Source organism: Gymnoscopelus microlampas (genome assembly GCF_963454915.1).
Source record: "Gymnoscopelus microlampas genome assembly, chromosome: 13".
In the NCBI taxonomy this organism is placed as follows: Eukaryota; Metazoa; Chordata; class Actinopteri; order Myctophiformes; family Myctophidae; genus Gymnoscopelus; species Gymnoscopelus microlampas.
In genome coordinates this window covers 7436655-7577879 of record NC_139950.1, presented here as the reverse complement: position 1 = coordinate 7577879, position 141225 = coordinate 7436655, and the positions used below count along the sequence as shown (strand labels likewise).

The following is a 141225-nucleotide window of genomic DNA, read 5'->3' as shown; positions in this document are numbered from 1 at the left end:
CTCCGGTGGCTACAATGTGGAGAAAGTCTCTCTCCCCCCCCTCATGGGCACCTGTTGTTATGACTTTGGGTCGGTGTTAGCCACAGTGAGTTTTGCTTAATACTGTACACAACTCATATTTTTCTCTTAGCCACAGTGAGTTTTGCTGTGTGTGCTGTGCATTGTTCTTACAGTAAAAAAAAATGGACCTGATAAATGAATGTTTCATTTTCATTTTTTATACACCACCTCTGATGTTGAATAATTCTAGTGATGTTTGATCATTTATGTTTTCAATTTTATCCTTGAAAATAGAGACATTTTTGGCTGCATTTTTCTTTACTTTATATTTTCATGTTTTTGTTCAATTTCTTGTAATTCTGATGTGGTGCTTTACCTGACACACAAAGACAAGCTACATGGTGTCATTGAATTCTGTTAACAATAAAAATATGATTTCTCGAATATGTCAGTTATTCAGATTGATCATTCCAAATTGATAGATTGACTACCAGTGTTCTGATGGGCCACAGTATGTGCCAAATGTTACTGCTAATGTTATACTGGGTGAATAAATGTAGGTGAAAAAGATTATAAAAAATGCGGGAAAAAACTGAAAAGGCAAAAAATGTCGATTTTGCCATTGACCATCACTGCTTTTACAGATTTTAAGGGAAAAAGTACAAATTTTGACAGGCTATTAGTCCTACATACTTACACCTAGAAACCCCATTCAAACTTTAAAATGTTCATCTTACTGTGAACAATGTTTGCCTGAAAACAAATCTTTGAAATGTTTCATAGGTTTAGAAATGAACTCCTTTAAAAGTTTTGGCACCTCAAACAACGCTTTCACCTAGAAACTCCATCCACACTTTTTATAATTCATCTTACTGTGGACACAAATGCTTGAACTTTTTACTTTGAAATGTTTTGTAGTTTTTTAGATATTTAACTTTAAGCGCCCAATGCATAGACGGGTTTCCGAGCGACGTCATCACAGAGCAGAATGCGCAATCTGCGCATGCCTGGGGGTGGAAGGCGCGTTCGAAAATACAGCCCTGAGCGGCAGTGAGCGCACTGGCCAATACAAACTAATAGGCGAGTGTGCTCCGGTGCGTAATTTCCAAACGCACCCATAGGCTTCCCCCCGCAGCTGCGCGGTCATATTCCTCTCAATGTTTACTAACAGGAAACCTGTCTATTGTCAATGGATATAGAGCACCGAAGTCTGACGTCACTGCCAGTAGAGGGCCAGTAGAGGGCGCCGTTCCAGGGTTACTGTGGACATGTATGCTTGAGATTATTGACACAGTGGTTCTTACTTATCATGTTCACTTAAGTGCTATTCATCGACTCCCAGTATGAGAACTCAATAAACCATCATGAATTGTGTGCGTGGGAATATAATTTAAAACAAGCTTAGTGCTTTATGAGCCTTCCAGTTTAGTAGACCTTGTATTGTGAATTTGTGCTTCCATGTACTGTTGTTCTCATGTCTTACTAAATAAAGTACATCAATCAATCAAGATGAAACTATGGGTCAAAGAAAACCCGTTAACCATGTCATTGCAATCCCGTTGTGAGTGATGGTGTAATGGTCTAATAGACCCCTTAACAGACGACGTCACACTGATAAGAACCAGTATGCGTGCAACCAGTATGCGCTAAATGGAACCCATTCTATCAGGTCTCGCCAGGACGTGCCACACTAGCCAACACACAAGAGGGGGTTGGGGTGTGCTGAAACTAGCGCACCCCGAAACAACAGGTTGGAAATTGATTGCGTGAAACAATCACCTGCGCATCCAGTCTCAATGTTAGTAAACAATTAATTGGTCTATTGTCAGGCTCTCAGTTGGGAGATTCCATGTTCAGATCCCAGTCCTCCACCAGTTGATGGAGTGCTTTAAATTTTCAAAGGCTAAAATACAAAAGAACAACTCAAAAGCACTAGAAGTCAAATCTGGGGTTGAACAGGAAAGTTACAATACTATGCAGCTTTAAATGCTGAAGTATTTCAACGTTACTAACTGAAGGCTAACATCAGGGCTGCCAACACTCCTGGATCCCGCATGAGTCTCCTGGTTTTTGACCATGTCTCCTGACACTCTTCTGGATCGTCATTTCTTCTGGTTTTCTACTGGATTTGGTATCAAACTGACAAACTCCCAAAATTCACCTGGGGGAGGACCCCCAGACCCCCCGGTTTGGGGGTGTGGTCAGTGCATGCCATCATACAGAGATATTCACTTTTAAGTAATGAATGGTTATTATTAAAGATGGGTCACACTTTGTAGTGACCAAAAAAGTCACTACAAAGTGCTACCAATCAACTCTAAATTGCCTGAAACGTACTCCTAAGAGGTTTTTGGGGGGACGATTTTGGCCTCCACACTTAGTGATTTGGATTTAATTTCGTTTCGGTAGTGACAAACTTTCGTTTCGGTAGTGACACAATGGTGAAAAAATGTTTTACTAAGTCCAGAGCTCGATGAATTTTAGGGACCAAAAAAAAAAGTCACTACAAAGTACTACCAATCAACTCTAAATTGCCTGAAACGTACTCCTAACAGGTTTTTGGGGGGACGATTTTGGCCTCCACACTTAGTGATTTTTTCGGATTTAACTTTCGTTTCGGTAGTGACAAACATTCGTTTCGGTAGTGACACAATGGTGAAAAAAAAATGTACTAAGTCCAGAGCTCGATGAATGTTAGGGACCAAAAAAAAAGTCACTACAAAGTACTACCAATCAACTCTAAATTGCCTGAAACCGTACTCCTAAGAGGTTTTTGGGGGGACGATTTTGGCCTCCACACTTAGTGATTTTTTCGGATTTAACTTTCGTTTCGGTAGGCCTATAGTGACAAACTTTCGTTTCGGTAGTGAGGACCCCCAGACCCCCCACTAGCCACGCCCCCAACCAATCTCCTGGATTCTGACAGTCCAATGTTGGCAGCCCTGGCTAACATACAACAGAATGTTTCAAGAATACTTGGAGACATCTGCTGTGAGTCACTGATTGATGGTGTAATGGTCTAATGCTCAGACTCTCAGCATAGAGATTCCATGTTCAAATCACAGTTATTTTACATAAAGAAATTCAAAACCATCTAATTCAATTATCTCTCCCTGCTGTAAAGTAGGCCACAGGGCTCTACTCTTGTACAAAAGCCAATGGATGGTTTCTTTTGATTTACTAACTATTGACTTGATTGTTTTGATTTTGTAAAATGTCAGGCATAGAGTTATCCCCCTCAAGGATCCATGGGGTCCCCGGACCCCACTTTGAGAACCACTGGCCACCACAGAATACAATTTCTCACTAAATCTATTTACTAAACCAATAACCAGCATATATGTAGTGTGCTTACTTGGGTTGCGCATTTGGCATTTGAATCACACTCTGTTAATACTGGGCTCACTAGCTCAGTCAGTGTATGACTACACAATGTCAAAAGATAAGATAAATAATCAACTAAGTGTTCTTTATAATTTGTTGTATAACTGTTGCGTTGGCATTGTTTTTTTTTTTTCAGGGCTGGATTTTGTCACCTCACTGTAATGACCTTATTTTTGGCATCACAGATACAGAAGGTAATAGTCTTCATGAGTTAGGCTACAGGTTGGGAAAAGCCATGTAAACACTTAAAAGTTCAATACGAAACCCATAATTCAACGTTGCACAAACACGGCGTGGTTGTTTGAAAAAGTAATGTCTCAAGCGGGAGACGAACCCAAACTCCCCAAAGTAAAGGACTGGAAGGGTCAGGGGATCTTAGAATAATCTCACATTCTATTCCAATTCACTTTTTAAACAATTATTTTACTGATTTTCCTTTCAGACCCCAAATTAGATATTGCTCAATTTTTCAAATATTCACTTCCAATTTGAAGCTCAGATTATACTAAGATCCCCCGGGCCCTGTGAAGGTATCTTAGTATAATCTGAGATTCAATTCGAATTCACTTCTCAAGTCTATCTTACTGATTTTCGTTTCAGAACCTAAATAAAACATTGCTTGTTTCTGTCTGCTTCTGTGATGTATGTCCTGTAATGTACTTTGTGTAATGTATTGTGTATGTCCTGCCTGTATCTTGAACGGTGACGTCATGGACACAAAGCAAATTTCGGTGAAAGCTGACAATAAAGTTGTATCGTATCGTATCGTATTGCTTCATTTTTTCAATTTTCTATCCCACCAAAAAATCAGGAAAATGCTCAATTTTTCTGATATTCTGCTTAGTATTTTGGCTTCTTTTGATTTGGGACTGACACTGAGAAAAGCTCAAAATAGTTTTTTTTCTCCAAATCTTTCATCCCAGAATAAAAATCAAAGAATGTCTTTGCCATTTTTCCAATTTTCTAGCCTACCCAAAAAAATCAAGAAAATGATTTGTTTCGGTAAAATTTATTTTACCGAAACGAAAGTTAAATCCGAAAAAATCACTAAGTGTGGAGGCCAAAATCGTCCCCCCAAAAACCTGTTAGGAGTACGTTTCAGGCAATTTAGAGTTGATTGGTAATTTTTTTTTAATTTATTTTACCGAAACGAAAGTTAAATGCGAAAAAATCACAAAGTGTGGAGGCCAAAATCGTCCCCCCAGAAAACTGTTAGGAGTACGTTTCAGGCAATTTAGAGTTGATTGGTAATTTTCGTTTTGGTAAAATTTATTTTACCGAAACGAAAGTTAAATCCGAAAAAATCACTAAGTGTGGAGGCCAAAATCGTCCCCCCAAAAACCTGTTAGGAGTACGTTTCAGGCAATTTAGAGTTGATTGGTAGTACTTTGTAGTGACTTTTTTTGGTCCCTCTTTACTCTACTCACTACTCTACTCCACACAACCTCTATCTATCTCAGTAACTGAGACCGAATTGGCCAGATTCGGTTTCAGTTACTAAGGTGGTGACTGGATTTGAACCAGGACACTCCTACAAGTTATTCTACGGATATCAATCAATTTATCCGTTGCCCCAAGTTACCTGGGACACTTGACTCGAGTGGGAATCGAACCCACTCAAGTCAAGTCATGTTATTGGACAGACGCTCTACCAGTCGAGCTATGCTGTTGGCTGAGAGTAACAGGTTTCCTGGTGGTTTTAACTTGTTTTCTAGAAGTTAGTCTGCAAAGGGAAGCATCACTAAGGATATCAGTCAATTTATCCGTTGCCCCAAGATACCGGGGACACTTGACTCGAGTGCGAATCGAACCCACTCAAGTCAAGTCAAGTCATGTTATTGGACAGACGCTCTACCAGTTGAGCTAAGCTGTTGGCTGAGAGTTACAGGTTTCCTGGTGGTTTTAACTTGTTTTTCTAGAAGTTAGTCTGCAAAGGAAAGCATCACAGTAAAGACACCAGTGGGATTTGAACTCATGGCCTCTGGATCATGTATACTGCGTCTCAACCCATTGAGCTAACAGATGGCTGACAAGTACAGCCTTCCTGGTAGTTTTCAGTTGATCTTCTGGAAGCCAGTCTGCAAAGGAAAGAATCATAGGAAAGACATCAATGGGATTTGAACTCATGGCCTCTGGATCATGAACACTGCGTCTCAACCCATTGAGCTAACAGATGGCTGACAAGTACAGCCTTCCTGGTAGTTTTCAGTTGATCTTCTGGAGCCAGTCTGCAAAGGAAAGAATCATAGGAAAGACATCAATGGGATTTGAACTCATGGCCTCTGGATCATGTATACTGCGTCTCAACCCATTGAGCTAACAGTTGGATGACAAATATAGCCTTCCTGGTAGTTTTCAGTTGATCTTCTGGAAGCCAGTCTGCAAAGGAAAGATTCATAGGAAAGACATCAATGGGATTTGAACTCATGGCCTCTGGGTCATGTATACTGCGTCTCAACCCATTGAGCTAACAGTTGGATGACAAACATAGCCTTCCTGGTAGTTTTCAGTTGATCTTCTGGAAGCCAGTCTGCAAAGGAAAGAATCATAGGAAAGACATCAATGGGATTTGAACTCATGGCCTCTGGATCATGAATACTGCGTCTCAACCCATTGAGCTAACAGATGGCTGACAGTACAGCCTTCCTGGTGCTTTGACTTGAACAACAAACAAGTCCAGAGCTCGATGAATGTTAGGGACCAAAAAAAGTCACTACAAAGTACTACCAATCAACTCTAAATTGCCTGAAACGTACTCCTAACAGGTTTTTGGGGGGACGATTTTGGCCTCCACACTTAGTGATTTTTTCGGATTTAACTTTCGTTTCGGTAAAATAAATTTTACCGAAACGAAAATTACCAATCAACTCTAAATTGCCTGAAACGTACTCCTAACAGGTTTTTGGGGGGACGATTTTGGCCTCCACACTTAGTGATTTGAGACTGTAAGTCTTAAACAAAATATACAAAACAACCCTAACAGTGGGATAAAATCAATAGAGAGTATGCACATGCGTCACTTTTCCACCGGGACATCTGAAATACATTTTACACCCATATCCTCAGACAGATGTAGTGTCTGCTGATGGACACTAGATGGCGTTCAAACAGCAGTTTTTAGTCTTTTTAGTCAGTCTGTCCAAAAAGAGGGTTAAACACTCAATCAAACATACCCCAAACACACATACACGAAACGTCTTTTTAAAAGCTGTTTATTTAAGATGTGACGGATGTCAACACAACAATCTGAATGGAACAACAAACGCTTCAGTTAAAATAAGGTGACCGTAATTTAAAATGATTAAGCAACAAAAACAGAACGATTGATGGAGTAATAACCAAGAATTAAACATGACTAAAATACAATAATTATGGGTCATCAACCAACTGTAATCACAAAGAGACACAAGACACAATTAAGGGAACATCTTTATGTATCAGCTAACAGTATGGAAACTGTATAAGGCTATAAATATGAATTGTAATCACACTGTCACAAAATAATATATTTAGAGATTAAGCATCATTAGAATAATCTCATTGCGTTTATATACAAATGATAAATTATCAATACAAATAATCAGTTTTCTTCCCCTACATATTCATAATCACACAGGGAAATATGTTTGTCACAGTCAAGTCCTGACAGTAGTACTGTATATCTGTGCTGTCGGGCAGAAACCAGCTGTGTCCAAAATATTAAGTAATTGGTTCGACTCAAGACCCAATAGAGTCTTGAGTCGAACCAATTACTCCCGCGAACGCATTAGATCCAGGGAGACATCAAATTTCTCTTTTGGGCCTTGAGTCTGGGACTCAAGGCCCAAAAGAGAAATTTGATGTCTCCCTGGATCTAATGCGTTCGACTCAAGACTCTTTTGGGTCTTGAGTCTTGGGACTCAAGACTCAAATCCTGGAAATCAAATCCTGGAAATGGCAAATCAGCATGTGTCTGTCTCCCTGGGGTCTAGTGCTGTAATAGGGATAGACTCCTGTGTTCTTGGCTGTTGCTGACAATAAGCCCACTTGTAAAGTGCATGAGCCAAATGGCTTTAATTCATTTTGTGGAATGACCCATGACGTTCATGTAATGCCAATGTACAAAGGTCAGTGTGCTTGGTTAGCTCTGTTGGAAGAGCTCTTGCCTTCAGACCACAAGGTCATGGGATTGAATCCCAGTACAGGACCTTTGGTATCTGAGCAATCTGGCTCCTACGGGTCTACAATTGTTTTTCGCCTTTATCATAAAGGTTGCTGGACAATATATAGGGGATGAAATGCATAATTTATTAAATAATATAAAGGTAATATCAAATACATTGTAGAAAATGAGAGACATGACGCTTTATTAGCAAGACAGTCTTTTATTATATCATTCCTCATTTTGCTGGTTTCCCCTGAAACCCCTTTACTGTTACAGAGTACAACTGCCTTAGAATCACTGCAGATGATGTGGCCATAGCTGAATGGTTAGAGAGCCTGCCTGTCAAACTGTAAATCCCTGGTTCGATCCCAGGCCTCAGCAATGTGTCAAAGTGTCCTTGAACAAGACACTTAAAAGAATAGTTCACCCAAAAAATACTCATTTTCATCAATTACACACTCCATGAAGCCTTGAATTCATGGAGATTTTTTTGTTTTTGACACATTCCTGAGCACAGACTCAAACATATTGGTTGGATGCATGGCGCATATAATAGGCTATCGCATTGTAGATTAGTAGGCGATAATTCCAATATTCACTATACATTCCTCATGTTTAAGCCTAACTGAATTATATATTTATGAACTTGCATAATAAATTGTATATATTTTTGGACGACTTGTGCATTGAATTTGTCGGCAATACTTATACTTTGCCACGCTTTCTCCCTGGATCCATTTATTGCGGCCATGTTTCCTTTCTTGCTTATTATACATTTTACTTCCTCGTATGATTCCGGGGAGACATCAAATTTCTCTTTTGGGCCTAGAGTCCCAAGACTCAAGGCCCAAAAGAGAAATTTGATGTCTCCGCGGGAGTAATTGCTCCAGATTGCTCCATCTGAGCAATCTGGCTCCTACGGGTCTACTACGGGCACTGACAGATCTAACCTGTCAGTGATTACACCAGGAGAATACCAGGTTAACCACTTAAACCAGGGGTATTCAACTAGATTAGGCAGGGGGCCACAACTGTAAAATAATTTGGAGTTGGGGGCCACACAGTGCGCGCACATGCACGCGCGCGCAATTTTTCCAAACGACGTCTGAGTCAGGACCTCAGTCAGTAAGGAAGGAGCTGAGGTCCGACTCGGACGTTTCGGGTCTAATTCGGTCTAATTCGGTTCTATTTAAGGTTCTAAGTTAAGTTCCAATGAAAGATGGCCTTTCAAGAACTAATGAAGGATAAATAATTTGTACTGTTTTAACTTTGATAACATAAAAACGAACATATATTTACATAAATAATAATTATGAAAAAAATGAATATGGCCAGGGGCCACAAGGAAGCCACAAGGAAGCTCCTCGCGGGCCGCACCCTCGATATACACAGTGAAACGGACCTGAGTTGCAACTGTACAGCAACTGTACTGTACTACACCAAATCTCTTTGTCAGAAATAGCTGATCTCCAAGCTCACAACGCGTCACACTTTGACGCGGCATGAGCTTGGACATCAGCTATTTCTGGTGAACGTTCCCCCCAGAACAGTGAAATTTGGGGTTGAAGCGCTGAGTGGTCCGGCACTACGCTGTGCTCCTGGCCGATGGCCGCCAGCTCTTTCAGGAACTCGGCGTACAGGATGACAGCAAACACTCTGCTCCGGGCCTGGGGGGATGGGCGGGCAGATGGGTGGGCAGGGGGGCAAGATGGAGCCATCCGCCGTTCTAGAACCACATGACGGTATGCCAGGCTCCGCTGTGAAGTCATCACCTGGAGCAGCTCTCTCTGCTCTCTGAGAGAGAGAGAGAGAGAGAGAGAGAGAGAGAGAGAGAGAGAGAGAGAGAGAGAGAGAGAGAGAGAGAGAGAGATTAAAAGTTGAAATGCTACGTTATAACTTTCTTCAACATAGTTAAATGAAAATGTATTTTAAGTTAACTAGCAGGGGTTCACAAAGTGGGGTCCAGGGACCCTCAGGGTTCCTTGAGGGGGCAACAATTAAAATGGACCCTTGCATGTTTGTAACTTTTGGAGCGTACAAATACAACAAAATGGACCATTTGGTTCCATTTGTACACTCTCAGAGTTATGGGGGTCTTTGAAATTAAAACGTCTGTAGGGGTAGTCGACTCCATAGATCATGGTAATAAGTCTTAGACCTGAGGCCGATTCTAAAAAATGCCTTCTAAATCCATTTCTGAAAAACCTGTGTGTGTGTGTGTGTGTGTGTGTGTGCGTGCGCACGTGTGTGTGTGTACTGTGTATATATATATATATATATATACCTCTGATCTTCATGTGCTGGTCTTTAGCCAGTAGGAACCTCCATGCCTGAGTGATGACAGCTGGCCATTCTGGTCTTCTGGACACATACTGTTCTATCTGCACACGCACTGAAACCAGCACCTACACACACACACACATATTTTTTGTTTGTGCTTTATCCTTTAAAAAAAAAATTAAGATATTTTTTCTGGCTTTTATGCCGTTATTTATAGCTTATAGTGGAGATGGACAGGAAACAGAGAAGGGGAGAGACATGCAGTAAAGATGGCCGGGAACGGGACTCGAACCCGCTATGCACTGTCAGGCTACATTGGAGCCTAAGTGCCAAAGTGTTTTATCCTTTTGACCGATAATTATTGTACAAATATATCTTCATGTATGTGCGTTTTTTCCTATAAAAACATCAATCAATCAATCAATCAATCAATCAATGTCTGAGTGTTTACCTTGTATAATGTGCAGTGATGTTGAGCTGGTAGTTTTTGTTTGTTTGTGTGTGTGTGCGGTTTACCTGGTACAGTGTGCGTACGTTGGACTGGTATTGTGCCTGTGTGTTGAGCAGGAAGTCTTTGAGCAGAAGTTGCGGGTACGACGCCAGCTGAGCCAGCAGGCCGGTGAGCAGCAGGTTGACAGAGATGGAGTTCTCTAGAAGGTTCTCCAGACGAGATTCTGTAAACAAATACCCCTTCCCAGAAACTAATAACCACATAAACATTTGTTATCTTACTTTTTGTGGTACAGTAGCTTGTGTTTTAGTCTTTAAAGCACCTCATAAACATAAGACGTCATTAATTAAGTAATCAAACGTAATCCTTTGCAAAATGGCCCCCGTTCACCACCAGACCAGGCCCTTCTAGGAACATGTCCCAGTTCCCTTATAGCTCTGTTTGACTACAAGGACTAAGCAGACCATGTCCTGTTGTTTTAACATGTGTGTGTGTGTGTGTGTGTGAGAGAGAGATACACAACCAACCTGTAAATGGAACTCCAACCTTCCTCTCTCCATCTCCACCTCCTCCCGTTCACATCCGTAAAAGTCAACTTCCTGCTCTAGCCCCTCCTCTTCCTGTTTCTCTATCACCGCTGGCACTATATATATTAGCAGTGGTTAAGATACAGGCCTTGCATAACAGAAGGTCCTGAGTTCAAATCCTGCAGGGACATCTTTCCAACTTTTACCTGGAGCTTTTACCTGGCAATGGCAATGGACATTTAATGGGGGAAAAGTACAAACTTTGGCAGGCTACTAGTCCTACATACTTACTAGTAACCCCATTCATACTTTAAAATGTTCATCTTACTGTAGACATGTTTGCCTGAAAATGAATCTTTGAAATGTTTCATAGTTTTAGAAATATACTCCTTTAAACGTTCAGAAATGTATAATGGAGGTCGATAGAGGATTTTGGCAGCTAAAAAATAAATAAAAAATCACCTAGAAACTCCATTCACAATTTTAAAATTCCACCTTACTGTGGACATGGATGATTGAGATTTTTTCTTTGAAATCATTTGTAGTTTTGGAAATATTTAACTTTAAGCGCCCAATGCATTGTCAATGAGGCAATGGACATTTAAATGGAAACAAGTACAAACTTTGGCAGGCTACTAATACTAAATACTTACACCTAGTAACCCCATTCATACTTTAAAATGTTCATCTTACTGTGGACATGTTTGCCTGAAAATGAATCTTTGAAATGTTTCATAGTTTTAGAAATATACTCCTTTAAAAGTTCAGAAATGTATAATGGAGGTCGATGGAGGATTTTGGCACCTAAAAGAAAACAAAAAAAAACTTTCACCTAGAAACTCCATTCACAATTTTAAAATTCCACGTTACTGTGGACATGGATGCTTGAGATTTTTTCTTTGAAATAATTTGTAGTTTTTTAAATATTTAACTTTAAGCGCCCAATGCATTGTCAATGGCAATGGCCACTTAAAGGACAAAAAAGTTAGTAGATCCATGGGAGCCAGAATGCTCAGATGCTGGGTATCCTGTTAGGATTCGATCCCATGACCTTGTGGTCTGAAGTCAAGAGCTCTTCCAACTGAGCTATTCAAGCACACTAATCTATGTATATGAAATTGCATGAAGGTGATGGGTCATGACTGAGTATGAATTATTAACTGATGGACATTGATGTTTGTCTAGTCCTTGGTGGGTGGAGGGGTGTTGATGGTTGTGAAGTTCTGGAGGAGGTGGAGGTGGTCTTCAGTGTGTGAGAGCTGCTTCAGCTCAGAGCTTCTCTTCTTTAACTCAGTGATTTCCTGTTGCAGATCTTTAATGAAGCCTTCAGCCCGTTTCTCTGTTGTTTTTCTCAATCAACCTAATTACAACCTGCTTCCTGGACTTAATATGTGACCACACCACACAAGGCCATGTGTTAGGGCATATTTGAGGTTGAAGGAATAGGTGGCTGGTCAAAAGATGAAAATCCACAGCCCACAACACTATTCCCTGACAGAATGACTACTAGATACACCCAGTGATGATCAGGGCTCATTATGACACAACAACTGAGATTTGAAAGCACAAGGCTCTTAGTTTAATGGCAGTGCTTGGAAAAGGTTTTATTCTGCATCCACATCCTATTTGGTTATGCATTTTGTAGTCACCAGCATCTTGTTGTCACCAGTATTGTGTTCATCTAGAACAGTGGTTCTCAAAGTGAGCTCTGGGGACCCCCAGGGGTCCTTGAGGGGGTTCCAGGGGGTCCCCAGCTAAATGATTTGATAGTTAGGAACCAAATGGACCCTTATGGGGCTGTAACTCTGAGAGTGTACAAATGGACCCGTAAAGTGGGGTCTGGAGACCCCCAGGGGTTAGTATTTAATTTCACCCCTACTGTACATCGGCTATTTTCTAAAGATCTTGACAAATTTTGAAAAATGTTTAATATTTTTGACATTTTGAACACCACAAATCTTCTATATGGCACAAACTATTTTCAGATAGGGGTCTGCAGCCAAATATACATTCATTTAGGGGTCCATGACCCCTAAATGAAAATGCTTGAGAACCACTGATCTAGAATCTAGGTGAACGCAATGTTGATGTACTGTAGACATAAAACACTGCTGACCCCTGCTGGTGACACATCAGCATTTCAATACAAACACTGATGACAAAAAAAATGTTTTACATCAAATACACATTTAAAAGGTTGTAGCAAATTGTGTATTTTTTCTATTATTTTTCATTATAAAAGTTTAAAACAGTCAAATTTGACTAAATAACCCAAAACATAACGAATGACACAGCATTCATTTTCAGAGTAGAAACAGTACTATTCTGATTCCTCAGTTTGTGATTGGTCAAAAAGGAGGAGATAAAGTACCTCATGGAAGGTTCACGATTGAGCCACTATCAGTAGTAATCATTAGTCTTTCTTAGTTACTTTCCACCCCATGGGTTTAACCACAGAACACAACCTGTTTATGCTAACAATTTACTTTGATAGAATGTTGTGTAAACAGATGCTAGGTTCATTGTTTACCTGGTATCTTCTAGTTTCGATGCACATATTGTTATATATTGTTTAGACAGATGCTAGGTTCTTGGTTTACCTGGTATCCTAGTTTCTTGAGGCACAACACTCTTTCTCTGCATTCTATGTACAGTATGTGATTGTTTAAATTGCTTATTGAGCCTTCTAAATGCCTAAATTGTAAATTATAATTCATTTACTGACTGTGGAATGATTAGCAGGCTCAGGTCCCGCCTCCTGTGCACTAACCAGCGAATGAGTTTGGAGGAAATCCTTTCACACCCAAACCTGTCACCTGTAGAGAAAACACACTCATGTCAGTAACACTTTTGAAATATTTATTTATTCCATTATTTTGTTCATGAAGATTATTATCCACATAAACAGAAGTACAAGAACACCTTGTGCAAGGACATAAACACTGCCAATGCAGTCAGACAATAGGCAGTTACAAAGTGCCTAGACAGTAGGACTTCAGACAGCAGGCATCAATCATGGATAAAGGAAAGAACTCCTCCTCCAATAATAGCTGATAATGAGCAGTACTTGGCTAACTGCTTTTTGGAGAGGCTGGCTATTTGAAAGCCCCTCACAATCAACTTGTGATTGGCTATTTTTTGGTGCATGACACCAGAGCGCAACAAACCTAACTTCTAAATGTCTTATCCTAACACCAACCCGAATGTTTTTCTAATTGTAAACTGATCTCTAAAGATATATTCTTTTCAACCATGAAACATACATTTCTCTTTCTCTCTCACAACTTCTATTTTTTATGTTCTACTATACTTGTGGGAACATTTGGTCCTCATAAATATAGTCACAACTCACAACAAATACACACACCTTAAACACGCAGCCAGCCTGTGGTTGTTGGTTTTTCTCCTCAGGAGTGAGGCCCAGGGAGGCAGAGGTCACATAGAGGTCACTGTAGGACGCACCCCCAAAACAACAGGAAGTGGTCTTTGTTACAGGAAGCAGGACTGTACTGAGACGCACACCTGGGCGCACGCGCACACACACACACACACACACACACACACACACACACACACACACACACACACACACACACACACACACACACACACACACACACACACAATAATGAAAAGAGAGGGGGTAATCAGAGTAGATCATGCACCAATGGATGCTTGTAGATCTGCATTTTTTGACACATTTGGAAAAATCTTGGGGAGGGAAACGGTGAAGAATTGGGAATACATTTACACACAAACACACACATCTGTCCCTGGCACAAAATGCTTTTAGATGGGGGTTCGCCGCCAAATACATCAATTTGTGGGTCCTTGACGTGAACATGTCTGAGAACCACTAGTATAGATTAAGGTTGTTCGAACGAGGTTCGAAACATTTGAAAAAAAATCAAGAATGCAGATTTTGTGTATTTATTCTCAAAGGACCCCAATGGAAACAAGCCATAGGCTTTCTTGGGTTTTAAATCCTCTTGGCTGACCTTGTATTGAACTGTATTTTCCTGTGCTTTTTTTTTGCAAACTCAATCAATCAAAAAAGCTCCAAAAACACTGATGAAGCAGTCCTGTCACAGTGCAGCATATGTACAGGGTGGCCTAGGACAAATTATGACTTGAATAACGAAAAGGGGCAAGGCAGGACATATGACATGGGCCTGGCATGGCATGGCAGAATTGCATGACATATGGCATGGTATATGGCATAGCATATGGCATGGCATAATGGCATGTCACGTCATGTTCAGTAAAGGATCCGGACACAGACCAGTGTTGGGGTCAATGTTCAGAAGCCGTCCTCCGTTGTAGCAGGCCACCCACAGGTTGCCCTTTACGTCCACACACATTCCATCTGGAATGCCTTCATCATCCTGAAGCTTGTATACCACACGACGCTCACCTGCACGCACGCACACACACACACACACAAAATTGGGAGTATTGAATAGAAGAATTAAGAATCTCTCTCGATTGATGCTACCAACTGACCAAGATATGGCTACTATGCAGATGTATCTTGGTCACTCGTTCTCATGTTTGGTTTCATAGATTTAGTTTTTTTTTATCAATAAGTTGCTAGGTTCATGGTTTACCTGGTATCCTATAGTTTCAATGCACAGATTGTTACATAGATATTGTTTAGACTGATGATAGGCTCATTGTTTACCTGGTATCCTATGGGTTCAATATACAGATTGTTGTTTAGATATTGTTTAAACAGATGCTATCATGCTGCATTCATTGTTTACCTGCTCTCCTATAGTTTCAATGTACAGATTGTTATTTAGATAGCATGCTGTTTAGCCAGATGCTAGGTTCATGGTTTACCTGGTATCCTAGTTTCTTGGGGAACTACACAGCTCTCTCTGCATTCTATGTACTGTGTATGTGATTATATACCTTGCTTATTGTAAGTCACTCTGGATAAGAATGTCTGCAAAATTCCTAAATTGCTAATTGAAAGGTGTGTGTGTGTGTGTGTGTGTCTTACTTATAGTTCCAGTGTGTATGTCGTAGTGGAAGGCATCTACAGAGAATCTCAGACTGTCAATGTAATAGAATGTAGTGTGGTCTGGAGACCAGTCCAACCCATTAGAAATGGACACCTAGAAACACAACACGACACAACACAACAATTTACAATGACAATTTAGGCATTTAGCAGACGCTCTTTTCCAGAGCGACTTGCAATAAGCAAGGTATTCACATGAATAGAATGCACAGAGACAGTGTATTGGTAAACCAAGAAGAACCAAGTATCTGTCTAAACAATATACTATGGAAACAACAATCCGTACATTGAAACTATAGAATACCAGGGTAAACAATAAACCTAACATCTGTTTATATAACGTGTAATCTAAATTACATTCTTAACATTGTGCGGTCAAGAATACTAACCTAAGTAACACAAGACATGAGAACGAGTGACCAAAATACGCATGATCGTCATATCTCAAAATTAGGAGTGAGTCTGCAGTTCCGACTGCGAGGAGTTTGTTCCACAGTTTGGGAGCCAGGAAGGAGAAGAGTCTCAGGACCTATGGAGCGTTGTCCAGGGTGTGTTAGGGCATTGGTTCTCAAAGTGGGGTCCAGGGACCTCCAGGGGTCCTTGGGGGGGTACCAGGGGGTCCCTAGCAACATGTGTTAATATAGCGCCACAATCATTTTAACCACTTTCACCATATTTTACACTTTGGCTATTAAAAAATAGCAGAACACAAAATACTTTTGAGATGGGGATCCGCAGCCAAATACATATCATTTTGGGGGTCCTTGACATTAAAAAGTTTGAGAACCACTGTTTTAGGGAAGGTTCAGACACCTTCCCTCGTTCCCTGTGTTAGCTGATCTGAGTGAGCGGGAGGGGTTGTAGGGTTGGATCAGGCTTTAACGGTATGGGGGTGCCATGCCTTTGCCTTGTAGGCCCAACATCAGTGTTTTGGTGCGGGCGGCAACCGGGAGCCAATGGAGAGAGCGGAAAAGGGGGAGATGTGAGTGTTGGCGTGTTGAGGACCAGGCGTACAGCGACAATAATAAATAACTAGAAAAAGTGCTCCTCGGAGCACAAGTCTCCGCCAGCAGACTTGTGTTGGGAATGTTGGGAATGTTCTAATTCTTATGTTCTAATTCTTACAAAAAATAGAACATGTTACTGTGTCATAGTAACATGACACAAGTGTCCTATCCGTCTGTATAAGTGTCCTATCCGTCCTGTCTGTATAAGTGTCCTATCCGTCCTGTCTGTATAAGTGTCCTATCCGTCCTGTCTGTATAAGTGTCCTATCCGTCCTGTCTATGTAAGTGTCCTATCCGTCCTGTCTGTGTAAGTGTCCTATCTGTCCTGTCTGTGTAAGTGTCCTATCCAATTGTTACAGTATCCGCCATTTCTCAGCCATTTCGTGATTATTCCTGTCTTACCTCACTTTGAAAGAGGCAAAGACTCTTTCAAAGTGACACATGTATTTATAGCCCGTTATATGTCACTAGCCAATCAGATCACACTATTTCACCGTATTGTCAAGTGTCACGTGAGGCTCGACCAATGTTTGCTTGGCTGACGGAAAGTGAAAACAAACTCTCCTGGCGGAGACAATAATAATAACAATAATAACTAGAAAATTTGCTCCTCAGAGCACAGGTCTCCGCCAGTACTGTTCCTGATTAATCCTGTCTTACCTATTTATATTACATATTGTCACGTGTCACTTGACCAATGTTAGCTTGGCTGATGGAAGCTCACTTCAAAAAATGTAAATTATTTTTTTAAGTGACACACCTATTTATAGATTTTTATTTCGTCATGCGTCTCGCTGGCCAATCAAAAGCATTGGTGACAACATATTGTCACGTGTCACGTGAAGCTTGACCAATGTTAGCTTGGCTGAGACGGACGGACACACGGAAGGACAAGAACGAAAACATACTCTCCACCTCTGGCGGAGACAACAATGATAAATGAATCATCAAAATGGTCCTTCTCTACAGGAGGAGAGGAGAGGACAGGACAGGAGAGGAGAGGAGGTGATAGGAGAATAGTTGAGAGGAGAAGAGAGGACAGGAAGGACAGGAGCTGAGAGGAGAGAAGGTGAGAGGAGAAGACAGCTGAGAGGAGAGTCTCTCTGGAGGTGTGTACCTGGTCAAAGTGTTTGACCAATTTGAGGTCAGAGGTCAGGGAGAACAGGGATCCCTGGTTCATCTCCAGGACAGCAGGACTCGACTCTGCACCCATCGTACCTATATAGGCAAGGCACGTTTATTTGTATAGCATATTTCAACAGAAGGGCAATTCAATGTGCTTTACAATAAAACATTAAGCAAAGAAAACATTATAAAACATCATAAAAGGACATTTGAATTCAGTAAAAAGAAAGAAAAACATTCACACCCAGTGTGAAGTGAGCGTGTTATTTAAGGTCATCACAGTGATGGAAGCTCACTTTAAAAAAAAATGTTTTTTTTTGAAGTTCGCCTTCATCTCCTCCGTTGACTCTTTGGTGTACGTAGAAATATGATGTTGGTCTTTTATAGAGCTAGTACAGAGTCCATCATAAGATATGGTATCACCACAAACCTGACGGTAACGTATAAATCTGGGATCCTTAGATTGGTCAAAATGGCAGGGAAGATTATGGGTTATGTCCACACCCCCCATATTACCCCGCAGGTCATTTTTGAACAGTCCACCTTTGGTTAGGCTAAGAAAATTGTGTCTGACCCCTCCCATGGACCCTGTATGACTTTCTGCCATCAGGTAGGAGATATAGGGTCCCTGCGTGGAGCTATGTTAGGTTCAAGCGCTCATTTGTCCCTCTGTCAATCACACTCATCAATGTGGAGGGCAGACAGCGGGGTAGAAGGGTTTGAGGTGGTGCTGAGGTGCTCTTGTTGCACTAGGGTGGCTGGGGTGATATATTGTGCTGGGGGTGATGAATAGGGAGAAAATAACCCTTGAACCCTTGAATTATCAGTGTTGTGTAAAGTCAAGTTTTTTTGTTTATTTCAGGCATTCACACTGAATACTTAGTAAACTTGACCTTTGGCTCTGTACTTGGTTTGCTCCTTTTTCTCTCTACACCAAACCACCAACCCTACTGTTCCCCTTAGAATAGGGATGCGAGGGTTCAAGTGGTTCATATCAAATTACAAACAATTAAAAAACGTATCACGCTAAGAATTGCAGGCTCCCCTGCAGTAACTCCCCAGGGGCCCTGGACCCCCTGTTGAAGACCCCTGGTAGCAGTGGTACCTGCGAACAAGCGACCGGCGGGGTCCACCTTGCCATCGTTGAAACGGTTGGTGGGTTTGTCCTGGTCCACTTCGGCTAACGATGACGTCACACTCTGAGCCGACCAATCGACTGCCACGAAGCTGCGGCCCACCCCCGCCACGTAACCGCCCGATCGTCGTGGCAACACGCAGCCGACCATGTCACCTGAAGAGAGAGAGAGAGAGAGAGAGAGAGAGAGAGAGAGAGAGAGAGAGAGAGAGAGAGAGAGAGAGAGAGAGAGAGAGAGAGAGAAAGAGAAAGACAGACACAGCCATGCGCTCAGAGGGAGAGAATGAGGTTATCTGTTTTATGGCTGTCTATCTGACTGTCAGGTTTATTGACAGTGTAAGTGAGGATCTTGTGACATTAGTGACTCCTTGTCCTCAGTTGAACCTCATGTTAAATTTAACAAGCCAACGGCTCTCTCTGTCATAAAATATAACAGACAATCAGTCACAGACAGACACACAATTTGCTGGCTCCTGCTTTACAACTGCACAGCAGAGATAAAGAATAATAATACTAATACAAAACACAAAAGTAAGAATAGTCCCAGCTAGCTAACTTCCTGCTTTTGCGACCCGTTTCTGATTGGCTGACCTGTGTCCATGGACCGGATGCTATTGGCTGCAGAGTTCCAGCGGTGGATCTTCCGCTTTGTGATGTCCACAAAGAGCAGCGATTGGTCGGATTCCTCCCACACTGGCCCCTCCCCTACCTCACAGCTCTCCTTCACCACACACTCCACCTTGACAGAAGACATGCTGCGTGCGTGCATGTGTTGGGGAAAGAGGGGATTGTAAGCAAGTAGTATGCAATAGCACAGAGACAGTAAACACAAACAGCACATAATATAATATCTATACATGTTTTACATACTTTACCTTATTTATTTACATTTAAAGTATTAAAGGAATAGTTCACCTCCAAAATGACTTTTTCTATCTATTACTCACCCCATGGAGACTTGAATTCATGGATATTCTTTTGTTTTTGTCACATTCCTAAACCAATAATTTGATGACCGGCAGCTCAAAGGAGACTCTTTGTCTCTCCTACCGCAACTGCTGCCGTCAAATTATTCAAATCAAATTATTGGCTTAGGAATGCGACAAAAACAAAAAGATATCCTTGAATTCAAGTGTCCATGGGGTGAGTAATCGTTAGAAAAGTCATTTTGGGGGTGAACTATCCCTTTAAGTCTCCCCACCATGACTGCAGGTGATTTACCTACCTGCTGATGTCAATTAGAATCGACATGGACACATACTAGTCCAGTTTAATGATACAAAATATTGTGTGTATCTCGACTCGTATATCTTTATAACCATATGATAATAATAATAACCATAATGCACACAATTAATGATACAGATCAAGATGTACTGGAGATGGTGTTAAATTAGGTCTGATTTGACATCTCATGAACCCATAAAGTATCCACTGACTATAACAATGGTTCTCAAAGTGGGGTCCCCCAGGGGTCCTTGAGGGGGTTCCGCCTATTAGTTAATATAATATCACAATGAGCTTAGCCACTGTAACCCTATGTTGTACTTACTGTAAGCTATTAAAAAATAGCCAATCTACAAGCTTTTGAGGATTTTTGAAAATTATTATTAAAGAAATATTGAAAAAAATAAAAATATTAAAAACCTAATATCAAATTATATATTCAATAATAAATGACACAAACGTTCTCTTATGGGGTGCCCTGGCACAATCTTTTCAGCTAAATACATATTAATTTGGGGTCCTTGACATGAAAAAGGTTTAAGAACCACTGGATTATAAAACCATTTAATTGGTCTTATAATTACAGTCCAACTCCAGTAACATAGCAGTTGTAGTCTGAAGCTATTGTTTACCATACTTAAAACATTACCTAAATACTTTAGTAAGGACAGTTGAAACTGTTGTCTATGTTAGTTAGTTCTATTATTGTTGTCAACATTGCTTACATTCAATGCTGAAATGTTATTGAACTTTCACTTGTTGAAATAAGAGAATGGAAGTTTAATGTCCTACCTTATAACTGCAGATTTCAGGTCAACAACTAAATATAAGAAGTACCTAGAACTCTATCTATATTGTAAATAATGAACAGTCAGTCGCCCTGTTAAACTGTGTAGTCCAGTTGATCACGTGATACTACCACGCCCCCGGTTACTTCCTGGTGTTTCACCAAAATTGTTACTCTATCGAATTCCGTGACGCACCTGTGGATAATGAGACTTTGTATTTGTATTATTATTATAATTATTATAAAAGGAACATTGGCACACACAAAAGGGATCGTCACTCTTTTCATCTAGATTCTGTGGGGATCAAAATTATGCCTCGTCCTCCGGACACATTAGAAATCAGTTGATCCCTCTGAAGAGTCCCGGAATTCCACAAGTCACCGATTTCGGTGTATCCGTCCGCCGACCCCTCTTCGCTGGACGCGAACAGCGTATTACACAGCCTCCAGGCGCGAGTGCCCGCAACGACCGGCCGAAGGTCTGCTAGTCGACTCAGTGCCGTCCGAGTTATGTACCGATAGGGACAGAATCGTAAATATTTTTGGTGGGGACTGTGTTTGACCCACTGACTGCGTTTGCCCCAACTGCCACTCAAAGTGACTACTGGCCAATCACAGTGCGTCTCAACTTCCGGGTACACCCGCACCCCCCGCCCCCTTGCTTCGACATTAGAGTAATAGACAGTTCGCACTCTGGACACAAAGTTCACTGGGTCACTGATTCCAGTTCAACACCATCAGCAGAAAGCATAAAGAGCAGAGACAGCAGCATTAAGGTCTACATAATGAATAATAAATAAATGCATGTTTATTCTACTACTAATTAACTACTACTAGTTCTATTAAGTTCTTAATAGAAACTGTAGTAGTAGTTTAAACAAGCTTGATATTAACAAGAGACGTAAAAGCAATTAAAAGTTATGGCGGACAGCATCTTTATTCCCAAGTTAAATACGTTTAGCCTCTCTCTCTCTCTCTCTCTCTCTCTCTCTCTCTCTCTCTCTCTCTCTCTCTCTCTCTCTCTCTCTCTCTCTCTCTCTCTCACACACACACACACACACACACACACACACACACACACACACACACACACACACACACACACACACACACACACACAGACGTAATTTTGTAGTCTTCATTGTAAACAACATGTTGGAACCCGTAAATCTTTTTACAATAACCTCCTTTTTCAGAAATGAACCATTGAGGGTTAATAAGGGTCTTAATGCTAATATCATAGAAGTACAAAGTATTTATTTATTATTATGATTTAACATTATTATTATTAACATTAAAACACTTGGACCCGGAAGTTATTCTAGCGGGGCGCAACGTCACGTCTTAACAATCGAATTTTCGGACTTCAGTAATGATGAGACCAAACTGAAAGTTAGTGCCCCATCTTGTGACAGAACACAGTACTACATGTTCCCGTTCATCCAACATAATTATTCTCAAGTAGTAGTGCCTTCATGTCACAGGCTTACACAGTAATACACAGCAGTTAAATATGGACATCGTCATAGGTTTGTTTCAACATATAACTACAGACAGAAAAATCACTATAGACTTGTCTCGGCTGGGTCCCAGAGATAAAAATGGGGGTTCATGGCCTTATCTGCATATCAAACTGCAGGGGTCCTTGGCAGGCTAATATGCATCCATATAGGGGAGGCACTGAGGTAAATGACTGTGTTACACACGGCCATGATCAAATGAACAGCCTCCTCTCCAAAGGTTTAACTAAGCTTATACTGTACTGTGCACAACCCAAAGTCAACATCCCATAGTATGGACCCCCTTTAAGACCTGGAACGCATCTGTGTCACTTTAGATGTCTTTGGCTATTCAAAAATAGCAGATCTACAAGCTCATAGCGCGGCACCGAGTGCCACGCTATGAGCTTGTAGATCTGCTATTTTTGGAAAATCGTGACATTTAAAAAAATATATTTTCTTCCGAAAAATTGTTAGGATTTAGATTTTTTTTAGAAGTGGCCTCAGGTCTTAATGGGTTATTGAGTGTCTTGGAGCAACAACAAAAAAAAAGATAAACTGTTGTATTGGCATACTGCAACACTTCAGGTGTTGAGATGTGCTCCCCAACGCTTGCAATCATTGAATCAAACTAACAGTGATTTGTGTATTATTCATCTTTATTTATCTCACCAGTGTTCATTACAAATATTAGAAGCGTGCAGTAGTTTGTTCATCTCGCACACGCGCACACAACCACACACACACTTTACAGAAAGACAAATGTCAATTTGCACGTCTGTAACCAAGCTCACAATTGTGAATGCAACAATATTAATGTATCTGGAAATGGAGACCCACTGTACAGTATGTTGTCAACATGAACTGGAATATGTACAGGAGACTTTTATATTGTTAATATAAGCTGGGATATGTACTAGAGACTGTTATGTTTGTTAATATGAACTCTGTTTGTTAATATGAACTCATTTTCTTTGTGAATGCTATCTTGTTATGCACTGATATCTTTGGATAATAAAGTAATGTGACTTATTGAGAAACCGGATTGTCCAGAATCCAACCAATTGAATGAACTGACTGAAAACACATCGACACTGCTGTGTGTACCTTCTCAAACCAAAAGCAGCTGACCTGATGGCTCTCAAAGTGGCGTCCAGGGATCCCACAGGGATCCTTGAGGGGGTTCCAGGGGGTCCCCAGCAAACTTAACCCTATATGCATTGGCTATTTGAAGATTTTCAAAAAGGAAATCTTTGAACGTTGTTTTGAAAAAAATTGAATGTTTTAAACATTTTAACGACACAAAAAAAATGGGGGTCTGCGGTCAAATACATATTAATTTGAGACTCCTTTACATGAGAAAAGTTTGAGAACCACTGTGTTAATTATCACATACACTTGGTTAGTGAAGTCCAGTGAACCAGCGTTTATTTCCAGCTATAGAGTATCAAAGTCCTCACACCACTCTGTTATCCCCTAGGTCACAGAAGTATTTTTCCTATTCAAAATAGTAATACCATAGGGTGATCTTAGAATCGCGTCATATAAGAACTGTGTTCCAATAATAAACAAATCAGCCCGGAGATTCTGTCAGGTATGTGACTCTGTGTCCTTTATGATATCGAGTTACATTTGATAACGTCTATGTTTGAGAAGAAAAAAAAAATCTCTTACCTCCAGTTAATATCCATATGAGTAAAATCGCTGGGCTCATTTGTACATTTTTAGAACACAATTCTTATATGACACGATGCTATTGAGACCGTATGGTATTTTCAATGGAAACAAATAACTCTGTGACCCAGGGGGATAGCGGCCTCTAGCGGCAGTGATGTCAGAGTTCGTTTCTCTATTTCAGTGGTTCTCAAAGTGGATTCCAGGCTCTCTGGGTTCCTTTACAGGGGTCTAAATGGACCCTGTAATAGAGGGACACCATTTCAAGGCAGCTTCAGTTGGTTTGATTTGAGCCAGATCACCTTTTAGCAGCAGCTTCGGCTCTGTTCCGTTTAGTCTCTGAGCAGCAGTCCTGTCTGTGAATTTGAGCCAGATCACTTTTTGGCAGCAGTAGCTTTGGCTCTGTTCAGTTTGTCTACGACGACTCTGTCGGTGACGGGAGAGCAGACGGACAGAACGGAATTCATCTCCGCTTCACTCCTCCTCTCTATGGCTGCTTCTGCTGCCGCTTCTACATCACTGGAAGGGTTAGAGAGAGAAGACACGATGAAGCAACATACTCTCAAAACGTACTGTAGTGACTTCATGGGACAAATCTGACCAAACGGCAAAACGCTTGACCCGACGGGGGTCCCCTTCACGTCAAACACAAGACGTAAAAGGGTGACGGTTTCTCTAAAAAGAGGAATAAAATGTTAAAACTCTGTCTAATGCGGACTTGAGCCACTGCTGAGTGAGCCGCCAGGCAGGCGAGTTGCCGTGCCAAACTTAACTCGAACGTCGCTTCAGCCAACTCAGCGCCGTTCGACTTACGTACATATAGGGACAGAATCCGTCACAACCGTCACCCGTTTTCTGCCTTGGGAGTGAGAATGCGTTGGATAAACATGGCACACACAAATTCCATTGAATTCCATGAAAGATATGCTGACTTCTATGGCATTCAAATGACTGAAATCAGTCTCTAGTTTTCGTAATCGTAAGCATAACTCTAAAAAAAATGTTTTATTTAAATAATGTTTCTGACATTTGGCCCTCACAAGTATAGTAATTTGATCTACAAGCTCACACACACACTTTTTAGATCAGCTAAATGTTTTGAAATGTTTTCCCTTTTCTTCAGGGAACCCTGGCATTTGCGGTATCTGGGATTTAAATTTGAAAACTTCTGAAGAAACATTTAACCCACAAACATGCCTAGTCAACACACATAAGATGGCATAACTATAATACTAATAATACATAAAATCTAATAGACTTTGTTCAGGCATTGTCACAAACACACAGCGCATTCTCTTTGTGTACACAAACTTACCCGACAGCTAGGTGAGCTTTGACCCTCTGTTCTGGAGCGATTTTGGACACATACTTCCTGGCTTCATATTTATTATGCTTTTTTACACACACCTCCACGAAGGGCTGGAAACACACACACACACACACACACACACACACACACACACACACACACACACAGTGAGACAGTGAGTGAGTGAGTGAGAGAGAGCAGTTATTGATTGATGCTAGCGATTGCTCTCATGTTTGTTACTTAGGGTTGTTTTCTTGACCACAATGTTAAGAGTGTAATTTAGATGAATGAAACAGATGTAGCTGGTAATACTATTCTATAGTTTAATGTACAGATTGTTATTTAGTTAGCATATTGTTTAGTCAGATGCTAGGTTCTTGGTTTACCTGGTATGTATCCTAGTTACTTTGAGGCACTACACAGCTCTCTCTGCATTCTACGTACAGTATGTGATTATTTTACATTGCTTATTGTATGTCAATCTGGATAAAAGTGTCTGCTAAATGCCTAAATAGTTTTTGTAATTGTCTTACATAGTTGCAGTTAGTCAGACAGGTCTTAGGTCCTGCCAGGTAACCAATAAACACTTAGACTTAACATTTATTAAGTGTTAGTGAAGACTTAACATTTATTAAGTGTTAGTGAGACATACATTTATTAAGTGTTAGTGAGACTGAACAAAGTTTAAACTGAACAAAGTGTTAATGAGGTATGTTCAGTCTTACCAGGTAACCAATAGGGGACTTCTTGCTCTTGGCAAATTTCTCCAGTTCCTCCCAATCCTCTTTATCTGCCAGAGACTTTAACTTCAACCACCAGTACCTACAGATACAAGGAACTTTAACTTGACAACCAGCAGTACAGACACAATGAACTTTAACTTCACCCAGCAGTATCTATATAGACACAAGGACAGACAGATGAATAATTACGGTACATCAGTGGTTCTCAAAGTGGGGACGGCGTTACCCCAGGGGTACTTGAAGGGGTTCTATGTCACAGGGTCCCCAGCAAGATGATTTAATATAGCATCACAATCACTTTAACCACTTTAACCCTATTCTATCCTACCATAAATAAGGAAGCCTCTGTCCTCAAAACTTCTCTTTTCTGCCCGGTTCTCCTCAGTGGCTGGAGCAATTGATCTGAATTTGCACATGACCATTAGCATATGCACCAAATAACGATGCCCCTTTTTCACTTTCGCAAAATGTAAGCTGTTTAATAGCATTTTATGTCAACACCGGAGATTCGGAGTTCAGGCTATGGGACCTATCGTCGACAAGGTTACAGCCGTCGCCATGGTTACAACCCCAAAATACTTTGACTGGGCACAGCCACGGGTAATGCAGAATTTGCTGGGGGTCGACCTGCCTCAAAAGAATAATAATTCATTCACCTGAATAGTGCAAATAGTTGCTACTAATACTTTGTTTAGGGATGTGCAGAAATACAAATGCAATGCACACAGCGCATAACCCAAAGTCTGCAAATATTTTGAGTGTGCATATCCCCGGACGGGTATGGACTAGTACTTCAGATGTTCAAAAAATTGCCGATTGACAAGCTCATACACACTTTTAGGTCAGATAAATGTTTTGAAATGTCTGTGGCCAAATACATGGTCATTTTGGGGGTCCTTGACATGAAAATGTTTGCAGTATCTGGGATTTAAATTAGAACACTTCTGAAGAAACATTTAACCCACAAACATGCCAAGTCAACACACATAAGAAGCTAACTATAATACATAAAATTCATGGACTTTGATCAGGCAGTGTCACACACACACACACACACACACACACACACACACACACACACACACACACACACACACACACACACACACAGTTCTCTCTACCTCTTATCAGGGACTCTGAAGTCTCTGTACAGTTGTTCAGCCTGTTTATGAAGTCCTGCTGTCAACAAAGCCTCCATGGTAGCCTACACACACACACACACACACACACACACACACACACACACACACACACACACACACTGTGAATTTGAGCCACACATTTAAATATATCCAAATTGAAACATATTCAATTTGGGTATAGTCTTTTTCAATTATTTTCTAAAACCTGATAGTGATTGGTTATCGGTGTCACACTCACCTGCAGGGACAAACCCAGTAGCCCCTCCCCCTTCTCATCATCCAACTTCTTCTGGAAGCGAAGGAGACGCATCTCCTCCTCTGTAGCCTGGAGAGGAGGAGAGGAGAGAGGTTGAACAAACTCTTCAAGTTGTGTTATTTAGTTACAAATGAGAGTAAAACAATTAGATGTATTTACCTTTGCAGCAAACTCGTTCTTGGCCTTGTTGTATTCATCTACAGCACTCTGTAACTGAGACAGACGAGCCTCCAACCTCTACACACACACACACACACACACACAAAACTCTTGATGCAGTAATAGTAACAGCAGCAGTAGTAGTGCTCATACTAGAAGTACTAGAAATAAAGTAGTAGTAGTAGTAGTAGTAGTAGTGTGTCGGACTGTGTCCACAGAGAACGCTCACACATATCATGTCCATAGCGCTCACACACACAGTGTGACGGGGCGTCAGGAGCGCTGAGGAAGAGGCGCACACCAGCACATCTTTACCATAGAAGACTGGCGCTGCCAACTCAAAAGGCGTTCTCTGTGGACACGGAACCCTTACAGTATAGTAACAATACATTAGTACTAATGTAGTAATAGAGGTACTAGTACCTTCTCTTTATAACTAGCTCTGACGTAGTAATTAGCCAGTTCCTGGTGGTCGTCATCTTGGTTGAACAAATCCTTCAGTGTGTCCTGCTCCTGAAGCCTACAGAACTACACACACACACACACACACACACACACACACACACACACACAAACACACAAGATATCCACACAGGCTAGGGTGACGATATTTTCAAAATGTGTCGCATTTTTCATCCCATTAAACACAATGGCTATTTGACCAGAATTGACACTTGATTGTATTACCTTAGTAAACATTATCATTAAATACTTTATGCTTTCAGTTGCTAGTTTAATGTCTTCTTTCAATTCTCATGATAATGCGTTTTTGTAAATGATGGTCCCATTAATTTTAAACTAAGTAGGGTGTCCTTCTATGGCTTCTATTGGCTCTACTGAGTGAAGCCCCGCCCTCACTGCCCTTCCAGCCAATAGCATTAGTTTCCGGTTGCTTTTCGAGACCGAAGTTCCAAGATGGTGCCCGCCATGGCTCCCGTCGTCCATATCATTTTTTCAGTCTATGGTCGGTACCTGTCTGTCTGTGTGTACCTGTCTGTAGAGAGAGAGGGCGACAGGTTGGTTCCTCAGAGTCATGAAGAAATCTCCTCGGTTCATTTCATTCTTCAGGTAGGTCACCACCGTGTACACTGCAACACACACACACACACACACACACACACACACACACACACTAACTTTTCACTCACTGACAGGTCCCGTCATTGACAAGTACAAGATCAGAATAACTAGAGTTCAGTTCGTACTTACTCTGCTTATTCCTATCTCTAAGTTGCACTGGATTAAGAGCACCTGCTAAATGCCTACATTATAGATATACAGTAATATGATAAATATAAGTGGCTCTGGAAATGTAGTACCTGCTAAATTATAAATTGTCCCTGGTTCAGGACCAGAGGTGTGAAGATTCACTGGTTTGATGCATAAAGACAGAATGTTTCAGATTCTGCCTGGGAGGGAAATACGGAAAATAAAGCTGGGAGGGAATCACAGACAATGGAGGAGGCAGGCAGGCTTCAGTGTGTCAGTACGGACCCATATGTCACCTGGATCTCTTGGTTTTAAGCATGTAGCAAGCAATTACTAAACATACAAGTGGGGTCATGACCTTGGGGGGCGACCCTCTGATTCCCTCTACCCACGGAGCCACTGCGCCCACAGTTGAAGATCAGGCTTACTGAACTCACAACTGGGGTTCCCTATGGTAGCCTTGTGTACTGCTTCTCAAAGTGGTGTACAGGGGACGCCTAGGGGTCCTTGAGGGGGTTCCAGGAGGTCCCCAGCGAGATGAACATTTTATACTCCGGCTATTTGAAAATAGCCAGTCCACAAGCTGAGCTTGTAGATGAATATTGTTGACTAATGTTCTCTTATGGGGGTCTCTGGCACAAACACCTTTCAGATGGGGGTCCGTCCGTAGCCAAATACATATACATTTGGGGGGTCCTCAACATTAACATGTTTGAGAACCAGTGCCTTAGTGGCACAAAGTCAGTAATATAGTGTGACATACAAACAAACACACACTGACAGAGACCGTTTCATAGTCTCCTCTCCACTTCCGTGGTGGAGGACAAAAATGTGTTATTCCTGATTCTTTCATGTTGTTTTCTCTGGCTCTGCCCGTCTGTTGTGTGAGTATGTGTGAAGACTCGGGTTGGGATCTGGAACAGGATCAAACACTGAGGAACCGGAATCGGTTCCATCACAATTGGAACCGTTTCCGGAACTGGTTTATGACACTGTATCAGAGCTGGTATGTGGACTTCAGGTCTATACAATACCAGTGGTTCTCAAACAGTTTAATTTCAAGAACCACCATCACTCTGAGAGTGTTGTCCCCATATACATATAGAGGGAATCATCAAGGAACCCGGAATCGTTTACAGTCTAAAGGATGAAGACTCACAAACTCAATGAAAACAAACTTTCTGCCGAGTCAATTTCTGTGTGTGTGTGTGTGTGTGTGTGCATACCCAGGTCTGTGTCTCCACTCTCTATAGCTTTACTCAGAGCCAGCTGACTTCTCTTCATCTTCAATAACAAAGGCACCTGTTCACCTGAGCGAGGCTCATAGTCCAACAGCTACACACACAGAAATAAAGAGTGGACACTATTCAATTTCATGACAATACCTTTGAGTGAACTGACTTAAATTGAACTAGGAGAGAAAGATAGAGGCACACACACGCACGCACGCACACACACACACACACACACACACACACACACACACACACACACACACACACACACACACACACACACACACACACACACACACACACACACGATAGAAGAGAGACTGTTGGACAGACAGACAGACAGACAGACAGACACCTTTATAGCCAGCTCGGTGCGTCCACACTCATAGGCTCTGGAAGCGATGTCAGAATAGGACACCCCCGCTGTCTCTCCCAGCTTCACATTCACTGACCTGGCTATGACTTCATCTGACTCCTCCTTCTGCTGCACCTACACGCACACACGCCCGCCCCCACACACACACACACACACAAATATAAAAGTGATCCACTGTGTCCACAGAAAGTGTTTTGGCGCATTGGACTTCATGTCCAGAGCGGACGCACACTGTGTTCAGATGATGTAACTTTGTGATGAGTATTTACTATAATTATTACCTTGTCTAAATCATTCACATAATGTAGATTAAACATACAATAAAACTACACTATACTTTATTTAAGGGACTGTTAATATCAGATGAAGGTGTGTGTGTGTGTGTGTGTGTGTGTGTGTGTGTGTGTGTGTGTGTGTGTGTGTGTGTGTGTGTGTGTGTGTGTGTGTACCTTGCAGCAGGCCCAATGCTTGAGGACACGACTCACTCCCTGGTACTCTGGTGTCTTCAGATAACGACAGATCTCTATAGCCAACGGATACAATTTACGATACACTAACCTGGAGAGAGAGAGAGAGATTCCTATTTTCCCTTACGTTTGGTTCCGTGTCAATAGTACTGATTGGATTGTCTCCTATGTGAGCACTCACCTGTCAATCAAGACCTGGACCGTCATTTGTTTGTATCTGAGGAGGCGGAACTTAAGGAATATGGGAAGAATCATTTTTGGAGGTACAATTACAGGTACCATGCTATCTGGTCATTAATATGTCACATAGCACTGACCATAATAGGGCTGCAAAGGTTGCTTTTTTTTTATAAAAGATGTACAAGCTCTCAACACATCACCATGCTACACATTGTGGTTGGCTATTTCTGTGTGACATTGTTGCACGACGAAGCCCTACACATCTGTGTCAGGAGCTTTGTGTGTGTGTTTGTGTGTTAGGATACTGTGTGTGTGTTAGAGGGATTCCAACAGTGTATTCTCTGACAGCGTTGAGGACTCGCAGGTCTTGACAAACTGACACAAAGGATTCCGGAGAGAAGTTGGTGAGGAAACACTTTCCAAACGACGCTGCCTGGAGGGCGAGAGACACACAGAGAGAGAGAAAGGGAGAGAGACAGAGAGAGAGAGACACACACACACACACACACACACACACACACACACACACACACACACACACACACACACACACACACACACACACACACACACACACACACAGAGAGAGATAGAGACAGAGAGAGAAAAAACAATCAGCAAGTATTTTCAGTAGTCATGGTATGAATACAACTCTGACTATGACAACTATGATGGTTGACTATGCTTAGATGACTATTTTACTATTTTAATGTTCTTATTATCATTTAAAAAAATGATTGAGTCTCTATAGAGTACAGAAGTCCTGACGTCACTCGCTCATCCCCAGGTTCGTAAACTAATTTCGCTATGGAGAATAACATTGTGTCATCCTAGAATCGTCTCATATAAGAATTATGGTCCAAAAATAAACAAACTGTCTCGGCGATATTGTCAGGGAGGAGGTTCTGTATCGTTTATGATAGTCAGTCACTTATATTTGATACAGTCTGTTTCTGGCGAAAATGTAACTAATTCGGCGGAAGTAACATTATCGTTTTCTCACCGTCAGTTGATGCTTCATATCCATAAGAGCAAACCCGCCGGGGTCATTTGTTTATTTTTGGACCACAGTTCTTATTTGACGCAATATTAAATACGTCTATGGGGATTCAGAATGGGGGTGGAAAACCGCGAACCAGGTAGACAAACCAAGGATGTGTAAATTACGTCAGACTTCGGTGCTCTATGAGAGTTGCTGGAACACCTTCATTTCCCCTCTGGGATGAATAAAGTACACCTACCTGAATAAAGTACCTACCTTATTGCTGTTCTAAACGGCTACAAATATGACAACATGAAGAAAATAGACACGAGGCATGCATGTTAAGAGAGTGTGTGTGTGTGTGCGCACGCGCGTGTGAGTAATCGCATTATTGCCGAGACTGTGTATGTCACCTGGTGAGATGGAGTGCCTCTTTGTTTGTGCACTAAACTTTTATACAAACATGTGTCTCACCCTCAGCAGGCTCAAACCATGTGTGTGTGTGTGTGTGTGTGTGTGTGTGTGCTTGCGTGCATACCCACCCTCAGCAGACTCTTCTGTGTTTGTGAGTCATGCTCGTGTCCCGCCGCCTCCACACACTGTCTGACGGCTTCTCCCAACACATCCTGTTCCTTGATCTCACGCAGGTACTCATCTGCCTTCTGACTGGACTTCTACACACACAATCATTTGAATCCACAAATGAATATGAATTCACAGGGAAGCAAATATAACAGGGTTATGGACACCTATGGGTACATAATGTAGCACCTTCTCCTCCACACACAGCCAGGCTGCCCATGACAGCTGAAACAGAGCAATATTTAGCAAGCTGTTTGGCTTTGTTCTTTGTCATGCCAGCGATGTCCAGGCCTTTCATGGGAAGTTTGTTTATATGGCCCAAGCTTCCAAATATGAGTATACAGTAGTGATGTGCCGGTCGGGTTTTTTCATGACCCGCCCCGCCCCGCCCCGCCACGTAACCCAACGAGCGTCTCAACCCGCCCCGCGAACCCATATATAAATCTATGGCTCAACCCGCCCCACGACGGGAATATATATATATATTATATAGCGCTCTTTTAAGTACCCAAAGTCGTTTTAAATGTCTACAGTAGCACAACATTGTCATGAGCTAAATAAACAAGCATGTTGTTCAAAATATATATATATATTTTTTTTTTCGTGTGAGAGCGGCTGAACCTCCCGCGCCGCGGGTTGACCCGCGGGTTACGGGTCGGCCCGCTCATCACTAGTATACAGAGTCTATTAGTATGAAATTGTTATGAAAGTTTGTACGGTTGGTACTTTGAATATTTATCTTGAAAAGCCTGGTCCATGTACAAATCAGAAACAGTTTACTTCTAGAATCAGAACCTTCTTGTGACTGGTGTCAAACAACATCAGGTGTATTGGGGATGCTAGCAAAGACACCGCAAGTATAATTAAACCATTCTGGTGACACTCTTGAATGTTTATACATTTATTTTACACACATACAGAGCATTTCATTCACCAACCAACCAGCCAGCCAGTCAGTCAGTGCAATAAAATATATATATAGAAAATGTTGAAAGTTCAGAGTAACGCTACTAAATTAACTCCAGGTATGAAAGATATGTCATTTGAAGATATGTACAGTTACCAACGCTAGTATACAGGGCAGTACATCAAACGTTTTCATGTGAAGGACCCCTTAACTGATTTTATTCATAATGTTCAATGACAAAAACACAATTCAATCGTCAATGGCTGTTTTAATTCATCGTTATGTAAAATGTCATAATCGTGACGGCCCCTATAAGTGTGTTACCTCATATTCTTTGTGGGCTTCCAGCAGCAAGGCTCCAGGCGCCATGGAGGCGATCTTAAAGATCTCCTCACAGACCAGGGGCACCTCCTGGAGAAACTCGTGTCTGGACGCCCCGATGAGCCGAACGCCGTCCAGCTCCCCGACACACACGCACTCTTCATCCAGAGAGTATCTGACCCCGAGTTAAGGCATGGACACCACCAGTGATGATTATAACAGACCCAGTAAGACCTGAGGCCGATTCTACAAATGCCTTCTAAATCAGCAGTTCTCAAAGTTTTTGCAAACAAAATGATATTTGGCCGCAGACACCCCCCCCCCCCCCCCATCAGAAAATGTTTTCTGCCAGGGACCCCCCAGAAGAGAGGTTTTATGTTGAAAAATAAATCACCTTTATTCAACATTTAAAAAAAAAAACAATGACAGACGCTTTGGGATGAGAGTGAAAATCAGACATGGGAGAAGACCTCAAGAGGCGGCTGTTCATGGCTACAGTGGAGTCAGCGCTGCCATATGGGGCAGAGACATGGATCCTCACAGCAGGAAAGGGACCTGGGTGGCGTCTACACAAGAATGCTATGAATGCACTAGGAGAGGACCACGTAATGCTACGAATTACATGAGAGGACCACATCAGAAACGTGGACCTCTATGGGGACCGACCACGGGTCACAGACAATGTCAGAGACAGAAGGATGAGGCTGGCAGGGCACTGTGTCAGGCACCCGGAACTGGTGGCAAGGCAGTGTGGGCAGTGGGTTGGTAATTCAACCAACCCAGTGCAAAGCCAGGAAAGGAATGAGGTGAACGACCTGCGAAGATACACACTACGGATAAACCTATCTTATCGGTCTTGAGAAACCTTCAGCACTAGAGGTCCTGGTAGGATAGAAAATCTGCAGTGAGTTAGGGTAGGATACTGGATGGTGTCATTACAGTCTCCGGCCACTAGGAGGAGTCTGTCCCACATCACAACCACAGATGCTTGCTGGCTCTTTGGTCTGCGGCACCTGAACACAGACAGAGAGACAGACAGATCAGAACTAGGTAGACAGGCAGGTTGGCAGGCAGGCAGGCAGGCAGGCAGGCAGACAGACAGACAGACAGACAGACAGACAGAGGACGTACCAAACCATCTGTTTAGGTGGGGTCCTTACTTTGGTGTCCACCTCACACAGCTTATCCTGAAAAAACACACACACACATGCAAAGAAAACAAAGAAGTTAATTACTATATACACTTGTTGTAGAATTTAATGTGTTGAAATTCTGAAATTACATAAATAAGGGTCCGTGTCCACAGAGAACGCCTTTTGCGCTGAGGAGCGCTTTGGATGTCATGCCCATAGCGCTCACACACAGCGTGACGCCTGCACTGTTTGAACCCATCAACCACTAAGGCACAGCTCAAACGTCCTGTTGTCTGCGTTATTAGCACAAATAGCTGAGCTGAAACAACGTGAACATGGACTTCTCACGGCTGTAGTAACGATTCAACGCCGGGTTGTAAATGACCGGGTTGTCAGACACAGCCAAGAGGATCAGAAGAGCTGAGCTCCTCCACAAAAGTTGAACTGTTTCCAGCTTGAAGCGTCCAGAGTGTTGCAACAAGAAAAAAAGCAGGGCGCTGGGGGCTGGGAAGAGGAGCGAACCAGCGAGACTTAACCATAGAAATACATGGAAGACTGGCGCTGCCAGCTCAAAAGTCATTCTCAGTGGACACAGAACCCAACATCTGTGAATTGTTAACAGTGAGTGTGTGAGTTGTTGTTGGACCTTGAGGTTGGCAGAGCCCATCCACACATGTCCAGAGTCAGTGAACACTGACAGGTATTTATAGCTGAAGGACACCGCCATGCACACGATGTTACTGAACGGACAGGAGATGCCTGGAAGAGACTGGTACGTACACACACACACGTTTGTATTACTATAATTGAAAACATCAACATTTTACAATTTTGGCACAATTTTGACAGACAGACAGACAGACAGACAGACAGACAGACAGTCTCACCACTGCGGTACAGGAAGTGTTGTCCAGTATATAGAGGTCTGGTCCATTGGCCAGCAGAACTTTAGTCTGTCTGTCCTGAGTAAGTACAGCCCAACATGACGGAGCCCCCTGCAGGCCTGAGGGAGATACAACACACAATAATATCAACCACTTCATAGACGTAGACAACTATTCCACAATCTTCCAATGCTACAGAGAGTCATGTATTTTCAAATATATTTTAGTATTACTATCTCTGCTAAGCAGCAAGCTATATATATGCTCTGACACATTTGAATAACAGTAGGACAGGTGGGGAAGGGGGTTATCCGCTGTAGTCTCTTTGCATGTTCTGCGCTTCAGTTGCACAGACTGCATAGTGGAAGCAATTGAAAATTGTGTAAGGGCCCATGTCCACAGAGAACCCCTTTCCAGTTGCCAGTCTGCCATGCATTTCTACGGTAAAGAGGTGCTAGTGCACCACTATTCCCAGCAATGAGCATCGCGCTTCAGCGCTCCCTTTTTTCTCAAAGCGCTACTCAATTCAAAGGCATTCTCTGTGGACACCAAACAGTCTGCCTCGAAAAACACTACTAACCACCAATTTTATTAGCAGGACAATATCAGTCACCAGAACCAAGGACTGGTGTTTTAAATTAATCTAACATGGTTAAAATGGAGTTTGAAGTTACAGTTTGTAAGAGGGCGTGTCTTATAAAACGAATATCAAATATCTAAAATACTGAATCAAGCAACATAAAAACTGTCTGGGGTGCTCACAAAAGTAGACTTTAAAATGACCCCAAACATGTTTGAAAGTGAAATATCCCTTTAAGTGTGGTTGCTGGGTACCTGGGACTTCAGGAAGTCTCCTCAGCTTCAGGTCGTCGATGTTGGTCGCCAGGGTGAAGCGAGACGAGCCTGTTACTATGGCGACACCGGTGCCGTAAGGCGAGTGGAAAACTTTGGCTTCCAAGACCTGACTCTGTACTACTTCCTGGAGGGACACAGAGAGAGACACAGAGAGACAGAGAGAGAGAGAGAGACCCACAGAGAGAGAGAGAGAGAGAGAGAGAGAGAGAGAGAGAGAGAGAGAGAGAGAGAGAGAGAGAGAGAAAACTATAATTTTCCATTCTCTCCACTTTTCCATTGACAATGTGCTTTTTAGGAAGCAGACTGTGGTTGTACTGGTCAGCTCCAAGTACAACAGTAATTAGACTGTAGTTGTACTGGTCAGCTCCCAGTACAACAGTAATTAGACTGTAGTTGTACTGGTCAGCTCCCAGTGCAACAGTAATTAGACTGTAGTTGTACTGGTCAGCTCCAAGTACAACAGTAATTAGACTGTAGTTGTACTGGTCAGCTCCCAGTACAACAGTAATTAGACTGTATTTGTACTGGTCAGCTCCCAGTACAACAGTAATTGGACTGTATTTGTACTGGTCAGCTCCCAGTACAACAGTAATTAGACTGTATTTGTACTGGTCAGCTCCCAGTACAACAGTAATTAGACTGTAGTAGTACTGGTCAGCTTCCAGTGACCAACAGTAGCAGACTGTGGTTGTACTGGTCAGCTCCCAGTACAACAGTATTAGACTGTGGTTGTACTGGACAGCTCCCAGTACAACAGCAATTAGACTGTAGTTGTACTGGTCAGCTCCCAGCACAACAGTATTAGACTGTGATTGTACTGGTCAGCCCCCAGTGACCAAGAGTAGCGGACTGTGGTTGTACTGGTCAGCTCTCAGGTGTTAACTGTATAATCGTGTTGAATCGTGTTGATTAATTAAAGTGTTAATTATTTCGGCACCGACCTCTGCAGGGGAAGGAGAGGTCAACTTATGTAAAAATCTTTTTTTACGAGGGGTGTCGGAAAAAAACGATTCGTGATTCGCGATTCGTGTTGGACGATTCAGAATCGATTCTCTTTTTTTTTTAAATCGATTTTTTTTTGGGGGAGGATCTTGGATTTACCTTTGTGTGTTTACATTATTATCAGTTGATAAAACCTTTACAATTATAAAAGTTACATAAATGTATCCTATGTTTTGAATCAAGAATCGTTTTGAATCGAGAATCGTTTTGAATCGAATCGTTTGAATCGGAAACGATTTTGAATCGAGAATCGTTTATTTTGAAAAAAATCGATAAAAATCGGAATCGTGACCCCAAGAATCGGAATCGAATCGAGTCGTGAGATAGCTGACGATTCACAGCCCTAGTTTTTACTACAGGTTGAAAAGGTCAAAGCGCTGACCTGTCCCATGCTGAAGTGTCTCTTGAAGGTTCCAAACAGGTCGTAGATGAGGACAGTGCCGTCCTCCTGGACACACAGCAGGTCATCACACACCGTCCATCCCAGGTGGCGCACCGGACCGCTCTTCCACTGCAACACATCAACAAAATGCTCACTTTCACGATGCAACAGTATTATACATGACACATGGATTGAAGCAAAATGTCATGAATCACGACTGAACAATTATGTACGGCCATGTCCTAATGTGCTGTTTGTGAAACAGTGTGAAAGGACGGCCATTTCCTAGACAATTAGAAAATATGGGAAAATGATGATGTTTTAGTCCATATTGTTCCTGCTGTTCTACATACAGCCAACCAGGTGAATAAATCACAGATTGAGGCTTTAACCTTATCCGAGACCATTAGGGTTTTATGGAAGATGCTTCTGACCATATTGCTAGTTTGACCACATTAAATGCTCTAATCTTAAAATAACAACCGGAAATAGCCTATCAACAAGCTCTCAATGCGTCGCAGACACATTGAGAGCTTGTAGAACTGTTCACTTGTAGAACTATTTTCGCTGCTCAACATGCTTCCCTAGAAGACATGCTGGCTTCTGATTCCATATGACTGGAATCAGTCTGAGAACTTGTAGATGTGCTATTTTCAAAAAAAAGTGCACGCACACACACACACACACACACACACACACACACACACACACACACACACACACACACACACACAAGGAAATGGGTCCCGACCCTCTGTTCGGGAAACACTGTTCTGGGTTGCCCTTAGCGGCCGAAAATCGTAGTATGATCAGAAACATGTTGTGTGTGTGTACCTGGAAGCTGGCCATGGTGACCCCGGATGCAGAATAAATCTCCAGCTGAGGACGGGAGCTGGGAGAACGTCGCTGACATTCCTTCAACAGAGCTGAGAGAGAGAGACAGAGAGAGAGAGGGAGGGAGAGACACAGAGGGACAGACAGACAAGGAACAAGGATAAAACATGTTACTTAGGCTTGTTTTTCTTGACCACAATTTAGATAGCATGTCATTTAGACTGATGCTAGGTTCATTATTTACCTGTGATGCTATGTAATTACCTTTAGCACATTGTAAGTCGCTCTGGATAAGAGCGTCTGCTAAATGCCTATTGCATATAGACAATACACAAAGGATAAACCAAGCTGTCTGTAAAGCACTGTTAACTTACAAGTAAGACGCGCGAACGCTGGAAGCGAACGCAGCTCGAAAATATTGTGCATTTACGGACTGTGTGTGTGTGTGTGTGTGTGTGTGTGTGTGTGTGTGTGTGTGTGTGTGTGTGTCTGTTTTGACTGCACTCTGGCGCCACTCTGTTGGTTGCACACAGGCAGTGCAGTGCACACATACTGCACACAGAAAGACAGAGACACAATGAAAGCAGAGTTTCATAGTATGCTCCACTTACGCGGAGGCGCGGCGACTAAAACTATGACAAACGATGTTCGTCAACTACCTTTTTTCACTGACAAAAAATAAACAAATAAAAACTAGAGTAAAATGTTGTGAGCGACTACTAATGGACAAAGAGATCCAGTAGAACTAAGACAAGCCATTTTATGCTTGGTTGTGCGCTCAGACAAGCTTGTAGACCGGCTATTTTCGGCACACAGATAAGTATAAATCAGGCATTGCGACAACACATCACGGCCCACCAAAATACATGTTTGGCAAAAGACTATTACTAAAATGTATTCAAAATTTGCTGTCAAAATTAACACTGCTGTAGAGGTTGATTGATTGATTGATGTACTTTATTTAGTAAGACATGAGAACAGTACATGGCAGTACATAACAGTACATGGAAGTACAAATTCGCAATACAAGGTCTACTAAACTGGATAGCTCAGTTAAGCACGTAGCTTGTTTAAGATGAGATCCCCATGCACACAAATCATGTTGACATATAAGAGACAGACAGATATACACACTACTATACAGAATGTCATACAATCAGTTTACAGGTTACTGGTATGAAGTATGAAGGGTGAAAAATATGTACAAAAAGAAAGAGAGGGGGGGGGTAGGTTAGGTTAGGACATGGGGTAGGTTAGGTTAGGACATGGGGTAGGTTAGGACTTGGACAGGGGCCATTTTTGAATTGCAGCCTCCTGAAGGTGTATCTTTAGGGCATTTTTGAAAGTGAGTAGGGTTTTACACTCCTTTACTCCTTTTGGTAGGGCATTCCACATTTTAGATGAATAGCATGAGAAAGAGTTCATTCCCTTTGTTGTGCCAAATCTGGGTTGAACATGGTTTGTGGAGCTGCCTCTGGTGTTATGATCATGGACTTGATTAACATTTTGGAAGTATTTTGACAAATACAGGGGGATCCCAATGTTGTGGTGTATCTTGAAGACCAGGCCCATAGCAAGTTGCTGTACTCTGTCCTCAACCCTAAGCCATCCAAGCCTAGCAAAATGGGCATGGGTTAGATGGGCTTTGTAATTGAGGCCAAGAAGTAGCCTTACAAGTTTGTTTTGGGATGTTTGGAGCCTTGTTTTTAGGGCCTTGGAGGTGTTGTGATACCATGAAGTGCATGCATAATCATAATGACCTTGTATGAGGGCCCCTACAAGAATCTTCAGAGTATTCTTACTGACTTTACGAACTAGCCTCCACATCCTCCGTGTTATTTTGTGGACCTTTTTGATCGTCTTTTCAGCGTTTTTGTCACCTGAGAGGTTTGCCTCCAAGATGGAACCCAGGTAGGTAATTTCCTCCTTTCTTGTGATAACATTTTCACCCACTTTGATCGTGAAACTCTCAGCCTTTCTAAGGTTAGGGTTGGACCCAAAGAGGATGGATTCAGTTTTACCCAGGTGTAATGAGAGTTTGTTGTCGGAGAGCCAGATGCAGATCTTGTTGAGTTCAGTGCTGAGAGTTTTCTCAACCTGCAGCCTGTCCCTGTCCGAGACCAGCAGAGCCGAGTCATCTGCGAACAGGAACAGTTTGCAGTCGCAAGCTGAGGACATATCATTCACATATATCAGGAACAGTAGTGGTCCTAGTATGCTTCCTTGAGGAACACCACAAGTCACTGGGAGGGGAGGGGACTGGGTGCCGTTTACTTCCACCACTTGCTCCCTCCCTTCCAGGTAGGATCTCATCCAGTTCACCGACGTGTCATCAAAGCCTATTGCTTTGAGCTTATTGATCATAATTGGGTGATTAACGGTGTCAAAAGCCTTCTGGAGGTCCAGCATGACCATGCCGCAATATTTGCCCTTGTCGACATCTTGTTTGATAGAGTCGTTCAAATAGAGAAGGCATGTGTCAGTGGAGTGGTTTGTTCTGAAACCAGATTGGAATTCGTAAATTAGATTTTTTTCGGCAAGGTACTTTTCAACCTGTTCATAGACTATTTTTTCCATGACTTTCGAGATGGAGCTAAGAATAGAAATAGGGCGGTAGTTGCCAGGGTCTAATTGGTTTCCTTTTTTGTACAGAGGGGTCACTCTTGCTTTTTTGAAGTCGTTAGGGACCCGTCCCTGTATGATGGAGAGGTTTATTATGTGGGTAATGATTGGGGCAATGGAGGCGGCTGAGTCTTTTAGAAATTTAGCGGGGATGTTGTCGGGACCTGTGGCTCTGTGTTGTTGGAGTGCACTCAATTTTTTAAACACCTCATCTGTTGACACAGGGGAGAGTTTAAAATCGTCTTTGCGTACACCCTGTTTATCGTAAAATGAATCAACATACTCTCCACCATGACTCCCAGAGTGAGGGGGTAGTTTTTCAACTAACTCTGAGGCCACGGTCGTGAAGAATATGTTGAGGATTTTACTCACTTCCCGTTTGGATGAAATGAGAGTGTCATTCACCTTGAGGTTTATGTTTGTAAACCTGGTTTTCAATTTCTTGCTGCAGCCTAGTAGGTTGTTGAATAGCTTCCAGAGCTCACGTGGTTTGTTTTGATTTTCCTCAATTTTGCCATCGAGGTAGCTTTTTTCTGCTAACAACAGCATGCCATTAACCTTGTTTCTTAGCATGTTTTTCTCTTTTTTGAGTTTCGCTACGTGGGATTCGAGACCTTTATTGAAGGTACAATATTGATGAGTCATTAGATACAACCAGACAGGACTTTTCTGTCTCACAAAGAGGGCCGTCAGTGGAAGGGATAGCACCGTGGAGGTTGGAGTACAATTATGCTGAGTCTCACCTATGGGTCCACCGTAGGGTGCAGCGGCCACCAGACAGTCTCTGAAGCCCTCCCTCAGACTCCAACTCATGTCATACAACTCTATCTTCCTACACACACACACACACACACACACACACACACACACACACACACACACACACACAATAAAAAGTGATATAGCGTAAATCAGTGGTTTTCAGGGGTCCTTGAGGGGGTTCCTTCCAGGGGTTCCCCCCTGGAGAGTTGGTTAATACAGCATCAGCTTAACCACTTAAAGCATATTTTACACATCAGCTATGATCTGCTTAAACATTTTGAATGTGGCCACAAGGTTTTGGTGACCAATAATAGACCTGTATCCGTTGTAAAACCATGCATTGTTAGTGAGTCATTTTGTTTTTTATACTTATTGTTCATATCATTATTGTCATGAAGCTAACACAGCTAGCCACCCGGCTAACTGGTCATGTGAGCTGTGTCTACATCCCATGGCCCGGAGGGACAACCGCACTGTGTCATTGGCCAGTTGATTGTCAGGGAGACAGAGGCAGACGCTTTAATAATCTCACTCTGCTTCGATATTAATAGTTTCTTGGATCCAAATCATTAATATTAATATAAGTACTAGTTACCCGTCCATTTAAGTTACTTTTCACGTATGTTATTGGAGGTAGAATTTACAACCAGTTCAATGTCGTACTCAACGTCAGCTAACCAATCACAGCGCGACTGTCCTTCCGAGGTATGGGGGTCTAAATCATATCGTTGTTTACTAGCCTAAAAGAGATGCTAAACATCATAATAAGATCATGATATGCATTTAAAAAAATGTTTTACCGATAAAACGCCTCCCCAAGGGGATTCCAGTTGGCTGTTATAAACGCCATGATGTGAATTCCTCATAAAATAATGTATGTTTGCATGAAAAATGTGAAGAAGTCGCTTCACAAGAAAGCTGTAGGGTCGCTTCCTGGTTTCCTCTTCTTCTTCGACGCTCACATCATCACCGCTGACAAGCTGGGGAGAACAACGTGTCGCCATCTGTTGGTTGTGAATCAGTACTATTCTATTCTATTCTATTCTATTCTATTCTATTCTATTCTATTCTATTCTATTCTATTCTATTCTCTATTCTATTCTCTATTCTATTCTATTCTATTCTAAGAAGCTTTATTGGCCTGAGAAAACATATGTTTACATTGCCAAACCAAATGCTAAATACAAAAACTATCAAGACTGTTTCATGTATGTATGTATGTATGTACAGTACAGTACAGTTAAGGGGAATAACTAAAGCAATGTGTAAATAGAGGTAACGGTATGTCAGACATTGCAACTGAGAGACCCAAAACATACTACTACTACTACTACTACTACTACTACTACTACTACTACTACTACTACTATAACTATGGCTACTACTACAAATAATTATTATTATTATAAGAAGAAGAAAACAAGAAAGCAAGAAAGCAAGAGCAAGAAAGAAAGAAAAGCCACCCCCATGTAATATTTCTTGAATTGGTTTATTTTTATTTCATTGTAGCACAATGAGGACCCTGCATTCACTCTGCACACATGGCACATACAGAGAGTAATGGCTCCACGACGCCACAAGAGGGCGTAGCTCTACTGGTGTCTGTCGTTAGTACAGTGCTTCTGCCCAGCACATGTGGTGTTTAATAATAATAATAATAATAATAATAATAATTATTATTATTATTATTATTAAACAAAGTAACATTAACGTTCATATAACAATTAACATTAACTTTAACATTGGTGTTATTATTATTATTATTATTATTATTATCATTATTATTATTGATGATGATGATGATGATGATGATGATGATGATGATGATAATAATAATAATAATAATAATAATAATAGCATCACATCAATATATTACAGTAAAATTGTAAATATGAGGAGTGGTCCAAGAGTGGAGAGATTCCTCCCTCGACCAATAGAAACGTCCAGTGGGCTGGACTTGCCTGAGTCTCAACCAGTCCAAAGTTTTCTTTGAAAGGGTGTTTTCTTTCCCGTCGTTTTATATCAGTGATCGTTTTTTATTATTATCATCTTCTTATCCACAGTAGCTACACATACAACTGCTTTATCAAAACTGTAGCCAGGCTACATCATTGCTCATGGAGTCCCCGGCGGGGACAGAAAGTGAACCAGCAGCCCTGTTCAGCGCAGTCACAGTGTATTCTCTGTTGGCGTGCGGGCTCCAGTTGGTCACTGGGTACGGGTTCGCTCGGTACTGGGGCGGCGGGTGTTCGTCCACCGACAGATGGGTTCTGGTCTGGTTGTTCTACGACGCTATAGTCCACATCACACTGGTGAGAGTCTGACCTATATACTCAGTGGTGTAAAGTAACTAAGTATATTTACTCAAGTACTGTACCTATTAGTACAATTTTGAGGTATTTTGTTTTACCTTACTGGAGCTACTTTCCACTACTTTTGTGTGACACGCTTATGATGAAGTAGCATTAAGTTACGAAAAGATATTGAGGCCTGGCTATAAAAGTTAAAATATGGAGATATGCGGTTTCTACCCAACAGCAACGATGTGTTTGTAGCCTATGTTATATGGATGGATCATTAAAATGTGATGTAATGGAATGGATTGAATGGAATTCTATTCTATTCTATTCAAATGAGCTTTATTGGCATGAGAAACCATAAGTTTACATTGTCAAAGCAAGTTAATTACATTGTTTATACCTATTTACAATTAAGGCTGACAAAGCAATATGTAAACAGAGCTATCACATTGTAAATTGAAATAAATAAATAAACGTGCTTACACAACTGAGAAATAGTTGCACATGCAGGGTAGCTTGGTGTAAAATGCTTTTTGAAACAAATAGGAGGATTTTGCAGTTTATGCTGCAGTTTTGCAGCATAATTGATGTGGGCACATTTGTGTATTTGTCATTTTGCGTGGATAATTGTATTGCTTTTGGATTCCTCTTATATTCTATTCTGTCATTGTGTTAGAGCTCTGTTATTCTGTTACCTCTCTTCGTCTCTTATCCTTATCCGTGGCTTTTAAATGTTATGATTTATTGTATGCATTATGCTCCACTTTGACAACCAGTGGGCTATGCTTGCTATTCAGCAACGTATCTGCGTGCAAGTGAGAATGACATTACTAAACACAGCTTTACGCACACATTTGCTGGTTTGTTTGATTGTTTGATTGTTTGATGGACACACCGACTGACTGACTGACTGACTACTTGATTGATTGATTGATTTGAATATTGATTGATTGATTCTTCTGCAGGAGGGTCCATTCGTGTACATGTCCCTGGTTGGTACCGTCGCCACATCAGAAGGAATGCTGGCAGAACTATGTGAGTTTTATTGAACATCCGCTTAATTGCAATACTTTAATATCACTTAATTCATTTATTTATTATTTCACCTGTCATTCCCTTTCATCGTAGCAATAACGGTGTGCTATGATAGCACAGTCGTAATAGCATTCTATAAGAGAGAAAAATGAGTTTCCATTGTAATACAAGAAATAGGCACTTAAGTGTATAGGGTATGTTTGTTTCATTGATCCAAGCTGGAACATAATTGGTTGATTGATCATTGAAATAATTGCTCTTCTGATAGATTCTTCGGTGCTTCTCAAAGTTGGGACCGGGGACCCCCAGGGGTCCTTGAGTTAGGAACCGAATGTATGTGTCTCATGTACTAATGGAACCCGCATTTGTACACTCTCAGAGTTTAGTTAAGACAGATGATGCTACAGTGTAGATTGGGGGGTTCCAGAGATCAAAATGTATGAAATGGGGATCCGTAGCCTAAAGCATATCAAACTGGGGGTCCTTGAAATTACAATGGTTGAGAATCTCTACTATAGCCACAAATCTTATCAAATGGGTGTCCGTGGGCTATTATATGTCAATTTGGGGGTCCTTAACATGGAAAAGTTTGAGAACCACTGGACTAACGAGTCAACTATAGAAAATACAAAATACTAGAAGGAGCGACAATGATCTTGTTCTACCCAAATCAAACATGGGAACATTCTCATTCTACTACTCACATTACTGAAAATGTGGAATGCCCTGACACCATCCATTAAAAGATGTAAATCACTGGATTCTTTCAAAACTAGCCTGAAAAACCATCCATCAGGAGACCACAAGGGGAGGGTAAATGCAATTTCCCATAGAAACTAGGTGTCATTCACTGACAACGTTTTCCCTTTTTCTCCTTTGTACAGTTTTGTATTTGTTGATGACATGTATTATTGTTTTTTTAATGCTATGTTGATTAATTGAATACATAGCCTTAATGTCTGACTGAACCTCGGGCTGTTTACATTTCAGACTAAACTGATCAAAAACTATTTTGGGGACATCTGTCTGCCTGCCTGCCTGCCTGTCTCTCAATCTCCCCCCCGCCTCTCTCTCTCTCTCGGTCTCTGTGTCTCTCTCTCATAGGGAAGGAGTATGGTAAAGCAGACGTCAGATGGTTGCATTCTGATCCCACCATTGTTTCATTGGAGTTGTTGACGGTCGTACTGGACAGCTTCCTGGCTCTAGTGCTCATCTACGCTATCATCAGAGACACACACTATAGGTACAACACACACACACACACACACACACACGCACACACACACACACACACACACACACACACACACACACACACACACACACACACACCTTACTATAGGATATCAATTGTATGAATACCATTGTTTGTAACCCTTGATTTGTAACCATAAAGCCAAAAATAGCAGATCTACAAGCAACACTGGCTCACAGCTACGTATAAATCAGGCATAACTCCAACCCCTAAACCTAACCTCTGTCTAATCCTAATCCCGACCCATAAAACTAACCTCTATTATTTCTATTTTCTCTTTTAATTTAGAGTAGCCAATTAGTTTTACCCCCTTTTTCTCCCCAATTTAAAGGGGCTACACCATGAATTAAAAAAACATATATTATATATAAATATTGCCCCCTAATACGTTTTAAACAGGTTGTAAGCCTAAAAAACATCCAGATATTTTTTCTCACAATCTGACTGTCATTCCAAGCTTTTTCAGCTGCAATACCAAAACGTCCTATTGGGCAGGGGGGAGCTACTGAGCAATTCTGTCTGGCCATCCTCAATGCAAAATCAGTGCAAGTGACATCACTTGCACAGCCATTCTGAAATGGCCTGTTCAGACACGCCCATTCAGGAAATCCATGAAATGAGCATGAATGACTGAATGTTAAAAACAAATATTTTTTGGGGTACAAGAGACACTGGGGAGCCCAAAAAATACTAAAAACCTAAAAAAAAATGAAATTCATGGTGTAGCCCCTTTAATTCCTCCCCACACACATTTCTGTATTGTCACTGTTTTTGTATCCTACTGACTCACCTGCCAGTGAGGAGCTCCCACCAGGAGGATGTAGGGCCTCCGTCCTACTCCTCCCGCCCAACACTCCCTGTTGACAGGTGCCGCCCCAGCCCGTATAGGAGTATGTGCAATGACAGAAATATCACCCTCCCCGGCCGGCTTTCCTTCCCCCAAACACGGGCCAATTGTTTTCGCGTAGACGGTCGACAAAGCCGGATGCACCACAACCGTGAACCCACAAACCTCCGTGGTGGTGGGCGGGCACTTTACCACTACGCCACCCGAACGCCTCTAAAACGTTTCTAAACCATTAACCCATTAAGACATGGGACGCATCTGTGTCACTTTTTGATTCGAGCAAAAAAAAAGCATTATTTTACACTTTAGCTATTCAAAAATAGCAGATGTACAAGCTCGTAGCGCGGCACCGAGTGCCGCGCTACGAGCTTGTAGATCTGCTATTTTTGAAAAATCGTGAAAATGAGTGCAAATCTTTGAACATATATATTTTTAAAGTGTAACCACTGTAAATGTACAATTGACCAAAAATAGAAAAAACTAATATTAGGAACGAAAAGGAGGAATTAAAGTAAACCACAGTGACAACTTCCTGTAGAATAATGGTTAACAATTTATTAACAAAATGTGTGCACAGAACATGGGCCCAAAATAAAAAGAAATCCTAATATAGAGCTCTCAAACAAGTTCACTATAAATGTCTACCCGGGTAGTTTGTGTTTTCTTTATCAGTTAGAGGCCTCTTTCATTTGTTTTCTTTCTTATCTGAAATCCACTTGAGGAGCAGTCTGTTGATGAAGCTGAAGGGTTGGACTATTGAAGTGGCAACCTGGACGATGAATGTAGAATCCTGGATATTTTCTTGACGTTGTCCTTTAACCTTGTCTTTGTCCTCTGTTTTGGCTTGTAGATGCTCTTCTTCACTTAGAATCAAGGAATACAAAAAACCAACCAGATAATCTTGATCAAAATAAAATAAAACGATCCTCCCAGGTCATCTGGTAGATGATAGTAACTTAAGAGACTTATTTACTCAATCTCTGTATGTTTGATATCTTATATTTCTCTCAGAATCAATCTTTTTTCCCTTTTAGGCTTTCCAACATGTGTCTCATACACTCTCTCTGTCTTTGCTTCCTTTTGCTCTTCTTCTGCACAATGCAGGGAAACAATCCTATACATGTGCTAAGGAGTTCCCCCTGGTGGAGAGTTCATTCACTGTTTTATTAGTGTTCATTGTATATGAAGCTCCCCCTGGTGGAGAGTTTATTCACTGTGTTAATAGTGTTCATATTGTATGGGCTACAAAAGCAAACATTTTTAACTCAAATCTTTACTTCTGGGGGTCCCTGGAACAAAATATTTTGAGATGGGGGTCCGCGGCCAAATACATATAATTTTGGGGGTCCAAATATAAAGATTGAGCACCACTGATATAGAAACGTTTTTCAGAATACTGTTGAGATTTAGGAGACATGTAGAATCGGCTTCAGGTCTCAATGGGTTAAAACAATTTCTCCTCATGGTGAGGACCAGAACAATGTTCCTCACAAAAGTCTATTTCTGAAATTCTAATATACTTGTGGGGACATTTGGCCCTCACAAGAATAGTAATATTAAATATCATAATAAAATCCTAGCATTCCTAATGGTGATAATAATTGATATTGTCTGCTGTGCCGTCAAGACACTTTGTGCAGGTCAGCCTGTGTGTGTGTGAGCTGTATGGAGGCTGGATGACGTTCTGCCCCGACTGGCTGGCAGGCAGCCCCAGCCTGGACACCTCCCGCTGGCTATACTTGTGGGTGTACCTGCTGTTCTTCAACGGGGTGTGGGTGGTGGTGCCGCTGCTGCTGATGTGCCAGTCCTGGACGGCACTGAGACGAACGCACCACGCCGCCCGCAGACCGAGCAGCGCATCACACGCAAAACACTCATGATTGATTGATTAATTGATTGAATACTTTATTAGTCAGAAATGTAAACAGCCTGTGGTACAGTCAGACATTAAAGGGATAGTTCACCCAAAAAAATACTTTTTTTCTATCGATAAGTCACCCCATAGACTTGAATTCATGGATATTTCTTTTGTTTTTCCTAAGCCAATAACTTGACCAGTGGACCAGTAGGCAGCAGTTCCGGTAGGAGACACAAAGGAGACTCTTTGTGTCTCCTACCGGAACCTCTGTCAGTCATCAAATTATCAGCTTAGGTATGCAACAAAAACTAAAAAATACCTATGAATTCAAGTCTCCATGGGGTGACTAATCGATAGACAAAAAGTAATTGTGGGGGTGAACTATCCCTTTAAGGCTAAAAGGCTAAAACATCAACATAGCATAAAATATTAACACATTAATACATGTCCTCAACAAATACAAACACTATTATGTACAAAGGACAAAAAGGAAAAACGGCGGCAGTGAATGACACCGCCTTTTGATGGGAATTTACATTTACCTTGTGGTCGATAGACGTCACATTTTGGACCCGTTTTCCCAGAACCGGGTTTTTAATCACACTGTCAGAGACTTCATGTCTGCTATGCAATTACATCACCGGTGGTTCTCGTGGTTTTTCTAATTTCAAGGACCAGCATAACTCTGAGTGTGTACAGTTTACATTTGTACACTCTCAGAGTTAGACTTGTAAGGGTCCATTTGGTTCCATTCGTACACTCTCAGAGTTACAGACCTGTAAGGGTCCATTTGGAACCCCCTCAAGTAACCCAGAGGGTCCCTGGACCTCATCGCACAGAAAACACTCATAATACCAGTGGTGGAAGAAGTACATAAGTACTTTTCTCTTAAGTGAAGCTGCTCTAACTTTCATGTTTTCCCCGGATTCAAACCCAAGTCTCCTGCACAAGATCTGAAATTGGTGACCCCACTGAGCTAGAGGGTTTTATTTGACACGTGCCCTTTGGCCATGTAAACGTATGTTTTCTCATGCCAATAAAGCTCACTTGAATTGAATTGCTAGAGGGTTTACATGTAAGTGGTTAACTTAGATATATGTTTGTGCACTGTAAGTGAAATTATCTACATGATGCTGTATCAATGCTTTACCAATAAAGAACAAACACTAGGTAAATGTATTTGTCCATGTTACATAGTTTGAACATGTGGTTACATGCACACAAAAAAAATAAAATAAAAAAATCACATGAAAAATATCCTAATCTGACATTTGTGAAAGGACCCTTCCACACAATAGTGCTGTGTTTCATGAACAATTAGCACAATATAGTATGTAAAAATGATTACGAAAATTTGCCATATATCCAACCTCATTGTCATCATTTGGGTTTTCTGGAATGATTGAACATGTATTCTATTGCTAGTTTGACCACTTCAAATACTCTTTAATCTTAAAAGATCTAATAACTGAAAATATTTCGACATGTGACACACTTCCATAGAAGACATGGTGGCTTCTATGGAAACCAAATGACTGAAATCAGTCGTAACAACCCAGAACTTTAATCCCGATGGGCATTGTTCCCAACGGGCATCAGCCTTACAGCCCAGTAAACTGTATATCTATATGAATCCCAAAAATTCTCAGTCTGTCTTTTTGTCTGTGTCCCTTTTATGCCCATTAATGGAGATCTTTCATTCCATCTGTGGTTTATCATGTATAGAAATCTCTGGTGTCATCAATATGACGACATTGTACTGATATTTGTGTTGCTGTACCAAAGAACTGGTTAATAATATAGCATCACAATTATTTTAACCACTTTATCCATATTTTATGCTTTTACACAAATCTTATCTTCTGGAGGTCTCTGGCACAAAATATTCTTAGATGGGGGATCCGCTGCAAAATACATATCAATTTGGGGGTCCTTGACATGAAAATGTTTGAGAACCACTAGTGTGCCCATCTGACAATATTTTGTGCCCCCCCCCCCCCATACAAGATTTGTGGTGTTAATTTTTTTCCAAAAATATGTTTTTTCAATCACTTTTGTTCCAGATTTTCTTTTTGAAAATATTAGATATACAAGCTCACAACGCGTCGTGATGCGACACGTTGACGTTGTGTGCTTGTAGATGTAAAAGTTCCAAGTGCTCATACAGTATGTGTGTCCTATAGTTGCCTCTTTTGGGCTTGTTTTCAAGACCTAGCACAGAACACACAATAGACAGGAGGAGACATGACGACAGCTAAAGCTGATAGGTTTATTCTAGCAGGTAACCAACTGTCCCATGCATTCGAAACATCCACACATGGTTACTATGTTACGACAACTCTAAAAAACCTGCTCATCTGACTGCGTTTGAAACTCCCACAATGGCAACGACATGAGACTATCAACTCATGTCATATCAACTATAGCTTCATACACACAGATCATACACTAACAATTAAAATCGGACATGATAATATTTACAATGGCAAATCTGTGTGTGCGTGTGTCTTTGTGAGATGACAATTCATGAATTGTCTAATAATATTAAATATTGACTGAACATTTTCAAAAAAGAAAAGTGAAAATAGCAGATCTAATTTGGCGTGACACTGTGGTGCGACAGTGTTAGATAACCCTTAAGTGATTCATTGATTTGTCAATAATTCATTTAATAATTAATTTAAAGTGTGTTTTAAATCTAGTATGTCTTAAACCTTGAACCACGTGTTGCTCAAGGACAAACCGGGACCGCTGATCACATGAAATAAAAACCAAGTACGAAACACAGCCGGGAGATGATATTCATCTAATCACAAGTTCAATTTAAGACTTTCTAAGAATTACATAAAAACCAAGTACTAAACACAGCCGGGAGATGATATTTATCTAATCACAAGTTCAATTTAAGACTTTCTAAGAATTATTTATGCCACAGAATGAAATGTAACCGCTCTTTTTTTCCCCTCTACACCAAATCTCTTCACTGAAAATAGCTGATTTAAAGGTTGCAATGTGTCGCATTGTGAGCTTGTAGATCAGCTATTTTCAGAAAAGATATTTAGTGTAGAAATGATACATTCACAAATATAGCATAGCTGTCGTTCATGGCTTTGAGCTAACTATATAGGGTTTAAGCGGTTAAACCAATTTATAAATAACAAAAAAACGTTTTAAAAAAAGCACAAATACAATGTAAGAAAAATATATATCCTACATCTTATTTTACCTCTCTGTGGCATTTTAACACCTTTAACGCAATGGTATATTATGTTTACATAAATGAACGCAAGTCTTTTTAAGGCCTTGTTTTTTTAAAATACATCAATTTAAGACTTTTTAAGGACCCCTGGTTATGCATTTGACCTCCTCTTCCTCAGTTCTTCTTGATGAGCTTGCTGACGGAGATGAAGGCCTGCTGGAGGCCCAGGCCCTTCAAAGCGCTGCACGCTTGGATCTCCCAGTTGCGGCCCTGGCAGCTCGGCAGATCCAGCTGATTCGACACCTACAATTTAATAATAATACACTTTTTTTGTATAGCACCTTTCAATGCATGAAATGCAGCTAAATTGTGCTAAATTTAGACATTTAGCACAGTGGTTCTCAACCTTTTCAGGCCGTGACCCCCCAAAATAATCATATTTGAAATGGGAACCCCCACCCTGACAAGCACTTGGAATGTAGGAGTTGAGGCATTCAATTTTGTTTGACTCGGTTCCACTGATAAATAGTGAAAATAGCCGATCTACAAGCAATTCCTCTTTCTTATATTATTTGACAATTTGGACAGTGTTTGACCAGTTTTTATTATAGTATAGTTTGTTGACTACTTTTGATGAAGTAATGGTGTTTTTTTCACTGAGTGCCGCGCTATGAGCTTGTAGATCTGCTATTTTCTTTAAATCGTGAAAATTTGTGCAAATCTTTGAACATATATATCTTTTAAAGCAAACATTTGTAACTCAAATCTTTGCCTCTGGGGGTCCCCAACTCAAATCTTTGCTTCTGGGGGTCCCTGGAACAAAATATTTTGAGATGGGGGTCCGCTGCCAAATACATATCATTTTGGGGGTCCTTGACATGAAAAGGTTTGTGAACCACTGCCCTAAGATGAGACTAGCTTGCAGGGTTGACCACGCACTTTGCTAAGACCCATTTCTTTTCACTTGCTTTTAATTTAAAAAAACTTTTTTTTTAACGTCTGAGTTGATCGTCATCTTATTTGAATCTTCTATGCCGTGGATGTTTTTCGTGTATGTTTTTCTTTTTTCAAGAGTGTATGTGAGTGCACTTGCCTTTTGTTACAGTTGTTCTTTTCTGTGGTCAACTTTGGTAAACATTTTATTTGTTGCTTTTAAATGTGCTATATAATAATAATTCGAAGAACCTAGCATCCATCCTAAATACATACATCTGTACATAGAAACTATAGGACACAAGTTAAATAATGAACCTAGCATCCTTCTAAACAATATATACCATCTGTCCATAGAAACTATAGGATACAAGTTAAAGAATGAGCCTAGCATCTGTTTAAATAACCTGCTATAAAATGTTATCATTGTGGTCAAGAAAAAAAAGCCAAAGTAATGAACAAAAAAGAAATGTCTCAATGACAATGGTCAAAGAGACAGGGATACCCCTGTTACTGAACTATATGATTACTGTGTGTGTGTGTGTGTGTGTGTGTGTGTGTGTGTGTGTGTGTGTGTGTGTGTGTGTGTGTGTGTGTGTGTGTGTGTGTGTGTGTGTGTGTATATTACTATACTTGTGAGGACCTCACAAGTATAGTAGAATATGAGAAATTGACATTTTCCTGGTCCTCACAAGTGAAATGGCTGTTTCATGGCTGAAAAAAGAATTAGATTTTTTAGAGATCCGTTTACAATTAGAAAAAAGGTTGGAGTTAGGTTTAGGACTAGAGATTTAGAAATTAAGATTAGGGATTTGAGTATTTATGCGTACGTGCGTGCGTGTGTCGTGCACCGAAAAAATAGCCGAGCTACAAGCTCACAACGCGTTGCGCTGCGTTGTGAGCTTGTAGATCGGCTATTTTTCGGCTTTAAAATGGCATTCATAAAATCCCTGTCCTAAAAGTATAGTAATACAATACCTGTGTGTGTGTGTGTGTGTGTGTGTGTGTGTGTGTGTGTGTGTGTGTGTGTGTGTGTGTGTGTGTGTGTGTGTGTGTGTGTGCGTGCACTGGTTTACCTCTCGTATGGTCATGGAGTTGGCCAGGTCCTTCTTGTTGGCCAGGACCATCAGAGGAACTCCTTTGAGGTTCTCATCGTTCAGGACTTTCCTCAGAGCTCTGTGAGCTTCAGGCATCCTTCCTGAATCACTGCTGTCCACCACAAACACCAGAGCCTTGCAGCCTTCCAGGTAGAACCTGGACAGGACAGGGTTTACTTTACAAATACTAACATGCATCTCATATCAAGATTACATTTATACCTGGTATCCACATGTGTCTCATATCCTCCAGACATCATTATTTCTGAGGCTGGAGTGCACAATAGAGTTCTCAAATTCTGCCCGAACCCGACCCGACGTTTTCGGGCTGGGCCGGGCAGAAAATGTATGCTAATTGGTTGGGCCGAGCCTCGGGTTCCGTGAAAAGAAAGAAAACAATCCGTTTCCTCCAAAAAGGGAATTTCAACTGCCCTATAGCGGCCTAACGGTAAGGCAGACATGGATGAAATGGCAGTGGATGCGTTGGATGCAGGTCAAAGTGAACTTTACCCAGGTATCTAGTTAGTTGCCGTCCGACCTTCCTAGGCCCTGTTATAAAAAAAAACTGACGAAAATGGCAAAAACTCTAACATCGAAAAACATCCAATCTTCTCAGTTCAAAGCTTGTTGGATGCGTGACTTTGAGGACATTAAACACATTGTGACACATTTTCTGTTTTTGGGGCTTTTTGGGCCTAAAATTGTTCGGGCCGTCCCAGTTAGGTCCGGGCCTTAATTTTCAGGCCCGTTGAGAACTCTAGTGCACATTTTAGGCCACGATGAGCACCTCAATTTAAGCCCTGTTTAGCTGAAGGAAGTTATCAACGTGTGTCTCATATCCAGATATTATTCATCCAGATCAACCTTTGGTAGCCTACACTGTTCCAAAACCAACAAAAACATCTCTCTCTCAGTCTCTCTCTACCTCCAGTTCGCTCTCATCCGATCTTGACCTCCAACATCCCAGATGGTCAAAGCAGTTTTCTTATCCACGTCCAGAGTCCCTACGTTGAACCCTATGGTAGGAGATGTGTCCATGACCTGCACACACACACACACACACACACACACACACACACACACACACACACACACACACACACACACACACACACACACACACACACACACACACACACACACACACACACACACACACACACACACACACACACACACACACACACACACACACACAGAAAATGTACCTTCCTTTCAACTTGTCAAATGTGATAACATGTGAATTTGCATAAATTCAAAACACTTTCTATTTCAGTTTGTTCCTTTTCCCTGTAGTTGAAGCTTTAAGAATGAATGCCTTGCTCACCTTCCCTGTCAGGAGTCGGGCCAGCAAGGTGGACTTCCCAGACGAGTCTAAACCCATCAGGATCACCTGGACGGACACACACACACACACACACACACACACACACACACACACACACACACACACACCACTATTTTAATACATTTTTAACCACAAGCCGAAAAATAGCAGATATTCAAGCTCTCAACGTGTCCCACTGCGACGCGTTGTGTGCTTATAGATCAGCTATTTTCCGGTGCATGACACTGGCACGCATCGCACACACAGTAAAAATAAAGATTGTTTAATTGCAAAAGTTTAAGTCATGCATCTCATGACTTGGGCTGTGTGATGTTACAGTGTGTGATTCTACTGTCTACTTCCTGATCTGGGACCTGTCATAACATGCAACCATCTCAAACAGCCTTTCCCCCCAGATACACATGAGCCTAGCATTGCCAACTACCTACAATTAAAATAATTGTATTCTATATTGTATATTATATTAACCACTTGAGCCCCAGAATCCATATTCCGGGGGAAAGATTGGCCAAAAATAGCCAACAACTCGGTCCAGTTTACTAAGTCTATAGGGTTTTAAGTAGTTAACAACCTGTATTATAGTATATGTACAGTATATGAGCTGTTTGAACTTGTAAGATGTGTCATTGATTGATTGACTTGGGGAGCACTGTGATGGCCATCAGTGAAATTGGGGAGCACCTGGGCCCGGGTGCTCACACCCCTTTAAAGCCTGTCTTGCCTGTGCCTTTGATTTGTGTATGTCACCCACAACATCTTCAACATTTATGTTAATACAGAACTTACTGCAAAGTACATTCATTTTTTTTTCATATCAATTCATTGCTGTATGCAAACAAAAATTAAAAGATTTTCCAGAAATGGTCAGAATAAAAATGTCAATAGTGAAAATAGCAACCGTCATGTAGATCGGCTATTTTCCACTATATTTGAATTGAATACTTTTATGTACTGGTGAATTCGTAATGTACTTATTTCCCTTCCTGGAAATGTACTAGAGTCAAAAGTACAATATTCATAGTATAGTATCCAGAAAATGCAAATAATCAAAAGTACAATATTCATAGTATAGTATCCAGAAAATACAAATAATCAAGCTAAGTACAGATAGTCTCACCTGCGGAGGATGTTTGATGGAGTTTCTAGAGATGATCAGGCCCATGGCAAAGTCCTCTGTCCTCCTTACAAGGATGGGAGGATTATCTGTCCTCTTTTTGTTCTTCGACTCAGTTGATTTAATTCTCTTCTCTTCTTTCTGTAGGTCCACATTGATTAACTCAACAGCTTGTTGAATCCTCGCTGCTTCTTTCTGTATCTTCAGGGACACATGACTGAGAGAGAGAAAGAGACAGCTCTCACCACAGAAAAAATGTTGACAAACCAGTTGCTGGGTCACATGACCTGGATTCATTGGTGGAAAACTGTGACTTTTGTGGCTCTGAGCCCAACCCACACTTATCTGTGAACATACCTGAAACCTGAAGCGTGCACACACGCACACACTGCACACGCACGCACGCACGCACGCACGCACGCACGCACGCACGCACACACACACACACACACACACACACACACACACACACACACACACACACAGTTTACAATACAAACAGAAGGAGCCTTCACTTTTCACTCTCTGAAATTGTACTCTATGTCACTTATACTCTTTGACACCAATCTGGGAACCCACTGAGAATATGTTTTGAGAAATGACTTTGACACTGATATGTGTTTGGTTTTTCTAAACCATGAAATTATAGTTTGAGGCTTAAATTAAATTCCATATGTATTTATTTTTTGTCCTAATAATTGTAATGTTTGAATAGCACAAGCTTAACAACTACATCACTGGAAAGGTCCATTCATCATTGAACCAAAGAACAAGATTTTTGGGCAGGATCTCCTCTTTTATCAACAAGAGTGCAATGAGGACTCTAGCTGGAGCCCTCATTCAATGTCATGTTGACTATGCTTGCAACCAGTGGTGGAAAAAGTACTCAAATGTTTTACTTAAGTAATAGTATCAATACTGCAATCTAGAAGTACTCTTTTACAAGTAAAAGTCCGGAATTCAAAATTTAAAAGTACAAAAGTATTGGTATCAAAATGATGCGACGTGTTGTGAGCTTGTAGATCGGCTATATTCAAATATGTTATATTTTAAAATATGTATAAAATAGGGCTAAAGGGGTTAATGTATATTTTATAATGTAATCATTTATACCTGCAAAGTAACTAGTAACTAAAGTTTTCAAATAATTGTAGTGGAGTAAAAGTGTAATATTTTCCTCCGAGATGTGGAGAAGAAGTAAAAGTATAGACAGATAGAAATACTACAGTAAAGTAAAAGTACCTCAAAATTGTACTTAAGTACAGTACCTGAGTACATGTATAGTTACTTTACACCACTGCTTGCAACTTATGGTTCACTAAAATCTCAATGTCTCCCGCCAGGGACGCTGTGGGCGCTGGGGGCGTGTTCTCTCCTCCACGTCATCGGCGCCCATACCCTAGGTGGGGTTGGTGAAAGGGCCCACTCTGTGTGGAGTTTGCATGTTCTCCCCGTGTCTCCTAGGGTAGTTAATACCCTCACAAAAACATGTAGTAATCCTGGTCACTATACTGCCTCCCCCTGGTCAGCCGGGGCGCCTGATGGAGGAGAAGGGAACTAGTTGGAATAACGTGTTCCTTCCACGCGCTATGTCCAACCAGGGAGACTCCCCCCTGTCGGGTGATAAGAAGCGGCCCGCTTGCTCCTCATGCATTGAAGGAGGCATGAGCTTCAGCTTGGGCTCTCCCTAGGCTGGCAGAGGGTAGGTAGTGCCCAGGATTACATAGGCAATTGGCACTGTGTGAAAAAATGTGGGTTACAAAATCGTGGGGAAAAAAAAATCTCAATGTCACTAAAATCAAAACTACAGACCTCGAAAAAAAAAATAGACCTCACTTCTGGGTTGGCTCAATGTATAAAACTGAGTGCAACATCTCTCAATGGGTCATCTGGTCTTTTAAGATTCTTTGAGGAACATTGCCCAGATAGCTGTCGAACTACTTCTAGCAAATGTTACATTACAAATGCTTGAATTGGATGTCGAGATCAACTCCACCACCATGCTGCTGTCAACTGGAGTGTGTTTACTGGGGTCAGAAAACCTTCTATTTAGAGCAAAACGGATGGCAAAACAAGAATATAGTTTATGGTATTGTGTCGCCAGTTATGTCTGCTAAGAGCATTGTGAGTATTGTTGTTAATGTAACATAGTTACAAATGTTTTACAAGAAAAATGACAGAGGAGACACTATGCTCTGACTGTGGAAGGGTGATGTTTTGAGCGTATCACTTAAAAAAGAGAGCGCTGTTTTCATCTATGACATAAATAGTCCAGGGGCCAACACTGATATTTTCACAAATTGGTACCACCTGAGGTGGCCGTAAAGTTTTTGTATTTTTGTATTCCTACATGTCTCTAGTTTATATTTTGGTATGATACATTTTCCAATTCAGTAGCTTAATGGCAGTTATCACTACCTACCGGCTAATGTATCCGGTAGGAGACACAAAGTAGAATCTTTGTGTCTCCTACCGGAAATACACCCGGGCATCAAATTATTGCGACAAAAAACAAAATATATCCATGTATTCAAGGCTTCATGGGTGTGCAATTGATAACTTCTCAGATGTTTGGTGTATGCAAAAAGACTGCTTTCCATAAGTTTGTAAAAGTTGACCCTCCTTCGGTCTAGGGTGGTCATAGCTGAATGGGTAGAGAGTCCCCCTGGGAAACTTAAAGGAGGAGTTCACCCAAAAAAATATCAATTGCACACCCCATGAAGCCTTGAATACATGGATATATTTTGTTTTTTTGTCGCAATAATTTGATGCCCGGGTGTATTTCCGGTAGGAGACACAAAGGTTCTACTTTGTGTCTCCTACCGGATACATTAGCCGGTTTACAGTGATTACTGTCATTAAGCTACTGAATTGGAAGATGTATCATACCAAAATATAAACTAGAGACATGTAGGAATACAAAAATACCAAAAATGTACGGCCACCTTAGGTGGTACCAAAATCTGCACTAAAAGGCACATGTGTGCTAACTGATCAGCTCTTTATTTGCATTTCATAATATACACTGTAGTTTGTTATATCTTGTTTTTATTGAGGAGAAAACACAAGTGGCACATTAAGCCACCGTCCCAGACAAGAGGGGCTGTGTGTGTGTCGTCTCTATGGTCCTCAATAGTGTTTAAGTCCAGTAGCTAGGCAGCTTAAGGCCAGTTTTTTGAAAAATGTGGACACGGCTGACAAAAGCGCCATTTTTTTTTTACATGTTCTCCATCACCATACGTTTCATTTTGGAAGGGGAGCCACACCATCAAGATGGCAGAAGGCGGCCATCTTGGATTACAAAGATGGCCATCATGCAATATCTATAAAAGCCAATATCTCAGCTTCCAAGCCACTTAGAAGGTCAATTTTGGTGTCAAAATATACATTTTCTGGGACAACGAATGCAATAAAACTATAGGGAATATCAATAAGTGACTAATTCAGCCAATATTAGATAATTTGGTCAATTCTGGCAATATATGTACACAATTATGCATGCTTCGGCTAGATTATGCACAACATCTCAGTCTCAGTGTGTGTGTGTGTGTGTGTGTGTGTGTGTGTGTGTGTGTGTGTGTGTGTGTGTGTGTGTGTGTGTGTGTGTGTGTGTGTGTGTGTGTGTGTGTATATAGCCATGCAACACAGAGAGGGGAACATGAGCACCTTCTTTAAACATGAAAACCACCCATACCCTCCCTCTCTATCTGACAGAGGGAAACTACGTCTGGGAAAGAAGTCAGATCTGCTAAATATTCTGACACAGAAGACACAAGAAGAACCTCCAGCTACGTTTGATGTCAAAGTACTCGATGGAGCTGCTGTGGTGCACTTCCTGTGGTGCACTTCCTGTCCACTAACATTACCACATTTGACGAATATGCCAGTTGTGTCTTTGTTCCCCACATCATGAAACACCTGGAGATCTCCAAAAGAGTTGATGTGGTCTGGGATACTTACATCACCAGCAGCATAAAAGAGTCAACAAGGGAGAAGCGAGGCAAAGGGATACGACGGAAGGTGGCTGGTCAGAACAAGCTGCCGGGGAATTGGCCAGATTTCCTGTGTGATCCTATAAACAAGCAGGAACTCTTTACCTTTCTCTCTGGGAAGATTGCATCCACCGCCTGGCCAGAGGGCAAGCTGGTCTTCATCACATCTGGCATCACAGTGGTCGGCACAGACACCAGCCACTCCATGCTGCCATGTAACCACGAAGACGCCGACACCAGGATAGTGATTCACCTGCTTGATGCCCTGGAACATGGCTGTTCTACCTGCTTGATACGCACTGTGGATACGGATGTTGTCGTTATCCTCATCGGCAAGTTCCATGCCCTGCTCACCAAGTATCCAGCTGCAGACATCTGGGTTGCTTTTGGCACTGGCAAGAACTACACCTATGTTCATATAAACACCATCTGCCATGCTCTGGGCAAAGACAAGTCCACAGCACTTCCCATCTTCCACTGTTACACAGGCTGTGACACAACATCAGCATTCTGCGGGAAAGGGAAGAAGTCAGCATGGGTGGCGTGGAAGTCCTACCCTGAGGTCACCCAGGCCTTCAACTACATGGCAGAAAATCCATACACTTCAGTGACCATAGATGCCCAACACTTTCAGCTTCTTGAGCGTTTCACAGTCATCATGTATGATAAGACAAGTGATTTGGAATCTGTCAATGAAGCACGGCGAGAGTTGTTCTGCCAGAAGAACAAAACGATGGAACACATTCCACCAACGCAAGATTCACTGTTGCAACACGTGAAGAGAGTTGCCTACCAGTCTGGGATCTGGGCCACGTCTGAACTGGCCCAGCAGCCGACACCCAGTCCAGAAGGATGGGGATGGACATTGGATGACAACAACCAGGTCTGGCTTCCTGTGTGGAGCATTCTACCGATGGCGTCAAAAGCCTGCAATGAACTGGTCAAGTGCGGTTGTAAACGTGGTTGTGGTGCACGGTGCTCATGCAAGAAGGCACACTGGAATTGCACAGATCTTTGCAGTTGTCAATGTCACAGATAATTTGAATGTCAATTCACTTCATGCTCCATGTGTCTGACTGCTAACCGAGTTGAAAATTATGTAAATATTTTGCTAGAATTACCATATTTATTTGATCTTGGCACAAATAAACATCTAGTGGTATTCTCAATCGCTTTATTGCGTTCCTTGACCCAGAAAATGTATATTTTGACACCAAGATTGACCTTTTAAGTGGCTTTGAAGCCGAGATATTGGCACTTATAGATATTACATGGTGGACATCTTTGAAACCCAAGATGGCCGCCTTCTGCCATCTTGATGACGTGGCTCCCCTTCCAAACTGAAACTTATGGTGATGGAGAGCATGTAGAAAAAATTTGGCGCTTTTGTCAGCCGTGTCCACATTTTTTTGTTAACCTCCCTCACTACAGCCCCTTCAGTGCTGTTCAGCATCAGTCTGTGAGACTTAAAGGACGACTTCACCACTTCTCAACATATCTTCATATAATAGGTCCTCACTAATGCTCATGATAAAATGATGCAATTTTTTCTACTTGGTCTGTGTCTCATAGGAGGGCTGTGGACAGTCCAGAAACCCGTCTACCAGTGACATCATCGTTAGGCAGGATTTTTTTCCCCAAAAAGATTACAATTTTTTTATTCAGATTTTTATTAAGGCGAGAACAATGGGATCTATTATTGCATTGCAACTTTCCAGGAATACAAAGCCTGCAGTTTCTATTAGCTTGGATTCCCCATCGATGATGTCACTGGTAGACGGGTGTCTGAACTGTCTACAGCCCTCCTCTGAGACACAGACTGATTAGATTTTTTTTTTACCATTTTATCATGAGCATTAGTGAGGACCTATTATATGAAGATATGTTGAAAAGTGGTGAAGACGTCATTTAAAGGGGTAGTTCTGGAACTAAAAATTACTTATTTTCTGTAAATTACACACCCCATGAAGCCTTGAATTCATGGAGATTTTTTTGTTTTTGTCGCAGTAGCCAATAATTTGATGACCGGCGGAATCTCTGGTAGGAGACTAAAAGAGTTTCCTACTGAGGCTCCATTATTGGCTTAGTAATGTGACAAAAACAAAAGAGTCTCCATGAATTCAAGGCTTCATGGGGTGTGTAATTGATAGAAAATAAGTAATTTTTGGGGTGAACTGCTCCTTTAGTCCATGGTAACTACTTTAACCCTATGTTATACTTAGGGTTTGAGGCTGCTCAAAAATAGAAGATCTACAAGCTCACAGCTTGTTGCAACAGTTGTCTTCAGTTAATATCACATTACACACTACAAAATACACACAAGCTGATTGTTTTGTTTGGACCTATATCAATATAGGTCTTTTCTGAATTTCCCCATGGGGAAATTCAGGTGTCATAGCAGCAACAGCAGTAAGCATATATAGATTGCTTACTGCTTGCTTACAGGATGTAGATTTGTTTTCTTATATTTTGTCTGGTCTAGAGAGTATCTTTATTTAACCTAGCTACTAGTAGGTTTATAACCCACTATTTATTGTATTGTAACAATTGAATGCAGACTAGATGCACACAGCTACATAATATCTGCCAAATCATACTCCCTGACCCTGACTCCCATACTGGGAGTTGAACCCAGGCAGCCAGGCTGAAAACCAGGAATCCTAACTGCTAGAGTAGACCATATGGGACAGTAACAGAGAAAGCACAGAGACACTTTCATGTTCATGTTATTAAAACTGGTAATATGTTGAACACAGCATTGATTAATAGATAGCAATAGATGATACATTATGCATTGTTATAACATGTATTACTACTGGATTTAAATGATGCACTCAGTGAAAACCTGTACCTCGAATTAAATTATAAATGTAACGTTAATGTATATTTATCCCCTCAAAAATGTCACAGGGATAATAGAACAATACAAGCGGCAAAACACTATGCATGAACAAAGACACCACACCACTCTCTTTGTGTGGCAAGATCAGCCAATCATATGCTGGGAGTCGCACACTGCATTTGCATTAGCTCTGTATAAAGACTGGGGAGGCGCGTTTGAAGTCACTCTTCGCGGACACGCATTTGAAGATCAACACAATGCCTGAAGTCGTAGCAAAGCCAGCGCCCAAGAAGGGCTCCAAGAAAGCCGTCACCAAGAGCGCCGCTAAGGGCGGCAAGAAGCGCAGAAAGTCCAGGAAGGAGAGTTATGCCATCTACATCTACAAGGTCATGAAGCAGGTCCACCCTGACACCGGTATCTCTTCCAAGGCCATGGGCATCATGAATTCCTTTGTCAACGATATCTTCGAGCGCATCGCCGGTGAAGCCTCCAAACTGGCTAACTACAACAAGCGCCGCACTATCACATCCAGGGAGATTCAGACCGCCGTCCGCCTGCTGCTCCCCGGTGAGCTGGCCAAGCACGCCGTGTCTGAGGGCACCAAGGCTGTCACCAAGTACACCAGCGCCAAGTAAAACTACTTAGTTTGCTATAAACACAAAGGTCCTTTTAAGGGCCACCCATATTTTCAAAAAAGTGGTAATCCTTTCTCGTCCCACCCGTTTGTATGCTAGACCTGACAAACTGCTGGGAATTATTATTCTAGTCGTCTTATTTTTTCCTTAGTAGAAAAGGATTCAAGTAAACAACTGACACTAATATAATTATTTGTAAACATATGGTCTATACCGTTATAAAATCTGATGTCTGGATCTAAGGCCAACTCTACACTAGTTGTATTATATATACTAGAATTATAGTAGGATATACCGATAGTGCGTTTCATTCTGTTGTGCCTAAATTAACCTCTAAGCTGATCAGTAAAGGTCTGTGTCATTTGGCAAATCATGACGCCAATTGATTTCTCATTTCAGAAAGGGTTCCCATAAGACCTAATCGGAGCATTACCGAGAGAATTAAAAAGGCATGCATGTGATTAAGGTATAAGTGACTAAATGACCAATTGAGAATATTAGATGCGTGACATTACGTTTTATTGTATTGCACGGTAAAACACAGGATACATTTCATTAGATTTCAGAAGAGACTCTTTATATTGAAATGGTGGGTGGCTCTTAAAAGAGCCTTTGTGGGGTTTGTTCTGTTGAATGAAGATGATTTATTTCTTGGCGGCTTTCTCGGTCTTCTTGGGGAGCAGAACAGCCTGGATGTTTGGCAGCACACCACCCTGAGCGATGGTCACTCCACCCAGCAGTCTGTTGAGCTCCTCGTCGTTGCGGACGGCCAGCTGGAGATGACGGGGAATGATACGAGACTTCTTGTTGTCACGGGCAGCGTTTCCAGCCAGCTCCAGGATCTCAGCGGTCAGATACTCGAGAACAGCCGCCAGATAGACCGGGGCGCCGGCACCGACACGCTGAGCATAGTTGCCTTTACGCAGCAGCCTGTGGACACGTCCAACGGGGAACTGAAGCCCGGCACGAGATGAGCGGGTCTTCGCCTTGGCCCTGGACTTTCCTCCGGTCTTGCCTCTTCCTGACATTTTTTACTGTTATTTCTTGAGTTAATCTACGAAGAAATGTGCCGGTGGAAAGGAACACGAAGCTTTTTATATCTTCAACTCAGTACTGTCTGTGAGCGCCCCACCAATCATAAATATGAATGAGAGCGCGGGGTGAGTGTGTATGAGTTCCCCTCCAATCACTACTAGGTGGCCTGAACGGTTCCTCCCAGAGAAGGAGGTTCCTGACCATGAATGAGAGCGCGGGCTGACTGTGTATGAGCGCCCCACCAATCAGCACTAGACTCATGACGTGTCGTTCCTCCGAGTCTAAACTCTGGTTCCTCCCCAAACAAGGAGGTTCCTGACCAGAGACCAATCAGAGAAAGACGGCGTCTCAGAGTCGCTGAGATAAAGTGCAGGAGTTTGCGCTCGATTCATCACAACTTCTATCTCTACTCTATAGAGTCAGACAGAGAGAAATGGCAAGAACCAAACAAACCGCCCGCAAGTCCACCGGTGGCAAAGCCCCAAGGAAGCAGCTCGCCACCAAGGCTGCTCGTAAGAGCGCACCGGCAACCGGTGGAGTGAAGAAGCCTCACCGTTACCGTCCCGGTACAGTGGCTCTGAGGGAGATCCGTCGTTACCAGAAATCTACCGAGCTGCTGATCCGTAAGCTGCCCTTCCAGCGCCTGGTGAGGGAAATCGCCCAGGACTTCAAGACCGACCTGCGCTTCCAGAGCTCCGCTGTCATGGCTCTCCAGGAGTCAGCTGAGGCTTATCTGGTCGGTCTGTTTGAAGACACCAACCTGTGCGCCATCCACGCCAAGAGGGTGACCATCATGCCCAAAGACATCCAGCTGGCCCGTCGTATCCGTGGAGAACGTGCTTAAACTTGTAAATCGCTGACAAAACCCCAAAACGGCTCTTTTAAGAGCCACCCACTTATTTCTGTAAAAGATTTCCACTTCATAAGACTGCTAGTCATATCAGCTATAACGTTATGGATGTAATTATAGCAGTGAAAATGCTAAATATATATAGTAGGTCAGTATAACGTCTAAAGGTATTTTTTCTTCGATTCTTTTCAAGGCAAATGTGTAATTCCCATAACGGTCTGCTCTAATGGGCTGTGTGATCAGTGACGGGTCCATCTCTAAATACCATTAATGTCTCCTGGTTCTGGTGACAGCTATCCTAATGCGTGAGAGGGCCACTTTTTTGTTTCTCAATTTAAAAAAATAAAATCAGTCACCAGGACCACGGATGTGTTTGAAATTAAATATACTAGTAAAGCCTTATGAAATGTATAAATATGATTTTTCCATTTAATGTGTTGAGGGGATGATGAAATGTATGATTTTGATACTGCCATGTAATATTTATGAAATGTAGGATTGTTATTACCTTGCCATGTATTTCTAGCTTTGACTTACGACTTGTAAAAATGTATTTATTGTAAACTGGAAATTCAAAAGTAATCTAAGCCCAACACCAGAAATGCCCCCCCCCCTCCCCCTAAACGGTTTGCTGTGCATATATCCTTTTAGCATAATTGTAAAATAGTACCACTGTAATATTTGCAAACTGTTAATAAAGTATTCAATCAATCAAAATCAGACGATGTGTCATTTAAAATATATGAGTAATACATATTTGCTCCCAGGTAGCTTTATACCAAAGAAAGTAACTTACAGCAACAGTTCACTTGTGATATATTTACTGATCAGTTCTGTCCCCTGCTGCTATAAAGGTAGCCCTGAAACATGATGACTGTCATTCCATGACAGTCATCATGTGAACCATGGCTACTATAAAGGGGATGGACATATTTGCTATGGCAGTCCCAATGTTTTCATACAGAACGCAATGATGAATTAATCATAAATCAGGATGCAGCAGGATAAATTTCATTATGATGTTTTAAAATGTGAAGGGTACGTGCTGGCTTGTGCACCAGCATGTCTCCATAAGCAAGGTACAGACAAACCGTTGATTGTATAAGATAAGCTTACTTTAGCTTTAGATAAGCTTAAGATAGGTTTCCTTTAGTTTGATCTGTTAATTACTCACAGTAAGTTATTTGTCCACAAATTAACAAAGCTTTCCTCCATTCAATAGCTGCCAATGAGAGTTGCTGCCATCAACTGGAGTGTGTTTACTAAGGTCGGAAAACCTTCTATTTATAACTAAACGGATACGATACGATACGATACGATACGATACAACTTTATTGTCAGCTTTCACCGAAATTTGCTTTGTGTCCATGACGTCACCGCTCAAGATACAGCCAGGACATACACAATACATTACACAAAGTACATTACAGGACATACATCACAGAAGCAGACAGAAACAAGAACAGTAGAACAAATCCTTTTGGTTTACCGACTTTGGTTTAAAAGCCGAACAGACTGATGTACAAAAGAGTTCTTTAGCCTGTTTTTCTCATATTTAGGGACTCTAAACCGCCTCCCGGAGGGCAACAGTTGATATTCATCATTTAAAACATGTAAGGGGTCAGAGGATAATAAAACAAGAGTATAGTTTATGTTATCCTGTCGTCGGGTATGTCTGCTAAAAGGATTAAGAGGATTGGTGTTAATGTAACATAGTTTAACATCGTTTTAGAAGAAAAACGATGGATGAATTGTGTTTTGTCCGTTGAAGAGTGAGATGTTGAGCCTATCAATACAAAACCAGAGCGTGCTTCGCATCTCAAATAATGTCCATGACAAAAAGGCACTTGTGTGCTAGAAGGTGTGCCCTTTTTTATATTTCATAATATACACACTCGTTTATAATATATTGTTTTTGTCGAGGAGAAAACACAAGTGGCACATTAAGCCACCTAGAGAAGAGGGGCTCTGTGTGCGATGACTCTACATGGTTCTCATGCTGTGTTTAAGTTCAGCCCCCTTCACTCCAGAGTCTAGTCTACCGTGTCGAGAGAGACTTTGCATTAAGACGAAATACTATTCGAATCATGGCAGAAGTCGCACCAGCTCCAACCCCGGCCAAGGCCGCCAAGAAGAAGGCAGCTCCCCGACCCAAGAAGACCGGCCCCAGCGTCGCTGAGCTTGTCGTCAAGGCCGTGTCCGCCTCTAAGGAACGGAGCGGTGTGTCCCTGGCTGCGGTCAAGAAAGCTCTGACTGCCGGCGGCTACGATGTGGAGAAGAACAAGGCCCGCGTCAAGATCGCCGTCAAGAGCCTGGTAGCAAAAGGCACTCTGGTTCAGACCAAAGGTACCGGCGCATCTGGCTCTTTCAAGATGAACAAGAAAGTTGTAGCAGTAAAAGCGAAGAAGCCTGCTGTTAAGAAAGCTGTCAAAGCAAAGAAGCCCGCAGCTGTCAAGAAACCCGCCGCGGCTAAAAAGCCAAAGAAGGTAGCAGCAAAGAAGCCTGTAGCCGCCAAGAAATCACCGAAGAAAGCCAAGAAGCCTGCCGCCAAGAAGGTAGCAGCTAAAAGCCCGAAGAAAGCCACCAAGAGCCCCAAGAAAGTAGCCAAGAAGCCCGCAGCAGCCAAGAAAGCCCCAGCCAAGAAGGTTGCCAAACCCAAGGCAGCAAAGAAGGCAGCTCCTAAAAAGAAGTAAACTGTTAAAAATCTACCCCCCCCTTCAAAAAAAGGCTCTTTTAAGAGCCAACCACAACTTTTTATAAGAGTTTTTTTATTTCCTCATTTTCATGTTTAATGACCATAACCATAAACCATTGGCAACATGTTTTGGAGGTGGCTGTGTCTAAGCTATCCTGCAAGGTCTCCACCATCACTACATTTTTGAGGAAAGGCTTGAGGCTTTCCTCTGAATTTGAAATGCCCCCCCCCCCCCCCCCAATAATCGTTAGCTAAATGTATTAACCATAGACTGTAAAGGTATTAACCCCTACATCTTTGGTTTTGCTAGTGGTGATTGACATGTACGTTCTTAGATCAAATCCAAAATTACCTGGAGTAGTGCCAGGGGAAAAAATGTACCATATTGCAATGACCAATAGAGGAACAATTATATGCAAATAGTTGATATGGCCCTTAAAAGTAAGAGTAAAAGCAACAAAAAAAACGTCTAGGTTACTGCAAGTGTGAAGGGTAAGGACAAACTCAGAAAGGGATGCTGTTATAATATAACCTTTACATAGAAGCCATTACAAAAGACAAGGGAGACGGATGAAAGCCAAAAATATATATTAATTACATAGTCCACTGTTTTAAGTGTGCCTTTCTAAATGTCTCATTAGGTAGCCTATTTTAGTCGCTTCACCCCCAGGTGATGCATTTGAAATATTCTAGAGCTCAGTGAAAATGAACATCTAGAATAGATTATCCATGTTTGTCCCATTGAAATAAATGTTATAAGGGAGACAAGAATAGCAGCACCACAAAGTTTAAACAGTAACATATGTTATATAAACATAATGATCAGATATAACTTTTGCACAGTCAACATGGGACAGGGGATTTTAGGATAATCTGAGCCCATGTCCAACATGGATTCCATTTTCACCATTGTTTTAAAATAACAGTGTAAATAGATCTAGATAGATAGATAGATAGATAGATAGATAGATAGATAGATAGATAATCTGTTACACACACCCATAGAAATCCGCCTACATTGTACTATTGATATACTGTTTTTGTGTTATTGTCTGAGAAATCTGTCTTTACTACATCATATCAGCTACTAATTACTATACTTGTAACATTTATTTGTCATGAGCAAATAGTATAAATGATATGACTGTATATTCTCTATTACTGTATATTATATCTTTCCACTCTATTTCACTATCTAAGTTTAGATATGTTTTTTTTTGTGACTGCGAACCTACTCATGACTGTGATAATGTGGATGTTGTGTTGTGAGTGTTTTTATTTATAATTAAGTATTCTAAAAAAATACATGCTATACTTACTGCCGGATAAGTGGGAATATTTACTTCCACTCTCAGCTTTATAACCATGCCCAAAATAACCGTTAGAGAAGTCATTGTCATGCATAACACAGAATAAAGGGGGTGGGCTGCAGCTTTTTAGGCAACGCCCAGTGCAGAGCAGGCTGCCTGTCTTCCTATACGTCCTCTGAACACAGATAAATTGGCATGGCTTAGACTATGGGAGTTACTTCTGTTCTAATCATACAGATATATCAAAATGTCAGGTCGAGGCAAGGGAGGAAAGGGCCTTATTTTAAAGTGATGTATGGTGACCTGTTGTCAAACTCTGCACACTTAAATATTAACTGGGATGAAATGACAAGTAAATGTATATATGGTAAGATATCTAATGATTTATATGGTGGCATTTTTCCCTACAAGTACCTTGATGAAAATCAAAAGCGGGTTTGTATTAAAAATATTAGTAGTAAAAATATCTCCGAGAAAAAGAGAGACGTCATGTGGCTGGTCTCTGTGAGGAGACTAGCAGTACGAGCAGTGGTCAAATGGAGCTGCTTCGTTAAAACCGTTAAATGCCCAATACTAAATTGTGGCGCAGATGAGACTATAGAGCACCTGCTTGTAGACTGTCCGAGATCTAGGGTTGTGTGGGGGAAGATGCCACAAATTGGTTTTAAAATTAAGATTGGTTATATGTCTGCCATGTATGGGGTCTTTGAGGAAAGGGTGTCTGCAGTAGAACAGGATTTTTATTGGAATATTATATGCACTGTTGTAGATAAGTTGTGGAAAACCAGGTGTGCCATGGTAATTCACCAGGAGGCCATCTCGGGAGAGGTGGTCTTCAAACAAGTCCAAACTGAACTCAAAAGACAAAGAACCCTGGACGCACGAAAAAAGAAACTGACACCATGGCACCTATTAACACTGTAAAAAAAAAAAAAAAAAAAAAACACTATATTTTTGTAAAGACGTATTGATGTATATTGCAAATATGTATTGATGTATATTGCCATTTATTGCCATGTTGTGTGGCCATGCATACATTGTAAACTTGTGAAAATACAATAAAGTATATTTAAAAAGCAAGGGAGGAAAAGGTCTCGGTAAAGGAGGCGCCAAGCGCCATCGTAAGGTGCTTCGTGATAACATCCAGGGTATCACCAAGCCCGCTATCCGCCGTCTGGCTCGCCGTGGCGGTGTGAAGCGTATCTCCGGTCTGATCTACGAGGAGACACGTGGTGTTCTTAAGGTTTTCCTGGAGAACGTGATTCGTGACGCCGTCACCTACACTGAGCACGCCAAGAGAAAGACCGTGACCGCCATGGATGTTGTCTATGCTCTGAAGAGACAGGGACGCACTCTGTATGGCTTCGGCGGATAAATGACTGACTGACTTCTACCAACAACCAAAGGCTTTTTTAAGAGCCACCCACACTTTCAATACAGAGTTGACTTTCATAATGAAATTGATAGCGTATATGCGTTTTTGTGTTATTTGAATAAACTGTCATACAAACATTGAGGGGATCATTTATGAACACTTATAAACAGCCATGCTAGCATGACTCTACGTCCGTATGTATGCTGTTCAGAGTTGCCAGTGGGGGGCAGGGTTGGCTCTAGGAAAGTAGACGGTTGTGGCCATGATTCAACATGCACATGCCACTTATCAAGACAGTTAAAGTTGAGGGTGTACAACTCTGCACATTGAACGTGTGAACATCTTCCAGCAAGCTACAATTAACATTCCAGGAGGATGAGTAATATAACTCGAATGTAGTTGTTACAAGACGCTTTATATAGTCAAGATTAAGATAAGGAATGGAGTTAAGATAGGGAGACCAATTGTCTAGTCTAGAGAGTGACTTTATTTTACCGTGCTACTATGCTTATAATTATAAACAGTTTTATTTGGGGGGGGGGGGGGGGGGGGGGACTAACACAGTTTGAATTCACACCACTTGCCAGCGTCATAGTCCCTGATTTAGTTTAGTTAGATTCCCACGGGAGTCGAACCCGGCCAGTCTGGGTTCAAACCAGGAATCCTACTCGCTATAGACCATATGGGACCGTTTAAAGCGAACCACTTAATTAATGTCACAACATTACACATGTCTCGGTCTCCAAGTATGTGTATGAAGTCAGAGACCTCACTCATCCCAGCTATAATGAACATGATCAAATCATGACCTTTGTTGTGGTACAACTGGTCAGGGACATGGATCATAGAAGTATCATCTCGGATTTGCAATAGTTAGTGGACTAAATTATGCATCGATAGAAAGTATGTTACAACTGGATTGAATTTGGAGCGTGGATTAGAACTATTGATTCCAATTAAAATATAAATTTGCCCTAAATGTTTATTATACTTCATCCCTAGTCTACATTTTAGCGGGACAAATGGAATGGATGATGCAGGAGGGAACACATTGTGCAGAAACAAAGACAGTGTGTGGCACCTCCCTCTGTGGGTCACATAAGCAGTGGCACCAATCATGTGCTGGGAGTAGCACACTTCATTTGCATTGGCCTGGTATAAATACCGGTGCGACGCAGTGTAGTCGTTACTTCTAGCTGCAGCCTTTGAGAGTGAATCATGCCTGAACCCGCCAAGCCAGCGCCCAAGAAGGGCTCTAAGAAAGCTGTCACCAAGACTGCAGCCAAGGGCGGCAAGAAGCGCAGAAAGTCCAGGAAGGAGAGTTATGCCATCTACATCTACAAGGTCATGAAGCAGGTCCATCCTGACACCGGTATCTCTTCCAAGGCCATGGGCATCATGAACTCCTTCGTCAACGACATCTTTGAGCGCATCGCCGGTGAAGCCTCCAAACTGGCTAACTACAACAAGCGCCGCACCATCTCATCCAGGGAAATTCAGACCGCCGTCCGCCTGCTGCTCCCCGGTGAGCTGGCCAAGCACGCCGTGTCTGAGGGCACCAAGGCTGTCACCAAGTACACCAGCTCCAAGTAAACTACTTAGTCTGCTAAGAAGAAACAACGGTCCTTTTAAGGACCACCCACATTTTCAAGTGAGAGTTGATCCGAACACTGAGCAAATGTTAAACCGTTTCTCCTGTCGACTACTACTAGTCTTTTAGACATTAAGTGATGACATGACCTACACATTGCACCAGAGACAAGGGGCCATGACTAATCAGGATGATGGCAAAATAAGTATATGAAACCTGGCATCTGTACTGCTTACTATAAATATTTCTAGTATGTGTGACGATAAGTGGCAGCAGAATAGATACAGATGCACATGAACTAAAAATGAGGATTAATGGCTCATATGAATAGGCAGGGTCCATTGTAATGTTTGCATGAACACATTTTGGCTGGGACTTCAGACAGAGAAGCCTGTTAAAATGAATATTGATGGCAACAATATATTGTGAATTTGAGTGTTAATTATCAGATGTAACAAATAGCTATATATTTTTCCAATTCACCATAAGTGTGCGTGCGCTATTATGTTGTCACAAGTAGAAATGTGAAATTATTTTCATAAAAGTATGCTGCCAGCTTTATTTAGTATTAGCATATACAGTTTATGTATATCAGAATATAACAGATGTTAAGCTGTTTGGCATACCGTAGAGAGAACTCACTAATAATAATCTAACACCTGATTTGATTGTGTGGACATTTATGTTACTCCCTGTCAACTATCATTCCTGCATGATGACATACGTATTTAATATAATGCTGCTATTTATTTTCAGACTGACAATAACATTCTTCACTACTCTACCACTTCCACTAAAGATCGCAGCCTGCTTATGGAAAACATCTGCTTGCATCTGTATGCATTCAAATCAGTGTGTAAAGACTATTATCATCCAATTCCCATAATGTTGTTTAATATTCAACACCTTCTACCCAACTCTAGTCGGAGCACAATTACCTCAGATAATAACAATTATTTTTACTAAATCGTGGGATTAGAAATGTATAACAATATAACAATAATAATTAAAATAAATAGCAGACCCCACAAGTTCACAACGTGTAGATTGTCTATTTCTGCTACTTTTGAATGATTTTGAAAGTATTAACTTGTTTTGACCATCAGGGGTGGAAGAAGTATTCACATGTCTTACTTAAGTATAAGTATCAATACTGCCATACTCCGTGACTTGAGTAAAAGTACAAAAGTATTGGCATAAAAATATACTTAAAGTACCAAAAGTAGAAAGTAGGCTACTCATTATGCAGAATGTCCCACTTCAAGTTTTCAAATATATAAATTGTATACAAATCTTTTGAAAATAGCAGATCTATAAGCTCACAATGTGTGGCATCATAACGCATTGTGAGCTTGTAGATTGGCTATATAGGGCTGAAGTGGTTAATGTATGTTTTGTAATAATAATCAAAATCTACAAAGTAACTAGTAACTCAAATTTTCAAATAATAGTGGAGTAAAAGCATAATATTTGCCTCTGTGATGTAGTGGAGTAGAAGTAAAAGTACAGAAAAATGGAAATATTCTAGTAAAGTAAAAAATACCTCTTGAGTAAATGTACTTAGTTACTTTACACCACTGTTGATCATAGTAGTTTGACCTGTTTTGGTATTCTTATACTGGTGTTGAAACCCCATAGCTCTCTAGTAGTGTGAGCCGGTCTTTCTCCTCAAAAGTAATATTATTGTACATTAAAACTAAGGTACGAGATCTATTGAAATATACACTCTGTCTGACAGCAGTTGACGTGCAAGTTCTTGTTTTGTATCAGTTGTGTCGGATGTTATTGTAGGCCTACTATTTATTTGATGGAAATCAATGTTTCCTATAGAAGTCTGAAAAGCCAGTGTAGATCTCTAACTACTATTGTCCTAAACTGATCATTGCAGGTCATAATTATTACTACACTTTTGGATGTATTAAGAAAGTATCCAAGTTTGTTCAGTGTACTTTTATTATTCAAAAATGTATTTATGTTGTATGGATGGAGTTATCTTTGCCATTACCACCACAGAGTCAAGCTCCATCCACAGAGCCAGTCCATGTAATCAGTTTGTTCAGTTTAGACACTCTTATCCAGAGTGAAATGACATTAAATGCTCATGTAAATATAAGGAGAACAATGATTTAGTGCAGATAACTATCTAGGATAGCAGGTAAACATAAAACCTGGCACCTGCATAAAGGTGTTACTTAAATAACATTCTTAGCATTTGGTCAAGCTCAATAACATGAACATGTATCCAACATGCATCTCTAGAGAGTAATAAGAATAGGCAACAAGCCTGTAATAAAGATTATGTAATTCATATACGTTAATGGTTACTGTGAAAAGGGTCCATTGTTTTTATGAAGACATTTTAAAACCTTAAAAATCTTACTGGGACTGGGAATAGCAAATGTGTGGGAAGGCAGACTTTCCTGGCAGAATATAGAACAAGAAAGGCAAATAATTTGCACTCAAAGGACCTCAAGTGAAATAAGCTGTCCAGGTTTTTTAAAAGTTTATACTGCATTGAAGTGAAATGTTTTATGTAAGTAATCTTTTCATTGTAACCCTTGAGTACACCAGAGGATCTACACAAGAAAGGTCATGTTGTGTGGCAAGGATCAGTGTTTCTGGCCTGGCAACGCCCATTGTAAATCAACCAGTCATGTCAGTTTGAACATAATTCAGCACTATGTATTTCAAGTTTCAATCCAATGTGTGGTCCTTCACTCACTTTATCAAAGTCAGTATGGACCTCTGAAAGGACATGCTGTGCTCTAGAAGTAAAAGAGACATAACATAAAGTAGTAACATGAATAATTGGTTATCAAAGTGGGGTCTGGGGACCCCACAGGGCTCCTTGAGGAGGTTCCAGGGGGTCCCCAGCGAAATTATGTCATGTAGCATCAAAATCAGTTTAACCACTTCAACCATACTGTATACCAACAACCAATCTACAAGCTCACAACACATCACATCGTGACGTGTTGCAGACGCAGACCTGTCTGTCAGACAGACAGGCTGTGTTCATGAACCCGGTTGCCTGGTGTTAAAAGCTGTCACACAGGCTGCTGTTCCAAACCTTGAGGCTGTGGCTGCTATTGTCGTGTCATAGACACACTCAAGTGTATATGGGAACAAAATATCATTCTCCAACATGTATGTAAAAACAAACAAGACATTATTAAAATGAAATCACTAACATGAAAAAGTTTATTAAAAAGCATTAATATAGGGACAAGTTGTATAATCATGAATACTAAGTAGGAAATGACCAAATATAAAATAATATAAATATTAGATAATAATAGACCATAATAGGCTACTGCTTCTACTTAAGTTATTTTCTCCGCCATGCCAGAAGGCATGAAGAGAGAGTATGTTTTGCACCCTGTCCGCCTTAGAATTGTTAACTTTGAATGTATGAATATGAAAAATCGCTTAAATAACTATTATTGATTATATATTTAACTCATTGAGTTTTAAAAAATGCTTAGAATTATTAGCTTTGCATTTATGAATATGAAATATAGCTAATAACTACTACATCAATTTTGTATAAGTCATTGCGTTTATTATGATTATTGTTGTTGTGGGGGTCTGAGGTCTAATGACATTAGCCTATATTTGCTATCAGTGAAAAAAGAAGTAAAACACCAAACATTGACGTTGTGATTTCACGCAAACCTCCTGCGGGGGTCAATATCAATCTAAATTAATTCGAAATTAAGAGCTTATTTCTCTTATGTTCTATTTGTAATGAATTAAATGATGAATACTAACACAGGATCAGTTGTTGAAATAAAACAGTTCATTTATGTATTTAAAGATAAAAACTTCAATTGCCAAACATATAATAAAAATAAATAAAATCATACAGTAGAAAACATAAATAGAAGGCACATACAACGTTATTCTCAACCTTTGTAATGAAGGACTCCCAGTTTAATATGCATTAAGCCATGGACCCCCATTTTATTCCTGGGACCCTTCACCTACACTGGACAATACTTGCTCTTGAGAGAATGAGAGTGAACACATGGAACCAAATGGACCCTTTGGTTACATAGTTAAAAGTATTGGTCCATTTATGTTTACACTCGGAGTTGAAGACCCAAGACCTATAACTGTCCATTTAGTCACCAGTTCCTAGCTATCAGTGATTTTGTTCATGAAAACCCCTCAAGGACCCCTGGGGGTCCCTGGAATCCACTTTGAAAACCAGTGCTCTATAGAGCCTTCTGCTGATGAGCAAGGTTCAATTTTTCTTTATTTATATTTGTAAACTGTATATATGCCAGAGTCCCAAAGGCCAATTTCCATTTTCTTTTACATTTTAATGGGTAATCGTTTTCAGTAACACTTTACTTAAAGGTCAGGTCTATAATGCATTATAATCACATAATGCACTCTGTAAAATAGAGTCTATGAACCCTCTTCCAAGATCCCGCGAGACATCACGTGAGACTTAATACAGGAAGAGACTGACAGATAAGCCTAGTCATGTGCTAAAGCTGCCATCCTCTGGCAAAGAACTGTTATTTTTATTCAACCAAGTTTAGTTTCAGTTTTGACTACAGTGGTTTGCATGTGTGCGTCTCTGTACTAAAGGTAAGTAACCTTTATGTTGCTTCAGTTAAAATGTATAAGTTACAGTGGTGTATTTTCTCTTGTTGTTCAGTTGACGACAGGCTGATTCCCTAACAAGTGATGTAATGTTTGGACAGCTATTAATATAAGCAGAGATTTATATTTGAGTTCTAGATCTTTCCTCAGTATCATATAGCCATGTGTGTTGCACAAAATGGCTGCTTCCATTAAAGGGAAATCCATACATTTACACAGATTGTTTGGGTTTAATATGCTAATGTGTTCAGTTTCTATGAGTTTACTGTGCTAGGCATTAATATGTCAAGCAAAAAAAAAGGTATGTATTTAGCTAACAGTGGTCGTAATGCAAGCAGTATTTTGTTATTGATTTATTATTGTAGGTACTAAGCACTTGTTGTCGTTTATCATTCGTTTGTTCCATTCAGACCAGCACCTTTTCTGTATTGGAATAAAACCGGCTAAAGGCCAAAGACTGTTCTCTATGTGTTCTTGCCGACACCCTGTGGCGACGACCACCCCACCTGAACACGGGGTAATTTCTCCATTCCGACATCTCGCCACTCCGACTAGTGGCTTCCGCGTGCGGTTAGGGTTAGGGTAGCTCTGGTTCACAGCGTTAGTGAGTTCCCTCTAACGCTCTGGAAGACCCCTCGCTCTGGCCATGTACAAGGAATTCCACTGCCGTGCCAGCGCTCAAGAGTAGTGAAAATAAACAAAACCATTTCACTACTCACCGAAGCAAAGGCTGTTTTGTGTTGTTGAATGTCTATTCTCCAACCCCGCACGCCTAAACGCACCCCACCTACTCTGTAAAATACACTTTTTGGGCAGAAAATAAAATATGTCAGCGAGACGGACATTATTTGTATTTACTCCACAGTGCCCTCTACAGATCTGGGGGATTTGAACTTACCATTAACCAGAGCTAGGGTTAGGGTTAGGTATAGGGTTCGTTAACGTCGGAAAGGCGACATGTCGGAAAGGCGACATGCACCCCCTGAACACCCTAACCCTAGTCTGTCTTCTACACACTCATAAGGCTTCATAACACTCATAAAGCTTCATAACACTCATTATAAACGTTTACAATTATGCATAACAACTTAAATACACTTTATACATGTTATAATGTGCTGTTCTGCTGAGCTTGATGCATTATGACCAGCACTCATAATACTTCTTAAACCTATCTAAGTTGTTACTTAAAAGTGCAATATAATTCATTTTAAATGTGATTATAATGCATTATAGACATACAGTCTCACCAAGTTTGCTTTGGCTTTTGTTAGACCTGGCTACCAGCTGGGTATGAATATCATCAGCCAGTGTACACCTATTTAAATATGGGTCTATGTGGGCATATTTTGGCTAAACCATTCAATACTTTATAAAAACAGTTAGTATTTTGAAGTCAATTCTTTGACATACAGGGAGCCAGTGTAAATGTAGTTATTTGGGGGGTTTGTGTGGGTACATGGACATATATACATGGACATATGTGGATGCATTGATGTGTAGGCCTATATGTGTTAAATGTGTATGTGGTAATACTCAAGTAATACATAGTCATGTACCACTGACACTGGGCAGCAGACACCACCCTCTGTGGAGCATGTGATGGTGCAGATACAGCTCAACCAATCATATGCTGGGAGTCGCACACTTCATTTGCATTGGCTAGCTATAAATAGTGCTGCAACAACCCTGTTGTTTGACATTTGCAGCCGCAATTCCTCGAGTTCTAACAGAATGCCTGAGCCAGCGAAACCAGCGCCCAAGAAGGGCTCCAAGAAAGCCGTCACCAAGACTGCCGCAAAGGGTGGGAAGAAACGCAGAAAGACCAGGAAGGAGAGCTACGCCATCTATGTGTACAAGGTCCTGAAGCAGGTCCACCCTGACACCGGCATATCCTCTAAGGCCATGGGCATCATGAATTCCTTTGTCAACGACATCTTTGAGCGTATCGCCGGCGAGGCCTCTCGTCTGGCTCACTACAACAAACGCTCCACCATCACATCCAGGGAGATTCAGACCGCCGTCCGCCTGCTGCTTCCCGGTGAGCTGGCCAAGCATGCCGTGTCTGAGGGCACCAAAGCTGTCACCAAGTACACCAGCTCCAAGTAAACTTCTTACTCTGACATAATCACAAAGGTCCTTTTAAGGACCGCCCATATTCTCACTTGAAGAGTTATTCCATGTGTGGGCATTCATTGCCAATTTAAATGTGAATGTAATTGGCCTGTAGACTTCTTGAATTCAGGAGCTATTTTGGTAACCTAATTTAGAAGTCCACTGGGCAATTAGTTCTGGATTATAAAACTATTTTTCCAAATATGGAGGATGGTAGTCTATAAACATTGGACTTTGTTTGTTTATACACTGGTCTAGTAAACTGCACCCACTGCCACCTTTAATGCTCCTTACAGTAAACAAGGTAAATAATGGTAATACATCAAATGCATATAGAGCTAGTAATCTAGAATACAAAAAATCACACCCTGTGTGAAGGTAGCGGCGCCTTTGATACATTTTGTCATCGATATGTGTTTATAATGTGTTTATAGCCATGTGTCACGTGAAGCTTGACCAATCACTTTGTTGATGCACCTGACCAATCAGAGCGTTGACGGGTCTGACCAATCAGAGCGTTGACGGGTCTGACCAATCAGAGCGTTGACGGGTCTGACCAATCAGAGCGTTGACGGGTCTGACCAATCAGAGCGTTGACGGTGAACACGGACAAAGTCAGGTATAGAGCAGGACCCGCTAGCTAGCGCCGCTAAAAATAAACTGCATTGACTATACAAACTATAGGATGCCTGTTCCACAAATGAACCTGGCATATAAACATGCAAGGTCGTCAAGGCTATGGCTAAAGTGGAGTCTGAAGAGGTGAGTTTTAAGATTAATATTAATGCTAAAACTCCCCCCCCTCCCATTAATTAGTATAAACTGACTCAGTTTAGCTCTTATGTTTCTCTCTCTATCTCTCTTTTCTTCAAATATTTGTGCAGGTTCCAGTTCCATTTTTGTTGTTTTCAGGAATAGAAAAAAAGGACGATGAGAAAAATAAACTGAGGATAGGCAGGTAACCTGTATAACAGATTACATCAACTGAACTTCACTTCCTCAATTAAAGGCTGCTTGTATACATTTCACTCAGACAGGTGTAATAGAAAAGATGGTCTTTGGAGTGGGTACTGATGAGCAGGTGGGCAGCTAAATTCTTTGGAGGTGATGTGATGAATGCAAGAATGAGTGTTTCGGCAGCTGAAAATGTCAGAGAGGGCCGGATGTGGGCAATATTGAAAAGGCAGTTTTGGTGATCTGGTTTACGTGGGGAAGGTAAATGCAACATTTTATAACGTCTAGTAGTGTATATTTTCAAATATACTATTTACAATGCATCTAATACATATATTTGTTCAAATCATAGCACCAATTTGTGTGGGTCGTAAAACAATTAACAGTTAATGGTGAATATCTGTGGATCATGGTAGTTGCATTTACAAATACTGTTGATGTTTTTCTCACCATATAAGAATTTAACACAATACTTTTGGGAAAGAGTTCGTTTTTATTCAAAGCATACATTGTGAACAGACAATTAAATTAAAGTTACCGATTCTGATAAGCTACTCTAAGAACAAGAATAATTGTTCTTTGAGGATGATAACATTGGCATGCAAAAAGTACATTTGTTATAAAGCAAAACATTTACATCATAAGATTCAAAGATTGCACTCTAAATAGGATTTTCTTTATTGTGAACCTCACAAGAAAAGACATTGAAAGGCAATTGAAATTAAACCAATCATTGTACGGTAATAGTTAATAAAAATGAAAACATTGACCCAGAGTCTTACTAATAAAACCATAGCTCATCATCTTTTCACCTATTAATTGAACTCACTTCCTCAAATAACAATGGGACCAAAAGTAACCTTTGGTGCGGAACCCATAACGGTGAAGTTTTCTATAATGAAATATGTTCACTGATATCAAATGTACAAGTTTTGTAGTGGAAGTGTTAATTAGCCTACAGATGTGGAAGTGCAGGGTTTAGTGGCTTGACTGTGGAGCCCAGTGGCATGAATGACTGAAAGCAAGTCACTTGGAAGTTGACGTTCTTAAAACAAAATGAACTACAGGCACATGCCAGAGATCTGTTTTCATTCTCAATTGTATGTGCACAATAAGTTCAACCTGATACATCTGAAAGGTTGTGGTCACGATTCTCAAACTGAGTCCGGAGGGGCTTCCAGGGGGGTCAATAGGTACGGTCCCCTTCCAGGGGGCCCCCAAGATCCCCAGACCCCCAGTAACATTGGTATCAAAGTCAGTTTAACCACTTAAACCCTATTTTAAACGTATTTAAAAGAAAGTAGATCTGCAAGCTCACGACATGCTGCAGCCTGTAGATCTGATGTTTTTGAAATGTTGAACATTTTTGAATACGTTTGAAACTAATTAACTCACTATACACAGTTCATATTCTTATGAAATATGTACATCATTAGGGTACAAAGATTGTCATCACAGTTACAGTCATTAAACACTACAAAACACACAGCCAACTCAGGCCAACCTTGCAATTGAGGGGTTAAGTGGTTGAGAAGACAGTGGCATATAGTGGCAGAATATAATGGCTGCCAGGAACTCAACAGTTCTGCTGGCTTCAGCAGAAAGCTTCTGTCAGGTGGGACCTGAGGCCTGGGAACTCATCGTTATCTTCCTATACTTTGGAATACTCAGAATACAGTTTTTACAATGACCATGGAGTGATGACAACAAATTCCATTCGCCTTTCATTGTTTTGAAGTAATAAACAGTCTAGGAATGAATAATACAAACAACACACCATGCTGCCAGTGTACCAGGTTCTCTATTTTGGCTTTCTAAGCATAGACGAAGATAATCATGTTTACACATGATCAATTAATAATAATGAATTAACTAATTAATATCAATCAGCCTGAAGAGCTAGAATCAGGTACCAACATGAGAACATCAACCTGAAAAGGTGAAGATCAATAATTCTATATCACACCCACATACAAGATGCATGTTATTAGAATGTTTCCAAAAATATACCAAGATGTTTGATGCTGATGCTGATTTTCAAACAGCCGATGTACGTCGGGTTTAAGTGGTTAAAGTGATGTTGGTGCTATTTAACTCATTTGGCTGGGGAACCCCTTCACGGACCCCTGGGGGTCCCCGGACCCCACTTTGAGAGAGAGAACCATTGTTCTATATCATCATGGTTACCAATGATGAGCAATATTCAACAAATAATAATAGTTTTTATTATTTTTTTGCTGTTAGTAATTTATTGACAATAAGAAGTGTATTGTCTCTACATTATTGGGAATATTTCCATTGTCTCAATGAATAGACAGATATATATATATATATATATATATATATATATATATATATATATATATATAGGCTATAGACCTTTAATTGATCCCCATGAGGAAATGTGGGTGTCATAGAAGCAACAGTAGTAACCATGACACACTATAGTCTATAGTATTATAGTTTGAAGATCAAAGCAGAAACATAACAATAACCAAAAGACTTTTGAAATAAATTATACATCCCTCATTACACGTTCCTCAAAATGTTACAGGGACAATAGGGCATACGAGCGGGAAAACATTTTTGCAGAAGCAAAGACACCACCCTCTTTGTGGCAAGATCAGCCAATCCTGTGCTGGGAGTCACACACTAGATTTGCATGGCTCTGTATAAATACTGGTGCGATAACTCGTTCGGTACTCATTCTTTGCCACTAGTCGTCGAGTGTCATTACAATGCCTGAAGTTGCCAAGCCAGCGCCCAAGAAGGGCTCCAAGAAAGCCGTCACCAAATCCGCCGCTAAAGGCGGAAAGAAGCGCCGAAAGTCCAGGAAGGAGAGCTATGCCATCTACATCTACAAGGTCATGAAGCAAGTTCACCCTGACACCGGTATCTCTTCCAAGGCCATGGGCATCATGAACTCCTTTGTCAACGACATCTTTGAGCGCATCGCCGGTGAAGCCTCTCGTCTGGGTCACTACAACAAGAAACGCACCATCTCATCTAGGGAGATCCAGACCGCCGTCCGCCTGCTGCTCCCCGGTGAGCTGGCCAAGCACGCAGTGTCTGAGGGCACCAAGGCTGTCACCAAGTACACCAGCTCCAAGTAAACTGTTAATCTGCTATAAAAACAACGGTCCTTTTAAGGACCACCCATATTTTCAAGAAAGGGTATCCAAATACTAGGCAAATGGCCAACCACAGAGTTTGCTCGCCAAACTGGGTTTGTTCAGCTGACTACTGTCATTCATCAGATCTTGTTTGATGACATCAGACGACATGGTGAATAAAGGACCATGAGTAACTAGGAATACATGAAACCTGGCTTCTGTAAAGCAGTGCCTCGTGGTTAAGCTATATAAAAGTGAGACCATGCGATCTACACAGTGCAGAATTAAGTATAGGAAAAGGTGAAGAGAATTTAATCCATATAAATAAATGACAGAAAAATGGAATAAGCAGTCAGAGTATTATTTTATAAATATGGCTGCAGGGTCCTTTGTATGAGACATTAAAGATTCATGGGAACATCAATATGTGTTAATTATTGTATTTCTCAGACTTAACATTTGTCCTCGCGTCATAATTTTGTGTATTATTTCTACATGTCGTACAACAATGCTTTTGAAGTCTGCTGACAACGACTTAGTATTAGCTATTACAGCAGCTCCACTAGACTAGCAGGAAATGCATGTGCAGATTATATAAAAAACATAGAACCCAAAGTTAACATTTAGTCATTATGCGCCATAAAACTGGAATGACCACATGGCGCGCGACACGTTGGTTGCCGTTTGGATATTATTAATAGTCAATTTACATTAGTTTGAAGGGGGAGGGCCGTAGAGATGCATCTTGTCACGATATTAAAGAGACATAGTTCCTCGTATAAATTATGATCGCATGCAGTTCTCGTCTTTCCCCTCGGGGGCATTAGAAAGGATTTGACTCGTTACATTGAACCAGTGGGTGGCTCTTAAAAGAGCCTTTGTGGGGATTGCAGTGTCGAATCAAGGAGATTTATTTCTTGGCGGCTTTCTCGGTCTTCTTAGGGAGCAGAACAGCCTGGATGTTGGGCAGCACACCGCCTTGAGCGATGGTCACTCCACCCAGCAGTCTGTTGAGCTCCTCGTCGTTGCGGACGGCCAGCTGGAGGTGACGGGGGATGATACGAGACTTCTTGTTGTCACGGGCTGCGTTTCCAGCCAGCTCCAGGATCTCAGCGGTCAGATACTCGAGAACAGCCGCTAGATAGACCGGGGCGCCGGCACCGACACGCTGAGCATAGTTGCCTTTACGCAACAGTCTGTGGACACGACCAACGGGGAACTGGAGCCCGGCACGAGATGAGCGGGTCTTCGCCTTGGCCCTGGACTTTCCTCCGGTCTTGCCTCTTCCTGACATTTTTTTAAATTTTATTTCTTGAGTTAACCTACGAAGAAATGTGCCGGTGGAAAGGAACACGAAGCCTTTTATATCTTCAACTCAGTACTGTCTGTGAGCGCCCCACCAATCATAAATATGAATGAGAGCGCGGGGTGAGTGTGTATGAGTTCCCCTCCAATCACTACTAGGTGGCCTGAACGGTTCCTCCCAGAGAAGGAGGTTCCTGACCATGAATGAGAGCGCGGGCTGACTGTGTATGAGCGCCCCACCAATCAGCACTAGACTCGTGACGTGTCGGTTCCTCCGAGTCTAAACTCTGGTTCCTCCCCAAACAAGGAGGTTCCTGACCAGAGACCAATCAGAGAAAGACGGCGTCTCAGAGCCGCTGAGATAAAGTGCAGGAGTTTGCGCTCGTTTCATCACAACTTCTATCTCTACTCTATAGAGTCAGACAGAGAGAAATGGCAAGAACCAAGCAAACCGCCCGCAAGTCCACCGGTGGCAAAGCCCCAAGGAAGCAGCTCGCCACCAAGGCTGCTCGTAAGAGCGCACCGGCAACCGGTGGAGTGAAGAAGCCTCACCGTTACCGTCCCGGTACAGTGGCTCTGAGGGAGATCCGTCGTTACCAGAAATCTACCGAGCTGCTGATCCGTAAGCTGCCCTTCCAGCGCCTGGTGAGGGAAATCGCCCAGGACTTCAAGACCGACCTGCGCTTCCAGAGCTCCGCTGTCATGGCTCTCCAGGAGTCAGCCGAGGCTTATCTGGTCGGTCTGTTTGAAGACACCAACCTGTGCGCCATCCACGCCAAGAGGGTGACCATCATGCCAAAAGACATCCAGCTGGCCCGCCGTATCCGCGGAGAACGTGCTTAAACATATCTGATACTGTCACAACCCCAAAACGGCTCTTTTAAGAGCCACCCACTTTTTTCTGTAAAAGATTTCCACTTATTAAAACTGTCAGCCATACCATTATGGCTGTAATTATAGCAGTGAAAATATAAACGTTAGTGTATATACATTTATAATGTTATAAAGGGAAATCTGCAATTCCCATAATCTGCTATACTGGACTATGTGATTGGGGTCTCGCCTCATATCTAAACTCCAAATAACTTATCTCCCCTGGTTCTGGTGACTGCTATCCTAATGTGTGAGTGGGCCACGTTTTTGTTTGCAAAAAAAAAACTATACATATAGTGAAAAATAAAATCCGTCACCAGGACTAATAGATGTGTGGGTTTTCAATGAGTATCTATATGCTCAATTGGCGGGTCCGACATCTGCATAGGCATTATAGGGACAAAGACAGACGGGTAGGCTACAACGGGAGTCGGGTAATCTGCTAACGGTCGTTGCATGAACAGGTGGGGCTGGTGCATGACGTATTCCCCAACTGCCATTGTTCCCGAGTAGGGCCGGTCAACGGTCTAATATTAACAGGCATATTACAATGACCAGAGGTGGACATTTTGTCTAAAAAGCAAACAACAAAAATGTTATTTGTTAACATGTATTGAAGTGTCTATTAACATGTATTGACATGCTTATTAACATGTCATGTAACTGTACATTGTTTGTAAACCCTGAATAATTACAATTCTTAAAGTATATTAAAAAGACATTTTGTCTGCAACAGTAGAACACACTTCATTCACGCTATTGTTTATTCATTGAAAATGACCATCTTTCATGTACTGTATAAACTGAAGATTGATCTGGCAAGGGTGTTAAAATGCAGCAAAATGGAAAGAACACCAGAATGTAAGGAACCATTAACAATATTTGGATATGGAATTGCAAAAGTAAAAATATTAAGACACACACTCTTTGTTGTGAGTAGGCCCTAATGTGTTGTGAAAACAAATGTGGAATGGCCTTTTCCCCAAGTCTGCATTTAAAGTTAAATAAAAAATAGCAGAATTAATTACTAACTGGTCCTAGAAAAGTAATCTAAGCCTAACACCAGAAATGACCTCCCCCTAAACTGTTTACTGGGCATATACGTTTATTGCTATAGTGTTGATTATGTTGATTGATTACTTGTGTTGTAATGGAAACAAGCCCATATAGGGCTTTTTGTGTTATCCTTTTAGCATCATTGTACCACTGTGCTATTTGCAAACTGTTAATGTAGTATTCAATCAATCATAATCAGACGATGTGCCAATTCAAATATATGAGTAATACATATATATTTGCTCCCAGGCAGCTTTACCAAAGAAAATAACTTACAGCAACAGTTCACTTGTGATATGTTTACTGAACAGTTCTGTCCCATGCTGCTATAAAGGTAGGCCTAATTGATATGGGGATGGACATATTTGCTATGGCAGTTCCACTGTTTTCATACAGAACGCAATGATGAATTAATCATAACACGGGATGCAGCAGGATATACATTGTATCATGGAGTTTTAAAATGTGATGGGCATGTACTGGCTTGTGTACCAGCATGTCTGTGTCCATAAGCAAGGTACAGACAGCGACAGTTGATTGTATAAGATAAGCTTTATTTTGTTTGCTTTAGTTTGATCAGATTTATTACTCACAGTAAGTTATTTGACCACAAATGAACAAAGCTTTCCACCATTCAATAGCTGTCAATGGGAGTTGCTGCCATCAACTGGAGTGTGTTTACTAAGGTCAGAAAACCTTCTATTTATAACTAAACGGATAATAAAACAAGAGTATAGTTTATGTTATCCTGTCGTCGGGTATGTCTGCAAAGAGGATTACGAGGATTTGTGTTAATGTAACATCGTTTAACATTGCTTTAGAAGGAAAAGGATGGGGGAATTGTGTTTTGCCCGTTGAAGAGTGAGGTGTTGAGCCTATCAATACAAAACGAGAGCGTTCTTCGCGTCTCAGATAATGTTCATGACAAAAAGGCACAAGTGTGCTAGCTGTGTGCCCTTTGTTACATTTCATAATATACACTGTCGTTTATAATATTTTGTTTTTTGTCGAGGAGAAAACACAAGTGGCACATTAAGCCACCTAGAGAAGAGGGACTCTGTGTGCATTGACTCTACATGGTTCTCATGCTGTGTTTAAGTCCAGCCCCTTCACTGTGTTCACCACCAGTCTAGTCCACCGTACCGAGACTTTACGTTAAGACAAGCTCCTACCCGAATCTGATAGAATCATGGCAGAAGTCGCACCAGCTCCGGCTCCGGCCAAGGCCGCCAAGAAGAAGGCAGCTCCCCGACCCAAGAAGACCGGCCCCAGCGTCGCTGAGCTTGTCGTCAAGGCCGTGTCCGCCTCCAAGGAACGGAGCGGTGTGTCCCTGGCTGCGGTCAAGAAAGCTCTGACTGCCGGCGGCTACGATGTTGAGAAGAACAAGGCCCGCGTCAAGATCGCCGTCAAGAGCCTGGTAGCAAAAGGCACTCTGGTTCAGACCAAAGGTACCGGCGCATCTGGCTCTTTCAAGATGAACAAGAAAGCTGTAGCAGTAAAGGCGAAGAAGCCTGTTGTCAAGAAAGCTGTCAAGGCAAAGAAGCCCGCTGCTGCCAAGAAACCCGCCGCGGCTAAAAAGCCAAAGAAGGTAGCAGCAAAGAAGCCTGTAGCCGCTAAGAAATCGCCGAAGAAAGCCAAGAAGCCTGCCGCCAAGAAGGTAGCAGCTAAAAGCCCGAAGAAAGCCACCAAGAGCCCCAAGAAAGTAGCCAAGAAGCCCGCAGCAGCCAAGAAAGCCCCAGCCAAGAAGGTAGCCAAACCCAAGGCAGCAAAGAAGGCAGCTCCCAAGAAGAAGTAAATTGTCATAAACCTATTCCACCTTTATCCACAAAAGGCTCTTTTAAGAGCCAACCACAACTTTTTATGAGAGTTTTTATTTCCTATTTCTCAAATGTGGTCATTTAGTTAATATGGCGTCACAATAATTTTGACCGCTTGATCCATATTATATTGCTACATTCAAAAATAGCAGATTTAGAAAATGGGGGGGGGGGGGGGGGGGCTGCATGTTTTGGAGTTGGCTGTGTCTCCTCAGCTCTCATGCCAGATCCTGTCTACACCGTCACGTTTGAGTGACCCCCCCCACCCCATAATAATTTTAACCATATTAAAATGAGCAATAGAGGACCAATTATATGAAAATGGGTGATGTGGCCCTTTAAGTAAAACAATAACGCAATGTAGAAGTACAACAAAGCAATGCATTCAACATGTTACTTGAGTACACCTACTATACACAGCAATGAGTAGTATACATCCACACGTTTATTCACATATATTCACATACACCCCCAAAAATAATTAAAACATATCTTTGTCTCTCAGATCAATTAATACATTCAAGAAAAAAAGCTGGGGGGGACACAAGTATCTTTCACATCAAGTGTCACATCAATAGTTTTCATCATCAACAGTTTTGTTGTAGCATGGATAATCTATATACATTTTCGTCCCATTGAAATAAATGTTCTATTTTATAAGGGAGACAAGAATAGCATCGTCCACAACGTTTAAACAGTAACATATGATGTTATAAACATATAATGATCAGATATAACTTTTGCACACAGTCATCATGGATCCCATTTTCTCCATTGTTTTAACGTAGCAGTGTAAATAGATAGATAGATACCGATAGTAGCATTCTACTGGACTATGGAACTTGTTTAATCTGCACACATCAAGTGTCACATCAAGCGTGCACACATGCATAGAAATCCTCCTACATTGTTCTATAATTGACATACTGTTTTTAGGTTGTTGTCTGAGAAGTCTGTCTTTACTACATCATATCAGACACTAATTTACTCTACGTGTAACATTTATTTGTCATGAGTAAATAGCATAAATGATATTACTGTATGTTCTCTATTGCTGTGTATTATGTATATTTTTCACTATTCACGTTGAAGAGATGTTTTTTTTGTGTGACTGTGAACCTACCCATGAAGTGTTTTTATATTGAAAAACAAAACAATGTAAATGTAAACAATAAACAAAAAATATGTATTTGTTATGTTGACCGCTTTATCCCAATGCCTGGCTTACAATGATTTTATAATACAGTATTCTTAAAAATACATGGTATACATGGTATGCCGGATAAGTGGGAATAGTTCATTGCTTCCACCAAGTCTCAGCTTTATAACCATGCACAATATAACCGTTGGAGGTCATTGTTTTGTTTGATTGATTGAATACTTTATTTGCAGTTTGCAGTTTGCAAAACTATCCTACATATATGGTATTAGTACCATATATTCACCCATGTTTACTTAGATTTAAATGTGGCATTCTTAAAAAAGGAAGAAGGAAAAAAGCAACTATACAATGTATAATAAGTTTGAAGTGGCAGTGCGTGTGTGTGTGTGTGTGTGTGTGTGTGTGTGTGTGTGTGTGTGTGTGTGTGTGTGTGTGTGTGTGTGTGTGTGTGTGTGTGTGTGTGTGTGTGTGTGTGTGTGTGTGTGTGTGTGTGTGTGTGTGTGTGGGGGAGGGGGGAGGGGGAGGGCTGCAGCTTTTTAGGCGACGCCCAGTGCAAAGCAGGCTGCCTGACTTCCTATACGTCCTCAGAACACAGATAAGTACTCGAGGCTTTGCAGAGAGAAAGCACTCAGTTTAGAATCTTCAACTGATTTGAAAAATGTCTGGTCGAGGAAAAGGAGGTAAAGGTCTTGGGAAAGGAGGCGCCAAGCGTCATCGCAAAGTCCTTCGTGATAACATCCAGGGTATCACTAAGCCCGCCATTCGCCGTCTGGCTCGCCGTGGCGGTGTGAAGCGTATCTCCGGTCTGATCTACGAGGAGACCCGTGGTGTCCTCAAGGTTTTCCTGGAGAACGTTATCCGTGACGCCGTCACCTACACCGAGCACGCCAAGAGAAAGACCGTGACCGCCATGGATGTTGTCTATGCTCTGAAGAGACAGGGACGCACTCTTTACGGTTTCGGAGGTTAAATTACTGATTCGACTATCAACAACCCAAAGGCTCTTTTAAGAGCCACCCACATTGACTTGATAGAGTTCAATCCAATTATCAAATGTGAGCAACTTAAGGAAATTTACTTACTTAGGCAGGGGGCCTAAGTAGCAGTTTGCATTGTGTAAAGGCAAGATAACAATGCTTTATGTACAGCGATTAGATCTCCCCACATTTTAACTATTCGAGTGCAGACTCGAGCTTTGAATCGTCCTATTTGAATAAAATGCCCTATTGTGGGGGCCCGCTCACAATTTCGACATCACATTATTCCTACCATTGGAATTAGTTTTATTGGAGGCCAGTCAAAATAATGGCATGGCTTCTCTACTCGTAAACAGCCAAGATAACCTGTCCGTTTTCATTATATGTATGCTATTCACAGAGCCGCCAGTGGGGGGCAGGGTTGGATCAGGGAAAGGTAGTCTGTTGTGGCCATGATGCAATATACCACTTATTGTTTCATAACAGGACAGTACAAGTTGGGGGTGTACAGCTCACTTTGGACTTGAACATCTTCCATCAAGCTAAACAATAAATTACAGGCGGATAAGTAATATAACACGAATTTAATTGTTAAAAGACGCTTTATAAAGTTAAGATAAGGGAGTTATAGCGAAACCAAAGTCCATTGGTCCAGCATTTTCTATATTGTCTAGTCTAGAGAGTGACTTTATTTGACCGTGCTACTATAAACAGTTATTCTTTGGACTATAACAGTTAAATGCAGATTAAATTCACACCGACTTGCCAGCACCATGTCATAATATCTGATACAATTAATGAATAAATTGAGTTCTCATAACGGGCGTCGAACCCAGGCGCTAGACCATAAGGGACAGTATAACGTAACGCACGTAATTCATGTCACAAATGTACACACGGCTCCAAGTTTGTGTTTGAAGTCAGAGACCCCGCTCATCCCAGCTATAATGAACATGATCAAATTAAATGTTTGATTGCTTTGTGTGGTACAACTGGTCAGGGACATGGATCATGGAAACTATCATCTCGGATTAGTAGCAATAGTCTGCAGTTAGTGGGCGGACTAGATTCTACTCTATAAACTATGCATCCATAGAAAGTGTGTTACAACTGGATCGAAATTGGAGCGTGGAAGAGAACTATTAATTCCAGTTAAATATACTGCCGCTCTAGCGGGACAAATAGATGCAGGCGGTAAAACATTATGTTCAAACAAAGACAGTGTAAGACACCTCCCTCTGTGGGTCACATAAGCAGTGGCACCAATCATCTGCTGGGAGTCGCACACCTCATTTGCATTCGCATGGTATAAATACTGGTGCTACGTCGCTGAGAAATCATATATGATATTCAATCTTATGAGGAAGAGATCATGCCTGAAGTTGCGAAACCAGCGCCCAAGAAAGGCTCCAAGAAAGCAGTCACCAAGACCGCTGCCAAGGGCGGTAAGAAACGCAGAAAGTCTAGGAAGGAGAGCTATGCCATCTACATCTACAAGGTCATGAAGCAGGTTCACCCTGACACCGGTATCTCTTCTAAGGCCATGGGCATCATGAACTCCTTTGTCAACGACATCTTTGAGCGCATCGCCGGTGAAGCCTCCAAACTGGCCAACTACAACAAGCGCCGCACTATCTCATCCAGGGAGATCCAGACCGCCGTCCGCCTGCTGCTCCCCGGTGAGCTGGCCAAGCACGCCGTGTCTGAGGGCACCAAGGCTGTCACCAAGTACACCAGCGCCAAGTAAACTACATAGTCTGCTCTAAAAACAAAGGTCCTTTTAAGGGCCACCCATATTATCAAAAAAAGAGTGTTCATAATATTTTAACTACTTTAACTACTAGGAAAGGCTCAATAGCCGCTTGTGCCCCCAAGGTTCGACTGATAAAAGCACGCGCGCAATCAAGCTTAAAAAAAAAACATTGATTCCTGTTCTTTTGCCTGGTCCATGCATGGTCTCATTTCAAGTTGGAAATCAGTTTTCACCAGAAACATGCAAGCTTTTAATAGCCAGGAACCTAATGTGTAATATCCGAAGAATAAAATATGAAGGGGGTTTTACAATAAATGTTATATTTTATACAATTATTTAAACTGTACATTATAAGGAGAATTGTTTCTCTTCAAATGATCACTTGGGTGGCTCTTAAAAGAGCCGTTTCGGGGTTGTCAATAACGGTTGAGTTTAAGCACGTTCTCCACGGATACGGCGGGCCAGCTGGATGTCTTTTGGCATGATGGTCACCCTCTTGGCGTGGATGGCGCACAGGTTGGTGTCTTCAAACAGACCGACCAGGTAAGCCTCGGCTGACTCCTGGAGAGCCATGACAGCGGAGCTCTGGAAGCGCAGGTCGGTCTTGAAGTCCTGGGCGATTTCCCTCACCAGGCGCTGGAAGGGCAGCTTACGGATCAGCAGCTCGGTAGATTTCTGGTAACGACGGATCTCCCTCAGAGCCACTGTACCGGGACGGTAACGGTGAGGCTTCTTCACTCCACCGGTTGCCGGCGCACTTTTACGAGCAGCTTTTGTGGCGAGCTGCTTCCTGGGGGCTTTGCCACCGGTGGACTTACGAGCGGTCTGCTTGGTTCTTGCCATGGTTTCTTACTATGGAGGCGGGGTCCAGATGAGGAGTGCTTGTGAAGAGCAAACTGCAGCGTTTTATTTCAGCGGCTCTGCGACGCCGTTATTCTCTGATTGGTCAGTGTTCAGGAATCTCCTTCTTTGGGGCGGTACCACACATCACTGGTACTGACTGAGTTGAGGGGAACTCTTTCAAACTTCTGTTTGTGTAGTCACAGTGGAGCTGATGTAATAGCTAGCTAATACTAAATACAGTTGCCAAAAATGTTGTATGACATGGGGCATAGAAATAATACACATTTAGATGTTTTTGTAATGTTGTATTTGTTATTTTTTTCTGTTTTTGTTTTTCACATTGTTTTATATATATATATATATATATATATATATATATATATATATATATATATATATATATATATATATATATATATATATATATATATATATATATATATATACACATATACATATATATATATATATATATATATATACACATATACATATATATATATATATATATATATATATATATATATATATATACACACATATACACACACACACACACACACACACACACACACACACACACACACACACACACACAACTGAAAATGCCAATAAATATATTGTTTTAAAAAATAATTAATAATAATATACATTAGTAAAACATCACACAAGGATATATGTTCTGGTGTATAAGAGGGAAGAATAGATAGATATTTGTACATGTTAAGGTAATCTTAGTAATTAAATAATTAACACTCACCCAATCACAACATATTGTTAGTATCAACCTTCAAACAAGACAATTAACCGTGTTGCTGCAAAGAAGTGTGGCTTGTGGACACCTGAACAAATTAGTCTGCCTTGGACTGTAATCTATGCAATGTGACAAAACTGTGTTAAATGCTAGCCTGGCTCCAGCCCTTGAATCGCTAGCCACGGCCATTAAAAATATATATATATGTTCAGGCGAGTGAAACGAAATGAAAATTCAGGCTGAGTGTGAGGCTAGTAAATTGCTGTTCTCCCTCCAACTGCATACCCAGTTGACATCCTGGATATTAACACATGAATAGTGAAACCACTGAATATGACATTTTTCATTGTCACAAAAAATCATCTTCCCAAACTCAACTTGGTCACAGGAACAATAGGTTTATTCTTGCCCGCTTGTACTTGCAGCATTATCAGAACCATTCAGCAGAATGGATGAATCAGCAGAGACAGATACTCCAGGTTGTGAGGAGTCTGAGGACACATTAGCTATGGTAGATGAAAGCCTAGTGTAGAACTTGCCAACTAACTCTGGCATAATGGCTGTGTAAAAAATGTGCTTATAATGGCTGTGTAAAAAATGTGCTTGCTTTTCTGGCATATCATGCCCCAGAACTCTGCATCAAATGAAATGGGCTCAACATGCAGATCCTTCTCTGTCCAAACAACAAAATAGGCAGATTCCAGTTTGCACACTCCAAGTTGAGTTTGCACCTGGTAGAAATACTGATGTTTTTTATTTAGTTTTAGTTTCCCATCATCATCCTTCTCTAAGTAGGATACACTATCTACTTTTCACACAGAAACGACATTTAACTTCAATTACATTGACACCACAACAATCATTACATTACATTACATTACAGTCATTTAGCAGACGCTTTTATCCAAAGCGACTTACAATAAGTGCATTCAACATAGGTAGGGAACGAAACTACTAATCACCAGAAGTCTTAAGTGCATTTCCTGCAAAAACAAGCAACCAAGAGTATACCTAGCGCTAAGGTAAAAGTGCTATATATCAGCTACCTACTTTCTTAAACAGATGAGACAAAATAGCAAAATCAAATGAGCACGAGCTAATACAAAAAGTGTATCGACTAAACAAGATCCAATAAAACAGTACAACAGTAAAACAAGAGTTCGTACAACTAGTTAACAACAAGTAAGCCAGACAAAGAGGAAGGGTAGTGTTTCCTGAAGAGGTGGGTTTTCAGCCTGCGGCGAAAGATGGGCAGTGACTCTGCTGTCCTGACTTCAGTGGGAAGTTCATTCCACCACTGTGGGGCCAGAACAGAAAAAAAGTTGTGACCGTGTCGATCGACCAGTAGGACCCTTGAGTGACGAGGCAATCAGTCGCCCCGAGGTGGCAGACCGAAGTGGTCGGGCAGGGGTGTAGGCATCAACCATAGCCCGGAGGTAGGAAGGAGCTGTTCCTTTCACTGCCCTATAGGCTAGCACCAGGGTTTTAAACTGGATCCGAGCTGCTACGGGGAGCCAGTGTAGAGAACGGAGAAGGATAGTTGTGTGGGAGAACTTGGGGCGGTTGAACACCAGACGAGCTTCAGCTTTCTGAACAAGCTCCAGAGGTCTGATGGCAGATGCCGGAGCACCAGCCAGGAGGGAGTTGCAGTAGTCCAGGCGGGAGATGACAAGAGCCTGGATGAGCACCTGGGCTGCCTTCTCCGGGGGGAAGGGGCGAATCCTCCTGATGTTGTAGAGGAGGAATCTGCAGGACCGTGTCATTGATGCGATGTTTGCCGAGAACGACAGTTGATCGTCCAGGGTCACACCCAGATTCTTCGCAGTCCGAGTTGACGTCACCACAGCATTATCAATGGTGATGGCCATGTCTTGGTGCGGACAGCCCTTCCCCGGGAGGAACATCAGCTCGGTCTTGTCCAGGTTGAGCTTCAGGTGGTGCGTCGACATCCACTCCGAGATGTCAGCCAGACAAGCAGCAATGCGTGCCTCCACTTGTGTGTCAGAGGGGGGGAATGAGAGGAAATCAAAAGAAACAAGGCCATCAGGGGAAGCACCCATGAATGGCACAGTTGGATTTATGGAGAAACCTGTGTTGTGCACTTTCACATTTTCATGAGATTTCTTATGTGCATCTATGAAGATATCACGTGCAAATTTCTCATGAGCACATCCCCAGGTAGTGGCATTTGAGGTAAATTTATATGACTCAGGATAGCATACGCTATTGATAAGGCTCTGTGCTGGTTTGTTTGGATCAGTGCAGCATGCAGTTTTAATATAAGATGCTGTAATTCGGCCAGCACGAAATCGAAACCACAGTTTAGAATAAATCCCTTGATTAGAAGCTTGATCCCTTGTAGCTACCTCAACTGCCTTTGCTTGCTCCTCAGGTAGAGAAATCAACATCATTGCAAATAGACAAGACATCACTATAGTCCATGTGAACTGCTTCTTCGTTTCGCAATTCAGTCAACACCTGAGGAAAGTTTTCACTCATCGGTTTGGGAACAAAACTGTCTGAATAAGGCTCAATCAGTGACAAAATAGCAGATTTTGATCCACTTGTGCTAAGAGCACTGAATAATGATAATTCAGCACTGGTTGGCTGTTGTGTTTTCTTAACTTTAAGAGTAGAGCGATCACTAGCACTTTGTTTCTCAAATGACTGTACATGACCAGCACAGCTCTCTGCTATTTTACTTTATATGTCTTTGCTGCAGTGAAGTCTATCTTTTGACATTCCTTGTACTCCACCTTTGACAATGCAGTAGGTAACATCCAATATGCCTTTTCCTGCGTCACTGTCTTAAGTATCATTCATAGTCGGACGTAAGGATACGTAACGAGCGCCGGCGCTCCTTGCGTTGTCGTTTTTTACTCCCCCTCCGTCACTTACGGCTCCCGTTTTTCCGTCCGTTCAGTCGACATTCACCGTCAGGCTGACGCACGTTCACTGCGTTTTGCCTGTTGTACCACTGGGCTACAATGCTAGTTTCATAGCATTGTAACCTGTTGCCAGACTTTGTGAGAGAAATAAGTAACCAGGTCTATGAAAACAAGCCCAAAATAATCGACTTGGCCACATATGAAAATAGCAGATCTACAATATATATTAGAGAATCACTGGTTTAAATAATAATTGGCCCAAATAAGCAACTACACTTTAGAAACAAGCCCAAATAAAACCGCAACCACCAATACAAATTGCTTGTTTGTTTACAAGCAACTATACCGAAAAATAAGCCCAAAGTCGCTTATAATAAGCAGACATGGCAACATTGGGTACGTGCAATCTCTCTCTCCTGAGCGACCATGCATGTGTCCGTAAAGAACGGACGGAATCCCTCACCCCCTGACGCACGTTAAAGACCCATCTAGGGACTTTGAACGGGCCTTTAGAGTCCCTCTGGTTTACAGTTTCTTCAAACAGAAACAATAATGCAGCAACATGTGTGCACACCTCTCCGAGGCCAGCCACACATGTACAGTCACTTCTGTATCTACAAAAGCGAAAATGTCTTGACGAGGTAAGGGAGGTCTTTCCCTCGTGCGTGTGTAAACGTTCTTTGCGGAGCATTGACATTGAATAAGGCCGTAGACACCGGTGGTGTCTGCGGTCTCTTTATCTCTATTTCTCTATATCTGACACCTTGAAAGGACGGTGAGCAGAGCACAAACATAGAGAAAATGCCCCCACAGGGGGAGGCCCAAGACCGGGCGGGTCGCTACTGGGCTCGGATAAAATTCATCGGTTCTGGAGAGCCTCCAAGCAGAAACGTGGTCGGACAGTATCTGTTCAGTACCAGGTGGCTGGAAGTGAGTGAAATATACTCTTTTATTGTTCTACCGAATCGGAAAGAGTTTGAAATCTTTTTCCACCGTGAAGGATCTTTACGGAAATTCAGTACACTGTTTGCAGACAGGTCTGCAGAGGGTAAGTGGAAGGAACATTTCAGTAAACCTTTAGAAATAACGTACATCATGAGTGGAAGAGGGAAAACCGGTGGCTAATGTCCAAACATGACAGCTACTTTCGCCTCCCGGTTTGTCCATAACTGGGCAAGGTTGAAATATACCGGGTAGGAGTACGTGGGCAAGGAATTGCTCTTTAAATCTAATCTTGTGAGTGCGAAGGACATATACTCTTTCATTGACTTGCCAAACAGGCGTGAGTTTGAGTTATGCTTTTTCCTTGAAGCGACACTGCGTCGTTTCCTGGAGCAATATGCTTTGACATACAAGAGGATAAATGGAAGGACTGGTCCATCGAGTCCTCTGTCAGTATTGACACAGTCAATGTTGTGGTTAAGTTCTGGACCGGCCGGGTCTCAGACCATGATGTGGAGCTGTATCTGAAAAGGTACTGTAATATCCTTGGGCAGGCATATAAACCAGTGGATCAATTTGGAATCTGGTATGGAGTCCGGAAGTACAAGGTGGAGAGGACTGTCAGAATGATGCTGAGTGCACCCTCTGTGGAGAGCGAGGGCACTCCTTTTTCCAGTGCCCCAAATCCTACAGCAACAAGGCGAGTGAGCAGAGAAAGTCTCAAGCCCAGGAGCAGCAGAGACGAGTCATTGAATTGCTGCGGAGCAGCAGGCAGGTGACTCTACCAGATGGAGCCAGAACTCCACAGCCAGCAGACGACGAGGAGGAGAGCAGCACCCTGCAGCAGGAGCCTGACCTGGCTACATCGAGAGCAGGCGGAGCCAGCACTCCACAGCCGGCAGACAGCGAGGAGGAGAGCAGCACCCTGCAGCCTGACCATGACACACCGAGTGCAGAGGAGGAGCCGAGCCTGCAGCGGGGGTGAAACGGCAGCAGGTACCTGGCAGAGGGCCTGGGAGAGGCAGATTCGCCGCAGCCCACATGATGGAAGCCGCTTCAAACTCCAGAGGGGCCCCTGCTTATGGGGGGAGCCAGCAGCAACCACGTCATCATCACCCAGAGGCCGCAGCCGCTGCGGAGACGGAGGAGGCTGTCAGACAGCTGGACAAGCCTGTCAAAGACATCCTGCCGCCCTGGTCGGATTCCTCTGGGGTGGGGGGTTAGAGGATGATCGGCGAGCAACAGCAGGAGGTGCAGGACGAGGAGTCCGAGTATGACTCGGCCAGTGAGGAGCCAAGCAACAGCAGCTTGGGCAGCAGACGAGTTAGACAGCGGTGGGGAGGGGAACCCCCTTGCCGTGGCTGCAGAAGGGCCGCCAGGGAGTCACAAGGCGCGGGGCATGTGCGTGTTAACAATTATTAGGAGGAATCAGCAGACGAGACACCAGCAGCCAGCAGAGACCAGCAGGGGAGACCCCATCATCTGACAGCCAGCAGACATCAGAGACCAGCTCCAGCACCTGAGGGACAGCAGAGACCAGCAGGCAAACCCCCGGCCCATGCAAGGCAGCAACAGCCAACGGCATCCACCAGCGGGCAGAAGCCAGCGGGCAGGCCCTCAGCACCCCCCAGGAATAAGGGACGGGGATCGGGCACAGCCCCAGCTGAGGAGGCCGCAACAAGGCGGGCGGATGCAGCAGCGGTTGTGACATTTGTTTACCCACCAATGGCGGCTCCAGCACCTCCACCAGTGGGGGAGCCAGGAGACGAGGTGGTAACTTCTACAGCGCAGCCCATCCCTGGTGGTGCCCAGCCATCAGAGCCAGACCATGGCAGACAGGGGAGTGCCACACAGGTTATTATTACCACTTACCAAGTGCCGAACAATGTTGAAACTCAGGATAGTCTAATTGACATTTTGCGTGAACTAGAGACTAACGAAGGTCAGGATGAAAATGTTGGCCTTGAAGAGGCAATTGTCATGCTGTGTGGACCACAGACTGAAGAACAGGGACCTTTACCTGCCTTTATGCAGCTCTCTCCGGAGTTTCCCTCCTCTGCCAAGCAAGAGGGAAAGATCCTCCCCTGACCAACACCTTGGTAAAAAGAGTAGAAGCCAGGGACAGAAAAAGCCTTTTAAAGTCTAGAAGACCATGATGTTTTGCTTGCTATAGCTGTAGGCCTACTATTCGCCATGATGAATTTCAATATAGCGACTATTAATGTCAGAGGAATACAGCAAGCAAGCACTAGACGGGAGAAATTACATGTGTTGAAAAATATTAGAGCAGATATTATTTTCACACAAGAGCTGCGGCTTAACTCACTGGACGATGTTAAAAGTGTAAGAGAGTCCTGGTCCCATGGGAGGTCTGAATTTTCGATTGGTGGTGACAGGGCAGATGGAGTGGGTATCTTGTTTAATACAAAAAATGTAATAATTCAAAGAAAACGAGAATTAATACCAGGCCGACTTCTTGTTTTAGACTGTATTGTACGGAAGCAGAAGGTGCGTCTCATCAATGTATATACAACCCCGCAACGCTGCGATAAGATACAGCTTTTTAAAAAATTGAGAGAAGTATCGTGTGGAGGTCACGGTACAATTCTGGCCTGTGATTTTAATTCAATAACAGATATTAAGGACAGGATACCAACAACTCCCTTTAATTTGGACAGAGCAAATAAAGCGTTGAAGGAAACATGTGAGTGCTTTGACATGAAAGATACTTTTAGGGTATTATACTCAAATGCATCTGGCTATACACGTTTTGACACAAGGGTCAAGACGCGGATAGACACGGATATAAAACGAAGGCCTTGGTTAATTCTGACCACCTCGCTGTGAGAGCCACTGTTCGTTTTCAGGATAGCCCTAGACAGAATAACTGGAAGCTGAACATTAATTGTTTAGTAAATCCGGAGATAATACAGAGTGTTAAAGCTGAGATAAATAGAGTGAAGGACTTAAGAGTGTTCACAAAATAATAATGATGAGACTAAATTCAGTTTTAAATTAAATAATAGAAAAAGAACAAACATGTGTTATTAAAGGACGTATGATGTGGGATAACCTTAATAGGATCAGAGAGATGATAACTGAAAGCCACAAGCCAAGCTTTTTTATTGTTGGTTTTGACCAAAAAAGAGCTTTTCATTTTGTAGACCGAGAGTACTTATGGTGCGTTTTAGAAAAGTATGGTTTTCCACAGGATTTTATAAAAATAATAAACGTGTTATATGCCAAGTCTCAGGTGGCGGTTAAGGTAAATGGAAGGACGTCTAAATGTATCAATATCCAGAAAGGGGTAAAACAGGGCTGCCCACTGAGTTACTTACCAGAATAAGAATGATAACCGAATAGAAGGTGTCCAAGTTGGTGGAACAGTGGCCAAGGTGTCCGCGTACGCGGACAACGTCACAGCCTTCATAAAAAAACAAAATGAACTTGATTTTGTTAGAGAGCACTTTCGCCTCTACGAGCAAGCCGCGGGGGCTAAGTTGAATCAATGGGCAAGGCTTGGATATTTACGATGAGGCCAACACGGAAGCTTATGAATGGCCAGAGTGGCGCTGTTTTACCCTGCGCCGACCTGAAGTGTCAGAAAGAATTTATTTTAGCGCAAGTGAATGGGTTTTTGACAAACTTTAGACTAGATTTTCTTACCGTAATAAAAATTGTCATAAATTCTATATGCTTCCAGTCGCTAGTTTAAAGTCTCCTTTCAATCATCATGATATGCGTTTTGCTAAATTATGGTCCCATTTATTCTAAAATTGACGATAAAGTAGGCTATGCTCCAGGAGGGGCGGGATGATTTGATTGACAACCTACACAACCAATAGCATTCATTCCCCGCCCCCGCTCTTGATTGACAAGCTACCCAACCAATAGCATTTTTGGGGGTGTTTTCCGGTTCGCTGGTCACGTGTCTGGTCTCAACCAATAGCGTTTGAGTTCCGGCGTGGCCAACTGTATATATTAACGATGGAGGAATGCATGTTCCTGAACTATCGGCTTCATTTTCGTTCTGTAGAAAGCAGGGGAGTGGCTTTGTCCATTCTTTTTTACAGTCTATGAGTTGAATGAGGCGAAAACGGAGGCGAAAATGAGATGCCCAGACTTGCTCATGGAGGTGAAAAAGGAAATGAAAATCCTAGGAATAATTTTTAGCAACATAGCTGTGTACAGAAAAACTGGGACAGAAAAGAAGCAGAGATTCAAGAAGAAATATAGCTGCAAGCAGCAACAAACGGGGCCAGGAGAGAGAATGAGAAATGATAATTCCTTTAACAGGTCAGTTCATGAAAGTCCTTGCGGTCTTGTTTCCAATGAGGGCCTGTGAGCAATTAGGGGTTAAGAGTCTTGCTTGTGTCGATGACAAATTTCATCGACACATTTGCTGACCTGGCCTGGAATCGTACCTGGGGCAACCAGAGCCTCTGGCTCCCTAGGCGGGCTCACTAACCATTCAGCTATGGCCGCCCCTGAGAGAGAGAGAGAGAGAGAGAGAGAGAGAGAGAGAGAGAGAGAGAGAGAGAGAGAGAGAGAGAGAGAGAGAGAGAGAGAGAGAGAGAGAGAGAGAGAGAGAGAGAGAGAGAGAGAGAGAGAGAGAGAGAGAGAGAGAGAGAGAGAGAGAGAGAGAGAGAGAGAGAGAGAGATATGGAAACGGAATAGATTGAAGATAGAAACGGAATAGATTGAAGAGACAGAGAGAGAGACATGGAAACGGAATAGATTGAAGAGAAAGACATGGAAACGGAATAGATTGAAGAGAGAGCCATGGAAACGGAATAGATTGAGTCATGTTTTTTGCAATTCAACTTAAATGAGTGTGCATCAAGTGAGGCTTGAACCAGCAACCTTGCGGTCGTAAGGCACTCTTAGGTAGCTGCAACACTACCTATAGTGCTATAGCTTTGTCCAGGCTGATGTTGTCTGTTGAGGATGACAAACGCTTGCCTTCTGTCATGACCCAAGCCCCTGTTTCACTAACACTAAGATCACTCGTTCACAAACCATTTACCAATGAAGAAATTGTACATCTCCTCAGAAGCAAAACTAGTGAAAGTAGCCGATCTACAAGCTCACAAACCATTAAAAGTTGTCAGATTGTACATCGGCTATTTTCACAATGAAGTATGTTATACATTGAAAAAACATACTCTCATTGCTATCTGAAAAGTTGTGAGATTGTAGATCAGCTGTATGTAAAAAACACTCAATTAAGTATTTCATGTTATCTTTAACAATTGCAGATGTATTCATTGATAGTCATGTTGTGTGAAATGCAACTTAGACGAAGTCTGCACCAAGTGAGGCTTGAACTGGTGACCTTCAGGTTGTGGGGCACACATTTAAGCGAGAAGCCACCAACAGACAAGAACCTGTGAAAGGAGATCACACAGATGATACAGTTTCACGCAAATAGCTGAAAAATCCTGGGTTTAAGTGTTTTTCAAACTGCTCAAGATTGCGGACAATCTAAGGGCGGTGCTTACTGGTCAACGTGATAGATGTGTTCCTCATTAGTCAAGGCACATGTGTAAGCAGGTCTAATGGCTGTCGGCCAAACGAGGCATGACTTTTGCCTGTTTAAATTTTTCATTTTCAAAAAATTGCTATAGCGCCCCCGTTTGACCAATTGGAGTAAGATTGGTTTCAGTGATATTTGGAATGGCCCTTTACATTTCTGCAAAGTTTCAAAGAATGGTAAGTCTGCATGTATGTGTTAGGGGCAGATGAATAATTGTCATAAAACTGCAATATTCATTGGCTCATTAAAGCTTCATTTTTTCACTTATGGAAAATATTTTGCAAACGTTTTTTGGCATAGGTCCAAAGTTCATGTGTAAAAAGTTTCGTGCAGATTACTCAAAAATCCCAGGAGGAGATAGGTTTTAACTGTTTTTCATATAATTCAAAATAGTGGGAGATCTAAAGGTCAGAGGTCAAAAGTCAGAGTGTGAAAGTTGTTCAGCATGAGGAGACGCATGTGTGCATCGAAGTTTCATGGCTGTAGGTGAAACAGGGCATGAGTTGTACCTGTTCAAAGTTGGTATTTTTCAATTGAGTGCTATAGCGCCACCTTTTGACGAAAGATTGTGAGAATTATTTCTTGATCGTTTTTCATGACCATCTATCATATGGCCGAGTTTCATAAAAAGCGACTGCACGGTTCAGCCAGAACTGCCAAAAGTGGCAGAAGAAGAAACGGAATAATCAGAATAACAATACGGGTCCATGCTGGAAGCCTGGCCCCGTAAATAGAGAAATGGAAAGTTAGGGACACAACCTATAAATCAAGAATAGGGATAGTGAAAACTTTTGTTTTATCTAAATTGTTGAATAAATAGGATGTGTGCACGGTTGATATAGGGCAACAACCGTGAGGTGACGAAACGAGCCCTCATGTACAAAAGCAATTTAGAGGGAGGACTTGGCGCACTGGATGTTGGCAACAAATTGTTAATTGCCTTTTGTAAAAATGTGGCTAGGGGCATTCTGTGTGGAGCAACCTGGGTGGGAGACCCCCAAAACTGGGAGAAACATAGGGGCAGGGGCAGATCGTCACTGCCATACTACAAAGTGACATATGGAGATTTCACAACTAAACATAGCACTTTGAATATTAACTGGGGCACCCAGTCAAACAAAATAATTTACAATTTAATAGGCATTATATGGAGGACTTGTGAATTTTAAAGATTGCTCACAGGACAGGAGCAAAGTAAACGCCTAGTGAAGTGTTTTAACAGCGGCCTTGTTACAGGGACCATACACGATGTTATGTGGCTAACAGTACATAGGAGACTCCCTGTAAGAGGAGTAGTTAAATGGAGTTGCTTCGTGAGAACCACAGAATGCCCTATGCCAGGTTGTACACATACAGAGACCATAGACCATTTACTAATAGACTGCAACAGGTCTAAACAGATATAGAGTAAAATGTTTGACATGGGGGTCAAGGTACCATGCCAAAGAGATATTTTGTGTGCCAATTTTACCTGCGCAAAAAAAACCTATGATTTATTTTGGTTGTGTATTTGTGTCACTGTTTTTAAAATATGGAAGACCCGGTCAAAAATGGCAATAGACCATAACACAGTTATAAATGCAGACACTGTTTTTTAGGCAAGCGAAAAGAGAATTAAAAAGGAGAACTGTCCATCTAAAAATAACACACCCAAAATGTAATTGGCCCGAGGTCGCACTGGGCACTTGATGGGGTCTGTGAAATATACGGTATGTTTAGTGGACTTTATCGGGTGACCAGTGTGATACCACGTAGAGCCATGAAATATATAGAGATGTGATTTCCATGTAAGTTTTGGAGGGTCAATAAAATGTAGGTTTTTGATATTGCCATGTAAAGTTTATGAAATATAGGATTGTTATGACCTTGCAATGCACTTAGATAATATGTATTGCCACGCCTTGACTTACGACTTAAGTATTTTAAAATGTTTTTATTGTAAGATGTGGAAATTCAATAAAATACCCTGCAAGCGAGCCTGCGGTGGCCCCCTAAGGGGCCGCTTAGGGCTGGCCTAAGGGCCCACCGTGGGCTGCCCACACAGGGCCCCAGAGGGCTTGCTCATTGGCAAAGTGTGGGGCCCTAAGTGCTGGCCCTGCATGGGCAGCCCTCACTTGGCCCTCACTCAGCCCTCAGAAGCCCCCACTCAGCCCTCAGGAAGCCCTCAGGAAGCCCCCACTCAGCCCTCAGGAAGCCCCATTAAACTATAACACCAAAATACCTATATTCCATTAATCTAAAATCTATTAGACATATGCAGTCATTTCATATCAGATTTAATGTTTGCTTTATTCCATGAATACAGTAAAACAAATGTACAACTCCTTCTGTTTCATCAGTCAAGGCATAACTGTGGTCTGTTTTTTTTCTTGCCAGCACACATGCTGTTCCGTCTATGTTGCTATGGAATCAGAAACTTGTAAAGACTATGTAATGCAATATAACAGCAATTAATGACAGAACCCAGTAATTTATATCATACAGTAGTACACAATGCAGTGTACTACTGGGATTCCTCTAACGTTAGTACAGTATGAAAATGAACCGGTAGAGACTTGCAGAGACCTGTGAGATTTAGAGGTGGACACTTGCTGTAGCTTAAGAATGTCCAAACTCATCTCCAAATACTGTACATGTAGAATAAACCCTTCTCCACATACTGTATATTTATAATGAACTCACATAAGCGTACTGTATATTTTGATTAAACTCATCTATTCTACACAGAGGAAACTGGCCCACCACCTCATATCAGTATAATACTCAACCCACAGTAGAACTTCTATGTACAATAAAACGTATTGTCATTATATGAATGGCCCCTCTAAAACCGTAGTTTGTTCCCATCTTCCATGTGCCAGTCCTTGTCAATCATAGAACTGGCCTAGAGCCAATATTCACACATTAAAACACAACTACACTCAGTGGCAATTCTCTTTTTCTAATCGATCAATGTCACCAGAGTGACATTTCACATCAAATAAATCTACCTTGTAAAACGGTAAACTCCATTTGGTTACACTTGTACGCTCTCGGATTTAAACAACCACTATCAATTTTACTGTGTCGAGGGTCCAGGTTGTGAGGCATCACAAACTGGACCACAGGAACACTCAGGACCATATCCTGTTTGTTGTGTCACCACTGGCCCAGTTGCTCTCCATGCAGTAATAAACAAATAAAGTGAGGGAAAGCAAACATAGCTGCATTGGAACAAAGCTGTTTTTTTTTATATTTCCTGAAAAGAAACGGCTGTGGACATACAGTATAAGGTTTCACACAGAAATTAAAAAGAAAAACTGTCCATATACCTTCATTACAATAACCGGACAAAGTCCTTTACAGTCCTTATTGTCCCAGCAGTCTCTCACTGTAAAAAAATATATATATTGACTGAATTTGACACAGACAGGTCTTCTGGGAAGCTCCACATGGGTCCATACAGCAAATGGAGTGTGTGTATTGTGTGCCTCTTCTCCATGTCCAAGTCCGTTGGATGAGAGGTTTTCATGCTCGGGGGAAAAGAGAGTGTGTGTGTGTGTGTGTGTGTGTAGGTAAAGGGGAAATCAATCCATTTTCTTCTTTTTAAATACAATACATAAAATAGTTTTTAAGTTAACCACTTTTTAAATACAATACATAAAATAGTTTTTAAGTTAACCACTTTCAACCTGCCGTCCCTATTTAGAGCATGTCATAGGCAAATGTCCAACAAGCTCACAACACACGGCTACACACTGTGAGCTTGTAGATAGTCTATTTTCGTAGTGTGTGGTCAGGGTTAGTGGTGTGGTGTCCCTGTGGCTGTAAACGGCGTGTCCATCAGTCATGCAACGGTCACCCACTCCAACCTCCTGTCACCTGGAAATATATTTTAAAAAAAATGTTTTAACATACCGGTACATAAATACATACATATTTATTTATACTTAAGTATTCATAGTCAAAGCTTACTCTTCCACTGGGGCCTCACTAATAGCCAGCTGTCGGTGAAATCGCTCCTTTCGTCCACCCGCTCTGTCTCGCGAATTCCGCAGCCACACCTTCATCTCCTTTTCCACATCAGATTCCAGAGGACTAGGCTGAATGCGGCACTTTCTTACAGCCTCTGAAACATAAAAACAAATAGGCTTATATGAAACAATTATTTTTGTAGTAAGCAATTTCTTATTCATTGCTGTTGGGCAGATCTTGTATCAACATCCTTCAACTTTTTATGTTTTTTTTGTTCCGAACGCATCAATTTTCTTACATTTCTTTTGGCCATTCAAAAATAGCAGATATATGAGCTTGTAGATCTGTGATTTTTGAAAAATAGTGTACTTGGCGTGAAAAGGTTGAGAACCACTGCTCTATAATAAGTAAATACATTTCCCATAAGTGTTTGAATTTGACTTCAAATACGAGTTTGACTAACAAATGAGTAGGTGTTTGATTAGTGAAAATGATCAATTTGAATTGAGCTATTTAGACTTACCGGTTACAACCCTCTTTAGTCTCAGGGACTGAAAAGGTCTCTTTTGATTTGCGCCGTTCCAATTGAATTGTTTGGCTAGGGAATGGCCAATCAATGTCGCCATTATCCTTCTTGTTGCAGCCTGGACATCACACCCACCAATGGCTCCTAGATAGGCAATCTGACAGGAAGTGAAATAGACAGAAAATAAAACATTATTGGCTTTGGTTAAAACAAAATGATAGAAAGCATAACAGGTTAGGGGAACTGTATGTAGAATTGCTAAGTGATTATAACATTGTAAAACAATTTAGATAGCATACAATATCATTTATTTATATACCAAATCTTTCCGACAGCGATGGTCTTCAATTTGTTGCTCCAAGACATCCATGTCCTCGTTGGTTTGAAGGGGCAATGTGATGTCATCAGGCAACGTGATCTCTGCTTGATTGGAGCGGGAGATATTTGCCACTGCCTTCTCCAGCGCAGTCAGCCTCTCCTTAATTTCTTCCAGCGTGTTAATTAAGTATCTGTCAATACCTGAGAAGGAAAAACTATAATTAGAAACTGAACAGAAACTGTTGTAACACAGAGCATAGCATCATCAGCACCTCTTAGCTGGGGAGTGGCATCGGATATCATTTTCTATAGATATGATTATCAATTATACAACAGGTTGTTCTGACCGAGCTTTCTGATTGGTTGAAATGGGCTCGCTAGCAGTGTTCAAACGAGCATGACAGCACACCTGGCCGTGCTCAAATATACATATCAGTATAATATAAATATGAGCTGTGCCGGGTCCTTCATGCCTCGTTCCTGCAGCAATGCTGTGCCGATAATCACGGTAAAGCACACCCTCTCCTGTAATATTGCATAATTCCATTACCGTCTGATGATGTGCCATTACCGTGCAGGGATTTATACAAAAGCCAAATCCTAAACTATCCTCCATGGTAAAGAATACGGAGCTAGAGCAGTACCTTTTTAACCCATTCAGACCGGGATAACTTACATGCTGTTATACCTTGCAATCTGGGAACAACCTCATTAATTTCTGACACTCTTAAAGCCCCCTTTATACTTCACCATATGACAGAGTTGGATGCCGAAAATAGCAGATCTGCAAGCTCGCAGCGCGTCTCGAATGAGGGCTGCGAGCTTGCAGATCTGCTATTTTCCAGCCTAAGTCGTGTCGCAACGGTGAAACATAAACGTGGCTTTAGGATTTAGAGGCGTTTTAGGCATTTAGTGGTGTTTTCAGAATCATCCTCAAGTCTAAATGGGTTAACAAGACGGAGCTACAATGTAAAATCCTGTTAATTTAACCATTATAATGCAATAGACACGAATAGTCCATTTGGGTTACATTTGTAAACTACAGATTTTACTCTTAGTTAGCTGTTAAAGTGTGTTGTGTGGGAAGCTAGTCCAAGTGATTAATTCAACATTATGGTAGTCCTGAAACAAACTGTTTGCAGACGTAAACATACATGAACCATGCTAAATCCAGATGTGACGTTTGTGGGCAGTTCTGTCTCCCTATGTATCTATTGGGGCTATCAAACATACCTGCTGATGATGATGCACGCCTCACAGCAGGGGGTACGGCCACAGGTGGAAGGTGGCTCACAGATGAAAGGTGACTCGCCGGTGGTGGACTCGCTGTTGACAGGTGACTGGCCCACGGTGGTAGGGGACTCTGCGTTGACAGGTGACTGGACCACGGTGGTAGGGGACTCTGCGTTGACAGGTGACTGACCACTGGTTGGTGACTCTGCGTTGACAGGTGACTGACCACTGGTTGGTGACTCTGCGTTGACAGGTGACTGACCGCTGGTTGGTGACTCTGCGTTGACAGGTGACTGACCGCTGGTTGGTGACTCTGCGTTGACAGGTGACTGACCGCTGGTTGGTGACTCTGCGTTGACAGGTGACTGACCGCTGGTTGGTGACTCTGCGTTGACAGGTGACTGACCGCTGGTAGGTGACTCTGCGTTGACAGGTGACTGACCGCTGGTTGGTGACTCTGCGTTGACAGGTGACTGACCGCTGGTTGGTGACTCTGCGTTGACAGGTGACTGACCGCTGGTAGGTGACTCTGCGTTGACGGGTGACTGGCCCACTGTGGTAGGTGACTCGCGGTTGACAGATGACTGGCCGGTGGTAGGGGACTCGGCATTGGCAGGGGACTCGCTGATGCACGGTGACTTGAAGACAGCAAACCCATTGGTGGTGGTGGGACTGGTGGCTGGTGTAATACTGCAGCTGTTACAACTTCAGACTGTCTGGCCCGTTTTGGTGGCGCACGCTCAGGCTCAGTGTAGCGTTTAGTAGCTCTGTGGAAAATGAGGAGCAACAATCTAAGAATGCATTTTAGCACACAAACTGAATGACTGGTTCATACTACTTTAGCCATAGTAATAGCTCTCATGTTCTTGTTCAGAACATATAGAAGAATGCACCAGTAATACAATCCTTATATAATATTATTTAAACAGCTTTGCATAAAGACAAATAAAAAAAATACAAAATGAACACTTACTGTCTTGACCGCTGACTGCGATCCAATTCTTCGGGTTCACTTTCAATAATCAAACTTGTTTCTGCCTTTTTGGCTTTAGTCCTTGCCTTTTCATAGTCCACTGTAACAAAATAAGTGTAAGAAACAAAGTGTCAGTAAGAAACAAAGTAAGTGTCACGCTTTGCATCAATTTAGGCAATGAACTATCAGCTATTCTATTAGTTATAGCAATTACTTTAAGAATCAAATAAGTACATTATTTTTAAATGCTTTAATAAAAAAAGTTATCGATTAAGCACTTAAGGACCACTTCAGCCATTTTCAACCAATCTCCATATAATTGGTCCTAACTAATGCTCATTATAACATGGTACCATGTTTGTCTACTTGGTCTGTCTCTCAGAGAAGGGGTGTCGACAAAATGCTACCATTTTATAATGGCGAGGACCAATTATATGAAGATGCGTCGAAAATGGCTCAAGTGGGCCTTTAAATTTAATGGCTCCCAAATCTGGAAAAAAAAGAATACCTGCTGTTGCCAAAATTTTGATTTGATGTGCTGTCCACGTGAACATGGGAACATCATGAGTCACCAAAGCTGCCTTGATTTTGCTGGGGTCAGTGTAAGGTGGCCACATAGTCATTGACGAGTCCTCATTAAGCCATTTGCTGCTCACAATCCCTACCGAGTTATCCAGGAACTCCACAATTTTGTACAACGCCATTAGGAGGAGCTGAAAATGAATACATAAACAAGAGGAAAAAAAACAAAAATAAAGAAAGAAAACTCAGTAGCTATGGAGGAAAGGAATAGCTGCCCATTCTGTGTCCATGGGGAGCAAAACATATTTTCTTGTTATATCTGACAAACAGATTATTTGGTCTGTACTTTCTAGATGACTTGCTTTATAAATGCCAATGTCTTTTGAATCTAGAGGACTTGAGTAAAGAGAATCTAGCTTTGAAAACCTCCTGAACATGATGTACTTTCTATCCGACTTTTCATCACATAGTATGTTCTGTACCAGTCCCAAATTCCCATGAACCATCACACAGTTGTCCCCTGTAGTTGTGGCAACACAGAACTCCTGAAACACAGCCTTTTTATACTGTGTGCAGTGAGGCAGATATGGTATTGATGGGCCACAAGAGTGTTTCATTTTCAGCAAAGGTGTCTTGCTGTCTGTCTGCTTTACTTTTTTTGTTGTAAAAAAGGTCCGCTCAAGTGTAATTATGTGAAATATCTGTTTAAGAACAAATTGTGGTTTGCGAGTTGCTTTTTTCAATTTCCTCATATAGTTTTCAAATGGAAAAGCTGACACTCCATCTAAAGCTCCATACCTCCTAACATCATCAGCCAAATGAGTCAAATTGTGCACATTATAGATCAATTCATCAATACCATACAACTGCTCAAATTCACATAAGAAATGTTTCATGAGATTATCAGCATAGTCACAATAATAATTGCACAAGGCAGGACAGAGCATCATGTACATGGCAATGGAGAAATTCATGAAATTATTGTAGTGGGAGGAGGGAAGAAACTCTTTTAAGACAATTGGACCTGTATAAAGTAAGAACTGGCGACACTCAGTGGCTTTCCATGTGTCTACGTGCGCTAAACTTCTTGGCTTTCTTTGAAACTCGATTGGGATGTGTTGCCTTAGCTGCTGCAACCTGGCAGAAATGGCCATCACCGCCTGAGAGCCCAATCTACATGACAAATCACCCTTCATCCAAAAGAATATCAATCTTCGAGTCACTCCGAGGCAAACAAGGTGCATGTAGTCCAAAATGAACATTGTGACCATTCCTATGCTAAGCCGTGCAAGGGGAGAGTTGCCCTTGTGGTGATCCTCATCCTCCTGCCTAGAGAACTGATCATCTGTACGTAGTGTAGCCGTCTTCTCTGGGAAAGTCATGTGATGTTTGACATAGACTCCCTCTTGAGTGCAGCGCTCACAACCAAAGTACCCATTGTGTCCCTTAATGTTTTTGATAAAGGCTCTTGCAGGAGCATCACAAATTAAACAGTCAATCTTCAATCTGAATTTCTTTCCTGCCAACTCAAAGCCTCCTTCAAGCCTGGCTACCTCCTGCACAAAGTCATCTAAATACTGCTCTAAATCAAGAGGCTTGCTGTTGCCACAAAAGATGCCAATTACAAAAGGTTCTTTTTCAAATGACACTTTGCCTAAAATTGGCCACAGCTGTAGAGAGCTCTTCTTGAACAAAGACAATCCATCAACATTAATGTGGAGGCCAATAGTGTTGCCAACACTGTTGATGAGACTTGTTGAAATTGTCTGTAGGTAAGAAAGAATGCCAAAATGTAAATATTCACCTCCTTTTATGTTTTTAACATTGGCTACTATTTTTGCTGTTTGTAGCAGGGTGCGAGCTTGCTTTGGCAAATTTGGATGGAACTCCTGCAGTGTACAAAGAAGATCTGAGAGTGTATTCTGTGGCACATCGTTCCTCAGAGCCCACTCACACAGCAACGTGGCCAATTTTGTACATTCATCTTCAACTGTATCACATTCATCACTACTGTCACCTTCTTCCTCTCCATCACTCTCATCACTACTCTCTATAATACTGTCACCATCTGGGACTGTATCATTCACAAGTGTAGTATCACAGTCATCATCAAATGAATTTAGGCAGTCCATGAAAACTTCATCTTCCTCATCGTTGACATTAAAGGTCAGATTGGATTCAGGATTCACTTCTCCCAATATTTCACTTGTCTCTTGAACCGAGGATGAATCAAAAGAAGTTAGGATCCTTAGTGTGCGCCGGCGCTTGGTCCAGTAACTGCTGGAAGCCATGACAAAGAGAGCCCTGCAGGAGCAAGGAAGGATGCAGGTCGAAGGTGGCTCTCAGGTTCTCTGAAAGCTGGTGTGAGTAGGCTCCCTGGGGGGAAATGATCATGTATATATTGAGAATTGTATGAAGGAATTGACATATCTGGGGTCAACTATCAAAAGTAATGGGGAGTGTGGATGAGAAGAGGAGTGCATGCAGAACCAATGGAGTAAAGTGATGGAGGAAGTTATCTGTGACAAAAAAAGGTACCATTAAGAGCGAGGGAGAAGATGTATAGAACGTTAGTGAGAGCAGCCATGTTGTACAGCCTGGAAACGCTGACAAAAAGACAGGAGGCAGAGCTGGTGGAATTGAGGATGCTACGATTCTCACTAGGAGTGACAAGGATGGACATGATCAGAAATGACTACATTAGAGGATCGGCCGAGGTTGAGATGGTTTGGACAGTAGGGAAGAGGGGAACATTGGGAGAAGGATGCTGAACGTGGAACTGCCAGGTAAGAGAAGGCCAAAGAGGAGGTTTATGGATGTGATGAAAGACAACATGCAGGTGGCAGGAGTCCCCAAGGAAGACGCAGACAACACAACCAGATGGAAACTGAAGATCTGCTGTGGTGACCCCAATAGGAATTAACCGAAATAAGTAGTAAGAAGATAGTTGAAGTGGTTAGTTATTTTTACAGTCAACAAAAACATACCTGCTGATGGAGTATCCCTGAACTCAAGTGAGGAAGCCTGGGGTCTGGGCTGTCTCCCAGTTGACAGAAGATGGCTCCCTGTGGGCAAATGATAGTGTATGTCAGGGGTGTCCAAAAGTATTTTTCAAAGAGGGACATATAAGAAAATATGAAAATACCTCAGGGTTGACTGGATCTCCTGTCATACTGTACATTTGGACCATAATTAATTCACATACAAATGCCTCACAACTATTTAAACTACAGTGCGATACTGTATAAATAGGTAGAATTAATTAATTCCGTGGCAGTGAATGAGCAGTGAATGAGTTAATAGAAGTGGCATTTCTTTCAGTTAGGAGTTCTGCTGAGAGATCTCTCTCTCTCTCTCTCTCTCACTCTCAATGTATGAATTCCACATGACTCTACTGGCGTTGCCATGAATAATAGCCCGATAGGCCACAGAGGTGCATTTCAAAGCATTTTGTCCCAAGGAAGCCCACAGGCTGCAAGATATGTGTTTTTTTTTTTAAAGGGTCCAAATATTTTTTTCAAGAGTTTGTTTTAAAAGAGCCAATCTACAAGCCCATTTTCAAATAGCCAATGTATATGAGATTTAAGTTAGGGCTGTCGGACGATTACAAATTTAAGTTGACGATTAAGGCCTATCCCTGACCACCGTTGACATGGGCTGGCCAGCCAGCCAGCCAGTCAGTCATTGAGCCTGTGTTGGTGGACGTGTAATACCTTGGTTAAAAATCTTGGACAGAAGGGAGGGTAGGTGGGAGAGGAATACTGCAGGGTGCTGGATGAATTGTGAATGGTCTGTAGTCTGGGGAGTGCGTGGTGACTGACGAGGCTCAGTCGCTCAGGGAGATGATCCGTGACTCTCTCTCTTGTGTTGACGGTCAGCCAAACAACACAGTACTGGCGTTGGTCAGACTGTTGGTCCCTGTGCACAAAAGATGGATTTATTGAGCATGGAATGATCTACAATAGTGTCTCTCAAAGGTCAAGCATTATATTCAAATTAACAAAATAATTAACTAACAAACTTTTCGAGACAATAGAGAAATGTGCCGTATCCCTGGGACCCAAACCAGTGAAAATAGCTGATCTACAAGCTCTCACAGCGTCGCTTTGTGCCGCATTGTGAACTTGTAGATCAGCTGAAACGTGCAATTCACCAAAACAACAGTGTTGTTGACCACGTGTACCTTTGAAATAGGAATACTGCAGGGTGCTGGATGATTTGAGAATGGTCTGTAGTCTGGGAGTGCGTGGTGACCGACGAGGCTCTCAGTCGCTCAGGGAGATGATCCGTGACTCTCTCTTGTGTCGACGGTCAGCCAAACAGCGTCCAAGGCTCTTTGGTCCCGCTGCAGATTCCAGTAGAATTGGTCGGGATCTGGAGTCAACAACTTCACCAGGTCCTGATTTCCAACCAGGACCTGAGAGTGGGGGAGGCAATGCCACAGCAGTTGACTCTGGGAGGGATTTCCACAGGGACCTGGGTTTTACCTAGGGCTGTCACGATTACAAATTTAAGTTGACGATTAATTGTCACTCAAATAATTGTGATTAACGATTTAATTGTGTGTTTGACGTTGAAACATTATGAAACCTTTTAGGCTTCGTAATAAATAAATTGCACAGGACACATGACAAATAACTGAAATATACAAAGAAATTGACATATTTGATCATTTATATACACAAATAAAAGCAGAAATGGCTGATCTACAAATGATGGTGAATGAATGCTAATCTACAAGCTTAGAACGCGTCACTTTGTAGACCTGCCATTTCTGTAAGCTTGTAGATCTGCTATTTGTGCTTTTAAAAATATTTTAAAATGTGTGAAAATCCTTCAACATGGAAACGATTATGACGATAATGCAAAAGTAATTGTGACATCATAATTACGTAACAAATGCTCTGTTACAAGCAAAAGTCCGGAATTAAAAATGTACTTGAGTAAAAGTACAAAAGTAAAAGTACTCATTATGCAGAATGTCCCATTTCAAGTTTTCAAAATGTATAAAAACCTTTTGAAAATAGCAGATCTACAAGCTCACAATGCGTCCCGATACGAGGCATTGTGAGCTTGTAGATCTGCTATTTTCAAATAGCTTAAAGAGAGATGAAGCAGGGACCACCCAACTAATACTTAGTTAACTTGACATTTGGCTCGCATGTGCTTGAAGTTTTGATGTAGAGGCAAAAAAAAAACACCTTCACCAAAAATGGCAGATCTACCAGCTGTGTCAGCTTAGCTTGTAAATCGCCTATTTTGGTCGGTAGATCAGCTATTTTGGCCGATCGGCTATTTTCTGTGAATTGTCCCACCAGAATAGGGATGTACGGGCATCAAGTGGTTAGTGTAAAAAAAAAAAAGAGAAAACGTTCTCACATAGTTTTGGCGGACCCCCTGTAGTAACTCTGAGGACCCCATAGGGGTCAGAGACCCCCTGTTGAAGACCCCTGGCCAACCATTTATTGGTCTGAGGTGTAGCATTCGCCAGCGAGTATCCGCAAAATTTAAATGTGGTTTGAAGTAATAATGGTGCAGTCTACACAGTATGTATATTATTAAAGCTTATACTATGATAGTGGCACATAATGGAGAAAATAACATATTTGTCGATCAAAATTATTTGTATGACAATTAATCGTCCAGAAATTCATAATCATGACAGCCCTAGTTATATGCCAGGGGTTATCACCATGCTGTCTTGTGGTGGACATTTTGGTCAAAATTCCATTTTTGCCACAGACATACAAAATGAGTGGACAATAATATTACCAGAAACACATATAGAGCTAGCCCTGAATGACCATAGGTATGTAACTCTTAGAGTGTACACATGGTCCATTTGTACAGTCTCAGAGTATGGTGGTCCTTGCAAATGAAACATTTGAGAACCGCTAGTGGACTCATAATGTGCATATAGTCATAGTAAATCAGAGTCATACATATTCTGAAGAAAACCTGGAGACTGACATTGAGTAATTGGGTCTTATGATCAAAATAAGAACATTATAATGGTGTGTAAATCTAAACTTTGCCTCTCTTTTTCAAGAGTTTGTTTTAAAAGAGCTGATCTACAAGCCCATTTTCAAATAGCCAATGTATATGAGATTTAAGTGCCCAGACCAAAGCTATACCAATCTTACCTGCTGACAGCTTTGGAGACAAACAAACAGACGGACGGAAGGATGGACGGACGGACAGATGGACAGCTGGCTCGGTGGCTGGCAACACAGTACTGGCGTTGGTCAGACTGTTGGTCCCTGTGCAAAAAAAGATGGATTTATTGAGCATGGAATGATCTACAATAGTGTCTCTCAAATGTCAATCATTATATTCAAATTAACAAAATAATTAACAAACTTTTCGAGACAATAGAGAAATGTGCTGTATCCCTGGGACCCAAACTAGTGAAAATAGCTGATCTACAAGCTCACACAGCGTCGCTTTGCACCACATTGTGAGCTTGTAGATCAGCTGAAACGTGCAATTCACCAATACAACAGTGTTGTTGACTGACGTGTACCTTTGAAATAAGCAACTCATCATGTTTAAGTCTGGTTTATTAGGCTAAGCTGACGTCAACTAAAGTTAGCTGCTAGCAGCTAACTACTAGCCACAACATCAGCTGTAGCTACAAACAAACTAGTACTACTCGAACTCGACGGAAATGATATCTGAATTTGCTAAATGTACTCAAATATAACCTCAACACAACATCACACTTAAATTGTAACAAATATTTGCTGTTAAATGTAATTATTAATCATTAAAAACTCACCTTCAACGGTTAGAAATACACGACGTAGTTTCCCTTTCTTTTCTCCGTTTCTTTCCTCCCGCGTTTTGAAACAGCAGCTACAGTGGCTCGTATAAGGGTCTTCTTTCCTACTGTTGAGCCAATGAGATTGGTACATTTTGCCAGATTGACAGTTCAGTGACAAATGAGAACAAACCAAGAGGAGAGAGGTGGGACATCCGTCCCAGACAGGCGGAGTGATATTGAGGTTCAGGCTCGAGGCTCTTTCGCTCTTACAGTGAGACGTTGTAGAACGCGGAGTGATATGCATTCTAGAAGAAAATAGTTCCAAGCTCAGGCGCAAACTGGACACTTGTTTATAGATTTTTTTTCGCATGAGTTGTTCTTAGATGCTAGAAAATAATGCCTTGTATTTTTTATGTTCAAAGTTAATTTAAAGCAGTGCTAAAATGTGTGGTTGCCTGATGAAATATTCATGGGATCCCCATACACAATAATAGTGAAATAAATGAATGAATGAATGAATGAATAGATAAATAGATAAATAGATAGATAAATAGATAAATAAATATATAAATATATAAATAGATAGATAAATAGATAAATAGATAGATAGATAAATAAATAGATAAATAGATAAATAGATAAATAAATATATATATATATATATATATATATATATATATATAGACACACACACGCACACGCACACACACACACACACACACACACACACACACACACACACACACACACACACACACACACAGGCACATATAATAATAGACAGACAAAGCATGCAGGTGTAGAGTTAGCACTGCTTAAAAAAAAGAAAAGAAAGGGGAAAAGAGCGGCAAAATGATTATGTAATGTAATATGGGCTGCCCACACAAAAACGCATGGGGCCCAAAGGTACAAATCTGCGCTTGGCCCTGAACGGACAGACCCGCACTGGCCCACAATGGGCAAGCCCCAGCCAGCCCGCAACTGGTGGCTGCCCACAGCAAGCCCACGGTGAGATCACAGCTGTGGGCATCACCTGGGCAAACCCGCGATGGGCCTGTGCAGGTTTGGTGCGGGCTTGACATAGCCCTCACTGCCCACACATAGCCTGCATGGGCCCCACAGGGGCTCGCTTGCAGGGTACTTAGAAAACGTAAGTGTAGATGGCATAGCTCTCCTTCCTAAACTTTCTGCGTTTCTTACCGCCCTTGGCAGCGGTCTTGGTGACTGCTTTCTTGGAGCCTTTCTTGGGCGCTGGTTTCGCAACTTCAGGCATGATCTCTTCCTCATAAGATTGAATATCATATATGATTTCTCAGCGACGTAGCACCAGTATTTATACCATGCGAATGCAAATGAGGTGTGCGACTCCCAGCAGATGATTGGTGCCACTGCTTATGTGACCCACAGAGGGAGGTGTCTTACACTGTCTTTGTTTGAACATAATGTTTTACCGCCTGCATCTATTTGTCCCGCTAGAGCGGCAGTATATTTAACTGGAATTAATAGTTCTCTTCCACGCTCCAATTTCGATCCAGTTGTAACACACTTTCAATGGATGCATAGTTTATAGAGTAGAATCTAGTCCGCCCACTAACTGCAGACTATTGCTACTAATCCGAGATGATAGTTTCCATGATCCATGTCCCTGACCAGTTGTACCACACAAAGCAATCAAACATTTAATTTGATCATGTTCATTATAGCTGGGATGAGCGGGGTCTCTGACTTCAAACACAAACTTGGAGCCGTGTGTACATTTGTGACATGAATTACGTGCGTTACGTTATACTGTCCCTTATGGTCTAGCGCCTGGGTTCGACGCCCGTTATGAGAACTCAATTTATTCATTAATTGTATCAGATATTATGACATGGTGCTGGCAAGTCGGTGTGAATTTAATCTGCATTTAACTGTTATAGTCCAAAGAATAACTGTTTATAGTAGCACGGTCAAATAAAGTCACTCTCTAGACTAGACAATATAGAAAATGCTGGACCAATGGACTTTGGTTTCGCTATAACTCCCTTATCTTAACTTTATAAAGCGTCTTTTAACAATTAAATTCGTGTTATATTACTTATCCGCCTGGAATTTATTGTTTAGCTTGATGGAAGATGTTCAAGTCCAAAGTGAGCTGTACACCCCCAACTTGTACTGTCCTGTTATGAAACAATAAGTGGTATATTGCATCATGGCCACAACAGACTACCTTTCCCTGATCCAACCCTGCCCCCCACTGGCGGCTCTGTGAATAGCATACATATAATGAAAACGGACAGGTTATCTTGGCTGTTTACGAGTAGAGAAGCCATGCCATTATTTTGACTGGCCTCCAATAAAACTAATTCCAATGGTAGGAATAATGTGATGTCGAAATTGTGAGCGGGCCCCCACAATAGGGCATTTTATTCAAATAGGACGATTCAAAGCTCGAGTCTGCACTCGAATAGTTAAAATGTGGGGAGATCTAATCGCTGTACATAAAGCATTGTTATCTTGCCTTTACACAATGCAAACTGCTACTTAGGCCCCCTGCCTAAGTAAGTAAATTTCCTTAAGTTGCTCACATTTGATAATTGGATTGAACTCTATCAAGTCAATGTGGGTGGCTCTTAAAAGAGCCTTTGGGTTGTTGATAGTCGAATCAGTAATTTAACCTCCGAAACCGTAAAGAGTGCGTCCCTGTCTCTTCAGAGCATAGACAACATCCATGGCGGTCACGGTCTTTCTCTTGGCGTGCTCGGTGTAGGTGACGGCGTCACGGATAACGTTCTCCAGGAAAACCTTGAGGACACCACGGGTCTCCTCGTAGATCAGACCGGAGATACGCTTCACACCGCCACGGCGAGCCAGACGGCGAATGGCGGGCTTAGTGATACCCTGGATGTTATCACGAAGGACTTTGCGATGACGCTTGGCGCCTCCTTTCCCAAGACCTTTACCTCCTTTTCCTCGACCAGACATTTTTCAAATCAGTTGAAGATTCTAAACTGAGTGCTTTCTCTCTGCAAAGCCTCGAGTACTTATCTGTGTTCTGAGGACGTATAGGAAGTCAGGCAGCCTGCTTTGCACTGGGCGTCGCCTAAAAAGCTGCAGCCCTCCCCCTCCCCCCTCCCCCACACACACACACACACACACACACACACACACACACACACACACACACACACACACACACACACACACACACACACACACACACACACACACACACACACACACACACACACACACGCACTGCCACTTCAAACTTATTATACATTGTATAGTTGCTTTTTTCCTTCTTCCTTTTTTAAGAATGCCACATTTAAATCTAAGTAAACATGGGTGAATATATGGTACTAATACCATATATGTAGGATAGTTTTGCAAACTGCAAACTGCAAATAAAGTATTCAATCAATCAAACAAAACAATGACCTCCAACGGTTATATTGTGCATGGTTATAAAGCTGAGACTTGGTGGAAGCAATGAACTATTCCCACTTATCCGGCATACCATGTATACCATGTATTTTTAAGAATACTGTATTATAAAATCATTGTAAGCCAGGCATTGGGATAAAGCGGTCAACATAACAAATACATATTTTTTGTTTATTGTTTACATTTACATTGTTTTGTTTTTCAATATAAAAACACTTCATGGGTAGGTTCACAGTCACACAAAAAAAACATCTCTTCAACGTGAATAGTGAAAAATATACATAATACACAGCAATAGAGAACATACAGTAATATCATTTATGCTATTTACTCATGACAAATAAATGTTACACGTAGAGTAAATTAGTGTCTGATATGATGTAGTAAAGACAGACTTCTCAGACAACAACCTAAAAACAGTATGTCAATTATAGAACAATGTAGGAGGATTTCTATGCATGTGTGCACGCTTGATGTGACACTTGATGTGTGCAGATTAAACAAGTTCCATAGTCCAGTAGAATGCTACTATCGGTATCTATCTATCTATTTACACTGCTACGTTAAAACAATGGAGAAAATGGGATCCATGATGACTGTGTGCAAAAGTTATATCTGATCATTATATGTTTATAACATCATATGTTACTGTTTAAACGTTGTGGACGATGCTATTCTTGTCTCCCTTATAAAATAGAACATTTATTTCAATGGGACGAAAATGTATATAGATTATCCATGCTACAACAAAACTGTTGATGATGAAAACTATTGATGTGACACTTGATGTGAAAGATACTTGTGTCCCCCCCAGCTTTTTTTCTTGAATGTATTAATTGATCTGAGAGACAAAGATATGTTTTAATTATTTTTGGGGGTGTATGTGAATATATGTGAATAAACGTGTGGATGTATACTACTCATTGCTGTGTATAGTAGGTGTACTCAAGTAACATGTTGAATGCATTGCTTTGTTGTACTTCTACATTGCGTTATTGTTTTACTTAAAGGGCCACATCACCCATTTTCATATAATTGGTCCTCTATTGCTCATTTTAATATGGTTAAAATTATTATGGGGTGGGGGGGGTCACTCAAACGTGACGGTGTAGACAGGATCTGGCATGAGAGCTGAGGAGACACAGCCAACTCCAAAACATGCAGCCCCCCCCCCCCCCCCCCCATTTTCTAAATCTGCTATTTTTGAATGTAGCAATATAATATGGATCAAGCGGTCAAAATTATTGTGACGCCATATTAACTAAATGACCACATTTGAGAAATAGGAAATAAAAACTCTCATAAAAAGTTGTGGTTGGCTCTTAAAAGAGCCTTTTGTGGATAAAGGTGGAATAGGTTTATGACAATTTACTTCTTCTTGGGAGCTGCCTTCTTTGCTGCCTTGGGTTTGGCTACCTTCTTGGCTGGGGCTTTCTTGGCTGCTGCGGTCTTCTTGGCTACTTTCTTGGGGCTCTTGGTGGCTTTCTTCGGGCTTTTAGCTGCTACCTTCTTGGCGGCAGGCTTCTTGGCTTTCTTCGGCGATTTCTTAGCGGCTACAGGCTTCTTTGCTGCTACCTTCTTTGGCTTTTTAGCCGCGGCGGGTTTCTTGGCAGCAGCGGGCTTCTTTGCCTTGACAGCTTTCTTGACAACAGGCTTCTTCGCCTTTACTGCTACAGCTTTCTTGTTCATCTTGAAAGAGCCAGATGCGCCGGTACCTTTGGTCTGAACCAGAGTGCCTTTTGCTACCAGGCTCTTGACGGCGATCTTGACGCGGGCCTTGTTCTTCTCAACATCGTAGCCGCCGGCAGTCAGAGCTTTCTTGACCGCAGCCAGGGACACACCGCTCCGTTCCTTGGAGGCGGACACGGCCTTGACGACAAGCTCAGCGACGCTGGGGCCGGTCTTCTTGGGTCGGGGAGCTGCCTTCTTCTTGGCGGCCTTGGCCGGAGCCGGAGCTGGTGCGACTTCTGCCATGATTCTATCAGATTCGGGTAGGAGCTTGTCTTAACGTAAAGTCTCGGTACGGTGGACTAGACTGGTGGTGAACACAGTGAAGGGGCTGGACTTAAACACAGCATGAGAACCATGTAGAGTCAATGCACACAGAGTCCCTCTTCTCTAGGTGGCTTAATGTGCCACTTGTGTTTTCTCCTCGACAAAAAACAAAATATTATAAACGACAGTGTATATTATGAAATGTAACAAAGGGCACACAGCTAGCACACTTGTGCCTTTTTGTCATGAACATTATCTGAGACGCGAAGAACGCTCTCGTTTTGTATTGATAGGCTCAACACCTCACTCTTCAACGGGCAAAACACAATTCCCCCATCCTTTTCCTTCTAAAGCAATGTTAAACGATGTTACATTAACACAAGACGAGATGAGAAGTCGCATGAAGACGCGCTCTCCGCGCTCCCGCTTGGAGACGCGCTCTCATGGCAACATATTTGCCAGTTTTTCACTGGATATACTCTTCATTTTCATCCTTTCGTGGACGACGGATTCATTCCTTGAATATCCACAAAATCTACACCTGATGGAGACAGAAAAGGGTAATCCACGGGAAATGAAAAACGAAAAACACTCGGACTTCTACCTACTCGACGACACTACAGAATCAAAACATCTGGGGTTTGCGGCTGGAGCTCTCCATATGCTCCTAGGCATGGACTCGACTAGAAAGTACGCGCCCCCGACAGGACGCATGGACCGAAGATTTTTAATCATCCTTTTTCTTCTCCTGTCGGGTGATATCCACGTTAATCCAGGCCCAGTTACCACCAGGCAAACTTCTGCCCGTCTGGCGAGAGAGGCAAACTTGGCCAACGAAGCTAGCGCTGCTAACGTTGCTATCGTTGCCAGCGACAACGTCGCACAACAACATCAACTCCACGCCGCTAGCTCTCGGTCCCAACAAGCCAACGCACCCTCGGACCACTACGACACCGCAGCCGTACTCGACGCACCACGACGCGCGACGGAGAGACGCTGCGCAACGGAAGAAACCTATCCACGGACACATCTGGCGTTTCCAGGCGGCACACGGACCAGGATGGACCCCCGTGGACACAGACGAAGGCCCCCCTCAACCCCCCATCCCCCCATCCCCCAAGCCCCACAGCTGGTTGCTTACCAACAAGAACCAGACGATGCCCAACCCCCCACCCCCCCCCAACCCCCACAGATGGCCGCGTACAGCGAAACAGAGGCTTTGATGGACGCTAACACCTCAACACCCCCCTCCCCCCCCGACACTGCTCCTCTCTGTGGACTCTCAGTGGACAGACATCTTTTCATTGAACAAATGAAAAAATCGTTTGGCGTTGGCTTGCACATGATACACCTCAATGTGAATTCCCTTGTAGGAGACAAGCTAACACAAATCAAGCAGATGTTTTATGATGGTAAGGTTGACATTTTAACTTTCTCTGAAACGAAACTTGATCATACGATAGATGATACTGATATTGAGATTGAAAACTACAAACTTTTCAGAAAAGATAGGAACAGAAACGGGGGCGGCGTATGCATGTATGTACATAAAGACAATGTCTGCATCCTTCGCGAAGACCTGAATGATGCAGACATTGAAGCTGTGTGGGTCGAGATCATTTTTGAAAATGCTAAACCTGTGCTAGTCGGTACCATATACAGACCTCCTAACCAGGCTGATTTCTATGATAGACTTGATGAATGTTTAGCTAAAGTGGACAATGAGGAGACAGTACTTCTTGGTGACTTTAACACTGACATGCTCCGTAAGGAAGCGTCAGTGTTTAAGTCATTCAGGGGGTTTTGTAATCGGCACTCACTCCACCAGCTGATCACTCAGCCCACAAGGCTGTGTGTTTCCACTCAAACTATCATAGATCTCATTCTAACAACGGACAAGGACAAAATCCTCAATAGTGGTGTTTCTACCTGTGGCATATCTGATCATAACATGATCTTCTGCACCAGAAAGAAACGTAAACCTAAGACCGGTTACCACCAAACAGTCACGATCAGAGACCTCAAAAACTACAAGAGTGAGGACTTAGATCACAGACTGGAGGAACAGGATTGGTCCGACGTACTAAACAGCACACAGGTAGACGAATCTTGGCTTGGTTTCAAAACCAAATTCATTCAAATTTTGGACAGTGTGGCTCCCATGAAAACCATCAGGGTCAAAACCCGCTCGGTTCCATGGATGAATTCGGATATCCTTGCTACCATGAAAGTCAGAGACAAAAAGTGTTCTGACTATCATAAAAGTAGGATCAAACTTGCCAAAAGCTTCAATAAAGGTCTCGAATCCCACGTAGCTAAACTCAAAAAAGAGAAAAACATGCTAAGAAACAAGGTTAATGGCATGCTGTTGTTAGCAGAAAAAAGCTACCTCGATGGCAAAATTGAGGAAAATCAAAACAAACCACGTGAGCTCTGGAAGCTATTCAACAACCTACTAGGCTGCAGCAAGAAATTGAAAACCAGGTTTACAAACATAAACCTCAAGGTGAATGACACTCTCATTTCATCCAAACGGGAAGTGAGTAAAATCCTCAACATATTCTTCACGACCGTGGCCTCAGAGTTAGTTGAAAAACTACCCCCTCACTCTGGGAGTCATGGTGGAGAGTATGTTGATTCATTTTACGATAAACAGGGTGTACGCAAAGATGATTTTAAACTCTCCCCTGTGTCAACAGATGAGGTGTTTAAAAAATTGAGTGCACTCCAACAACACAGAGCCACAGGTCCCGACAACATCCCCGCTAAATTTCTAAAAGACTCAGCCGCCTCCATTGCCCCAATCATTACCCACATAATAAACCTCTCCATCATACAGGGACGGGTCCCTAACGACTTCAAAAAAGCAAGAGTGACCCCTCTGTACAAAAAAGGAAACCAATTAGACCCTGGCAACTACCGCCCTATTTCTATTCTTAGCTCCATCTCGAAAGTCATGGAAAAAATAGTCTATGAACAGGTTGATAAGTACCTTGCCGAAAAAAATCTAATTTACGAATTCCAATCTGGTTTCAGAACAAACCACTCCACTGACACATGCCTTCTCTATTTGAACGACTCTATCAAACAAGATGTCGACAAGGGCAAATATTGCGGCATGGTCATGCTGGACCTCCAGAAGGCTTTTGACACCGTTAATCACCCAATTATGATCAATAAGCTCAAAGCAATAGGCTTTGATGACACGTCGGTGAACTGGATGAGATCCTACCTGGAAGGGAGGGAGCAAGTGGTGGAAGTAAACGGCACCCAGTCCCCTCCCCTCCCAGTGACTTGTGGTGTTCCTCAAGGAAGCATACTAGGACCACTACTGTTCCTGATATATGTGAATGATATGTCCTCAGCTTGCGACTGCAAACTGTTCCTGTTCGCAGATGACTCGGCTCTGCTGGTCTCGGACAGGGACAGGCTGCAGGTTGAGAAAACTCTCAGCACTGAACTCAACAAGATCTGCATCTGGCTCTCCGACAACAAACTCTCATTACACCTGGGTAAAACTGAATCCATCCTCTTTGGGTCCAACCCTAACCTTAGAAAGGCTGAGAGTTTCACGATCAAAGTGGGTGAAAATGTTATCACAAGAAAGGAGGAAATTACCTACCTGGGTTCCATCTTGGAGGCAAACCTCTCAGGTGACAAAAACGCTGAAAAGACGATCAAAAAGGTCCACAAAATAACACGGAGGATGTGGAGGCTTGTTCGTAAAGTCAGTAAGAATACTCTGAAGATTCTTGTAGGGGCCCTCATACAAGGTCATTATGATTATGCATGCACTTCATGGTATCACAACACCTCCAAGGCCCTAAAAACAAGGCTCCAAACATCCCAAAACAAACTTGTAAGGCTACTTCTTGGCCTCAATTACAAAGCCCATCTAACCCATGCCCATTTTGCTAGGCTTGGATGGCTTAGGGTTGAGGACAGAGTACAGCAACTTGCTATGGGCCTGGTCTTTAAGATACACCACAACATTGGGATCCCCCTGTATTTGTCAAAATACTTCCAAAATGTTAATCAAGTCCATGATCATAACACCAGAGGCAGCTCCACAAACCATGTTCAACCCAGATTTGGCACAACAAAGGGAATGAACTCTTTCTCATGCTATTCATCTAAAATGTGGAATGCCCTACCAAAAGGAGTAAAGGAGTGTAAAACCCTACTTACTTTCAAAAATGCCCTAAAGATACACCTTCAGGAGGCTGCAATTCAAAAATGGCCCCTGTCCAAGTCCTAACCTACCCCATGTCCTAACCTAACCTACCCCCCCCCCTCTCTTTCTTTTTTGTACATATTTTTCACCCTTCATACTTCATACCAGTAACCTGTAAACTGATTGTATGACATTCTGTATAGTAGTGTGTATATCTGTCTGTCTCTTATATGTCAACATGATTTGTGTGCATGGGGATCTCATCTTAAACAAGCTACGTGCTTAACTGAGCTATCCAGTTTAGTAGACCTTGTATTGCGAATTTGTACTTCCATGTACTGTTATGTACTGCCATGTACTGTTCTCATGTCTTACTAAATAAAGTACATCAATCAATCAATCAAACAAATCCTCGTAATCCTCTTTGCAGACATACCCGACGACAGGATAACATAAACTATACTCTTGTTTTATTATCCGTTTAGTTATAAATAGAAGGTTTTCTGACCTTAGTAAACACACTCCAGTTGATGGCAGCAACTCCCATTGACAGCTATTGAATGGTGGAAAGCTTTGTTCATTTGTGGTCAAATAACTTACTGTGAGTAATAAATCTGATCAAACTAAAGCAAACAAAATAAAGCTTATCTTATACAATCAACTGTCGCTGTCTGTACCTTGCTTATGGACACAGACATGCTGGTACACAAGCCAGTACATGCCCATCACATTTTAAAACTCCATGATACAATGTATATCCTGCTGCATCCCGTGTTATGATTAATTCATCATTGCGTTCTGTATGAAAACAGTGGAACTGCCATAGCAAATATGTCCATCCCCATATCAATTAGGCCTACCTTTATAGCAGCATGGGACAGAACTGTTCAGTAAACATATCACAAGTGAACTGTTGCTGTAAGTTATTTTCTTTGGTAAAGCTGCCTGGGAGCAAATATATATGTATTACTCATATATTTGAATTGGCACATCGTCTGATTATGATTGATTGAATACTACATTAACAGTTTGCAAATAGCACAGTGGTACAATGATGCTAAAAGGATAACACAAAAAGCCCTATATGGGCTTGTTTCCATTACAACACAAGTAATCAATCAACATAATCAACACTATAGCAATAAACGTATATGCCCAGTAAACAGTTTAGGGGGAGGTCATTTCTGGTGTTAGGCTTAGATTACTTTTCTAGGACCAGTTAGTAATTAATTCTGCTATTTTTTATTTAACTTTAAATGCAGACTTGGGGAAAAGGCCATTCCACATTTGTTTTCACAACACATTAGGGCCTACTCACAACAAAGAGTGTGTGTCTTAATATTTTTACTTTTGCAATTCCATATCCAAATATTGTTAATGGTTCCTTACATTCTGGTGTTCTTTCCATTTTGCTGCATTTTAACACCCTTGCCAGATCAATCTTCAGTTTATACAGTACATGAAAGATGGTCATTTTCAATGAATAAACAATAGCGTGAATGAAGTGTGTTCTACTGTTGCAGACAAAATGTCTTTTTAATATACTTTAAGAATTGTAATTATTCAGGGTTTACAAACAATGTACAGTTACATGACATGTTAATAAGCATGTCAATACATGTTAATAGACACTTCAATACATGTTAACAAATAACATTTTTGTTGTTTGCTTTTTAGACAAAATGTCCACCTCTGGTCATTGTAATATGCCTGTTAATATTAGACCGTTGACCGGCCCTACTCGGGAACAATGGCAGTTGGGGAATACGTCATGCACCAGCCCCACCTGTTCATGCAACGACCGTTAGCAGATTACCCGACTCCCGTTGTAGCCTACCCGTCTGTCTTTGTCCCTATAATGCCTATGCAGATGTCGGACCCGCCAATTGAGCATATAGATACTCATTGAAAACCCACACATCTATTAGTCCTGGTGACGGATTTTATTTTTCACTATATGTATAGTTTTTTTTTTGCAAACAAAAACGTGGCCCACTCACACATTAGGATAGCAGTCACCAGAACCAGGGGAGATAAGTTATTTGGAGTTTAGATATGAGGCGAGACCCCAATCACATAGTCCAGTATAGCAGATTATGGGAATTGCAGATTTCCCTTTATAACATTATAAATGTATATACACTAACGTTTATATTTTCACTGCTATAATTACAGCCATAATGGTATGGCTGACAGTTTTAATAAGTGGAAATCTTTTACAGAAAAAAGTGGGTGGCTCTTAAAAGAGCCGTTTTGGGGTTGTGACAGTATCAGATATGTTTAAGCACGTTCTCCGCGGATACGGCGGGCCAGCTGGATGTCTTTTGGCATGATGGTCACCCTCTTGGCGTGGATGGCGCACAGGTTGGTGTCTTCAAACAGACCGACCAGATAAGCCTCGGCTGACTCCTGGAGAGCCATGACAGCGGAGCTCTGGAAGCGCAGGTCGGTCTTGAAGTCCTGGGCGATTTCCCTCACCAGGCGCTGGAAGGGCAGCTTACGGATCAGCAGCTCGGTAGATTTCTGGTAACGACGGATCTCCCTCAGAGCCACTGTACCGGGACGGTAACGGTGAGGCTTCTTCACTCCACCGGTTGCCGGTGCGCTCTTACGAGCAGCCTTGGTGGCGAGCTGCTTCCTTGGGGCTTTGCCACCGGTGGACTTGCGGGCGGTTTGCTTGGTTCTTGCCATTTCTCTCTGTCTGACTCTATAGAGTAGAGATAGAAGTTGTGATGAAACGAGCGCAAACTCCTGCACTTTATCTCAGCGGCTCTGAGACGCCGTCTTTCTCTGATTGGTCTCTGGTCAGGAACCTCCTTGTTTGGGGAGGAACCAGAGTTTAGACTCGGAGGAACCGACACGTCACGAGTCTAGTGCTGATTGGTGGGGCGCTCATACACAGTCAGCCCGCGCTCTCATTCATGGTCAGGAACCTCCTTCTCTGGGAGGAACCGTTCAGGCCACCTAGTAGTGATTGGAGGGGAACTCATACACACTCACCCCGCGCTCTCATTCATATTTATGATTGGTGGGGCGCTCACAGACAGTACTGAGTTGAAGATATAAAAGGCTTCGTGTTCCTTTCCACCGGCACATTTCTTCGTAGGTTAACTCAAGAAATAAAATTTAAAAAAATGTCAGGAAGAGGCAAGACCGGAGGAAAGTCCAGGGCCAAGGCGAAGACCCGCTCATCTCGTGCCGGGCTCCAGTTCCCCGTTGGTCGTGTCCACAGACTGTTGCGTAAAGGCAACTATGCTCAGCGTGTCGGTGCCGGCGCCCCGGTCTATCTAGCGGCTGTTCTCGAGTATCTGACCGCTGAGATCCTGGAGCTGGCTGGAAACGCAGCCCGTGACAACAAGAAGTCTCGTATCATCCCCCGTCACCTCCAGCTGGCCGTCCGCAACGACGAGGAGCTCAACAGACTGCTGGGTGGAGTGACCATCGCTCAAGGCGGTGTGCTGCCCAACATCCAGGCTGTTCTGCTCCCTAAGAAGACCGAGAAAGCCGCCAAGAAATAAATCTCCTTGATTCGACACTGCAATCCCCACAAAGGCTCTTTTAAGAGCCACCCACTGGTTCAATGTAACGAGTCAAATCCTTTCTAATGCCCCCGAGGGGAAAGACGAGAACTGCATGCGATCATAATTTATACGAGGAACTATGTCTCTTTAATATCGTGACAAGATGCATCTCTACGGCCCTCCCCCTTCAAGCTAATGTAAATTGACTATTAATAATATCCAAACGGCAACCAACGTGTCGCGCGCCATGTGGTCATTCCAGTTTTATGGCGCATAATGACTAAATGTTAACTTTGGGTTCTATGTTTTTTATATAATCTGCACATGCATTTCCTGCTAGTCTAGTGGAGCTGCTGTAATAGCTAATACTAAGTCGTTGTCAGCAGACTTCAAAAGCATTGTTGTACGACATGTAGAAATAATACACAAAATTATGACGCGAGGACAAATGTTAAGTCTGAGAAATACAATAATTAACACATATTGATGTTCCCATGAATCTTTAATGTCTCATACAAAGGACCCTGCAGCCATATTTATAAAATAATACTCTGACTGCTTATTCCATTTTTCTGTCATTTATTTATATGGATTAAATTCTCTTCACCTTTTCCTATACTTAATTCTGCACTGTGTAGATCGCATGGTCTCACTTTTATATAGCTTAACCACGAGGCACTGCTTTACAGAAGCCAGGTTTCATGTATTCCTAGTTACTCATGGTCCTTTATTCACCATGTCGTCTGATGTCATCAAACAAGATCTGATGAATGACAGTAGTCAGCTGAACAAACCCAGTTTGGCGAGCAAACTCTGTGGTTGGCCATTTGCCTAGTATTTGGATACCCTTTCTTGAAAATATGGGTGGTCCTTAAAAGGACCGTTGTTTTTATAGCAGATTAACAGTTTACTTGGAGCTGGTGTACTTGGTGACAGCCTTGGTGCCCTCAGACACTGCGTGCTTGGCCAGCTCACCGGGGAGCAGCAGGCGGACGGCGGTCTGGATCTCCCTAGATGAGATGGTGCGTTTCTTGTTGTAGTGACCCAGACGAGAGGCTTCACCGGCGATGCGCTCAAAGATGTCGTTGACAAAGGAGTTCATGATGCCCATGGCCTTGGAAGAGATACCGGTGTCAGGGTGAACTTGCTTCATGACCTTGTAGATGTAGATGGCATAGCTCTCCTTCCTGGACTTTCGGCGCTTCTTTCCGCCTTTAGCGGCGGATTTGGTGACGGCTTTCTTGGAGCCCTTCTTGGGCGCTGGCTTGGCAACTTCAGGCATTGTAATGACACTCGACGACTAGTGGCAAAGAATGAGTACCGAACGAGTTATCGCACCAGTATTTATACAGAGCCATGCAAATCTAGTGTGTGACTCCCAGCACAGGATTGGCTGATCTTGCCACAAAGAGGGTGGTGTCTTTGCTTCTGCAAAAATGTTTTCCCGCTCGTATGCCCTATTGTCCCTGTAACATTTTGAGGAACGTGTAATGAGGGATGTATAATTTATTTCAAAAGTCTTTTGGTTATTGTTATGTTTCTGCTTTGATCTTCAAACTATAATACTATAGACTATAGTGTGTCATGGTTACTACTGTTGCTTCTATGACACCCACATTTCCTCATGGGGATCAATTAAAGGTCTATAGCCTATATATATATATATATATATATATATATATATATATATATATATATATATATATATATATATATATATATATATATATATATCTGTCTATTCATTGAGACAATGGAAATATTCCCAATAATGTAGAGACTGATGTCCACTCTGTTTTGGTGCCCAGATTTCCCTAGTGCCCAGAATGTTTTGGTATAACACATAATACACTTCTTATTGTCAATAAATTACTAACAGCAAAAAAATAATAAAAACTATTATTATTTGTTGAATATTGCTCATCATTGGTAACCATGATGATATAGAACAATGGTTCTCTCTCTCAAAGTGGGGTCCGGGGACCCCCAGGGGTCCGTGAAGGGGTTCCCCAGCCAAATGAGTTAAATAGCACCAACATCACTTTAACCACTTAAACCCGACGTACATCGGCTGTTTGAAAATCAGCATCAGCATCAAACATCTTGGTATATTTTTGGAAACATTCTAATAACATGCATCTTGTATGTGGGTGTGATATAGAATTATTGATCTTCACCTTTTCAGGTTGATGTTCTCATGTTGGTACCTGATTCTAGCTCTTCAGGCTGATTGATATTAATTAGTTAATTCATTATTATTAATTGATCATGTGTAAACATGATTATCTTTGTCTATGCTTAGAAAGCCAAAATAGAGAACCTGGTACACTGGCAGCATGGTGTGTTGTTTGTATTATTCATATATCATAGCAATATGCTGTGTATTGAGAATTGGGGGGTCAGTGATAAAATGGGGTTGGCAAGAAGTTTCTTACATTTTGTAGTCATGTTGGTTTGTAGCTATTGGAAAAGACATGTGCACCATTTCTGCACAGAATGTGCCAGAAAATGTAAAAATGAGAAATATTGAATATTGTATCCATTGTATTCCTTTAAGTGAATGAAGGTGTTATCATACGTGTTTAAGTTATTACACTGCAATAGAGGCTTATATTTTATTCCATGTTTCCTTATTCCACAGTGTTCCTGTATATTGTCATATTCCTATGACAAATACAGGTTACAACACTTGATAATGTAGCTACAGTCAAATTCTACTCTCTAAAAGAGCACTTACAGTTTTTACTACTCTACTACTCTATGATGTTTTGCATAGTTTTGTATATTTGCAGACCTTGAATTGAACTGTGCTTTTTCTTTGCAAACTGCTAATAAAGTATTCAATCAATCAAAAATGGTGAAGAAAGTGACACTTAAAATAAAGCATGAGTGTCATTAAGGTCAATACAAATTGTAATGTTTTTTTTTAATTAACTGGTGCTTTATTGAATTCCACCTGTCAATTAACCAGGATAAAAATGTAGATAATTTTGAATGTTTTCTCATGCCAATAAAAGCTCCTTTGAATTGGATGTGCTTGTGCAAGAGAAAGAGTGGGGTTGATAGGGAGAAAGGCTTGCCACTAGATACAGTGCAGAGGATCAGCCAATAGGCTATGTCATGAGACATAGTTCTCTCTCCTCTCCCAATACGTGAGGGTCCCGTGTTTTTTGATTACTTTTTTCATTCTCCCCAAAAATATTAAAAATAAATGAAAAAAGCAGTGTAGACGTAGAGCAGATTTGTTTTTCACAGGGTGGTGTGCTGCCCAACATCCAGGCTGTTCTGCTCCCCAAGAAGACAGAGAAAGCCACCAAGAAATAAATATCCCTCATTCGATTGAACAATCCCCACAAAGGCTATTTTAAGAGCCACCCACTGTTTCTATATTAAGAGTTCATTCTTATTATCCATTTTCTTGTTTACTTGCTGCAACAGTAGTTAATAATGAATTGCACAAACATAATATTATATACGTGAATGAGCTAACAACTTATGTTTGTCATATCAGTCTTTCTGTGTACACAATGTAGTGAATGCACTCTCATGCATCATACTGTATCCTTGAGGTCAGATCACTCGCTATATGCGTGCGTATAACTACATGTATATTCGAATGTAATATACATATAGGTACATATATGTAGGCCTATAATATGTATACTTTATATAGGCCTCATTCAAATTTTGATTTTAAATTAATACAATTAATTAATTTTAATTTATTGTGTTTGTCTAGTCTTTGCACTGTATACTTTTAAAGGTGTAAATACAATAATTGAATTCAAATGTGTCTCATCCATGGCACTTTAACCATGCGCTTAAAAGTGTTTTATATACCTTGCTGTTGCTGATGTGATTTGCGCGTGGAGCATTTCTGACAACGGCACTAATGGCTCATTTATAAGTGCTTCATACATCATGGGGATTGTTGCAGAGTTTCTCATCTAATCTATATACATTAAGGAGTCAAATGCTTCATTGACGCAGTTCTCACAGCAGATAAACTATTATGAACTAAGGAACTTTCTTTAAATTAAGTTGTGGGTGGCTCTTAAAAGAGCCTTTGTGGGGTAAACAGGCTGTTGTGTGGATGTTTACTTCTTCTTAGCGGCTGCCTTCTTGGGTTTCGCCGCCTTGGGCTTTGCTGCCTTCTTTGCTGGTGCTTTCTTGGCGGCAGCGGGCTTCTTCACTTTTTTGGGGCTCTTGGTTGCCTTCTTGGGGCTCTTGGCTGCTGGTTTCTTTGCAGCTGCGGGCTTCTTTGCCTTCTTGGGAGATTTCTTAGCGGCTGCGGGCTTCTTGGCTGCTGCCTTCTTGGGGGATTTCTTTGCCGCGACGGGTTTCTTGGCTGCTGGCTTCTTGGGTTTGACTGCCTTCTTAGCGGGTTTCTTTGCCTTAACTTCAGCCTTCTTGTTGAGCTTGAAGGATCCAGAAGCACCGGTACCCTTGGTCTGAAGCAAGGTGCCCTTTGCTACCAGGCTCTTCACAGCAGCCTTGACACGGCTGTTCTTCTTCTCTACGTCGTAGCCGCTGGCGGCCAGAGCCTTTTTAAGAGCGGCCAGAGACACACCGCTCCTCTCCTTGGAGGCTGTCACAGCCTTGACGATGAGCTCCTGGACGCTGGGACCGACCTTCTTGGGTTTGGCGGCGGCCTTCTTCTTGGCTGCTTTGGCCGGGGCGGCAGCTGGAACTGGGGCGACTTCTGCCATTCTCTTCTGGTTTGAATTTCAGATGCACTGAACTAAAGTCTGAGTAGAGAGACTTATGTCAAAAAGAAGGAGGGGGTGGAACTTAAAGGATGTGTGAGAACCATGTAGACTCAACCCACTAGGCCAGTGCTCTGTGTGCTGCAGAATACTGAGACACTTGTGTTTTCTCTATAACTAAAACCAAATAAAACACAGATGGAGAAATATATTGAAGTCAAATAACAAATGGAGCAGATAGCAGACAAGTTTCACTTCATAATTAAATCATGTGGAGCGTTGAGGACTATTGCGTTTTGTTTTGAGATGTTTAAAACCTCACTTATACACCATTACACGAGGAGTATTTTGCAGCTTTCCTCTGTAATTTGTCTTTTAAAATAGTTTTAACATAGAATACCCAGTTCCCTATTTGCTGCAGAGCAAGCTGAGATGTCTGGCTTTGGAATACAAGTAAAACAGGTCGTCTGGAGCAAAGCGTTTTGTTTTAAATGTACAACTTTTCAGTGTCTGCTAACACAGTGCTGCTGTTGGCCTGCACTGTGGCGAGGACACTGGTCATTTATCTGGCTCTGCTAAGCTCTTGTTTTGTGAATAATTATAAGAAATCTGACATGTTTCAGTTAATTTCACACTCACATGTATTATTTATATTTATTCAAAGATGGCCAGTTGAGAGCAAGCTCCACTTTTCCAATGGTGCCATTTACAAAACATATGGCATACTGCTCTACACAATTTCAAATAGATAAATAAAAACTATATAGAAATGAATGCCATTCAGTTGTGTTCAGCTGTCAAAGGGGTCTGTCTGCTGACATGTACTAAATACTAAGTTTGATAGCTAGATTGTTTTGAATTAAAATATAAGTAAAATTATGTCATCATCCCCATCTTCCTTTTGACCTCAATAATCTGTATTACTCTTGTGATGCCAGTCTGGCATCAAAATAAATTGAGTCAGGGGGTACTGGAAAAATATACATATTCTCACCATTACCTAAAAACAGAAATTATCAAATACACTACATGTAAACAGCTTTACGAATAGGGACACGCATCTGTAATTTAAGTATACAAATTGTAGCACTTGTTACAGTACTAGTCTATAGCCAGTGAAGAAGCCAGAACCAAGATACTTTTTTTCTAAAGAGGCCCATGTTAAAATGTCTGTTTCAACATTCAGTGAACCTGCATTCGTTTTTAGAGGGCTCATAATAAATGCGGAGAAACTCTTTAATGAAAAGATGGGTGGCCCTTAAAAGGGCCGTTGTGTTTATTGTAGGCTAGGTAGTTTATTTGGAGCTGGTATACTTGGTGACAGCCTTAGTGCCCTCAGACACGGCGTGCTTGGCCAGCTCACCGGGGAGCAGCAGGCGGACGGCGGTCTGAATCTCCCTGGACGTGATGGTGCGGCGCTTGTTGTAGTTAGCCAGTTTGGAGGCTTCACCGGCGATACGCTCAAAGATGTCGTTGACAAAAGAGTTCATGATGCCCATGGCCTTGGAAGAGATACCGGTGTCAGGGTGAACCTGCTTCAAGACCTTGTACACGTAGATAGCATAGCTCTCCTTCCTAGACTTTCTGCGCTTCTTACCGCCCTTCGTAGCGGTTTTGGTGACGGCTTTCTTAGAGCCCTTCTTGGGGGCTGGTTTCGCAACTTCAGGCATGATCTCTTTTGTGCTTCTCGAGAATATAACAGAGGAAATGGCGAGTACACTGAGTTACACCAGTATTTATACCAACCCCATGCAAATGTAGTGTGCTACTCCCAGCACATGATTGGGTGATTCTGCCACAAGGAGGGCGGTGTCTTTGTTCAGTGATGGAAGAAGTACTCGCATGTTTTAATTAAGTAAAAGTATCAATACTGCAATGTAGAAAATAAATAATTTGTTACACAAGTACAAATCTGTTGGTGCATGACCAGTATTACACATGTAGCATACTTGAATAAAAGTACAACCGTTTTGGCATCAAAATGTAGGCCTACTTAAAGTACCAAAAGTACAAATACCTCAATAATGTACTTGAGTACTTAGTTACTTTACAGCACTGTCTTTGTTTCTGCTAAATGTTTTCCCGCCTACATGCTCTATTGTCACTCGAAAAATGAGAGGGATAGTTTATCACATGGGTCCACATTCAGGGTATATATATAATGTAATCAAATGAAATTCCAGTTTTAACACGGTTTCTACCAATGCAGAACATATCATCTATTAATCAAGCCAGTCTGAGTCTGTGTTTATCTTGAACATTAGAATACATTCATTAAATGTCCACTATAACGGCAAAGCAGACTATTGCTACTAATCTCACATGATACTTATATGTCCCTGTTCAGTTCTTTTGTATCTTTTGTATAGCTGGGGTCTTCAAACACCAATTTAAAACTGTGAGTGATAAAATTAAGTTAATATTATGCTATAATCTCATATGGTCTAGCGGTTAGGATTCCTGGTTTTCATCCAGGCAGCCCGGGTTCGATTCATAATTTATTCAAAGTTGTTTGTTTGATTGATTGATTGATTGATTGATTGATTGATTGATGTACTTTATTTAGTAAGACATGAGAACAGTACATGACAGTACATAACAGTACATGGAAGTACAAATTCGCAATACAAGGTCTACTAAACTGGATAGCTCAGTTAAGCACGAAGCTTGTTTGTCTGAACTCAACTGATAATGCTGGCAAAACGCGTGTACATTTAGACATTCAATCAGTACGAATCATAAATAGATGTTTAAGAGCCTAATATCAAATAAAGACTATCCCAGACATGGCATGAAGATAGAAAAATGTGAGACCAATTGACATATTTTTCATTGGATTTATTTAACACGAATTATAGAATGGAAAAGTGCAAGGAAGCAAAGTAATTTGCTGGTTATCATTTGTCATGGTTCGTCTTTAGGAAATATATGGGCCCATATTTAAGTGGTGAAGTAGATAGACGTTTAGGCGAAGTAATCAACTCTGTAGGGAAAGTGTGGGCGGCTCTTAAAAGAGCCTTTGAGTTGTTGGTATAAGTCAGTCAGTCGTCTACCCGCCGAAGCCGTACAGAGTGCGTCCCTGTCTCTTCAGAGCATAGACAACATCCATTGCGGTCACGGTCTTTCTCTTGGCATGCTCGGTGTAGGTGACGGCGTCACGGATCACGTTCTCCAGGAAAACCTTGAGGACACCACGGGTCTCCTCGTAGATTAGACCAGAGATACGCTTCACACCGCCACGGCGAGCCAGACGGCGGATAGCGGGCTTTGTGATTCCCTGGATGTTATCACGAAGCACTTTGCGATGGCGCTTAGCGCCTCCTTTTCCAAGACCTTTACCTCCCTTTCCTCGACCTGACATTTTTAATATAGCTGGTGATTAGAATAGAAGTAATACTGAAAGCCGAAGCCATGCTTATTTATATGTGTTCTGAGGACGTATAGGAAGACAGGTAGCCTGCTCTGCACTGGGCGTTGCCTAAAAAACTGCAGCCCCACCCCCTTTATTCTGTGTTCTGCACATGGTTCTGCATGACAATAACCTCTCTCCAACGGTTATATAGGGCATATAGTTGGGTCATTTATGGCACTTCCGTGACCGCGGAGAGCGAAGGTCCGTTTCTCAATGGATTTGTCATCTAGGAGGGTTATTAAACAAATTTAGCCGGGGTGTCTTTTTTAAAACGGCGGGGAAAATTTGTGAGAGACCAAAATCCAAAATGGCTGCCGTGAAAATGAACTTTTTAATGGTTTGACCTACAATGATGCACAATACATGGTTTCAGAGCTTATTTTGGTCAAGGAATACATATATGGTGTTTATATAATGATTTGACCTATTGTCGACCTTCAAATGCAAGATGGCTGCCAATTATGAGCTCCAAAAGGGAGTTTTTTCAAAATCGTCACAGAGCCTTCAAATTAGGCTCAAATGAAAGCTCTGCTCATGATGAGTTGAATAATATACAGTATAAGTACACAGAAGTAATCTCTGAGGTCAATAAAGTCAATGTTTGTGTGTAAACAGCAGTTGCTGATTTGCGGTTTCCCATTAAATAGGGTAGGCTACTGAGAATATGGTGTCCAGTTCATCCCATCACATTTTCATAATGAACCAAAAATAAATGAGCTTTAAAGGTCAACTCATTTGTCACCCTTATTTTGTAGTATTGCTCCCAGTGTTTCCTGTTTGTCTTCCTTGCCTTGTCTAACCAGTCTTGTGATTTTGTCAGTGTTTCCACCTGTGTCCTCCTAGTGCCCCAGCCTATCCCAGTGTTGATTGTCAGTTGAGTTCACCTGTGTCCTGTTAATCCCTGTCTATTTAAGCCCTGTGATTGCATTGTGTTCTTATTGGTCTGTAGACCTTTGTCATGTGAGGTTTTTAGTCGTTGTTCTTTGCGCTCAAGAATCTTGGAAGTGATTTTGGATAAGAACCTCTCGCCAGAGCAGGATGCACAGCACGCCCTGTCTGTAGTGCTTTCCTCGTAGTGCTT

The 141225-nt window shown here is 41.8% G+C and overlaps 27 protein-coding genes across 35 annotated transcripts in view; 13 read left to right on the top strand and 14 right to left on the bottom strand.

The window, feature by feature from the left end:
- Window positions 1–12364: 12364 nt before the first annotated feature.
- Window positions 12365–21150, bottom strand: rgn (regucalcin). The gene is made up of 8 exons (XM_084075780.1): window positions 21099–21150; window positions 19671–19834; window positions 19050–19235; window positions 17937–18037; window positions 15792–15906; window positions 15069–15200; window positions 14154–14308; window positions 12365–13602 (listed from the first exon to the last, which is right to left on the bottom strand). The coding sequence occupies exons 2-8, from the start codon at window positions 19831–19833 to the stop codon at window positions 13552–13554; spliced, it is 903 nt and encodes a 300-aa protein (XP_083931906.1). The 5' UTR covers window position 19834; window positions 21099–21150; the 3' UTR covers window positions 12365–13551.
- Window positions 21151–23911: 2761 nt separating this feature from the next.
- Window positions 23912–43544, bottom strand: vps16 (VPS16 core subunit of CORVET and HOPS complexes). The gene is made up of 24 exons (XM_084076513.1): window positions 43409–43544; window positions 42590–42678; window positions 39225–39316; window positions 38391–38519; window positions 36986–37130; window positions 36155–36270; window positions 35914–36036; window positions 35266–35321; window positions 35058–35147; window positions 34138–34309; window positions 32867–32998; window positions 31648–31775; window positions 31344–31379; window positions 31145–31253; window positions 30675–30809; window positions 30311–30419; window positions 28866–28963; window positions 28299–28403; window positions 27876–27953; window positions 27699–27785; window positions 27440–27522; window positions 26301–26397; window positions 25582–25685; window positions 23912–24785 (listed from the first exon to the last, which is right to left on the bottom strand). Exons 1-24 carry the CDS (start codon window positions 43456–43458, stop codon window positions 24641–24643), a joined length of 2508 nt encoding a protein of 835 aa, XP_083932639.1. The 5' UTR covers window positions 43459–43544; the 3' UTR covers window positions 23912–24640.
- A 1093-nt stretch (window positions 43545–44637) lies between these two features.
- Window positions 44638–51066, top strand: ebpl (EBP like). The gene is made up of 4 exons (XM_084075737.1): window positions 44638–44920; window positions 45874–45943; window positions 47048–47186; window positions 49673–51066. The coding sequence occupies exons 1-4, from the start codon at window positions 44726–44728 to the stop codon at window positions 49923–49925; spliced, it is 657 nt and encodes a 218-aa protein (XP_083931863.1). The 5' UTR covers window positions 44638–44725; the 3' UTR covers window positions 49926–51066.
- A 1092-nt stretch (window positions 51067–52158) lies between these two features.
- LOC311059030 (ADP-ribosylation factor-like protein 11) lies at window positions 52159–57820 on the bottom strand. Its single transcript, XM_084076606.1, has 5 exons — window positions 57598–57820; window positions 56460–56525; window positions 56058–56173; window positions 55112–55289; window positions 52159–53405 (listed from the first exon to the last, which is right to left on the bottom strand). Exons 1-5 carry the CDS (start codon window positions 57640–57642, stop codon window positions 53277–53279), a joined length of 534 nt encoding a protein of 177 aa, XP_083932732.1. The 5' UTR covers window positions 57643–57820; the 3' UTR covers window positions 52159–53276.
- A 6865-nt stretch (window positions 57821–64685) lies between these two features.
- LOC311058242 (histone H2B-like) lies at window positions 64686–65063 on the top strand (the record flags this gene model as incomplete). The annotated part of the gene is made up of 1 exon (XM_084075611.1): window positions 64686–65063. The coding sequence occupies one exon, from the start codon at window positions 64686–64688 to the stop codon at window positions 65061–65063; it is 378 nt and encodes a 125-aa protein (XP_083931737.1).
- A 644-nt stretch (window positions 65064–65707) lies between these two features.
- LOC311059153 (histone H2A-like) lies at window positions 65708–66091 on the bottom strand (the record flags this gene model as incomplete). The annotated part of the gene is made up of 1 exon (XM_084076836.1): window positions 65708–66091. The coding sequence occupies one exon, from the start codon at window positions 66089–66091 to the stop codon at window positions 65708–65710; it is 384 nt and encodes a 127-aa protein (XP_083932962.1).
- Window positions 66092–66531: 440 nt separating this feature from the next.
- Window positions 66532–66942, top strand: LOC311059004 (histone H3.2; the record flags this gene model as incomplete). The annotated part of the gene is made up of 1 exon (XM_084076575.1): window positions 66532–66942. The coding sequence occupies one exon, from the start codon at window positions 66532–66534 to the stop codon at window positions 66940–66942; it is 411 nt and encodes a 136-aa protein (XP_083932701.1).
- Window positions 66943–69035: 2093 nt separating this feature from the next.
- Window positions 69036–69641, top strand: LOC311058794 (histone H1-like; the record flags this gene model as incomplete). Its single annotated transcript, XM_084076291.1, has 1 exon — window positions 69036–69641. The coding sequence occupies one exon, from the start codon at window positions 69036–69038 to the stop codon at window positions 69639–69641; it is 606 nt and encodes a 201-aa protein (XP_083932417.1).
- A 2107-nt stretch (window positions 69642–71748) lies between these two features.
- LOC311058506 (histone H4-like) lies at window positions 71749–72328 on the top strand (the record flags this gene model as incomplete). Its single annotated transcript, XM_084075967.1, has 2 exons — window positions 71749–71796; window positions 72035–72328. 2 exons carry the CDS (start codon window positions 71749–71751, stop codon window positions 72326–72328), a joined length of 342 nt encoding a protein of 113 aa, XP_083932093.1.
- Window positions 72329–73546: 1218 nt separating this feature from the next.
- LOC311059084 (histone H2B-like) lies at window positions 73547–73921 on the top strand (the record flags this gene model as incomplete). The annotated part of the gene is made up of 1 exon (XM_084076708.1): window positions 73547–73921. The coding sequence occupies one exon, from the start codon at window positions 73547–73549 to the stop codon at window positions 73919–73921; it is 375 nt and encodes a 124-aa protein (XP_083932834.1).
- A 6341-nt stretch (window positions 73922–80262) lies between these two features.
- On the top strand, window positions 80263–80642 carry LOC311058423 (histone H2B 1/2; the record flags this gene model as incomplete). The annotated part of the gene is made up of 1 exon (XM_084075860.1): window positions 80263–80642. The coding sequence occupies exon 1, from the start codon at window positions 80268–80270 to the stop codon at window positions 80640–80642; it is 375 nt and encodes a 124-aa protein (XP_083931986.1). The 5' UTR covers window positions 80263–80267.
- Window positions 80643–84295: 3653 nt separating this feature from the next.
- Window positions 84296–84715, top strand: LOC311059420 (histone H2B-like; the record flags this gene model as incomplete). Its single annotated transcript, XM_084077348.1, has 1 exon — window positions 84296–84715. The coding sequence occupies exon 1, from the start codon at window positions 84341–84343 to the stop codon at window positions 84713–84715; it is 375 nt and encodes a 124-aa protein (XP_083933474.1). The 5' UTR covers window positions 84296–84340.
- A 910-nt stretch (window positions 84716–85625) lies between these two features.
- LOC311058995 (histone H2A-like) lies at window positions 85626–86009 on the bottom strand (the record flags this gene model as incomplete). Its single annotated transcript, XM_084076563.1, has 1 exon — window positions 85626–86009. The coding sequence occupies one exon, from the start codon at window positions 86007–86009 to the stop codon at window positions 85626–85628; it is 384 nt and encodes a 127-aa protein (XP_083932689.1).
- A 443-nt stretch (window positions 86010–86452) lies between these two features.
- Window positions 86453–86877, top strand: LOC311058472 (histone H3.2; the record flags this gene model as incomplete). The annotated part of the gene is made up of 1 exon (XM_084075933.1): window positions 86453–86877. One exon carries the CDS (start codon window positions 86453–86455, stop codon window positions 86861–86863), a length of 411 nt encoding a protein of 136 aa, XP_083932059.1. The 3' UTR covers window positions 86864–86877.
- A 2261-nt stretch (window positions 86878–89138) lies between these two features.
- On the top strand, window positions 89139–89744 carry LOC311058371 (histone H1-like; the record flags this gene model as incomplete). The annotated part of the gene is made up of 1 exon (XM_084075808.1): window positions 89139–89744. One exon carries the CDS (start codon window positions 89139–89141, stop codon window positions 89742–89744), a length of 606 nt encoding a protein of 201 aa, XP_083931934.1.
- Window positions 89745–91586: 1842 nt separating this feature from the next.
- On the top strand, window positions 91587–91898 carry LOC311058753 (histone H4; the record flags this gene model as incomplete). Its single annotated transcript, XM_084076222.1, has 1 exon — window positions 91587–91898. The coding sequence occupies one exon, from the start codon at window positions 91587–91589 to the stop codon at window positions 91896–91898; it is 312 nt and encodes a 103-aa protein (XP_083932348.1).
- Window positions 91899–93277: 1379 nt separating this feature from the next.
- Window positions 93278–93652, top strand: LOC311058408 (histone H2B-like; the record flags this gene model as incomplete). Its single annotated transcript, XM_084075845.1, has 1 exon — window positions 93278–93652. One exon carries the CDS (start codon window positions 93278–93280, stop codon window positions 93650–93652), a length of 375 nt encoding a protein of 124 aa, XP_083931971.1.
- A 438-nt stretch (window positions 93653–94090) lies between these two features.
- LOC311058863 (histone H3.2) lies at window positions 94091–94501 on the bottom strand (the record flags this gene model as incomplete). Its single annotated transcript, XM_084076390.1, has 1 exon — window positions 94091–94501. One exon carries the CDS (start codon window positions 94499–94501, stop codon window positions 94091–94093), a length of 411 nt encoding a protein of 136 aa, XP_083932516.1.
- Window positions 94502–106956: 12455 nt separating this feature from the next.
- Window positions 106957–118987, bottom strand: LOC311058350 (uncharacterized protein). 3 transcript variants are annotated; one of them, XM_084075768.1, is made up of 13 exons: window positions 118926–118987; window positions 118291–118407; window positions 116331–116640; window positions 115861–116065; window positions 115135–115212; window positions 113952–114523; window positions 112134–112338; window positions 111626–111725; window positions 110653–111419; window positions 109421–109620; window positions 109099–109258; window positions 108576–108729; window positions 106957–108482 (listed from the first exon to the last, which is right to left on the bottom strand). In XM_084075768.1, exons 7-13 carry the CDS (start codon window positions 112327–112329, stop codon window positions 108479–108481), a joined length of 1581 nt encoding a protein of 526 aa, XP_083931894.1. In that variant the 5' UTR covers window positions 112330–112338; window positions 113952–114523; window positions 115135–115212; window positions 115861–116065; window positions 116331–116640; window positions 118291–118407; window positions 118926–118987; the 3' UTR covers window positions 106957–108478. The 3 variants fall into 3 exon arrangements, with proteins under 3 accessions (XP_083931894.1, XP_083931893.1, XP_083931895.1); XM_084075767.1 differs by having other exon boundaries at window positions 114165–114523; XM_084075769.1 differs by lacking the exon at window positions 113952–114523.
- Window positions 118988–121562: 2575 nt separating this feature from the next.
- LOC311059044 (histone H4) lies at window positions 121563–121874 on the bottom strand (the record flags this gene model as incomplete). The annotated part of the gene is made up of 1 exon (XM_084076619.1): window positions 121563–121874. One exon carries the CDS (start codon window positions 121872–121874, stop codon window positions 121563–121565), a length of 312 nt encoding a protein of 103 aa, XP_083932745.1.
- Window positions 121875–123704: 1830 nt separating this feature from the next.
- LOC311058370 (histone H1-like) lies at window positions 123705–124310 on the bottom strand (the record flags this gene model as incomplete). The annotated part of the gene is made up of 1 exon (XM_084075807.1): window positions 123705–124310. The coding sequence occupies one exon, from the start codon at window positions 124308–124310 to the stop codon at window positions 123705–123707; it is 606 nt and encodes a 201-aa protein (XP_083931933.1).
- A 6461-nt stretch (window positions 124311–130771) lies between these two features.
- LOC311058373 (histone H3.2) lies at window positions 130772–131196 on the bottom strand (the record flags this gene model as incomplete). The annotated part of the gene is made up of 1 exon (XM_084075810.1): window positions 130772–131196. One exon carries the CDS (start codon window positions 131194–131196, stop codon window positions 130786–130788), a length of 411 nt encoding a protein of 136 aa, XP_083931936.1. The 3' UTR covers window positions 130772–130785.
- Window positions 131197–131639: 443 nt separating this feature from the next.
- On the top strand, window positions 131640–132023 carry LOC311058387 (histone H2A-like; the record flags this gene model as incomplete). Its single annotated transcript, XM_084075824.1, has 1 exon — window positions 131640–132023. The coding sequence occupies one exon, from the start codon at window positions 131640–131642 to the stop codon at window positions 132021–132023; it is 384 nt and encodes a 127-aa protein (XP_083931950.1).
- Window positions 132024–132933: 910 nt separating this feature from the next.
- On the bottom strand, window positions 132934–133353 carry LOC311058396 (histone H2B-like; the record flags this gene model as incomplete). Its single annotated transcript, XM_084075833.1, has 1 exon — window positions 132934–133353. Exon 1 carries the CDS (start codon window positions 133306–133308, stop codon window positions 132934–132936), a length of 375 nt encoding a protein of 124 aa, XP_083931959.1. The 5' UTR covers window positions 133309–133353.
- A 2770-nt stretch (window positions 133354–136123) lies between these two features.
- LOC311058362 (histone H1-like) overlaps window positions 136124–141225 on the bottom strand; it is a gene marked incomplete at both ends in the record, with an annotated part of 9474 nt that continues 4372 nt past the window's right edge. Inside the window, one exon of one of the 7 annotated variants that reach the window (XM_084075795.1) lies at window positions 136124–136180. In XM_084075795.1, the coding sequence (XP_083931921.1) occupies window positions 136124–136180 (57 nt within the window). Of the gene's footprint in view, window positions 136736–141225 lie in introns of those variants that run through there. The other 6 variants (XM_084075794.1, XM_084075798.1, XM_084075793.1 and 3 more) reach the window with 6 other exon arrangements.
- On the bottom strand, window positions 138028–138402 carry LOC311058399 (histone H2B-like; the record flags this gene model as incomplete). The annotated part of the gene is made up of 1 exon (XM_084075836.1): window positions 138028–138402. One exon carries the CDS (start codon window positions 138400–138402, stop codon window positions 138028–138030), a length of 375 nt encoding a protein of 124 aa, XP_083931962.1.
- LOC311058417 (histone H4) lies at window positions 139765–140093 on the bottom strand (the record flags this gene model as incomplete). The annotated part of the gene is made up of 1 exon (XM_084075854.1): window positions 139765–140093. The coding sequence occupies one exon, from the start codon at window positions 140091–140093 to the stop codon at window positions 139782–139784; it is 312 nt and encodes a 103-aa protein (XP_083931980.1). The 3' UTR covers window positions 139765–139781.

Coding starts and splice junctions, on each gene's coding strand:
- rgn (XM_084075780.1), bottom strand. CDS start 19,833: ATGTCTTCTGTCAAGGTGGAGTGTGTGGTGAAGGAGAGCTGTGAGGTA. Junction 15,907..17,936: donor TGGTCAAACACTTTGACCAG/GTACACACCTCC, acceptor TTGTGTTTCTAG/GTGTCCATTTCTAATGGGTT. Junction 13,603..14,153: donor AGGCTGGCTGCGTGTTTAAG/GTGTGTGTATTT, acceptor TTTTCTCTACAG/GTGACAGGTTTGGGTGTGAA.
- vps16 (XM_084076513.1), bottom strand. CDS start 43,458: ATGGCGTTTATAACAGCCAACTGGAATCCCCTTGGGGAGGCGTTTTAT. Junction 38,520..39,224: donor TCACCATGGCCAGCTTCCAG/GTACACACACAC, acceptor GATGTGTTGCAG/TGGAAGAGCGGTCCGGTGCG. Junction 36,037..36,154: donor ACACTTCCTGTACCGCAGTG/GTGAGACTGTCT, acceptor TGTACGTACCAG/TCTCTTCCAGGCATCTCCTG.
- ebpl (XM_084075737.1), top strand. CDS start 44,726: ATGGAGTCCCCGGCGGGGACAGAAAGTGAACCAGCAGCCCTGTTCAGC. Junction 44,921..45,873: donor CTATAGTCCACATCACACTG/GTGAGAGTCTGA, acceptor ATTCTTCTGCAG/GAGGGTCCATTCGTGTACAT. Junction 47,187..49,672: donor ATCAGAGACACACACTATAG/GTACAACACACA, acceptor TGTGCCGTCAAG/ACACTTTGTGCAGGTCAGCC.
- LOC311059030 (XM_084076606.1), bottom strand. CDS start 57,642: ATGGGCCTGATCATCTCTAGAAACTCCATCAAACATCCTCCGCAG. Junction 56,526..57,597: donor CCATCAAACATCCTCCGCAG/GTGAGACTATCT, acceptor GTGTCCGTCCAG/GTGATCCTGATGGGTTTAGA. Junction 55,290..56,057: donor CGGATGAGAGCGAACTGGAG/GTAGAGAGAGAC, acceptor TGTCCTGTCCAG/GTTCTACCTGGAAGGCTGCA.
- LOC311058350 (XM_084075767.1), bottom strand. CDS start 114,188: ATGAGAGTGATGGAGAGGAAGAAG. Junction 111,726..112,133: donor CAAAATTTTGGCAACAGCAG/GTATTCTTTTTT, acceptor ATTTTGTTACAG/TGGACTATGAAAAGGCAAGG. Junction 111,420..111,625: donor CGCAGTCAGCGGTCAAGACA/GTAAGTGTTCAT, acceptor CATTTTCCACAG/AGCTACTAAACGCTACACTG.